Genomic DNA, 140,246 nt, shown 5'->3' with positions numbered 1-140,246 from the left:
TCTGTCGGAGCCCTGCCCTGGCCCCACTCCTGTGGGACTGTTTTTTTTGCCTTCCGGGGAGAGGAGAGGTGGAAGGTGGGGCCTGGGAGTGATCCCACCGCTCTGGGCCTTGCTTGCTAATCAGTGTGATGGCACCGTTAGAGCCAGTGAACACGGGTGAGGAGGAATGAGGTCACCAGATAGTGAGAGGATGAAATCATCCCTCCGCGGGAGGGGCTTCCACATGTCATTTTTATTGTTGTATAACACATTTACTGTAGCAAATATTAAGGAGGTGTTATGCTACCTGCCATACACAGTGAGAAAACTCAGCTCCTCCTCGTTCTACCTGTGTGGCCTCAGCTGAGACAAGATCTCTCAGAGCCTCGGGTTTTCTTTTCTTTCATTAAAAAAATATGTTTTTTTCTTAGAGACAGGATCTTACTCTGTCACCCAGGCTGGAGTGCAGTGGTGCGATCACAGCTCGCTGCAGCCTTGACCTGGGCTCAAGCCATCCTCTGGCCTCAGCCTCCCGAGTAGCTGGGACTACAGGCATGCACCAGCATACCTGGCTAATTTTTAATTTTTTTGTAGATACGGGTCTCAGTATGTTGCCCGGGCTGGTCTTGAACCCCTGGCTTCAAGTCATCCTCCTGCCTTGGCCTCCCAAAGTGCTAGGAGTACAAGCTTGAGGCACTGTGCCTGGCTGAGCCTCAGATTTTCTTTCTGTTAGATGGGCTGATGCCTGCTCAGCTGTGGCCTGGCTCCAGGCTGCTGTGTCTTAAAGCCCATGGGATGGCAGGGACCAGGCTGGGGTGACCAACACCCCCTCACCCCCAGTTTGCCTGAGAGTGAGGGGTTTCTGGGGTTGAGAGACTTTCAGCACTGACACCAGGAACATGTAGGATAAGGTGGTTGCTTTAGACGGGCCCAGGAAAGGAGGTCTGGGCTTTCCCAATGCACCAGCTCTTACAACAGGTACGGAGGTCTCTGCTTTCTCAAAGCCTGAATATCCACGGGAGAGGTACAGAGGCCGCCATCTCCATACCCTCTGAGTCTGAGACCTCCATTTCCTCTGCTCCTCTGCCTGCAGCCCCGAAGACAGTCCTCCAGATAAAGTACCCCTCGCTGGAAGCCATCGTCTGGGACCTTCCATACACTCATTCAATTCTCATGATTTTTTTTTTTAGCAATATTGCCGGTTTTACAATGAGGAAACTGAGGCTTAGAGAGGGTGAAGCAACCTGCCCAAGTTTACACAGCCGCTAAGTGGAGGCAAATGTGGGATTCAGGCCCCAGCCTCTCCTCCACCCCAGCTGTCTCTGGGTACAGGAGGCGGTGGGGATGGTTGTAGGGGAGGGGTCGGCGACAGTGACAGCCTACCTGAAGAACTGGGCCCCAGCACCCTCCGTGTTTCTGTGTTATTCTCCTAGCCTCCGGGCTGCTGCAAGTCCGGCCCTGACTCACCAAGATGCCTCCCCCAACCAGGGAACCAGGGAGACCAGGCCTTGCAACTTTGCCCCCACCTTCTCTGCTTCCAGGAAGTGGCTAAGGGCTTTGCCTTCCAGGAACAGAGAACTGCCCAAGTGGGGGTTGGCGGCTGTGAGTGTGCTCATAAGTATGAAATATGTCTCTAGGCTAGTGGCTTCTTCCTAAAGTCCCTGCCTCCAGGAAAGTGGGGCCAAGGTTGGGCCGTAGATTCTTCCCCCAGATAAGAACTCTACCCCAAAGAAACTCTGCTGCCCTGAAGGCATATTGGGAGGCAAAAGTGTGTGTGTGTGTGTGTGTGTGTGTGTGTGTGTGTGTGTGTGTGTGTGTGTGTGTGTGTTACGTTTATTAAGCACCTACCGTAAGCTTGGAACTTTTGTTTTCTTGTTTTGTTTTGAGACAGGGTCTCACTCTGTCGTCCAGGCTGGAGTGCAGTGGTACAATCTCGGCTCACTGTAGTCTCAACCTTCCAGGCTTAAGCGATCCTCCCGCATTAGCCTCCCCAGTAGCTGAGACTGGCATCATCATGCCTGGCTAATTTTTCTATTTAAAAAATTTTAAATTTATTTTTGAGGCACGGTCTTCCTTTGTCACCCAGGCTGGGGTGCAGTGGCACGATCACAGCTCACTGCAACCTCGATCTCTCGAGGCTTAAGCAATTCTCCTATCTCAGCCTCCTGAGTAGCTGGGACTACAGGGGCACACCACCACTCCTGGCTAATTTTTTTGTATTTCGTAGAGACGAGAGACGGGGTTTCACCATGTTGCCCAGGCTGGTCTGGAACTCCTGAGCTCAAGCAATCCACCTGCCTTGGCCTCCCAAAGTCCTGGGATTACAGGAGTGAGCCACCGTGACTGGCCTAATTTTTCTATTTGTGTCGCGATGGGGATCTCACTATGTTGCCCAGGCTGGTCTTGAACTCATGGGCTCAAGTGATCTGCCCGCCTTGGCTTCCCAAAGTCCTGGGATTACAGGACTTTGGGAAGTCCTGTAATGAGCTGCCATGCCCACCAGCCTGGAACTTTTGAATCTATCCCCTTGTTGCACTCTCTCAACAGCCCTGTGAGATGGGCACGGTTTCTTATCCCAGTTTTACAGATGGGAAAACTGAAGCTCAGGGAGGCAAGCATCTGTATCAAGGTCATACAGCTTGTAAGGGACAGAGCTAGGACTTGAACATCCTTTTTGTCTGACCCCACATCTATGCTTTCAACCCTATGCCCTGCATGGCACCTGGTAAATATGTGGCGGGCCTTTCTGGGGGACATAGCTTTCAAGCTCCTCCTTTTTCTTACTCTGCCCTCCCTCTCCCACCCAAGTCCACAAGCCCAGCCTTTTGTCTCCTCAGCTAGGTCAGGTCTCTCCTGACGGCTTCATGCCTTCCTGAAACTCACTGGGTTTCAATCTGATCTTGACCTCTCACCAGCTGTGTGTCTTTGGGCAAGTCACTTCACTTCTCTTAACCTCAGTGTTGTCCTTGGTAAAATGGGGATAATTGTGAGGGCCAGATGTCTCTGGTGCAAATGTCGTAAAGTTTGGTTTAAGAAAGTATTATTTTTTTTTATTTTCTAGACAGAGTTTTGCTCTTGTCTCTCAGACTGGAGTGCAGTGGTGTGATCTTGGCTCACTGCAACCTCTGCCTCCCAGGTTCAAGCAATTCTCCTGCCTTGGCCTCCCAAATAGCTGGAATTACAGGGAGCACCACCATGCCCGGCTAATTTTTGTATTTTTAGTAGAGACAGGGTTTTACCATGTTGGCCGGACTAGTCTTGAACTCCTGACATCAGTGAGCCACCTGCCTTGGCTTCTCAAAGAGTTGGGATTACAGGCATGAGCCACTGCGCCTGGCCTAAGAAATTATTTTAAGATGTGGGCTGAATGTGGTGGCTCATGTCTGTAATCTCAGTGCTCTGAGAGGCCGAGGCAGGAGGATTGCTTGAGGCCAGGAGTTTGAGACCAGTCTGGACAACATAGCAAGACCCCGTCTCTACAAAAAAAAATTAAAAATTAGCCAGATGTGGTGGCATGTGCATGTAGTCCCAACTACTCAGGAGGCTGAGGTGAGAGAATCACTTGAGCCTAGGAGGTCCAGGCTGCAGTGAGCTATAATTGCACTACTACACTCCAGACTAGGCGACAAAGAGAGACTCTGTCTCTAAAATAAGTAAGTCAATAAATAAATGGAAATAAATTAGTTTAAGATGTGATCAGATTTGCATATTTGAAACCAACATAGGCCTGGCGCGGTGGCCCACGCCCTGTAATCCCAGCACTTTGGGAGGCCGAGGTGGGCAGATCGGTTGAGGTCAGGAGTTTGAGACCAGCCTGACCAACATGGCAAAACTCTGTCTCTACTAAAAATACAAAAATTAGCTGGGCATAGTTGTGTGTGCCTGTAGTCCCAGCTACTTGGGAGGCTGAGGAAGGAGAATTGCTTGAACCCGGGAGGTGGAGGTTGCAGTGAGCCGAGGTCATGCCACTGCACTCCATCCTGGGCAACAGAGCGAGACTCTGTCTTGGAAAAAAAAAAAAAAAGAAAAGAAACCAACATAATTCTAACTAACATATGAAAGAGATCAGATTGAACCTGGAAGGTGAGGGGCCCGTGAGTGAGTTACAGTCACCCGAGGAATGATGAGCAACTGTTCTTTCCTCCAAATCATGTGAATGAAGTACAAAGGAAGAGCCTGGAAATTGTCCAGGTGCTATTCTTGAATGCCCACTCTGCATCAGACACTGATCTAAGGGTTGTGTGCTGCTGAAGGGTGTTATGTCCCGGGAATGCAGGAATATCTGAATCCTGCCCCAGAACGTGGCTGTCACTCACCATAGGATTCTCAGCACAGAATTTTGAATTCTGTAAACACCAGCCAGTGCCAAGGAGAGCATGAGGGGAGAGAAAGAAAACAAGAAAGCACAGGTGTTCACAATGCCAAGAAGAAAGATCAATGAGATGGCCAAACAAGAGGTGCTGTCTTTTCTGGCTACCTAGTAGGGAGGACAATGTATAGTCTCTGAATAGGCAGTGGTCCTACCCACAGGCACACTCAGTGACTATAAGCTTCCTGAGAGCAGGGCTGTTCTGAAGAGATTTGAGTTTTCTTCTGGCCATGGAGAGTGTAATTAAGTAGCCCTGGGCCCTTGAAGACTTACAGTGCAGGTTGACTGAAAGAACTAAATCAGCCAACCTTTGCTGAGAGGTTGTCATGCAAACGAAGTGCTAAGGGTCTTGCATGGATCCCTTCGTTTTATCCTCACAATAGGCTGTGAAGTAGGCACCGTCATCCCTGTTGTGCATCATGCAGGCAAGAACACCACCAAAGCAAATGGGACCAAGCCAAGACATTGAGAAGGAATGAGACAAACTGAGACTCTGAGGACTGGCAAGGGCTACGGAGGGTGGAAGCAAGATAGGAGAAGGAGGAAGACAGACATATATAGGTGGCATGGCAGTGGGCAGGGAGAGGGGGCCGCAGGCAGAATCAGACTCCAAGAGGCCTCAAAGGTCCAATAAGCAGCTGTATCTGGGAGGTCTGTGGTTTCCAAATTCTTCTGCTTATGGACTTCGTAAGTGGTCAATTAATCTATTTATGAATTCTATGCAGGTACTACTTTACTCTTATGATAGATTATAAATAATATAATACTTGAAATTAAGAAGGAGTGACATGAGGTCGGGCGCAGTGGCTCATGCCGAATCCCAGAACTGTGGAAGGCCAAGGTGTGCAGATAACTCGAGGCCAGGAGTTTGAGACCAGCCTGGCCAATATGGTGAAACCCCGTCTCTACTAAAAATACAGAAATTAGCTGGACATGGTGGTGCATGCCTGTAATCCCAGCTTCTCAGGAGGCTGAGGCAGGAGAATCACTTGAACCCGGGAGGTGGAGGTTGCAGTGAGCTGAGATAGCGCCACTGTACTCCAGCCTGGGTGACAGAGCAACACTCCATCTGAAAAAAAAAAAAAAAAAAAAGGAGTGACGTGAAAAGTTAATAGAACTAGAAACAGAAGCACTAATTCTTTCTACACCCCAATGGATTGTCTTGTCCAGAAATAAAGTGACTTAACCAAAATGGAGAGGGAGGCAAATCAATTTCTATGCACCATCTAGAAGAAGTTAAAGGGCCCTCCTGGATGGCTTTATTCATGTTGATTAGTAATAATAATAACTGCTACTGGCTGAGGGTCCTCTCCATCCCTGGCATGTCAGGGATGCCTAAGTCCCCAGTCCCTGCTCCAGACCAGACATGCTTCCAGCTGTGGCAGTAGAGGGTGGTGGTCTAGGGTGCTTGCTAAGCCCAAGGGTGAAGCTGTCTTGACATCCCTCCGCCCGTTGTCTCCCCCCAGGTGCCATGCCTCTGCAACTCCTCCTGCTGCTGATCCTACTGGGCCCTGGCAGCAGCTTGCAGCTGTGGGACACCTGGGCAGATGAAGCCGAGAAAGCCTTGGGTCCCCTGCTTGCCCGGGACCGGAGACAGGCCACCGAATATGAGTACCGGGATTATGATTTCCTGCCAGAAACGGAGCCTCCAGAAATACTGAGCAACAGCACTGACACCACTCCTCTCACTGGGCCTGGAACCCCTGAGTCTACCACTGTGGAGCCTGCTGCAAGGCGTTCTACTGGCCTGGATGCAGGAGGGGCAGTCACAGAGCTGACCACGGAGCTGGCCAACATGGGGAACCTGTCCATGGATTCAGCAGCTATGGAGGTACAGACCACTCAACCAGCAGCCACAGAGGCACAGACCACTCAACCAGTGGCCACAGAGGCACAGACCACTCCGCTGGCAGCCACAGAAGCACAGACAACTCGACTGGCGGCCACAGAGGCACAGACCACTCCACCGGCAGCCACAGAGGCACAGACCACTCCACCGGCAGCCACAGAGGCACAGACCACTCAACCCACAGCCACGGAGGCACAGACCACTCAACCCACAGCCACGGAGGCACAGACCACTCAACCCACAGCCACGGAGGCACAGACCACTCAACCCACAGCCACGGAGGCACAGACCACTCAACCCACAGCCACGGAGGCACAGACCACTCAACCCACAGCCACGGAGGCACAGACCACTCCACCAGCAACCATGGAGGCACAGACCACTCCACCAGCAGCCACAGAGGCACAGACCACTCAACCCACAGCCACGGAGGCACAGACCACTGCACCAGCAGCCACGGAGGCACAGACCACTCCTCTGGCAACCACAGAGGCACAGACCACTCAACCCACAGCCACGGAGGCACAGACCACTCCACTGGCAGCCATGGAGGCCCTGTCCACAGAACCCAATGCCACAGAGGCCCCGTCCATGGAACCTACTACCAAAAGGGGTCTGTTCATACCCTTTTCTGTGTCCTCTGTTACTCACAAGGGCATTCCCATGGCAGCCAGCAATTTGTCCATCAACCACCCAGTGGGGGCCCCAGACCACATGTCTGTGAAGCAGTGCCTGCTGGCCATCCTAATCTTGGCGCTGGTGGCCACTATCTTCTTCGTGTGCACTGTGGTGCTGGCAGTCCGCCTCTCCCGCAAGGGCCACATGTACCCCGTGCGTAATTACTCCCCCACCGAGATGGTCTGCATCTCATCCCTGTTGCCTGATGGGGGTGAGGGGCCCTCCGCCACAGCCAATGGGGGCCTATCCAAGGCCAAGAGCCAGGGCCTGACGCCAGAGCCCAGGGAGGACCGTGAGGGGGATGACCTCACCCTGCAGAGCTTCCTCCCTTAGCTCCCTCTGCCATCTGTTTTGGCAAGACCCCACCTCCACGGTCTCTCCTGGGCCACCCCTGAGTGCCCAGACCTCATTCCACAGCTCTGGGCTTCCTCGGAGACCCCTGGGGATGGGGATCTTCAGGGAAGGAACTCTGGCCACCCAAACAGGACAAGAGCAGCCTGGGGCCAAGCAGACTGGCAAGTAGAGCCACCTCTTTCCTCCCTCCTCGGATGAAGCCCAGCCACATCCCAGCCACATTTCAGCCGAGGTCCAGGGCAGGAGGCCATTTACTTGAGACAGATTCTCTCCTTTTTCCTGTCCCCCATCTTCTCTGGGTCCCTCTAACGTCTCCCATGGCTCTCCCCGCTTCTTCTGGTCACTGGAGTTTCCTCCCCACGTACCCAAGGAAGATGGAGTTCCCCCATCCCACACGCACTGCCATTGTCTTTTGGTTGCCATGGTCACCAAACAGGAAGTGGACATTCTAAGGGAGGAGTACTGAAGAGTAACGGACTTCTGAGGCTGTTTCCTGCTGCTCCTCCGACTCGGGGCAGCTTGGGTCTTCTTGGACACCTCTCTGGGAAAACCCAGGGTGAGGCTCAGCCTGTGAGGGCTGGGATGGGTTTCGCGGGCCCAAGGGCAGACCTTTCTTTGGGACTGTGTGGAACAAGGAGCTTCCATCTATTGACAAGGGACAAAACTGCCCAGCCGTCGTCTCTTGCCTTCCCCTGTGGCCAGTTTCCAGGGTGGGCTCTGTCTTGTTCACTGCAGTATCCCAACCGCAGGTCCAGTGCAGGCAATAAATGTGTGATGGACAAACGATAGCGGAATCCTTCAAGGTTTCAAGGCTGTCTCCTTCAGGCAGCCTTCCTGGAATTCTCCATCCCTCAGTGCAGGATGGGGGCTGGTCCTTAGCTGTCTGCCCTCAGCCCCTGACCCCCCAGGAAGCCTCTTTCGTGGGTTGTTACGTTGACTTCAGTTTTGCCTCTTGGACAACAGAGGGTCTTGTACATCCTTGGGTGACCAGGAAAAGTTCAGGCTGTGGGGGGCCAAAGGGAGGGCTGCCCCTTCCCCACCAGTGACCACTTTATTCCACTTCCTCCATTACCCAGTTTTGGCCCACAGAGTTTGGTCCCCCCCAAACCTCAGCCCAATATCCCTCTAAACATCAATCTATCCTCCTGTTAAAGAAAAAAAAAAAAATGGGGCTGGGAGCAGTGGCTCATGCCTGTAATCCCAGCACTTTGGGAGGCCGAGGCAGGTACATTACCTGAGGTCAGGAGTTCAACACCAGCCTGGCCAACATACTGAAACCCTGTCTCTACTAAAAATACAAAAATTAGTCAGGTGTGGTGGCACGTGCCTATAGTCCCAGCTACTGGGGAGGCTGAGGCAGGAGAATTGCTTGAACCTGGGAGGCGGAGGGAGGTTGCCGTGAGCTGAGATCACGCGACTGCACTCCAGCCTGGGTGACAGAGTAAGACTCCGTCTCAAAAAAAAAAAGATTCAATGACACTTGTTAAAGCATGGTAAGGAAGATTTTGTTCAAGGGGAGGGGGACTCTCTCGATCACTACAGGGACTGCAGCTATGGGATTTTGCAGTGGGGGCATTTGGGCTCAACTATGAGTACAGCAGGGGCAAGTGGGAACTGATAGCCAGGGAGCAGGGTTGGATATCTGCGGCTGGAAAATTACCAAGAGGAAACATCAGGGGAAGGGGAATTCTGGCTAAACTGACTGTTGGGGATGGGTTCTTGGTCATTTTCTACACTGACCTAACAGGATTCATACTGGAGGCAGGCCAGGGTGCTCAGACATCACTGGGGGGATGGTGGCAGATGAGGAACGTGATCAGATATAGGAGGTGATCAGATATGGGAGGTGATCAGATATGGAGTGGTGGGGGGAGGGTTGTTGCTAAGCTGACTTAGCAGAGTTCTTGTTAGAACTGGATTTTATTTATTTATTTATTTTGAGATGGAGTTTCGCTCTTGTTGCCCAGGCTGGAGTGCAATGGCGCGATCTGGCTCACTGCAACCTCTGCCTCCTGAGTTCAAGCGATTCTCCTGCCTCAGCCTCCTGAGTAGCTGGGATTACAGGCATGCGCCACCACGCCCAGCTAATTTTGTATTTTTAGTAGAAATGGTGTTTCTCTATGTTGGTCAGGCTGGTCTCGAACTCCCGACCTCAGGTGATTTGCCCGCCTTGGCCTCCCAAAGTGCTGGGATTACAGGTGTGAGCCACCACTCCTGGCCCAGAACTGGATTTTACAAGGAAGTGCACAGATGGGCTTAGGAGAGGACTCAGGGGCCTGACTGATTAAAGCTGGGCCAAGCACAGAATCTTTCCCACTCTCCAGAAGCTCACCCTGACCTCTCCTTTTCACTCAGGCCCTGTCTCTCATTAACAGCCAGTAGCTTATTGGTGAGCCTAGATACAGCCTGCAACCTTTTGTACAACTCATAGAAGCACTGATTTGCTGTCAAATGGTGGAAAAGTTCAAGCTGACAAACTTTTTCTTAAAGGACCAGACAGTGAATATTGTAGGCTTTAGCTTTTGCAACACCATACCCTCTGTTGCAACAACTCAACTCTGTCCTTGTAGTACAAAAGCAGCCACTGACAATATGTCCACAAATGAATGCGCATGGTTGTGTTCTAATAAAACTTTATTTACAAACGGGCAGCAGGCTCATTTCAACTCTGTCAGTTTGCTGATGTCTGCTTTTAAGCATAGGGTGACCAGTCGTCCCAGTTTGCCCGGGACTTTCTTGATTTTAGCACTGAAAGTCCCATATTCCGTGAAACTCAGCCCCAGTAAACCAGGTTGGCCCTGCTATTTAAGCAACACTTGCATTATCCCATTCAAAACCCACACTACCTTGTGAGGGTCAGGTCACCGCCCAGTGGATTCACCTTGCCTGCTGCCTAGACAGAGCTGACTTATCAAGACAGGGGAATTGCAGTGGAGACAGAGTAATTCATGCAGAGCAGGCTGTACAGGAGGAGGGAGTTTTATTATTACACAAATCAATCTACCCAAGCATGCGGGGATCAGAGTTTTTAACGACAATTTGGCGGGTAAGGACTTGGGAAGTGGGGAGTGCTGATTGGTCAGGTTGGAGATAGAGTCACAGGGGGTCGCAGTGAGGTTTTCTTCATGTCTTCTGTTCCTGGCTGCGATGGCAGAACTGGTTGAGCCAGAATACCGGCCTGGGTGGTGTCAACTGATCCATCCAGTGCAGGGTCTGCAAAATATCTCACGCAGTGATCTTAGGTTTTACAATACTGATGTTATCCACAGGAGCAATTTGGGGAGGCTTAGGCTCTTGGAGCCAGAGGCTGCATGACCCCTAAACCATAATTTCTAATCTTGTAGCTAATTTGTTAGTCCTGCAAAGGCAGACCAGTCCCCAGGCAAGAAGGGGGTCTTTTCGGGGGGAAGGGATATTATTAATTTTGTTTCAGAGTCAAAACATGAACTGAATTATTTCCCAAAGTTAGTTCAGCCTAACTTTGGGGAAGGAATGAACAAAGACGGCTTAAAGGCTAGAAGCAAGATGGAGTCAGTTCAGTCTGGTCCCTTTCACTGTCATAATTTCCTCAGTTATAATTTTTGCAAAGGCAGTTTCAGTCAGATTAGAAAACCAGGATTTGGAGAGTTCTTGGTCTTCTGCTCCCAAATACCTTCCAGTCATTTCCATATAAAGAGAAAGAAGCTGCCGCTTAAAACAGACTCTGTTCTACCTTCTAGGAGAGGAATAAAAGTCATCTCAGGGGATAATCTTTATTTTTCTTCTTGAAAAATACCTCTGGCCGGGTGTGGTGGTTCACGCCTGTAATCCCAGCACTTTGGGAGGCCGAGGCAGGAGGATGGCTTGAGCTCAGGAATTTGAGACCAGCCTGGGCAACATGTTGAAACCCCGTCTCTACAAAAAAAAAATACAAAAATTAGCCAGGTGCAGTGATGTGTGCCTATAGTCCTAGCTACTCAGGGGGCTGAAGTGGGAGAATCACTTGAGCCTGGGAGGTGGAAGTTGCAGTGAGCCAAGATCATGCCATTGCACTCCAGCCTTGGCAACAGCAGTGAAAAACTGTCTCACAAAAAAAAAAAAAAGGAAAGAAAAAGAAAAAGAAAATACCTTCAATGGCTTCTTTGGAAGTGAAGGACTTCTTTCCTTGCCCCCAATGGTTTAGCCTGGAAAAGGGGAGTTCACAGAGAAGGTTGAGTCTGGCAGGGGTTGGCTGTGGCTTGGGAGAGAGGGGTTGGCTGTGGCTTGGGAGAGAGGGGTTGGCTGTGGCTTGGGAGAGAGGGGTTGGCTGTGGCTTGGGAGAGAGGGGTTGGCTGTGGCTTGGGAGAGAGGGGTTGGCTGTGGCTTGGGAGAGAGGGGTTGGCTGTGGCTTGGGAGAGAGGGGTTGGCTGTGGCTTGGGAGAGAGGGGTTGGCTGTGGCTTGGGAGAGAGGGGTTGGCTGTGGCTTGGGAGAGAGGGGTTGGCTGTGGCTTGGGAGAGAGGGGTTGGCTGTGGCTTGGGAGAGAGGGGTTGGAGGAAAGAGCTAAGGGAAAGGTAGGAAAGAGCCGTCAGGGGGAAAGGCCATGGGACAGCATCTGGGAGGAGTGGGGAGAGAGCCCACACATATTGGAAATGCAGTGTCTGTCTCCTACCCTGAACTTCTAGAAGGATCAAATCTGATACACACAGGCAGGTGTGTTCAAAGTGTCCTAGGGGTGCTGATGGAAGAAGGTGGGAGTGTCTGCCATGGGTTGGGTCAGTTAACACCCGGGGTCGGCAGGCTGATGGGTCAGGAGAGATTGAGTCTACCTCCCCTTTGGGAGGGATCGGAAAAATCAGAGAAGGGGAGCTGAAGGCTCCACAGCAGGGGGCTGTGGACTCAGGCTGAAGGACCTCTGAGTTGTTCCCCAGGGATCTTGTCACCTCGTCTTCCTGGGAGCTTTTCCCTATTTCCTGACAGCTCCTGAGGTTGCTGTGTAACCACAGCTTTCCATTTGCGTTGGAAGAGGGCCACCTTCCCTTTATAGTTTTCTTTCTCTCCAAGGTGTGGGATTTCATTCAGGGTGGGCGAAGCCGGGTGCTTGAAGCGGCCACCAGGGGGCGCCCGCCGCCAGCTCTTAGAGCAGGTGGAAGCCTGCGTTTCCCTTGGGCCAGACTTGGAGATCATTTAGCCAGGAAGGATCCCCAAAGCCAGTGGCGTGCTGTTAAGTGTTTAACAACTGGCTTCCAATGGGAAAAAGGCCTGATTTGTAGCATTTGCCAATGCCTTCCATGTAAATACTCCCACAGCCGATTTTGAGCTACCAACCATTATATAGTCGATGATACAATAGATGTTAGTAACAAGAGCATCGATCATCGAATAATGTAGTACAATTATTAGGAATTGGTGAGTTTTGAGTATCGATGACCTTGGCTTTTAATATAATAGAGTTTAATTTATTAAACAACTGACACAAAATTCTGAAAATTTTGTTGATTAGCTCTCACAGGCAGATATAGTCTGGCTCCTGCACACCTCTGTCCTCCCCTCCTGCCTGGGCCTTCCATGCTGTTGAGGACGCCAGCCTGAATCACCCCACTCATCCATTCAGCAAACACATCCTGAACACACACACAGCTGCAATATCCCTGTGAATCCCCTCAAACAGCTCTCACAGAAGGTCCTAGTATTCTCCCCATTTTACAGAAGATGAAACTGAGGCTGAGAGCTAGGTGAAGTCACCTGCCCCAGGTCATGAAGAGGATCTGAGATTGGAACCCAGACCTGAAAGCCAGGATCTTACCACTGTGTCACGCTGTCCTTGAGATCACAGCGGGGTTCTGGGGGAATCCCATGCCCCAAAGCCTCAGCCCTGCTGACCTGCCCTGGCGCCTGGAAGTCCCCCATTAGTCACCCTCTGTGGCTCCTGGCTGCTGAGCGAAGGCACTGTTCCTTGGGAGGGTAACCGAGTACAGTGCAGCCCTCTCATTGCAGAGAACACAACACAGCAGGGCTGGGGCCTAGGACTAAGAGGGACGGCCAGGGGCAAGCAGCTGGCCTTTACTGAGCACTTACTGCATACCTAGTGCCTTGTCAAACAGTTTGTCTGCATTATCTCATTTAGGACTCAACCCCATAATGTGGGTGCAATGATTGTTCCATTTTCTTGCCAGGGAAACCTAGGTTCCGAAAGCTGAACCACTTGCTCCAGCAGATTGCACGGTTAGGAAACCACACTGCGCTGACTTCAGCTCTGCCAGCAGGGAAGGCAGGAGGGTAGACGGGAAATGGGGGCGGGGGATGATGGGCTCAGTTTGTTCCAGGTCCCTTGTCTCTTACAGGCTGGGGCTGCCACCCTGGGGGTGGTTCATCCAGCAGCTGATCTGGCAGGGGCTCCCCAAATTCTTTCCCCAGATCCCATCCCTCTTTGCCACTCAACCAAGCCACTGATTACTATGGAATGTGCCACGCACTGTGAGAGGCCCTGGCATGCCATGTGAGTAGGACAGGCCTGTAATCCCAGAACTATGGAAGGCCAAGGTGGGCGGATAACTTGAGGCCAGGAGTTCGAGACCCCTTTGGGGCTCATGGTCTAGAGGGGAACAGATTGATCAAATAATCACCCAGGAAAAGATCAGATTATGGCTGGGCCCTGAGCCCAGAGGAGAGATGTTGAGAGCAATGGGGCCAGAGCTGGGGGGCGTGGGTCAGGAAAATCGTGGTTGAAACTTGAAGGACACAGAGTTATTAACTTGGGAGGGAAGGGACAGAGGGAAGAAAGTTCCAGGCAGTGGGAACAACATGGGCACAGGAGTTTGCACTAGGGGAGCAGACAAGGTGAGGGGAGCAGACAAGGTGGGGGCAGCTGGAAGGAGCCAGGGTGGCCGCATGGAGGAGGAAGAGGCTGTGTGAGGATGAGGAGAACCTGGACTAGAGCAGGGTGCAAAGAAATTGTGGAATTGAGAGATAATTGGGAAGAAAAGGGTAGGAGTTGCTGATGGGTTGGAAGTGAGGAGGAAGGAGGTTGAAATCTTGGGTTTTTGACTTGGGCAGCTGTCCTGATGAGGGTGCCACGGGGTGGCTGGGAAAGCCATGGAAGGAGGTCGCAGGGCTGGTGGTAAGAGGAGCATCCTGAGCTGGGGTTCAGCCAAGTTGAGTCTCAGGGCCTGCTCAGCCTCCAGGTGGAGGTTCCAGGAAAGCTGTTGCAAAAGATGCTTGAGGTCATTAGGCATCAGGGAAATGCAAATTAAAGCCACAGTCAGATGCCACTTCACACCCTCCAGCAGGACTAGAATTAGAAAGACTGACAACACCCAGTGCTGGTGAGGATGCGGAGAAGCTAGAATACTCACATGTTGCTGGTGGGAATGCAAAATGATACAGCCACTTTGGAAACCAGTTGGGCAGTTTCTTATAAAGTTAGACGTGTACTCACCATGTACTCCCCATCCAAGCCAGAAATCCCACTCTTAGGTATTTCCCCAAGAGAATGAAAACAGATGTTCATACAAAGACTGGTACAAATGTGTACAGCAGCTTTGTTCATAAGATCACCAAACTGAAAACAACCCAAATATCCATCAGCTGGTGAATGGATAAATAAACTGTGGTCCATCCATGCATGGAAATATTACTCTGAATAAACAGGAATGATGCACTGATTCACATGCCAACATGGACGAATCTCGAAGACACCATGCTGACTGAAAGAAGCTAGACACAAAACGCTATATATTTTTTCTTTTTAGAGACAGGGTCCCACTCTGTCACCCAGGCTAGAGTGCAATGATGCCATCATAGCTCACTGCAGCCTTGACCTACCAAGCTCCAGCGATCCTCCTGCCTCAGCTTCCTGAGTAGCTGAGACTGCAGGTGTGCACCACCATGCCAGGCTAATTACTTATATTTTTGTAGAGATGGGGGTCTTGCTATGTTGCCCAACCCAGGCTGGTCTCAAACTCCTGGATCAACTGATCCTCCTGCCTCGGCCTCCCAAAGTGTTGGGGTTACAGGTGGGAGGCACAGTGACATACAGTCTGGCCCGGCTGTATGTTGTGTGACTCCAATGATAAGAAGTTCTGGAAAAGATCAGTGGTTACTCTTGGGGGTGGGAAATGATTAGGAGGGGCTGGCAGGAACCCTCTGGTATGATGGAAACATGTTTTATTTTGGTCTGGTTGGTTGTCATACGGGTGTCTGCATTTGCCAAAACTCATTGAACTGCATTTTTACAATTGGTGCTTTTTAGTGTGTGTAAAATATACCCCAAGAAGTAAGCAAACCAATAAGCAAGCAGGCAAGCAGGTGAATTCACAAGGCTGTGTGAACCCAGAGGTTGGCCAAGGCATGTGTGAGAGCAGAGGGCCTTGGGCATGCTCCTTGGAGCTCCCACAGCTGCTGTCCCTGCCCCTCCCAGGGACTGGGTGACGGGGAGGCCCAAGGAAGCCACATCTCCTGAGGTCCCCTGTGAATGTCCTTACCTTCTGTGGCTGTTCCCCTGCTCAGAGACTATCAATGGCTCCCCAGTGCCCAAGTCCACAGGAAGTTTCCAGCTTCCTCACTTGCTGCCCACTCACCTATACGTCTGCCTGTCTGGGCAAACCGGCCCTCTCACTCCTCCTCACCCATGCCCCATGCCTCCTGCCCTCTCTGCCTTTTGTCTCCACTTTTAGGGCTCAGCTCCCCCAGGCCCTGGAGATCTTTTTGGATCCAGCCATGTCTCTGGGCTCCTCCTCTGCTCATCCCCCATCGCCCTCCTTCCTGCGGGGCAGTATTTCACCCCATCTTTGCCCCAGTCCTGGGCACAGAGACCAGCTTGGTTGGCCAACAGATAACTCCAAGTCATTCCTCCTCCATCTGGGGCCTCAATCTTTCCATGTGTAGAATGGGCGCCTCTGTGTCTGCTTATGCCACCAAGTGGCCACTGCTTATTTGTCCTTCCCACTCAGATAAGAGTCACACAAGGCAGGGATTTTTCATTCCGCAGAAGACTTGGGAAGGAGACAGAAGTCAGTCTGATGCCTGGTTCTGTCTTTGCCATGTGTCTCTCCAAGCCTTACAGTCCTCATCTGTAACATGGGATGGTCAAAGGACCCGGGGCACTGTAAACAATTACCTTGACAATAGCAGAAGTCGACCTACCCTGTGAGGTTAGGTCTTATTTTTAACCCCATTTTATGGATGAGCAAAAGGAGGCCCAGAGAGGTTCAGTGACTTGCCTAAGGCCACACAGCATGAAAAATCACAGATTGGGAAGTAAACTCCTAAGACTTTCTGGGGCCACCAGCCACCAAAGGCTGGCTCCTTGAGAAGGGGTTGGGAAGTCCCCAAATCTCCAAATCTCCAATTCTCCAAGCCAGGTCCTGGCGTGACTTCTCATCAGCCACAGAGCTCCTCTCTGGAGGCCACTCTGTGCTCACAGCATCCCCAGCTGGGAGAGGGGGTCACTGGGAGGCAGTCACTGGGCACTGCCCATCCATGAAGCCTCTACAGAGCTGGGTGCTGGGGAGGAGGTGGTGCCAAAGATTGCTGAGGCAGCAGAGGGGGCTGCCTCCTTCCACCACCCCTGAACTCACTCTATGAGACCTTGGGCATGCCACCGCCCTCTCAGGCCCCGATTTCTCCTTCTGTGAGATGGGAGATGTCTGTATTAGTTCCCCGCTGGAGGGACAGCTTCAAGGAGCCAGAAGCAGAACTGGGGGGATTTCCCAAGGCTGTGTGAGCCCAGAGGTCTGCCAAGGCGTGTGTGAGGGCAGAGGGCCTTGGGCATGCTCCTTGTAGCTTCCACAGCTGCTGTCCCTGCCCCTCCCAGGGACTGGGTGACGGAGAAGCCCAAGGAAGCCACACCTCCTGGAAGTCCCTGTGAATGTCCTTACCTTCTGTGGTTGTTCCCCTGCTCAGAGACTATCAATGGCTCCCCCAAATAAGACAAGTTTCTATCATATTAGACGGTCCCTGCAAGTGCCTCCAAGTCATTCCCTCCCCACCAAGGGTAACCACTGGTCTTTTCCAGAACTTATCATCGGAATCACACAATATAACACACAGCCTGGCCGGATTGTATGTTACCGTGGCTCACGCCCGTAACTCCAACGCTTTGGGAAGCTGAGGCAGGAGGATCACTTGAGCCAGGAGTTCGAGACCAGCCTGGGTTGGGCAACATAGCGAGACCCCATCTCCACAAAAAATTAAGTAATTAGCCTGGCATGGTGGCGCACAACTGCAGTCCCAGGTACTCAGGAAGCTGAGGTGGGAGGATCCCTCGATCCTGGTAGGTCAAGGCTGCAGTGAGTTATGATTGCACCACCGCACTCCATCCTGGCCTGCAGAGTGCAGGTGAATGAACCTGGTTGATGTAAGGGGTACTGACCCGAGAGAGGCCTCCCACCAGGCAGCAGGAGGCTGCAGCTTGGGAGAGAGGGAAAACCTGGAAGCAGGACTATGAGAACGTCTGCCCAGAGGTGGGACCTGCAGCTGTGGGGAGAGGTGGCACTCCTCAGTAAAGGATGTGAGCCTTTGCCGATATGACCCCTCTTGGTAATGGCAAAGATGTTCTCACACCCCATGTGATGGGATATTTTTTATATCCACCGAGAGAGAAACCAGATCATGACAAACAGCTCCTGTGTGAACACCATTTTTTTTTTTTTGAGACAGAGTCGCGCTCTATCTCCCAGGCTGGAGTGCAGTGGCACAATCTCAGCTTACTGCAACCTCTGCCTCCTGGGTTCAAGCGATTCTCATGCCTCAGCCTCCCAAGTAGCTGGGATTACAGGTGTGCACCACCACACCGAGCTAATTTCTTTGTATTTTTAGTAGAGATGGGGTTTTGCCATGTTGACCAGCCTGGTCTGGAACTCCTGGCCTCAAGTGATCCGCCCCCGCTCAGCCTCCCAAAGTGCTGGGATTACAGGCATGAGCCACTGGTGAACAACTCTTTCTAATGTCTTTCACCGATGTAGCCCAACTGCCTCTAGAGACAGTCGACGAAAGATCAAACCTCTGTGTTTGAGGCGTCGTGTGAATTAGGGTCCAAAAATGGTTGGCCTTGAGGACTTTTGTGGTAATCATGCTGTACCGCCCTCTGGGGGCAGAAGTGGGCAGAGACCTGATTGCTGAGCATTTAGGGGCACAAGGTCTCTCCACCCCTCATTCATGCACTCGCCCACACAGTCCCTGGGCATAAAATGGTGTGTGCTTGTGGGAAGGAATTGTGACTCATCTTTGCCCTCAGCCTCTAGTGTGATCCTAGCCCAGAGTAGGTGACTCAGAAATGTTTGTGGAATATTCCAGCAACTTGGAAGAGGTAAAGAAAATAAGGCAGCCCCAGGTGTATGATCAATCAAACATGATTCAGCAATTGAAAATGATGTTTTTGAAGGATAATATGGAAAAATGCCCATGACATGATGTTAAATGAACTCTGAGCCTTAGTTTTTTCATCTGTGAAATGGGATAATAATAGTATCAACTTGCAGGGGTGTTGTGGGGATTTAATGAGACTGGCATGGAAAGTACTTAGCATGATGCCTTGTGGAAGGTAAGTCCTCCATAAATCATGGATAGAAGGTAAGTCCTCCATAAATCGTGGCTAGAAGGTAAGTCCTCCATAAATCGTGGCTAGTAGGATTATCAAGTATAAAGAAAACATGACCAGAATGAAATATACCAAATTATTAAGAGAGGTTAGTCATTGAGTGTAGGATTTTGGGTGAGCTTAATTTGCTTTTTCTTTCAACTTTTTTGTGTTTTCCTAATATTCCCAAATGGACAGAAAGAAACCCAAAGTGTTAGGAACTCTAGGGGCCCCAGGCGTTATCCTATGGTTATTAATGCCCAAACAGGAGTGCTCTGAGCTAGTGGTTCTTCCCCGGGGATGATTTTGCCCCCTAGGGGACATTTGGCCATGTCTGGAGACATGTTTGGTTGTCACGATCAGGGGGCATCTGGTGGGTGGTGGTCAGGGATGCTGCTCAACATCCCACAGTACACAGGACAGCCCCCCACAGCACAGAAGTCCAGAAGTACCGCGGTAGAGAAACCCAGCTCTGCGGCTTCCCCTTCGGCAGTGTGGGATCCCCAGAACCCCCTTTCCCAAAGATTTCTGGAAACCCAGAGGTGCTTCTGTGTCGTCATGAACATGGTTGTTGTGCATCTCTTGGTGGCTGGAAGGCTGCAGTGATTGCTGTCTCTTTTCTAGCACACGCACAGGGCCCCCCAGAACTGGGCACACCTATGCCCAAGGTTGGCAGAACCGGAACGCCACACCGAGATGTGCATCGGGACAGCCTTATTGCTGCTGCTGCCAAGAAAAAAGGAGAAAGGAAAGGGCCCCATGGCAGGGAGACCTAAGCACAAAAGTGGCACAAGCACAGCCCCTTTCACAGGCACAGGGACCCTGCCAGGGTGGCTGAGTGAGGGTGAGTTCTCACAATGGTGGTCAGTCTCAGCCCTGGTTCTGAGATGCCCACTACTTCCTTGAGATAGCTCTTTCTGGAGTCCCTGTTATCTGGCTTTGTGCCCGACCTCCAAGCCCCTGAGAGGGAGAGGCTTCAACTGATTTTCCTGAGAGGTTCGGTAGCCCCTCCACAAATTTCTGGATACAAACAAATGTGTGGGCTAGCAGGATTGTCTAATCCCATCAGCAGAAGCTTCTGGGCCCTGACTCCTGCCCAGCTCAGATGCCATCTCATCTGTTGATAGTCATCTTGCTTGGACGGGTGGAGAAAAGCTCCCGTCACCTCCCACTCTGCATCGGCTCCACGAACTTTCTTGCTGTTTTTCAGGTAGTGCTGCCTCAGGGCCTTTGCACTTGCTGTTTCTTCTGCCTGGGGCCCTGTTCCCAGATATCTGCACAGCTGGCATCTTCTCATCCTCTAGGCCTCAGCTTGGATGTCACCTTCTCAGAGAGGCCCACTCTGCAGCCCTGCCCCCAGATATTCACTAGGACACTCCCTTTTCCTTTCAAGGCACTGATGACGGTCAGAGTGATGTTGATAGATTGATTTGTGCTGCCTGCGGGTGGGGCCTCTGTCCCTCATGTCCACTCTCTCCCTGTCCCTGCCTGGTGCCTGGCACATGGTAGGGAATCAGGAAACATCTGAATAAAGGGACTAGCAAGGGAGGCTTTGCAGAGGGCGTAGGAGCTGAGGCGAGGCAATGGGACTGACAAAATTTAAGCAGCAGGGGCAGAGAGCAAGGGGGGCCTTAGCTTTAAGGCTTGGAGTCAGGCAACCCTGGTTCGAATCCTGGCTCCACTGCTTTGGAGTTGCATGACCTTGAGCAACTTGCTAACCTCTGGCAGCCTCCCTTCCTCACCTAGGAAATGGGGAGAAGCATCCTTCCTACTCCTAGGGATTTTGGAGGGTGGAGTGAGCATGGACAGCCTGACACACAGTTGGTGCCAGTTAATGCTTACCCTGGGAGAGACAGTTCCTGGCTGCTGGGTCAGCGTGGACCATCCAAGGAGTACCGTGGAAGCCTCCATGTCCCCACAGCTCCCACAGCCCCCGCCCCTGTGGTTTGGGGAGTGAGACCCCGCCCAGCAGAGCTCTCGGTCTTGTGGCCTAAAATTAGCTCACAAATTCCTTGGCTGCCTGGCCGGTGCTTCCAACTGACAATTCAAAACAGATGTTTCCAGCTGTTGGGGCCCATCCCCCCTGGCCAGCACCCACGTGTGTCCAATTCACAAGGGTTGGAGTCAGCCCTGGGGAGGTCAATTGGCTTCATGCACCCCTGAGCCCCAGCTGGGCTGTGGGTTTGAAGTGGGGAGGTGAGCCCTGGGTCTGCACGCACATTCCCCCAAGGTTAGGGGCTGGGTGGCTGATTGCTTTGTCCCTTTCCACCCCGTAGCCTTGTGGAGTGCCTGCTGTATACCAGGCTTCTGTGTTAGCTGCTGCCCAGATGGTGTGATAAAGACTCTGTCAGCTGGGCGCGGTGGCTCACACCTGTAATCCCAGCACTTTGGGAGGCTGAGGTGGGTGGATCGCTTGAGGCCAGGAGTTCGAGACCAGCCTGGCCAACATGGTGAAACCCTGTCTCTACTAAAAATTCAAAAATTATCCAGGCATGGTGGTAGGCACGTGTAATCCCAGCTACTCAGGAGGCTGAAGCAGGAGAATCTCTTGAACCTGGGAGGTGGAGGTTGCAGTCAGCCCAGATGGTGCCACTGCTCTCCAGCTGGGCAACACAGCGAGACTCCGTCTCAAAAAAAAAAAAAGACTCTCCATCCAGGTGTCACTACTGTTGCTATGATTGTTATTATTATTAGCATATTTATCAAGTGCCAGTTGCCAAGGGCTCACTGAATTATCACAAGAACCCAGAGAAGTGAGGGTTATTACCTCCATTTTAACAGATGAGGAAACCGAGGGTCAGAGTGGCTGAGTAATTTAGCTCAAGGTCATCCAGCTCAGAGGCAGCAGAACTCAGAGGTCCCGGAAGGGCAGGTGGTCTTGGCTCATCCTGATGGTTTTACCTCTGTGCTGCCACCCCCCGATGTGGCCGTTTCCCACTGGTGGGTGTGGCTGGGTGTTGTGGAAGACCCTGTCTGTGAGGCTGTCCTGAGGCCCAGGGGCAGAAGGCTGACTCGTGGCAACTTCCTGGAGGAGGTGGCTGGTCAGGAACCCCCGGGTGCCAAGCTTTTAGCCACAGCTGGGTTGGAAGCTGGTGTCAGGTTTGGAAGGGGCCAAGGGAGGTCTGGGGTACTGCATGGACTGCATGGGGTGTTTGTTTTGTTTTGTTTTGTTTTGTTTTGTTTTGTTTTAGACAGAGTCTTGCCTGTTTCCCACACTGGAGTGCAGTGGCCCAATCTCGGCTCAATGCAACCTCTACCTCCAGGGTTCAAGCGAGCACGTCTGGCTAACTTGTATTTTTAGTAGAGATGGGGTTTCACCATGCTGGCCAGGCTGGTCACCTTCGTGGGGTCTTATTGCAGAGCTCCTTCCATTCCCCAGAGATGGGGCTCTGCGCTGTCTTTTGATCAGGGTCCCGAGAGGGTGTATGTGTGTGAATGGGGACGGGGGCAGTGAGGATGGGGATGAGGGGGCTTGATGCAAGGAGAGGAAGGGAGTAGTGAAGCTTTACACACTTGGAGACCCACGGTTGATCTTCTTCACTCGTAGTAAAAAGCCAAAACCCCTGCTGATGCCTGCAGGGGCCCCACATTCTCCCACTGTCCCCTAACTCACTCTGTTCCAGCTATGCCAGGCTCTCTTCCACTCCCAGAACATGCAGGCGCCCCCACCTGAGGATCTTAGCACTGCCCTTCCCGCTGCTGGGGCTCCTTCTCTGAGCGTCTCCCTGCTCGCTGTCCTGCCTCCTGAGGGTCTTTGCATGGAGGCCGCCCACCCCTGCTCTGTTTACCTCCATACTGACTCCCACCTCCTCCAGACCTCGTGGCCTCACGAAGCAAGCTTTTCAACTCTCGGCCCCCTTCTGCAGGGTCCCTCTGTAGGGACCTGGATTTTTTGTTTGTTTGTTTGTTTTCTTTTTTGAGACAGGGTCTTGCTCTATTGCCTAGGGTAGTGCGATTATAGCTCACTGCAACCTCCGCCTCCCAGGCTAAAGTAATCCTTCCTCCTCAGCCTCCCAAGTAGCTGGGACTACAGGTGCCCGCCACCATGCCTGTTTTTTTTTTGGTAGACACAGGGTTTTGCCATGTTGTCCAGGCTGGTCTCAGACTCCTGGGTTCAAGAGATCCTCCTGCCTCGGTTTCAAAAAGTGCTGGGATTACAGGTGTGAGCCACTGTGCCTGTCTGGGACAGGAATTTTCTTTTTCTTTTTCTTTTTCTTTTTTTTTTTTTGAGACAGGGTCTCGCTAGGGGCAGGTGATCCTCCCATCTTTGCCTCCCAAGTAGCTGGGACTACAGGCGTGTACCACCATTCTCAGTTAATTTTTGTATTTTTTGTAGAGACGGGTTTTTGCCATGTTGCCCAGGCTGGTCTTGAACTCCTGACCGCTGGTGATATGCCCACCTCGGCCTCCCAAAGTGCTGGGATTACAGGCGTGAGCCACAGCACCCTGCTAGAATGGAGATTTTTAATCTGTGTTGTTCTTTGCCTGGAAAGTGTCTGGTGCATTGTATGTGCTTAATAAGTATTTGTTGAGAGACAGAGAGAGAGAGAAAGAGAGAGGAATAAAGGAAGGGGGAGAGAGAGGAGGGGAGGAGGGAGGGGAAGGATGGGAGGAGGGAAGGAAGGAGAAGGGAAAGAGGGCAGGGGAGGGGAGAGAAAGGAAGGGGAGAGGAGAGAAAGGAAGGGAAGGGGAGGAAGGGAGCGGAGGGGAGAGGAAGAGGGAAGAGATGGTTTTCATGTAAAGCAAGGAAGTGGGGGTAGAGCAGGAGAAATGTGAGGTGACTTACCTGAGAATTTGGGTAGCTCAGGGCCCCTTAATTTCAGCTTCAAGCCTTCACTACTTGTCACTCTCCACTAGCCCCTCTCCTGCTCAAGGACTCAAAGACAGACACAGGGCCCCCATTTCCACCATGGCTGTAAAGCATCTTCAGAAGCATCGCCTCTGTTCCTTCTCCTGCTGGCCAGTGAGGCTCCTGGTAGCGACTGGCCCAAGGGCACCAGTGAACAGTTGGCAAAGCAGGGCAGCAGAGCCGGGTCTGCAGTGCGGTGAGCGTTTACATTCCTGCCGGGCCCATCTGGCTTCCATGCTGGGCTGATGAAACCGCATCTTACATTAGGCCCTGGGGAATGTAAATGTTGACATGGAGTGTGCAGCTGGCTGGGCCACTGCAGCCACCGGAAGCTCTAAGACCCCTGGCCTTCAGCCGGGGGGTCACTCTCCCTAGAAGAAAGGGACGCAGGGTGCTTTATTATTTAAAAAAACCTTTTAAGGGAGTCATAACCTACATGAAGGGCACACATCTGAAGACTACAGCTTGATTTTTCCATGTGTGCATCCACCTAACCACCACTAACCACCCACCTAACCACCACTAACCACCTGCCTAACCACCACTAACCACCCGCCAAACTACCACTAACCACCCACCTAACTACCACTAACCACCCACCTAACTACCACTAACCATCCACCTAACCACCACTAACCACCCACCTAACTACCACTAACCACCCACCTAACCACCACTAACCACCCACCTAACTACCACTAACCATCCACCTAACCACCACTAACCACCCACCTACCACTAACCATCCACCTAACCACCACTAACCACCCACCTAACTACCACTAACCACCCACCTAACTACCACTAACCATCCACCTAACCACCAACCACCCACCTAACCACCACTAACCACCTGCCTAACCACCACTAACCACCCGCCAAACTACCACTAACCACCCACCTACCACTAACCACCCACCTAACTACCACTAACCATCCACCTAACCACCACTAACCACCCACCTAACTACCACTAACCACTGCCTAACCACCACTAACCACCCACCTAACTACCACTAACCACCCACCTAACTACCACTAACCATCCACCTAACCACCACTAACCACCCACCTAACCAACACTAACCACCCACCTAACCAACACTAACCACCACTAATCACCCACTTAACCACCTAACCACCACTAACTGCCCACCTAACTACCTGACCGTCCACCTAACCACCACTAACCACCCTGCCACCCACCTGGTCACCTAACCACTCACCTAACCACTCTGCCACCCACCTAGTCACCTAACCACCCAACCACAACTAACCACCCACCTAACTACCAACTGCCTGCCTAACCACCTCTAACCACTACTAACCACCCACCTAACCACCCACCTAATGACCACTAACCACCTACCTACCTAATCACCCACCTAATGACCACTAACCACCTAACCACCCACCTAATGACCACTAACCACTCACCTAATGACCACTAACCACCCACCTAACCACCTAACCACCCACCTAATGACCCCTAACCACTCATCTAACCACCTAACCACCACTAACCACCAACCTAACCACCCACCTAACCACCACTAACCAGGTATAGATCTTCCACAGGTCCACCCCCAGAAGGGTCCTTGTGCCCCTCCTGGGCAGTACTCCCCAAGGGTAATTGCTCTTTTGACTTCTGACCCCATAGCTTAGTTTTGTTTTGTTTTCTTGCTCTGTTGCCCAGGCTGGAGTGCAGTGGCATGACCATGACTCACTGCAGCCTTGACCCCTGGGCTCAAGCAATCCTCCAGCATCAGCCTCCTGAGCAGCTGGGACTACAGGTGATTAGTACCACACTTGGCTACTTTTAAATTTTTTTGTAGTGACAGGGTCTCACTATGTTGCCCAGGCTGGTCTTGAACTCCTGAACTCAAGCAATTCCCCTGCCTCTGCTTCCCATAGTGCTGGGATTACAGGCATGAAACAACTTACCTGGCCTATTAGTTTTGCCTGTGTTCTAGAACTTCATGGAGACATGTGTGTTCTTTCGGATTGAGTTCTTTTGCTCCATGTGTCTGTGGCATTCGTCCACACTTGTTCCTGTTCACTGGTGAGTAGTATTCCATCATGCAAGCATGGCACCGTCTGTGCATCCATTCCTCTGTTGATGGACATTTGGGCTGCTTCCAGTTTTTTGCTATTATGCATAAAGCTGCCATGGACACTTTTATCTTTTGTGTTTGTGTCTTTGTGTGGATGTGTGTTTTCATTTCTCTTGGATAATGCCTAGGAGTGAGATTGCTGGGTCAGATGAGAAGTGGATGGTTAACTATACAAAAACCGCCAAACCATTTTTCCAAAGTGGCTGTGCCATTTTTCTCTCCCACCAGCAGTGGGTGAGCATCCAGTTATTTGCTGGGGGTGGGAGAAGGGATGGTTGTTGAAACAAGTGGAAAATTTACTAAGAATCACAGAACATCAGAGCTTACAGACGCCTCCTCTGACCCTTCCTGGTACAGGAAGGGAAAGTGAGGCTCAGATCACGGTGTGGGAGGGGCAGAGCCAGGAGCTAATGTCAGTCTCCCAATTTCCTAGCTCTAACTGCCCCCTGGTAAGAACGGATCAGCAGTGCTCAGTCTTATTTCCTCAGAGGAGGTTTCATGCCAAGCCCTTTCCTGCCTCATGGCCCTTGTACTTGTCATCCCCTTGGCCTGGAAGCTTTTCCTCCTGCTCTTGCATACCTGGTTCTCCTGATTTTGCAGGTGTCCATTCAGACACCTCTCTCTTGAGGCCATCCTTGAGCACAATGGCTAAAATAGCTGCCCAGGCACCTGCCCCACCCGCTTCCCAGCTACTCCCTGTCTCCTCATCCTTTCCGTTTCCCTGACAGCACTTCACAGCATCGGGTTACCTTCCCTCTTTGCTGGTTGATTTGTTTCTTGTCTGCCTCCCTTACTCGGAGCTCTCTGAGGTGGGAGTCTGACCTGTCTTGCTCTGGCTGCCCTGCGGTGTCCATGCAGCAGCTGTTGTGGAGCGGTTGCCTAGTAAATATTGGTTAAATCAACCCACAAACAAGCAAAATAATATCAGTGTATCCCCAATGAATCCTGTCGCCTCCTTGAGCCTCAGTTTCTCCATCTATAGCATGAGCAGTTTGCACTGGTTAGTGGGAGGGCATTTATTGAGCATCTACTATATTCCAGGCATGGGTGACACAGATACAGTGACAGTAAAGGCCTGGATTCTGGCCCCGAGAAGCTCCTAATCTAGAGATGTATGTAAACAGGGCATTACAGCCCAGTGTGCTCAGGGCTCAAAGCCAGGAGCCCAGATTGTATAGGAGTGTAGAGAAGGCTGCTGGTCTCCCTCTCCAGAGGATGGCATGCAGGGAGAGCTTCCTGGAGGTGGTGATGACATAGATACAGGGTGCATAGGGGTGGTCAGGCAAAGGGGCTGTGGAGAACAGTGTTTCAGGCAGGGGTAACAGCCCAAGCAAAGGTGTGGCAGCATCTGCCTCCTTCATTGCTGTCTCTGTACCCAGCACAGTTCCTGGCACACACAGGTGCTCAGTCAACAGTTGGGGAATAAATGAAAATGTCTGGTTTACAGGTGGGGAAACTGAGGCCCAAGGAGGTTTCACAACACACCTAGCGCTCCACCCTGCTGGGCAGCCATGGTCAGGGAGGCAGGGAGGGTGGGAGAAAAACCCACCCCACCTCGGGCCTCTGCCAGCGTCCTCAGGGACAAGGCTACTCTGCCTCCTTGGAGTGCCAGGCAGGAGGCCACTCCATGGGTGTCCCTCCAAAGGCCAGGCCTGTGCTGTAATGGGGCCACAGCCCAGGCCTCTCTTGCCACATGAAAGATTTGGCCTATTTTTGCCCAGAGGACAGGCTCCAGTGGCCACTGGGGCTGTGTAATTAGAAGAGGCCCTGCACCCACGAGGGGCTGGAGCTGGGGGCTGTGGTGGGCAGGGTGGCCGCCCCAGGAGCAGATGGGGAGGACCCTGGCACAGACCGAGGTGGGGTGGGTTTTCCCCTCACCCTCCCTGCCTCCCTAGCCATGGCTGCCCACCAGGGCGGGGACCCTGGCGGCTAATTGCACGGTGGGCACAGGGTGAGGTCTCTGAATCCCTTCTAGGCTGGGCAGAGGGCCCAGGTGCCACTCTATGCCTCTGAAATTACAGGCTACAAGTGAGCGGCACAGCCTGCTCCATGCCACAGGCCTGCCTGTGCCCCTGGGAACCATGGTAGTGCAGTCCACAAGGAGCATCCCGGCTGGGCCCCACAACAGGCCCCCCGAACTAGAGAAAGTGGAACGTGAGTCTCTTAGGATGAACGAGGAGCCACTGGAGCAGACCCTCAGAGCGCTGCCTGGTGCAAACCTGAAAATGCAAGCGTGTGTGATGTTCCCCACCCTGTGTCCAAGTGTTCTCATTGTTCAATTCCCACATATGAGTGGGAACATGCGGTGTTAATATACATATGTGACAAACCTGCACATTGTGAACATGTACCCTAGAACTTAAATTAAAAAAAAAAAAAGAAAATGCAAGCGTGGAGATCAGAGCGGTCATTCACACAGTCAACAAGCATTTATGGAGCACCCATGGTGTTCCAGGCACTGTCCTGGGTGGCGAAGTTATGGCAGTTCACAAAACAGGCAGAGCTCCTGGTGCCTGAAGACCTGGCTCCTGGACCCTTGCAATGACAATAATCTTCAGGAGCTGCCTGGAAGGTGCTGCACTGCTGCCCACCTCAGGGCCTTTGCGCGCACTGATAGTGACTGGGCACCCCCTTGAGTCCTTGCCTTTCTAAATGCCTCCTCCTCATCTTTAAGAGCAGCTCTACTGTCACCTCTTCATGGAGGCCCCTATGAGGCTCGGGGCCAGACTAGCCTCCCAGACAAGTGCTCTTTTGGCCCCTGAACTACCGCTTCCAACTCTTAGCCCACTTTGCAGTTAGATATTCATTTGTTTGTTTACTTGCTCATTGCAAGTTTCCCTGCTACTCTGTAAACTCTGTGTCTGTTTGTCCATCACTGCCTCCCAGGGCCTGAACTTGGCCTGTGTGCAATTAAGGTCAAAAGAAATATTTGTATACATATTTACAACTATTACGTGTCCATAAATTTTTTTTAGAAATTTAAAAATACATTGGCTGGGTGTGGTGGCTCATGCCTGTAATCCCAGCTACTTGGGAGGCTGAGGTGGGAGGATTGCCTGAGCCCAGGAGGTCGAGGCCGCAGTGAGCTGTGATTGTGCCACTGCACTGCAGCCTGGGTGGCAGAGTGAGACCTTGTCTCAAAAAAAAAAAAAAAGTTTAAAATATATTGACATAAAAAAAGAAATATTTATAGAATGAATGAAATTTAGAGTACCAGAGCATTGGAGTCTTAGGGCTGGCAGGCTTGTGCCAAGCATCTAGTCTAACCCCACATTTAGCCGCAGCCCAGAGAAAGGCAGTGATTTGCTCCGTTGCCCACAGTTTTTGCCTGAGCTAGGGCTGGGACTTGGGGCTCCTTTTTTGCCTCTGATCAGTGACTGACATTGTCATTGTTCTGTCCTCAGATTGCGGGTAGGGATGCTCAGTTTAAGGACAGCCTGTGTGTGTGTGTGTGTGTGTGTGTAGTGTGTGATGTGTGGTGTGTTGACATGGTGGGAAAGCCCTTCAACAGGACAGAGAGAGGTAGGAGCCCTATTTTGGGGAATGGGCCCCTTGGGAGGGGGGTGGTCCCATTTCGAGATTTTCTGACACGGGGGCCAGTGCAGAAAAAAAGGGCTCTGACCTCCCAACATGCTAACTGATTCTGGGCAGGTTGCTCCAGCATGAACTGCAGCTTCTGTGTCCACCAAGTGGGCTTCCTGCATTCATTCATTTCCCCACAGGCACATAAAGGGCCTGCTGTGTTTGAGGCACGGTGCTGGGGGAGCAAAACCCAGTGCTTTGTGGGTGGATGATTCCAGACCCATAGGGAGCCAGTAATAGTAATATTCAACTTGGGGTGGCAGGAAGAATAATGCCCCTCCCCACGAAGATGCCCACAGCCTAATCCCTGGAACTTGGAAATGTGTTCCTTTTTTTTTTTTTTTTTTTTTTTAAAGATTTGAGGTCGTGCTCTGTCACCCAGGCTGGAGTGCAGTGTCATGATCCTAGCTCACTGTAGCCTTGAACTGCTGGTCTCAAGCAATACTCCCACTTCAGCCTCCCAAGTAGCTGGAACCATAGGGATGTGCCACACTCAGCTAATTAAAAAAAATTTTTAGAGACAGGGTCTCACTAGATTGCCCAGGCTGGTCTTGAACTCCTAGCCTCAAGTGATCCTCCCACTCAGCCTCCTGAGTAGCTAGGGTTACAGGTGTGAGCCACTGCACCCAGCTGAGTGTGTCACACCTTATTTGGCAAAAGGGATTTGCCGATATGTTTAATTAAGGCTCTCAGGGAGGTTATCCTGGATCCTCGGGGTGGGGCCAACGTCATCACTAGGGGCCTTCAACGTGGGAAAGGGAACCGGAAGAGAGATGGCAGTATGAAAAGGACCCTGCCTGCTACCACTGGCCGGGAGGGTGGAGGAAGAAGCCTAAGAGCCAAGGAATGCCAGCAGCTTCTAGAATCTTGAAAAGGTAAAGAAAGAGATTCTCCCCCAAGACTCCAGAATGAACGCAAGCCCTGTTGACACTTTGATTTTTAGCTTCACGAGGCCCGTTTGGGACTCTTGACCACAAGAATTGCAAGAGCACGAATGTGAGTGGCTTCTGGCCTCTAATGTGTGGTCATTTGTTACAGCAGCAACAGGGAACTATACCCTTGGCCTTGGCCTTGGCCTGTGCTTTTGACATTGCTGAGCACGTGCATGCTCCCTAGCTCCTCTGCCTTCCCCCGCCAGCTTCCGAATAGTAGGGAGTCTCCATCTCCATTTTACAGAGGAGGAAACAGAGTCTCCACGTGGGGCAGGACATGGTGGAGGCAGGATTTGAAGTGGGTCTGTCTGCCTCTTGCTGGATGAATGAATGAATGAATGTAAGGGGCTGCTAATCCGAGGGACTCCTCAGGTCAGCCAGATGTCCTGGTTCCAGGGCCTGCCACTAACTCACCTCAGATCCCTGCTTGAACCATTAGAACTCACCTGCCTCACTTTCCCCGTCTGTGAAATGGGGCTCTAACCCCTATTCAAGCTACTATCATTGGGGGCATTGTGAGGCCACAGATCCCAGAACAAACCCTCTAAACCCTCACTGACTCCCTGCTGCCTCCTAGGTGACCTTCCGAGACGTTAGCCCAGCTCCTGCCGATGCCTCCGACCCTTACTACCCCTTTTTCAGGGGGATGCTCTGCCCAGGAGGGAGAAGCACAGAAGGAGGGGAAGGGGACTCCGAGAGCTTCCCTCAGGCTGGGCCTCTGGGGCCACCTGTGCAGGGAGCAGGCTCTATTGGGGTTGGTTGTGTCCCTGCTCCTCGACGTCCCAGGGTCCCCAGACTGCAGCCCTCAGAATGTTGGGTAAGGACTTCTTCCTCTGCTGGTGGGCCCTGGGGGAGGTTTGACTGCCCCTGTCCACCCCGTGTCTGGTCTAAGACAGGTCAGGTAGGCCTGGAACACCCCTGGCCACCTTAAAGTGGGTGCAGCCGCTACGACATGTCTGTGGGTGGCCACTTGCCCCTGGGACATGTGTGTGCACGAATGTGTCTGTGCGTGTATTGGTGGATGGTCCCCTGTTCCCTCGAAGATGCAGGGTTTGGGGGGATTTCCAGAGAAGATAGGAAAGTCTCTGATTTTATTTCCCAAGCAAATGACTGTCCCAGTTTTCTGGGGGTGAGCGAGGGCTGCTGGGACCATTGCAGGGAACAATGATAATCTAGGCTTTGTTCCTACCCAGAGAGCACGCACTCATCCTTCACGCACTCCCCTGTTCCAAACCCTCACTGGCTCTGTACTGCCTCCGACCTTCCGAGACTTTAGCCTGGCTCCTGTCAATGTCTCCGACCCTTACTACATGATCCTTTCTTTGGTCCATGCTCCAGCCTAATCTAATTGCGGTGGCTTGTGCGCGGTGGCATTCCCAGCCACCATACCTTTACCCACGCTGGTCCTTCCATGCAGAATGCCTTTCCAGGGCCTGCTTTGCCCACTTCTGCTCATTCACAGGCATGCCCTCCAGGATGGCTTCCTGCTTCTTTCCCTTGGGGGATTGATCTCTCTGTCTTGGGGTTCTCTGAGCCCTTGACCTGACCCCTTTCTCTTTGGCAAAGAAGTAATTTACCTCGGTGTCCTTCTCCCTGGTAGTCTGTGAGCTCCCCAAGTCTGGGCTGTGCCTGATTCACCTCTGGAAACTGCTTAGCACAGTGCATGGCCTGCTACAGGTGTTCACTGAGCACTTGCTGAATGAATGCATGAATGAATGAATGAATGAATGCAAGGGGCTGCTAATCCACAGGACTCCTCAGGTCAACCAGACATCTTGGTTCCAAGGCCTGCCACTGACTCACCTCAGGACCCTGCTTGAACCATTAGAACTCACCCTGCCTCACTTTCCCCATCTGTGAAATGGGGCTACAACTCCTATTCAAGCTACTATCATTTGGGGGCATTGTAAGGCCACAGATCCCAGAATATCAGAGTCAGAAATAGCCCAGAAAGCTTCCCGCCCATCCCTACAAATGGGAAACTGAGGTCTGGAGAGGGAAGGGCAGAGCTGGGCTCCCTGTCTCAGGCTCGGACCTGCCGTCAGGCCTCTCTCTAAAACAAATCCCAGCTCCCACGCTGCACCCTGAGCCTGGAAGCCTGAGCCACACAAGGACGGGGAATTTTCCTTCCCACTTCCAGAGGCCTCTGAACCTCCCTGACCTTGTCCCCTTTGGAGGGTATTGGGCAGCAGGTGGGCAGAACCCCAGCTCACTGTCTGGGGGAGCGCTGCAGGACAGCCTTGTCTGTCTGTCTGTCTGTCTGTCTCAGCCTGCCCTGGGGACCTGAGGTCAGGGAGGAAGTGCCGCATCTGGTCTTCCCCAGAGCGAGAGTGTGAGCAAGGGTGGGATTGCGTGTGGCCCGAGAGTAGCCCCTCCCCTCCCCCTGTCCCCACCCCAAACCCTCTTAATGAAATCAAGCTGGCCCTGCGGCCCAGCCGGGGAGGGAGGAAGGAGGAGGGACGGGAGGAGGGACGGGAGGAGGGAGGGCGGGCAGGCGCCAGCCCAGAGCAGCCTCGGGCACCAGCACGGACTGTCTCTTCCAGCCCAGGCGCCCCCCACTCTCGCTCCATTCGGCGGGAGCACCCAGTCCTGTACGCCAAGGAACTGGTGAGTCCTGGGGTCCCCTCCTCTGTCCTGAGAGCCTGGAGCTATCTTGGAGCTTAGGGACTGGGGACTGTCGGAGCACTCTGGGGGGCCTCTCTAAGTGTGTGTGGGCTTTGAGTGTGTGTTTGGTGTTGTGTGCACGAGTGTGGTGGAATCTGAGTCCCATGTGCGGTGCTGGGGTGGGCCAGGGTGGGCCGGAGTGTTGTGTGTGTGCGGCTGGGGCCTTGGTGTAGGGGGTGTGTTGCTTCCACTTCTCTGCAAGTGGACACCAGGCTGTTGCTTCCAGGATCTGTGTGAGGGTGATGTGGACGGTATTGTCCTGTGTGCAGGGATCGGCTGTGTGTCAGGGGATTGTGTATGTGTATGTGTTGTGTGTCCGTGTGTGTTCTCTGTGTATTGTGTGCATGGGCCATGAGAGCGCTGTCGGGTGTCTCAGTGCTGTGTGAGTCAGTGTGCCTGTGTTGTGTGTCTTTATATTGTGTGTCCATGCTGCTCTGTGTGTGTGTGTGTGTGTGTGTGTGTGTGGAGGTGGATTGTGCCCCCAGGACCCCCTTCCCCTTCCCCATCCAGACCTCCGGGGGCCCAGGTCCATGTCCTTGGCTGGCCCTGGGGTCGGGGGCATATGCAGTGCTCCAACCAGAACACCCCTCCCCCACACAAGGCCACTAATTGAAGCCAGGTTTCCGTGGGCCGTCCCTCTCCCAAAGGCCACCAGTCTCTGGGTGGGGGTGGGGCAGCCCCCGGTCCCCTAGCTTCAAGTCTTGGGGTCCCCAGGCCTCAGGGATAGATCTGCACTCCTCCACATACTCAGGACCATCTTAGGGCATTTGTCACACTTACACACGGCCAGCCCTTCCTGACATGTCCCCAGGCAGGGAGTCCTGGGCAATCACATGGTACCTGCTAATTGGCACCCACTATGCGCCAGGCATGGCCGCATCTTGTCCTAACAGCAGTCCAGGGAGGTGGCTCTTATCCCCATTGTACAGATATGGAAACTGAGGCTCAGAGAGGTGACATGCCCAGCCCAAGGACACATAGCTGGGAAGTGACCTCCTCTGGGATATATCAAGACAGGCTTCTCTATCCAGGGCTCTGCTGGGCTCACCCCCTGACTTTCTGTGTGACCTGGGCAGGGTGTTTTCAGTCTCTGGACCTGAGTTACCTCTAAGGTGAAGCAAGAAGCGTTGGGCCTGACCCCAGCTCCTAATGGCCTGTTAGATTCTGAGTCCTTGAAAAAATTAGAGTCCAGGGGGGAGGTAGGGGGTACCTGGTAGGCAGAATAATGACTTCAGAGCTGTCCAGAACAGTGCTTCATTCCACAGATGGGAAACTGAGGCCCAGAGAGGGCAGGGGCCATCCAGGGCCACACAACCATCTCTTTTGAGGCTCTGCTGACTGCAGGTGGGGCTCGGTCCTCCACACGTTGCCCCCACCTTTCCCTGGAAGCCAGGAGGGGTTGTGGGGTGCCGGGGACTCTGAGAGTCAGGGTCTCAGCCTTAAAGAGCCAGTGGCAGTTTGCGTGTTCTCCTTTCTTGCCCTCTGCCTCCGGCTTTGTGTGTGTGTGTGTGTTGCATGTATATGTGTGTGTAGGTGTATGTGTGCATGTGTATGTGTATGTGTATGTGTATGTGTGTGCATGCGTGTGTTTGGTTCTGCATTCCTTGGCGGCCAGAGCTAAAGAGGTTTCACTGAACGGGGTGAAAAGGTTGGTCTTTCCCTGGGCGGCGGCCGGAACATACAGTGAGCGCATGTTCCTATCCGGCGATGGTGCTCATTTGTCGACTCAGGGTGGGAAATTGCTGGCTGAACCTGGAGTTCGGCTAGGGAAGGAATTCAGCTACCCCAGACCCCATCTTTCCTCTGGGCTCAGCTACTCCGCACCAGGCACTCTCTGAAAGTTGTCTCATTTGGCCCTAACAGCTCTGAGAGGTGCTACCTGTGGTCACCCTGTCCCAACTTACGGATGGGGAAAGTGAGGCCCACAGGAGCCAGACCACAGAGCTGGACGCGATGGAGCTGGGATTCTTGACCCAGCCAGAACTTGAGTGGGTCTCCAGCCACCCCTGGTCCCAGCTGTCCTCTGCAGTGAGAAGTGGTAGTTGTTGCCATGAAAGCTGTCTCCTGGGCTTGACTGGGGGTGGGAGGCAGGGAGGTGACTGGCAGGTCACAGACCCCAAAGCTCAAGGTTGTCTGAAGGAACCTTTGCTAACAGGTGCCAGAGAGGGGAGGGGTCCTTTCCTCATTTAGCATCTGACAGGTGATGTCCACCAGCAGGAACAAGCCATTCCTGGCTCAGAGTGTGTGGTGTGTGCATGTGTGTGTGGTTGTGTAGGTGAGTGTGTGTGGTGTATGTGTATGGTTGTGTGTATGTGGCGTGTATGCATATATGTGTGGTGTGTGCATTTGTGTATGATTGTGTGTAGTATGTGAATGTGTGTATAGGGGTGTGTGTGTGTGGCATGTGTGTGCATGGTTGTGTGTGGTGTGTATATGGGTATGTGTGGCGTGTGTGCATGTTTGTGTGTGGGGTGTGTGTGCATGTGTGTGTATGATTGTGTGTGTAGTATGTGCATGTGTGTATATGGGTGTGTGAGTGTGTGTGTGGTATGTGTGTGCATGGTTGTGTGTGGTGTGTATGCATGTGTGTATATGTGTGCGTAGTCTGTGCATGTGTGTATGTGGGTGTGTGTGTGAGTGTGTGGCATGTGTGTGCATGATTATGTGTGGGGTGTGTATGGGGATGTGTGTGTGAGTGTGTGGCCTGTGTGAATGGTTGTGTGTGTGGTGAGTGTGCATGTGTATGTATGGCTGTGTATGAGTGTGAGTGTGGTGTGTGTGAATGTGCGTGTAAACTCCTGGGATCAGACAGAGGAAGGTTCAGATCCCAGCTCAGCTACTCCCCATCTGTGTGTCCTTGGGGAAGTCAGTGTCTGTCTCTGAACCTCCGTTCCCTCATCTGTAAAATGGGGATAATGAAGCTGCCCCAGGGCTTCTGGAGGATTAAAGGCATGAAAAGGGCTTAGATGAGTACCCGTGAGGAAAGCACGGGTGATCAGCTCATTTAAAATGAGCCCCTGAGAAGCTTTGTCTCTTTTTTAAAACATTGAAATAATTTAATATATTTCATAGAGATGGAGGTTTCCTTATGTTGCCCAGGCTGGTCTTGAACTCCTGGCCTCAAGCGATCCTCCCAAGTAACTGGGACTACAGGCATACACCACCAGGCCTGGCTACTTTTTTATTTTTTTGTAGAGGTGGGGTCTTACTATGTTGCTCAAACTCCTGCCCTCAATCAATCCTCCGGCCTCAGCCTCCCAAAGTGCTGGGATTACAAGTATGAGCCACCACGCCTGGCCAGTTTTGCCTCTTTTTATGTCCTGGAATTTTTTTTTTTATTTTTTGCCATCTAAGCCAGTTTGTTCACATTTAATTTCTTTTTTCTTTTCCTTTCTTTCTTTTCTTTCTTTTCTTCCTTCCTTCCTTCCTTCTTTCCTTCCTTCCTTCCTTCCTTCCTTCCTTCCTTCCTTTCTCTCTCTCTCTTTCTTTCTTTCTTTCTTTTTTTTTTTTTTGACAGGTTCTTGCTCTGTCACCCAGGCTGGAGTGCAGTGCCAACTCTGCTCACTGCAGCCTCAACTTCCCGGGCTCAGGCGATTCTCCCACCTCAGTCTCCTCGGTACCTGGGACCACAAGTGTGCGCCACTAGGCCTGGCTGATTTTTGGTGGAGACAGAATTTTGCCGTGTTGACCAGGCTGGTCTTGAACTCCGGAGCTCAGGTGATCCTCCCACCTTGGCCTCCCAAAGTGCTGGGATTACAGGCATGAGCCACAACACCCGGCTGATGCAATTAATTTCAATGAAAGCCGTGTTACGGAGAAGCCTCAGGTCACCTGGAACAAGCCCCTAAATGGCCCAACCTGGTTCCTACCTCACCTCCAGAATCCTCACGGTACCTGTGGGGAAGGTAGCGTCCTCTGCTTCACCAAGCAGGCCCTGAGGCCCAGGTGCTGGAGATGTGACCACAGCCGAGGCCTTGGGAGCCTGACTTCCTCCTCCAGCCCGGAACTTGCTGTGTGGCCCTGGGCCTGCCCTTTGCCTTCTCTGGGCCTCTGTCTCTCCACCTCAGTTCCCTCAGGCCTCAGGACAGGAGATCCTAAGGCTTTTCTGTGTGAAGATTCTAGACCCAAGCCAGCTTCCAGGACCTGAGCCCTCTGCTGGGCGGGGTGGGGTTCTCAGAGGACAGCACAGTGAGTTGTCCCTGGGTTTGAGCGGGTGGGAGCCCCCAGCTCACATCGGCTGGGAGAGACAGTGTTTTGAAACTCAGCTCCTCTGTCAGCTCTGGCTATGAGGAATTAATTCATCAGCCGGGCTGTGTGGGCCAGGTGGGGTCTTGGGGTTCACCCGGGAGCAGCCTTCCATCAGGGCAGGGAGGCCCCCGGCTCATCTGGTTCCCATCTAGTGGAGGTGGGGTGCATTGGCAGCTCAGCTTTGTCTCGGGAACCAGGACTTCCCCACCCCGGGGCCCATCCTGGCTCCTGCTTGGAGCCTGGGGCTGAGGGCAGCCACAGGGGGCTGTCCGTGCATGCCCCTGGCATCCATGACCCCTGCCTAGCTCAGACACCTGGAGGCTTCAAACCCTAGGAATCTTTTTTTTTTTTTTTTTTTTTTCTTGAGATAGGTTCTCACTCTGTCGCCTAGGCTGGAGTGTGCAGTGGTGCGATCTTGGCTCACTGCAACCTCCGCCTCCCAGGTTCAAGCAATTTTCCTGCCTCAGCCTCCTAAGTAGGTGGGATTACAGGGGCACGACACCATGCCTGGCTGATTTTTGTATTTTTAGTAGAGATGGGGTTTCACCATGTTGGCCAGGCTGGTCTCGAGCTCCTGACCTCAAGTGATCTGCCCACCTTGGGCTCCCAAAGTGCTGGGATTACAGGTGTAAGCCACTGCGCCCGCCCCACTAGGAATCTTTTGCAGAATAAGGTAGAGCTGGGCTGGCGGAAGGTTTGAGAAAGCCCCTGAACCACGAGGTTGTGGCCACGTGGAGCCACTTTGGCCGCCCAGTGCATGGGGACCAGACCCTGAGGGGAACGGGACCACAGAGAGGCTGGGGGCTGGAGCGAAGGGTCCCAGAGTTGTGGGTAGAGGGTGAGGTGTCACTCAACAACCTCAGTCACTCAATCGGTTTCTCACTTACTCAGCCCTGCCATCATTTCTCCCTTTCTGCTTGGATCCAGACCCAGCTCTTCCCTGGCAAGTCACCACGTCCCTCTCAGCCTCAGTTTTTTCATCTGCAAAGTGGGCCTAATCATAGAACCTCCCACACTGGGCAGTGATCAGCATTCATTGAGAAATTCCATGTAAGAAACTTAAAACAGTGGCTGACACATAAAGCCATGAAAGTTAAGTTATCATTATTAATTCAGCCACGTCAGTCAGGGTACATTTATTGAGCACTTACTGTATACCAGATATGGGGCCAAACCCTGAGGGCGCCGAGATGAATAAGATTCAGCCCCTGAACTCCTGGACCTCCAGGGAAGTAGGGGAGCACATCTGTATTCCACAGCTGAACCAGCGGGGCTCAGGCCCTGGGAAGGGAAGGGACTTGCCAGAAGGTGTTTCATGCTCCCTGTTCCTCCTGGGGGCTGGTGAGCCTGTTTCTGAATCCTGACACTCTAGAGTCCCGCCGTGACTTCTCTCCTCCCTCCTGTCTCACAGGTCCTGGGGGCACCATGGTTTCGGCGGCAGCCCCCAGCCTCCTCATCCCTCTGTTGCTACTCCTGGGGTCTGTGCCTGCTACTGACGCCCGCTCTGTACCCCTGAAGGCCACGTTCCTGGAGGATGTGGCGGGTAGTGGGGAGGCCGAGGGCTCGTCGGCCTCCTCCCCGAGCCTCCTGCCACCCTGGACCCCGGCCCTCAGCCCCACATCGATGGGGCCCCAGCCCACAACCCTGGGGGGCCCATCACCCCCCACCAACTTCCTGGATGGGATCGTGGACTTCTTCCGCCAGTACGTGATGCTGATTGCTGTGGTGGGCTCCCTGGCCTTTCTGCTGATGTTCATCGTCTGTGCTGCGGTCATCACCCGGCAGAAGCACAAGGCCTCGGCCTATTACCCATCGTCCTTCCCCAAGAAGAAGTACGTGGACCAGAGTGACAGGGCCGGGGGCCCCCAGGCCTTCAGTGAGGTCCCCGACAGAGCCCCTGACAGCCGGCCCGAGGACGCCCTGGATTCCTCCCGGCAGCTCCAGGCCGACATCTTGGCCGCCACCCAGAACCTCAAGTCCCCCACCAGGGCTGCACTGGGCGGCGGGGACGGAGCCAGGATGGTGGAGGGCCGGGGGGCGGAGGAAGAGGAGAAGGGCAGCCAGGAGGGGGACCAGGAAGTCCAGGGACATGGGGTCCCAGTGGAGACACCAGAGGCGCAGGAGGAGCCGTGCTCAGGGGTGCTTGAGGGGGCTCTGGTGGCCGGTGAGGGCCAAAGGGAGCTGGAAGGGTCTCTCTTGTTAGCCCAGGAAGCCCAGGGACCAGAAGTTCCCCCCGAAAGCCCCTGTGCTTGTAGCAGCGTCCACCCCAGTGTCTAACAGTCCTCCCGGGCTGCCAGCCCTGACTGTCGGGGCCCCAAGTGGTCACCTCCCCGGGTATGAAAAGGCCTTCAGCCCTGACTGCTTCCTGACACTCCCTCCTTGGCCGCCCTGTGGTGCCAATTCCAGCATGTGCTGATTCTACAGCAGGCAGAAATGCTGGTCCCCGGTCCCCCAGAGGAATCTTACCAAGTGCCATCATCCTTCACCTCAGCAGCCCCAAAGGGCTACATACTACAGCACAGCTCCCCTGACAAAGTGAGGGAGGGCATGTGTCCCTGTGACAGCCAGGATAAAACATCCCTCAAGGCTGGGTGTGGAGGCTCACGCCTGTAATCCCAACATTTTGGGAGGCCAAGTCCGGACATCACTTGAGACTAGGAGTTCAAAACCAGCCCTGGCAACATTGTGAGACCCATCTCTATAAAAACAAAAAACAGTCCACTAAATCAGCCACATCAATTGGGAATCATATGTCACGGGTCACTCGTGGGGCAAACATCACTGATTTTCCATCAAGGGAGCAAAGAATAAGTGGGAGTTTTGGAAGAGTTTGGATGAGAGACACCGAGGTGCCCAGCGTTCGTAAGGCAACATGCAGCCTGGCGTGAAGCAGTATTTTGGAACTGCAAATGGTTCCCCTCTTGTGTCCTTTCAATGCTGAATATTTTAGTGTCATTCTGCCTGTGCTCAGAGCTCCAGCAGCAGAAGTGGGTGTGGTTAATTAGGACACTTCTGTGAGAGGGCCCCTGCACACATTACGACAGGTCCCTAAATGAGCATTTCCCAAACTAGGTTCCCCCAGGCAATCTTCGGAAACAAGATTTTTTTTTTTTTTTTTGAGACGGAGTCTCGCTCTGTCATCCAGGCTGGAGTGCAGTGGTGCAATCTTGGTGCAATCTTGGCTCAGTGCAATCCGCCTCCCAGGTTCAAGCGATTCTCCTGCCTTAGTAGCTGGGATTACAGGTGCCCACCACTGCGCCCGGCTAAATTTTGTATTTTTAGTAGAGATGGGTCTTCACCATGTTGGCCAGTCTGGTCTGGAACTCCTGACCTTCAGGTGATCCACCTGCCTCTGCCTCCCAAAGTGCTGGGATTACAGGTGTGAGCCACCACGCCCAGCCCAAACTAATTTTTAAAACAGCTACAGGGTAAAATCCTGCAGCACCGACTCTGGAAAATACTGCTCTTAATTTTCCTGAAGGTGGCCCCTTGTTTCTAGTTGGTCCAGGATTAGGGATGTGGGGTGTAGAGCATTTAAACCCTCTCAAGTGCTCCCCAAGCACCCCCTGCCTGGGGGTGAGTTTCTCATCCTGCTACTGCTGCTGGGATCAGGGTGAATGAATGGAACTCTTCCTATCTGGCCTCCAAAGCAGCCTAGAAGCTGAGGGGCTGTGTTTGAGGGGACCTCCACCCTGGGGAAGTTCAAGGGGCTGGGGAAGGGTTTCTGACGCCCAGCCTGGAGCAGGGGGGCCCTGGCCACCCCCCATCGCTCACACATTGTCTGGCAGCCTGTGTCCACAATATTCGTCAGTCCTCAACAGGGAGCCTGGGCTCCGTCCTGCTTTAGGGAGGCTCTGGCGGGGGGTCCTCTCCCCCATTCCTCCATGTGGGGCTCCCCCAACCTCTGCACAGCTCTCCAGGTGCTGAGATATAATGTGCCAGCACAATAAACCTTTATTCTGGCCTGAAGTCTCACCAGTTTTCTGGGGGGTGGGGGGAATGAGCCTGCTGGGGAGGGGCTCTTGCATGGGGATGGGGACAACTTTCTGGAGAGACACATCAGCCCAGCCCTGGAGGGTGAAGGGACAGATTGATGTGGGAAAGAAAGGAAAGACCGGTGCTCCGGAGGAATGGGCTGGAACTCATGTCCCCAGGGGTGGAGCACCAGCTCTGGACTTGTGGCCACACAGACCCAGGTTCCATGCCCAGCTATGCCACTGACTGTGGCCGTGGGAGAGTCACTCGCCTCTCTGTTTCCCCTGCAGGTGGTTGAGGACTGGGACGGGTCTCATGGACACTGCCCCCCTCACTGCACCCTTGGCTGGGATCGGGAGTAGGAGGCAGCTCTGGCCCTGCAGTCGGCCTCTGCCTTCTGTCTCCCCACCCACAAAACTCCTCTTGGTCTTTGATGGCAAGTTCCTGCAGCGACTTCTCCCCCGCACCCTGGGCCTCAGGAGCTGCCAGCTGGAATCCAGATGTGGCTGCGGCTGGGAGCATGTGCTGGGTCCCTGGGGCTGGGGGGCAGTGGGCCATCCCCTGCAGCCCCTCCCCTCCACTGACCCCACCTCCAGCTGGAGGGGGCCCCAGAGGTTTGGGTTTCATAACACACAATGGCCTCTGTCTCACTCAGTGGGGAAGGGCCCTCCCTTTCTCAGCCTAGCCAGGCCTGCCAAGAACAGCAAGAGGATGGAAGAGGAATACCTGTGTGTGCTGCGTGGCTCTGACCAAATCGTTCAACTTCGCTGGGTGTCACGGGCTGTGCTTTATTCTTGTTCCCAAGCTCCTGCGGGGTCTTAGTTGTTGTGATGTGACTGGGAAGTGCATGAAGCTTCCCTTGAATACACAAAAATATAGTAAAACAGAAGCAATCATTAGAGACCCTGGGGGGGCAGATGGGGGTGAGCTCCCTGATCAGCGGCTCCAGCCTGCAGCCTTCCACTAATGCTCAGTGGGACTCTCCAGAGGACATGGAGTCCATGACCTCAGCCATAGCCTGTGACCCCCAAGACTGGTGGGAGGTGAATGAAGGAGGCGTTCCGAGCAACAGAGCAGTTCACCTCTTCCTCACCTCTGAACTTTTACAGCTGCTGTTCCTTCTGCCTATGACACCTTTCCACCCCTCCCAACCCCCTGCTGCCTTGCTAAATTCCCCCTTATCCTTTAGCTTCTGGCCTAGATGTCCCTTCCTCCTGGGAGCCTTCCCTAATAGCTTCTACCCCACCCCCCTTCCACAGTCCCTTGGCTCAATGATAATAATGGCTTCCAATTAATGAGCCCCTGTTATGTGCCAGGCCCTGCTCTCAGTACTCGGCATCATTAACTCACTGAGACTTGCAGCCCTCTGAGGTGGGCACTGTTATTATTCTCATGTAACAGATGTGGAAACTGAGGCCCAGAGAGGTGATGATGTCAGCTGCCCAGGGCCCAGAGCTGGGATTCCAGCCCAGCAATTTGATTCCAGCGTCTGAATTCTCCACTGGGCTCTAATGCTTCTTTGAAGAATGAATGAATGAATGAATGAATGAATGAATGAATGAATCCCTTGGGAAGGGGGCAGCAAGGCTCCTCTCCTGCTTAAAGCCACTCCAATCTGCTCTTACATCTGAGATGGGGTTACCTAGAAGGGGCATTTTATGGGCACACATCTGGCTGGGCACCAGTGAACACTGAGCCATAGAGCAAACGGTGGTTGCTGGGGGGTAAGCAGGATTGGGGGAGATTTGGGCTTGAGGCTGGGGGGGAGGGTTCCACTGTTCTCAGGGGCCCAGGAGTCTGCCGGGGCCTGAACAGTCCCCCACTGTCTCTGGGCTTGTAAAACGGCACAGCTGCCACCAGCCTGTGAGTCTGTCCCGGAGCCAGGCCTGCTGTCATTCTAAAGGGGGAGGGGGAGGAGAAGCAAAACTACCCCAAGGCCTCAACCCCAGCTCAGGGTACAGATGGGGGATTCTGGTCAACTGTGTGGGTGCTGGGGGTGCTAAAGGGCCACTAGCTGGAAGTGGGACCCCTTCCCAGCCCCTTGCTCTGCTCTGATCAGCCCAGGAGGGCTGGGCGTTCCCTGGCTGGGGTCAAGTCGAAGGTGAGAGTGAGATCAGGCAGTGGGTACATCTCTGCTGGGCACATCGTCTTTAACCCTCTTGTGATGTTTAAGGTGGTTCTGGTCCCATGGTCACCTTGTCTGGGTTCAGTCCCAGCTCCACTCTTTCTTAGCTGTGGAGCCTTGGGGAAGTCACCTCACCTCTCTGGGCCTCCGTTTTCATGTGTGTAAAGAGGGAATGACCCTACCCCATGTAGCAGGGGTCTCCACCTGCACATTGGGATTACCTGGGAGTTTAACAAGATACTGGCTCCTAGCCAGGTGCTAGGTGGCTCACACCTATAATCCCAGCACTTTGGGAGGCCAAGATGGGAGGATCACTTGTACCAGGAGTTCAAGATCAGCCTGGGCAACATAGGGAGACCCTGTCTTTAAAATAATAATGATAATAATATTAAATATCCAGGAGTGGTGGTGGGCACCTGTGGTCCCAGCTATCTGGGAGGCTAAGGCAGGAGGATTGACTGAGCCCAGGAGGTTGAAGCTGCAGTGAGCTGTGATCGCACCGCTGCACTCCAGCCTCAGTGACAGAGCGAGGCCCTGTCTCAAAAAAAAGTTGACATCTAGGCCGGGTATGCTGGCTTATGTCTGTAATCCCAGTACTTTGGGAAGCTGAGGCAGGAGGATTGCTTGGGCTCAGGATTTTGAGACCAGTCTGGGTAACATGGTGAAACCTCATTACAATTAAAAAATTAAAAAATTAAAATACTGGCTCCTGGGCCCCACCTACACCAATGACATCAGATTCTCTGAGGATACAGCTGAACAATTGTCACTGCCAAGATGCAAAGTCCACAAGGAGAGAGGCCTGAGGGTTGGCCCACCACTGCCTCTCTAGCGCTTGGCATGGTTCCTGGCACACAGTAGGGGTTCCGTGTGTGTGCATGTACAAGTGTGTAAGGCTGAAGGAGGGCATATGAATCGGTGTACCATACATCCATAACCATATATCCATAACCATATTTAACCCTCACTGCATTCCCCACAGAGAGCTGAGCAATATCAGTACCCGCATTGCACAGATGAAGAAACTGAGGCTTAGAGAGCTGCAGTGACTTGCTTAAGGTCGCACAGCCCAGCAAAGCTGGGATTCGAACCCAGGTCTGTCTAGTTCCTCAAGGCTCTTCAGCTGCCTCATTTTAGAACATATCTATGATCTAAAGGCCAAGCCTTCCACTATTGGTGCAGTGGGGTGTGTGTTTCATCATAGGTCCTGCATCCCTGTTTCGACCTCCCCCATCCTCCTTCTCCGGGGGGTGTTGACTGTGGGTCATGCCTGTCCTGTGTGTCTCAATCACACAGGCCTAGAATCATCCAATCTGCTCCTGTTGGGATTAATTAACCCTCTGGGTTATGAGGTGGCCCAGGAGAAAGTAGCAGGTTCATAGCTTCTCCGATTTCCAACCACGACTATTTCATAAGCACCTACTATGTGCCTGGTATTGGGAACAACAGACCTGAAGCTGTATTCTAGTGGAACAGATGAAAATTAATCAAAGAATGATCTAGACACAGCTACAGTGATTAATAACAGAAATAGCTGCCATTTGTAAAAGGGCTATTATGCACATGGCTGGTGCTTTGCCAATAATATTTTTTACAGCTTTACCGAGGGTTAACTGACACAGAATAAAATGCACATATTTAAAGTGTACAATTTGGCCAGGCCCAGGGGCTCATGTCTATAATCCCAGCACTTTGGGAGGTCAAAGCAGGAGGATCACTTGAGGCCAGGCATTCGAGACCAGCCTGGTACTGTAGTGAGCACCCCCAACTCAATCTCTATCAAAAAAAATTTTTTTTTAATTAGCCAGGGCTGGATGCTGATGGCTCATGCCTGTAATTTCAGTGCTTTGGGAGGCTGAGGTGGGAGGATCCCTTGAGCCCTGGAGTTTGAGACTAGCCTGGGCAACATGGTGAAACTCTATCTCTACAAAAAATACAAAAATTGGCTGGCATAGTGGCGTGCGTGTGATCCCAACTACTTCAGAGGCTGAGATGGGAGGATTGCTTGAGCCCAGGAGTTTGAGGCTGCAGTGAGCTGTGACTGCACCACTGCACTTCAGCATGGGTGACAGAGCGAGACCTTGTCTCAAAACAAAAAAACCGCAAAACCCCCCAAAAAAACAAAAAACAAAACAAAACAAAAAACCTGGCTGCGTGTGGTGGCTCACACCTGTAATCCCAGCACTTTGGGAGGCTGAGGCAGGTGGATCACGAGGTCAGGAGATCGAGACCATCCTGGCCAACATGGTGAAACCCCATCTCTACTAAAAATACAAAAATTAGCTGTGTGTGGTGGTGCGCACCTGTAGTCCCAGCTACTCGGGAGGGTGGGGCAGGAGAATCTCTTGAATCCAGGAGGCAGAGGTTGCAGTGAGCTGAGATTGCGCCACTGCACTCCAGCCTGGTGACAGAGTGAGACTACATCTCAAAAAAAAAACAAAAAACAAAAACAACAACAACAACAACAACAAGAACCAAAAAACAACAAAAAACCAAACAAAAAGAAAAGTGTACATTTTGATGATTTTTGACATGTGTTTACACCAGAACGGTCATCACGATAAAAATAATGAACATTCCATCACCTTCAGAAGTTCCCTGGTACCCCTTCATAATCCTTCCTTACTCTTCCTTCTCATCCTTCCTCCCTCCCCTAATGACCAGGCAACTATTGATTTGCTTTCTGTCACTATGAATGGTTTTAATTTTTCTGGAATTTTCTACAAGTGGAAACATACAATGTGTGTTGTCTTTTCTGCCTGGCTTCTTTCACTCTGCATAAATGTTTTGAGATGTATTCATGTTTTTGTAGTATCAATATCTCACTCTTTTTCATCGCTGGGTAGCATTCTGTCGTATGGATGTACCACAATTTCTTTATCCATTCACCTGCTAATGGACATTTGGATGGTTTCCAGTTTTGGGATATTACAAAGAAAGTTGCTATGAACTACTAATGTTATTTGATTTTTTCCTCACAGCCTTCAAGATGAGATGATCATTCTTTCTCTCCATTATACAGATGAGAAGAATGGAGACTCAGAGGGGTCAAGTGACTCATCCAACATCACACAGCCAGTAGTTGGAGTGTCGAACCTTAAAGAGTGGGGATGTGTGAGCTGAAAGTGACTTTAGGGAAACTTCTAAGGTTCAGAGGGCATCAGCATCACTTGGGACCCCCGAGTGCTGTTTTAGCTCTGCAGGTGATTCTGATGTACTAAAGTTGAGGATCCCAGCCCTTTATTTTATAGTCGGGCAAGTGAGGACCAGGTAGGGGCTCGGGTGGGGCAGAGCTGGGCAGGAATCAGGTCTCTTGTGGGAAGTCTTGAGCTGTGTCCAGCTCTGCGCTTTTTCCTCCTTGATTCTTCATCTATTTTGGGAGAAGTATCTTCATCTGTCTGGAGTGGGACGGGGAATTGCCATTTTTTTCAGGAGGTTTTAATTTCAGGATTCCTTTGGCTGCTCAGAAATAGCAGCAGGGATTTGGTGATGGCTCCAGGGCCCGGGAGGTTTCCCAGCAGCTGCTCCCTCTCCCCAGGGGCGTCCAGGGTTTATGGTGGCAGCTGCAAAGCAAATAACAGCACTGCTGGTAAATCCACTCTGGCCACTGAGGCCCCTGCGATGTTTACCACCCACTGGGGCCCTGTAGTGACACCTGGGGTGCCCTGGAAGTCTGGAGAGTCCAAGCTTGGGGGTGACCACCTGCAGCCTCTCCCTTAGAGTTTGGGCAGTCAGGCCCAACTGGCAGAGCTGGAGGGGGAAGAGGAGGGATGGGGACTGCATCCTTCTTCTTCCCCCTCCAGGGGTCATAGGGGTCAAAGATTACAGACAGCAAAGGGCAGAGGGATGTAGAAGGGCACTGGGGCCACAGCCCCTGCCCTGCCTCTCCTCTTCCTCCAGAATACAGTGAGGCTAAGAAATATGGGTGCACTTTACAAATGTTCCTGGAAGTATGTATGGTGGTTAGGGGTGCAGGTTTCAGATGACCTGGGCTGGAATCCTAGTTCTACTATCTCCCCTGGATGAATCACTTAACTCCTATGGGCCTGCGTTTCCTGATCTGTGAAATGGCAATAATGGTGGTACCTACCTTGGAGTGTGGGTGAGAGCTGAGTTCATTTACTCAAAGTGCTTGGAATGGGCTGCCTGTGGGAATGTAAGATGTGGTTAGCTGTGAACTGTGAAGTGCAGTGCCCGCAGAAGGGGAAAGGGGGAAACTTCTATCTCTAAACATCCGGCTGTTCTAGAGTCATCTTTTCTTTCCAGGTCTAGTTTAGAAGCTTCAGAATCATAAGATCAGTATTCTCAGATGCTTGAAACTTTACAGTCTTAACATCTTTTCATAGGGGGCAGGGCAGTGGAAGTGTTGGAGAGGCCAGAGCAGGGCCAGGAGCCAGGGAAGACCTGCAAACCCCAGGGAGGGGCGAAGGATGTGGCCGGAGAAGAGACAGGTTCCCTTTACCCTCTGGGTGGCAAAAAGGCCCTCCAATCCGTGCATGCCTCTGCGGGGGCCGTGCATCCAGTGAGGTGAGGGGTCATGCCTCAGCTGTTCCCTGTCTTCCTCTGGGGTGTGGCAGCCACAACCAGGGCTTAAATGTTGTCTAGGCCAGTGTGGCTGGAGATGTAACTGGTGACAAGTGTAGGGGAGCCCAGAGGCTAGGGCTGGTCTGGGGCAGGCGCCAGGGCTATTTCTGGGGGGAAGGAGAAGGGGGACCCAGCTGGGCTAATGACTGGGTGACCTGGAACTTCCGCCTTCTCTCTGTTATGTTCCCATCTATATAAACTTGTCAGTATGGACCCTAGGTAGCAACGTTCTCCAGGCACAGTGGGGGAAGAGCGCAAGGCGTCTGACTCACCTCCCAGAAGACTTGGGTTCAAATCCCAGCCTTCAAATTCCACATCCAGGCTGTGATGTGGAGCAGCTTTGGCCTCCTTTTGGAGCCTCAAGGCTTCACCTATGAACCCACAGGTCCTGCCCTGTTGGGGGCCTCGCGGAGAAAATGCTGGTGGGGTGCGTGGCCCAGGGCCCAGGATGGAATAAGGGCGGTTCCAATGATCCCTGCTGCCCTTGCCCTCAGGAAGCCCTAAAGAGCACGCTGCCTCCCTCGGGCAGTTCTGATTTTTGAGATTGGGTGGCTCCTCCTCCGCGCCCTGGTGCTTAGAGTCCAGTGTGGAGCTAAGCACCCAGTAGGTGCTCAATAAATGTTGAGAAGGGAGTGCTATGCCCTTTTCAAGGCGGGGCCCTCAAATGAGGAGCAGAAGGGATGCATGGCATCAAAGGCATTGGATATCTCCTCTGCTCTTGCCCCCGGGGGGTGGCTGTGATATGAGGAGCTCAGGGAAACCCCTTCAACCCCCATACCTCCCACCTCTGTCCTTCCTCAGTGTTCAAATCTCACTATTAGGATTTCTATCACTTCTTGAGCACCACTGTGTACCAGGCATGGCACTAAGCACTTTCTATACATCGGGTCCTCACAAAGCTGCGGGAAACACCGCTGTTATCCACCTTCTACACAGGAAGGTGCAGAAGCTCAGAGAGGTGAAGTGACTTGCCCAAGCTCACACAACTAGAAAGTGCCTGCGCCCAGCTTTGAACCTTTTGGGGTTGTTGGACCCTATAGCACTAACCACTGCTCCACCTTGGCTGCAATCCCATGAATGAATGAATGCATGCATGTATGAATGAATGAATGAATGGGGAATGGGGCCCAAGGCTAATGTATCCAACGTCTGAGTGGCCCCACAGCTCAGTCGGCAGCAGCCCGGAGGCTTTGACCACAAACGCCTACACTGGGCTGAGCCCTTCTTGTCTGTTCACAAACGGCGCATGCGCGCACCCAGCCCGGGAGGCGAACCCAAGCTGGTGGGGCGCGTAGCATCCTAGCCCCGCGAAGGATGACCCAATGGGCTGCTGTTTATCCCCATCTTACAGCGCGGGAAGCCCAGGGCGGCTGAAGTGGCCTGACCGGGGGCTCGTGGCTGGTGCATGACCACACCAGGCCTGCTGGACTCAGACTCTTACTCCTGCTCCAGGCGCTGCATGCGGGAGGTGCTGAATGTCCACGGAGTCTGGAGTCCAGGCCGGCAGCCCTGGGGCTCTCCAGAATCCGACATGGAGGTGGGAGGTGGGGAGTGGGCGGGGTCCCTGGGCAGGTCCTGGCCCTCGGTTGGAAACCCCAGGGTGGAGGTCCGGCCCTGCCCCCTCCCTGGCTGTGCCGCCTGGGGCAGGTTGCTTGCCCTTTCTGGACCACAGCTGGACAGAGGAAGGGAAGAATGAGGCTTGTGCTGGATTTCAGGGAGCTGGTGGGTCCCAAACCCTGTGTTCCAGGGCAGTATTATGGTTAGCGCTGGAGGAAAAAGAGATACAGGATGGCATTTTTCCCTAAATAAAAAGAACTGGGCCAGGCATGGTGGCTCACTCCTGTAATCCCAGCACTTTGAGAGGCTGAGGCAGGCAGAGCGCTTGAGCCCAGGAGTTCGAGCCCACCCTGGGAACGTGACAAGACCCCGTCTCTACAAAAAATACAAAAATTAGCCGGGCATGGTAGCGCATGCCTGTAGTTCCAGCTAGTCAGGAGGCTGAGGTGGGAGAATCACTTGAGCCCGGGAAGTTGAGGCTGCAGTGACCTGTGGTTGTGCCACTGCACTTCAGCCTGGCGACAGAGTGGGACCCTATCTAAAAAAAAAAAAAAAAAAATTCACTCAATTCTTGCACAAGGTCTCAGGAGAAACTGGACTCTTTCCTCACTTTAATCCATCCCAGAGAGATCAACTCCTCTGCCCACCCCCTATTTTAAGACACTCCTGGGAGAAACCTAGTTCCTTTGGTCCTTTCTCCATGATCTCACAACCCCTCACTCTCTGGAAGTTCTTTCTGCTATATAACCTAAGTCAAGCAGGGTGGGCCAAAGGCCGGTTTCCCCACATTCTGGCCTGCACAGAGCTCTGGCTGGAGGACTGGTCTAGCTATTGAGGAGCCAGTTAGAAACACCCTTGAATTCTTCCCATGACCTCTCATGAGATAAGAACATCTCGTCCTTGTCCAGATCTGATTCTTTGTGCTGTCTGCTTTGGAGCAGACTGTGATGGAGATAAATGTCTTCCTTGGAGAGTCACATGGCTGCATCCACCTAGTGTTGTAAATGTGCTGCCCTTTGACCCAGAAATTCTTTTCTGGAACGTGCCTGCAGCAATACTTGTGTTTGGATGCTAAGATGGGCACACAAGGATGTTCATGCTAGTATTGTTTAGAATAAGTGAAAAGAAAGGACTAGGCTGGGTGCAGTGGCTCTCTCCTGTTATCCCAGCAATCTGGGAGGCCAAGGTGAGAGGATCACTTGAGGTCAGGAGTTTGAGACCAGCCTGGCCAACATGGTGAAACCCCATTTCTACTAAAAGTACAAGAAATAGCCAGGTGTGGTGGCAGGACCCTGTAATGCTGGCTACTTGGGAGGCTGAGGGAGGAGAATCTATTGAATCTGGGAAGTCGAGGCTGCAGTGAACTGAGATCACACCACTGCACTCCAACCTGGGCAACAGAGCGAGACTCCATCTTAAAAAAAAAAAAAAAGAATAAGTGGAAAAAAAAAAGGAAAGAATCTATGTGTGCATCAGTGTAGTGGGGTTGAAGAAACAGTCATCTCGTCCAGTGAGAGGCTCAGGGCTTTGACTCTTTTTGTTTGTTTGTTTGTTTGTTTGAGATAGGGCCTTGCTCTGTCACCCCAGGTTGGAGTGCAGTGGTGCAGTCACTGCTCACTGCAGCCTCAATCTCCCAGGCCCAAGTGATCCTCTCATCTCAGCCTCCTTTGGAGTAGCTGGGACCACAGATGCATGCCATCATGCTTGGCTAATATTTTTTTCTTTTTAGTAGAGATGGGGTCTTGCTATGTTACCCAGACTGGTCTCAAACTCCTTAGCTCAAGTGATCCTCCTGCCTTGGCCTCCCAAAGTGCTGGGATTACAGGTGTGAGCCACTGCACCTGGCCAGGGGCCTTTCTCTTATGGAGCTCTGGCTTCTCTGGCTTCTCTCCAGTGAATTACCTGTTTCTATCTGTAGTCTATACTTGCACTGGTTGTGTATCCAGTGATTTTCAACTTTTTTGAGGCACAGAACCCTTTGTTCACATAAAGGAATCCTAACATGTAAGTCAAATGAAAGTAGAGCTAAACCCTTGAATGGGATGGGATACCCAGGCTCACTTCCCTTTGCCCCCGTAGGGGCCTCAGGCTCAGTGAAGCCTAGTTTGCAAACAGTTGTTCTAGTCCCTCCACTCAAACTGTGGATGGGAAACTGAGACTCAAGTTGCCCAGAAAGTAATGGCCAAGGCCAGTCTCTAGTCCAGGTCACCTGACTCTGTCCAGTGCTCATTCAAGAATGATCTCTAGGTAGATGATCGAAGCATCCACAGAAAGGAAGATTTATCACTTCCTTTCTATGCTCTTCACTTCATTCATTTTTTTATGTGCCTTATTGTAATCACTAAAATGTCTAATTCAATAGAGTGCTGGTTGTGGTGGTGGTGGAGGTGGAGGTAGTGATGATGAAGGGGAGGGAGACAGTGGTAGTGGAGGTGGAGATAGTAATGGTGGCGGTTGTGGAGGTGGTGATGGTGGAGGTGATGATGGAGGTGGTGGTGATGGTAGAGGTATTGGTAGTAGAGGTGGAGGAAGAGGTGGAGGTGGAGAAGGTGGTTGTGATAGTGGTGGTGGTGTAGGTGGTAATGGTGGAAGAGGTGGTCATGGTGATCGTTGTGGTAATGGTGTTAATGGTGGTGGTAGAGGTGATGGTGAAGGTGGAGGTGGTGATGAGATGATGGTGAAGGAAGTGGTGGTGGTGGAGGCAATGGTGGATGTGGAGAAGGAGGTGGTTATGATGGTAGTGGTGGAGGTGGTGACAGTGGAAATGGTTGTAATGTTGGTGGACACAGTGGTGATGGTGATGGTGGTGGAGGTGGTGGTAATAATGGTGGTAGAGGTGGTAATGGTGGAGGTGGTGGTGGTGGTAGAAGTTATGGTGGTGATGGTGAAGGTGAAACAGGTGGTAGCAGTGGAGATGGAGAAGGAGGTGGTGGTGGTGATGGTGGTGGTGATGGTGGTGGTGGTGGTGGTGATGGTGGTGGTGATGGTGGTGGTTGTGGTGGTGATGATGGTAGTGGAAATGGTGGTGGTGATGGTAGTGGTGGTGGTGGTGATCATGGTGGTGGTGGAGATGGTGATGGTGGTGGTGGTGTAGGTAGTGGTGACGGTGGTGGTGATGGTGGTGGTGATGGTAGTGGTGGTGGTGGTGATCATGGTGGCGGTGGAGATGGTGGTGGTGGTGGAGATGGTGATGGTGGTGGTGATGGTGATGGTGGTGGTGGTGATGGTAGTGGTGGTGGTGGTGTAGGCAGTCATGGTGATGGTGATGGTAGTGGTGGTGGTGGTGGTGATGGTGGAGATGGTGATGGTGGTGGTGGTGTAGGTAGTCATGGTGATGGTGGAGATGGTGGTGGTGGTGGTGGTGTAGGTAGTCATGGTGATGGTGATGGTGGAGATGGTGGTGGTGTAGGTAGTCATGGTGATGGTGATGGTGGAGATGGTGGTGGTGGTGGTGTAGGTAGTCATGGTGATGGTGATGGTGGAGATGGTGGTGGTGGTGGTGTAGGTAGTCATGGTGATGGTGATGGTGGAGATGGTGGTGGTGGTGTAGGTAGTCATGGTGATGGTGATGGTGGAGATGGTGGTGGTGGTGGTGGTGTAGGTAGTCATGGTGATGGTGATGGAGATGGTGGTGGTGGTGGTGGTGGTGGTGTAGGTAGTCATGGTGATGGTGATGGTGGAGATGGTGGTGGTGGTGGTGGTGTAGGTAGTCATGGTGATGGTGATGGTGGAGATGGTGGTGGTGGTGGTGTAGGTAGTCATGGTGATGGTGATGGTGGAGATGGTGGTGGTGGTGGTGTAGGTAGTCATGGTGATGGTGATGGTGGAGATGGTGGTGGTGGTGGTGGTGTAGGTAGTCATGGTGATGGTGATGGTAGTGGAGGTGGTGGTGATGGTGGAGATGGTGGTGGTAGTTGTGAGCACCCTTCCTTGTTCCTGATCTTAATGGGAATGCTTCCAAAGGTTTGCCAGTGGGCAAGATGTTTGCTGTAGTTTTCTTGTCAATGTCCTGTATCAAGTTAAGGACATTCTTTTCTCTTCCTAGATTGCCAAAATTTTGTCACAAATGGGTATTGAAGCTGATCAAATGTTTACCCAAATCTACTAAAATGATGATACAGTTTTTTTCCTCACTGTGGGAAACTGGATAAAAACACCCTCAGGCAGTCTGAACAAGCTGGTTTTGTCTCAAGCATGGAACCTCCCTTCCTTTCTTTCCCTTGCCCCATCTCTTCCTCCCTCCCTCAAATGCAGACACTGTAAGAGGCCTGAGGAAGGGAGCAGAAGAGGAGGGTGAGGCATCAGAATAGAAATGATCTCCGCATGCTGGGTCAGCGCTTTCACCAGCCTCACTTCTGCTGCTGTTTCCTGTGCTAATCCCAGGAGGGGCACAGCTTCCCCCAGTTGTTCCAGACAGTCGGAGACATTCTGAGGTTGAGTTAAAATGCTGCTGGCAGACAGGCGAGGAGGGGATCTTGAAGCCTTGCATTCCTCTCCGGGACGCTGGGGGCTGGGCGGGTGTGTGGTGGGCGAGGAATTTTTCTTGGGGGAGAGTTGATCTGGGATGTGGGGAGAAGGCCTGGTTGCTAGGCAGAATCAGCAGAGATGAATCATGTTCTGGCGTGAGCTGGCTATTGGCTAAAATGAGAAGTTATCCAAGTCTGTGGAATCTTTTTGTTTGAGCTGGAAGGAAATATGGTTCATCACATGCAATCCCTTCGGTTTGCAGAGAAAACTGCGAATACAGAGAGGGAGAGAGATTTGCCCAGGGAATTAGACATGGATCTCTTGCCTCTGAGCTTTCTCCAGGCCCCTGACTATGGCTGAGGGCCTGAGGCAAACAAGAGACTTTCAGGAGCATCACCCTCCTCTACTCTGCTCCCTGTGCTGCCATTGTATAAGGAGCACCCTCTGTGCTGTTATTGTATGAGGAGCACTCCCTATCATTCTATGAGGAGCATGTCCTGTATTATTATTGTATAAGGAGCACCTCCTGTGTTATTGCATAAGGAGCGCCTCCTGTGTTGTTATTGTATAAGGAGCATCTCCTGTGTTATTATATAAGTAGCGACTCCTGGGTTATTGTATAAGGAGCGCCTCCTGTGTTGTTATTGTATAAGAAGCGTCTCCTGTGTTGTTATTGTATAAGGAGCGCCTCCTGTGTTGTTATTGTATAAGGAGCATCTCCTGTGTTATTATATAAGGAGCGACTCCTGGGTTATTGTATAAGGAGCGCCTCCTGTGTTGTTATTGTATAAGGAGCGTCTCCTGTGTTGTTATTGTATAAGGAGCGCCTCCTGTGTTGTTATTGTATAAGGAGCATCTCCTGTGTTATTATATAAGGAGCGACTCCTGGGTTATTGTATAAGGAGCGCCTCCTGTGTTGTTATTGTATAAGGAGCGTCTCCTGTGTTATTGGATAAGGAGCACCTCCTGTGTTGTTATTGTATAAGGAGCATCTCTTGTGTTATTGTATAAGGAGCACCTCCTGTGTTGTTATTGTATAAGGAGCGCCTCCTGTGTTATTGTATAAGGAGCGCCTCCTGTGTTGTTATTGTATAAGGAGCGCCTCCTGTGTTATTGTATAAGGAGCGCCTCCTGTGTTGTTATTGTATAAGGAGCGCCTCCTGTGTTGTTATTGTATAAGGAGCGCCTCCTGTGTTGTTATTGTATAAGGAGCGCCTCCTGTGTTGTTATTGTATAAGGAGAGCCTCCTGTGTTGTTATTGTGTAAGGAGCGCCTCCTGTGTTGTTATTTTATGTAGTTACTCTCCCAGGCATCAGAAATTTAACAGTGACCCCCTCAGAGGTGCTCTCTCCCTGAGCCAGATAAATCCATTGTGATCTGTGGTGTGAATGAAGTGCACAGTGTGATGGCATAGTGACTAGGCATGTGTCTCTATTTAGCTGGATGGTTGGGGGAACCTAACTGGGGGATGGCATTTAGATGAGACCTGAACGGAGGAGGCAGCCTTGTGAAGCTCCGGGGAACAGGGCTCCAGGCTGTGGGACCAGCAAGTGCAAAGGCCCTGAGATGGGATTGAGCTGGGTGAATTTAAGGGACAGCAGGGAGGCTGCTGAGACAGGAGGGGGCTGAGTGAGGACAGAGGTGGGCAGAGCCCGGTCAGGTCAGGTCTTGGAGGCCATAGAGAGAGGTTCCGTGGAAAGCTGTTGCTCAGCACTGAGCAGGAGACTGCCCGCCTCCTGACTCCTTCCCTTGCACCACGATAAGAGCCTGTCTTGCAGGCAAATGAGCATCGTAAGCACCTGCTGTGTGCATGGCTGTGCTAGGCACTTTCTCCATGTGATCTCCTTTAGTTGTGCGAACAACCCCTTGGGTTGTCCAAGCAAGAAGGACAAGTGAGAGAGGCCCGTGCTTGCCTGCAGGCACTCAGTGCAGGCATCCTTGACCCAGGCCCTCTCTCAAGGCCCTTGGCTCAGTTAACTCAGCCAGAGAGGGACTTGCCCACCCCAGCATTTTGTCCTCTGTGTCAGCTTTGGAGAAAAAGGGTGGGAACAGACAAAAGGAGACTCACATCCTGGTGACTGCTCAAGCAGTTTTTGCCAGGAAGCAGGGCTACCCTGTCCAGAGTCATTGGGGGTTGGAGTGGATGAGCACCCCCTTGATGGGAGATGGTCCCCAGGGGCCCTGCTATTGTGGGAAAGTGAGCAAGATTCTGGGGTTGAAGGGCCAATGGAACAGTGTGAGAAGCTCCCACAAACTCTTTGCCCCCAGTGAGCCCAACAGATGCCTGGAATTCCAGTGGTTTATTCGTTGGTGTAAGCATTGTCCTTAGCTCCTCTTCTTGTAAAGTGCAAATCTCCTTTGGAAAAAGAGTGGGAAGATGATGTCCTGAACACAATAGAGTGATAAACTTTATAGGTTGTAAGTGATAGAGGCCCCAATGCAGGACAACTTGGAGGGGCCATCTGAGTTAGAGCTCCCCATGGGGTTGACTGAAGCCTTTGTTGGGACTACACTGCATCCTGTCTCCTCCCTCTGCCCAATGCTGGTTTCTTAACCCCCTTCCATAGGTGCTGATCCCAGGAACATTCCCAAATAAACACCTCCCTGCTAATCTCCATCTCAGGATCAAGTTCCTGGGGAATCCACCCTATAACAATTGTGATGGTGATGGTGATGGTGGTGGTGTTGATAATCAGGGTGGTGATAATGGGTGTGGTGATGGTGGTGGTGGTGATAATGGGGGTGGTGATGGTGGTAATGGTGATGGTGGTAGTGATGGTGATGGTGGTAGTGATGGTGATGGTGGTAATGGTGATGGTGGTAGTGATGGTGATTGTGGTAGTGGTGATGGTGGTGGTGATGGTGGTGGTGGTGGTGGTGATGGTGGTGGTGGTGATGGTGATGGTGGTGGTGATGATAATGGGGCTGGTGATAATGGGAGTGGTGATAATGGGGGTGGTGATGATGGTGGTGATGATGGTGATGGCGATGTTCATGATGATGGTGATGATGAGAATGATGATGATGATGATAGTGATTATGATGATAATGATGGAGGTGATTGTATTAGTGTTCAAGGTGCCATAACAAAATACTACAAACTGAGTAGCTTACACAACAGAGTCCAAAATCAAGGTTCTGGCATGTCTGGTTTCTGGTGAAGGGTCCTCCTCTTTCAGGCATATAGATGGTCACTTTTTCCTCACATATCATATGGCCTTTCATGTGAGTGCACACTGAGAGACTTCCTTTTTGTTTTGTTTTGTTATTTTGAGACAAGTTCTCTGTCACCCAGGCTGGAGTACAGTGGCATAATCATAGCTCACTACAGCCCTGGCCTCCTGGATTCAAACAATACTCCCACTTCAGCCTCCTGAGTAGCTAGGACTACCGGCTTGTACCACCACACACAGCTATTTTCATTTTTAGAGATGGGGTCTTGCTATGTTGCCCAGGCTGGTCCTTAACTCATGGCCTCAAGCGATCCTCCCACCTCAGCTTCCCAAAATGTTGGGATTACAGGTGTGAGCCACTATGCCGGGCCAGACCTCTTCTTATAAGACCACCAGTTCTTTCAGATTATTATGGCACTTTTGTAAACTCATGTAACCTTAATTACCTCTTGAAGACCCTCTCTTCAAATATAGTCACATTGGGGATTAAAGCTTCTACATAAGAATTTTGAGGGGATATACCTTAGTCCATAGCAGGGATTGGTAGCAATAACAACTACAGCAGAGTTGATGATTTTTTATGGTGATGATGATGATGGTGATGGTGATGATGATGGTAATGGTGGTGGTGGTGATGGTGATGGTGAGGATGTTGATGATGATGGTAATGGTGGTGGGGGTGATGGTGATGGTGAGGATGGTGATGATAGCCAACATTTATTGAGCACTTACTACATGCCTGGCACTGTGCTTTTTTCACTTTACATGGGATAATTTATTTAATCCTCACAATAATCCGTGACTTAGGAGCTAGTTGTCTCCTGATTTTTCAGAAAGAAAAACCAAGGCTCAGAGAGCTTAAGTACTTGCGTAAGGTCACATGGAGAGATCACAGCAGAGCTGGCATCAGAACCTGAGCCCCCAAGACCTTGCCCAAAGTTGTTCCCTAATGTCCTGTGGTCTTGCCCAAAGGGGCCAGTGCTATTGAGGTGCCTATTGAGGCTGCCTATTGAGGAGGTTTGGGGCAGAAGGGAATCCAGCCCCATTTCCCCACTGGGGCTTCCTTTGATGGATAGGACTGAGGTCCTGGGGGCAGGATGGGAGGCCCCTGGAAGTCCCTTTGCACCAGCATCTCCAGGATAATAAAGTTGTTCTCACCTGGGGAACCTTTTGGAGTTATTCTGGGAGTTGGATTTCTTTGAGGTGAGGCCATGGGCTGGAGTGTCTAATGTGACATTTCCAAAGATAGCCGGGCAGGGTGGTGGTATTAGAGAATGGATCTGGGGAATAGCTGTGGCCTGTGGTTGGCCACTTGCTGTGGGATGAGCTTGCCTGTCAAGCCATGTGTGACAGAAATCACGTCAGGGTGTCTCCTGCATGGATGCAGACAGGCCACAGCTTTACAGAATGTTGGAGGCTGGACTGTGAAGGTTGGTTCTATGCCAAAGACACCAGAGCTTGGAAGCCTTGAGGTGACCATATTTTAAAAATAGTTCATAGTAGCAGTAGCAACAATAGTAGTAATAGGACCAATAGTTAGTATTAGTCATGGTAATCTGCGGCCCACCTCATTTTATTGTGCTTCCAAGATAGTGTTTTTTATGCATTAAAGGTTTGTGGCAACCTGTCTTGAGCAAGTCTATCAGCACTGTGTTTCCAGTAGTGTATACTCACTTTGTGTCTCTGTGTCATATTTTGGTAATTCTCATAATATTTCAAACCTTTTCATCATGCATCAGTAATTGTTTTGGGGCACCATGAACTGTGCCCATGTAAGACAGAGACCTTAATCAATAAATGTTGTGTATATTCTGACTGCTCCACCAATGAGCTGTTCCCCTCTCTCCCTCTCCTGTAACCTCCCTATTCCTAGAGGAATACAAAAATATTGAAATTAGTCAATGAATAACCCTACAATGGCTTCCTAAGTATTCGAGGAAGAGTTGCACTTCTCTCACTTTAAATCAAAAGCTAGAAATCATTACACTTGGTGAAGAAGGCATGTTGAAAGCTGAGACAGGCTGAAAGGAAGGCCTCTTGCACCTAATTGTTAGCCAAGTTGTGAATGCAAAGGAAAAGTACTTGAAAGAAACTGAAAGCGCTACTCCAGTGAACACACGAGTGATAAGAAAGCAAAACAGCTGGCTGGGCGCGGTGGCTCACGCCTGTAATCCCAGCACTTTGGGAAGCCAAGGTGGGTGGATCACGAGGTCAGGAGTTCAAGACCAGCCTGGCCAAGATGGTGAAACCCCGTCTCTACTAAAAATACAGAAATTATCTTGGCATGGTGGCACGTGCCTGTAATCCCAGCTGTTCGGGAGGCTGAGGCAGAGAATTGCTTGAACCCGGGAGGTAGAGGTTGCAGTGAGCCAAGATCATGCCACTACACTCTAGCCTGGGCAACAGAGTGAGACTCTGTCTCAAAAAAAAAAAAAAAAAGAAAGAAAGCAAAGCAGCCGTATTGCTGATGCGGATTGCACATCACTGTGGTCTGGAGAGAAGATCAAATCAGCCACAACATTCCCGTAAGCCGAAGCCCAATCTAGAGCAAGGCCCTAACTCTTTTCAATTCTGTGGAGACTGATGGAGGTGAGGAATCTGCAGAAGAAAAGCTGGACGCTAGCAGAGGTTGGTTCATGAAGTTTAAAGAAGCCATCTCCATAACATAAAGTGCAAGGGGAAGCAGCAAGTGCTGATGGAGAAGCACATCAAGTTATCCAGAAGACCTAGCTATGATCACTGACGAAGACGGCTACACTAAACAACAAATTTTCAGCTGGGTGCGGTGGCTCACACTTGTAATCCTGGCAGTTTGGGAGGCCAAGGCAGGAGGATAGCTTAAGACCAGGAGTTCGAGACCAGCTTGGGTAACATAGCGAGACCCCATCTCTATTAAAATTAAACAACATATTTTGGCTGGGCCCGATGCCTCATGTCTGTAATCCCAACTCTTTGGGAGGTAGAGGCGGGCAGATCACTTGAGGTCAGGAGTTCGAGACCAGCCTGGCCAACATGGTGAAAACCCGTCTCTACTAAAAATACAAAAATTAGACAGGTGTGGTGGCACGCACCTGTAATCCCAGCTACTCAGGAGGCTGAGGCACGAGGATTGCTTGAACCTGGGAGGCGGAGGTTGCAGTGAGCCAAGATCGCACCACTGCACTCCAGCCTTGGCGACAGAGAGAGAATCCACATGACAGATGTGGTGGAAATAGCAAAAGAACTAGAATTAGAACTAGAGTCTGTAGATGAGGAATTGTTTCTTATGGATAAACAAAGAAAATAATTCTTGAAGTGGAATCTACTCCCAGTGAAGATGCTGTGAACATTGTTGAAAGAACAATAAATGATTTAGAACATTACATAAATATAGTTGGTGGGCCTGGCATGGTGGCTCATGCCTGTAATCCCAGAACTTTAGGAGGCTGAGGCAGGTGGATCACTTGAGGACAGGACTTTGAGACCAGCTGGTCAACACGGGGAAACCCCATTTTTACTAAAAATACAAAAGTTAGCTGGGCATGGTGGTGCATGCCTGTAATCCCAGCTACTTAGGAGGCTGAGGCACAAGAACCTCTTGAATCCAGGAGGCGGAGGTTGCAGGGAGCCGAGGTTGTGCCACTGCACTCCAGCCTGGGAGACAGAGCAAGACTCTGACTCAAAATAAGGAAGGAAAGAAAAGAAAGGAAGGAAGGAAGTAAAGAAAGGAAGGAAGGAAGTAAAGAAAGGAAGGAAGGAAGGGAAAGGAAAGAAAGAAAAAGAAAGAGAAAGAAAGAAGAGAGAGAGAAGAAAGGAAGGAAATAAATTTGGTGAAGCAGTGGCAAGGTTTGAGAAAATAGGTTCCAATTTTGAAAGAAGTTCTACCGTGGGTAAAATGCTATCAACTAACACCACAGGCTATAGAGAAATCTTTTGTGAAAGGAAAAGGCAATCAAAGTGACGAACTTCACCATTGTCTTATTTTAAGAAATTATGGCTGGGTGCAGTGGCTCACGCCTGTAATCCCAGCACTTTGGGAGGCCGAGGAGGGCAGATCACCTGAGGTCAGCAGTTCAAGACCAGCCTGGCCAATATGGTGAAACACCATCTCTATTAAAAATAAAAAAATTTGCCAGGCATGGTGGCACATGCCTATAATCCCAGCTACTCGGGAGGCTAAGGCAGGAGAATTGCTTGAACCTGGGAGGCAGAGTTTGCAGTGAGCCAAGATCGATCGCAGCCCTGCACTCCAGCTTGGGCGACACAGCGAGATTCCATCTCAAAAAAAAAAAAAAAAAAAAAAAAAAAAGACATTGCCACAACCACCTCAACCTTCTGCAACTCCCAGCCTGATCAGTCAGCAGCTGTCAAAATTGAGGCAAGACCCTCCACCAGCAAAAAGATAATGACTTACCGAAGCCTCCAATGACTGTTAGCATTTTTTTTAGCAACAAAGTGTGTTTATATTAAGGTATGCACATTGGGTTTTTTAAAGATATAATGCTATTGCACACTTAACAGACTCCAGTTTAGTGTAAACATAACTTTTATATGCACTGGGAAAATTTGTGTGACTCGTTTTATTGCAGCATTTACTTTATTGCAGTGACCTGGAACTGAACCTGCAACATCTCTGAGGTGTGCCTGTAATAATAACAATGCAAATAGTAATAGTAAAAATAGCAGTAGAGAAAATACAGTCATAGCATGCAGGGGCTTGGGCTCTAGATCAAACAGCTCTGGGCTAGAATCTTGATCTTACCATTTGCTGACGCATCATTTTACCTTTTAGTTTCTCTATCTGTAAAATGGGATATTGATAGTATTTTAGGATTTTTGTGAGGCAAAAGAGCCGATCTATATAAAACACCCAGCAACAGTGCCTATATGTAGTCAGGGCTGAAGTGTTACCTGTAATAATGAGAACCACCATAACAGCAATGAACTATTTTTTTTTTTCCTTTTTCTTTCTTTCTTCTTCTCCTTCCTTTTTTTTTTTTTTTTTTTTTTTTTTTTTTAAGAGACAGGGTCTCACTGTCTCACCCAGGTTGGAGGGCAGTGGTGCCACACAGTGCACTGCATCCTTGAACTCCTGGGCTCAAGGGATCCTCCCACCTCAGTATCCCAAGTAGCAGAGACTACAGGTGAATGACACTGTAGTGTGCACTACAGGTGCATGACACCACAGCCAGCTAGTTTTTTTATTTTTTGTAGAGATGGGGTCTTACCATCTTGCCCAAGTATTGACAATTGTTGCAAGATCTCAGTTCTTTCCTTCTTAGTTTAAAAGAATATAGACAAGAGACACACAGCAAAGGGGAGGTGCAGCATAGAGTAATTTATTGCAGAGGAAAAATAACATTTTGAAAGTTAGGTACAGAAAGGACAGGACACCCTGAGAGAGACAGGATTCAGGGCAGGCTGCTCGGAAGGACAGCATTGATTATTGCTGGGAGACTCCCTTTGTGGGCGTTTTACATGATTATTCATAAGGGGTTGAGAGAGGTGTTACTAGTAAGCATGTTCTGGGTGGTCCTTTCGGTGCCCATGCACAGTAGCTGTATGTGCTTGTTCATACATTGCATGTCTCATTAGCATCTTAAATCTCCACCTAGGGTTGTGTTTTTTACTCTTTTAATGAGCAAAGGGTCAGTTTGAGGACAGCTAAATCAAAGTGCGCACGCTCTCTAGAGGGGAAAGTCCCTACTGAAGATAGCTTTGCTTGAGTGAGTTCAATTACAATGCGAATGCTGAGGCTTATTGTGTTGACTGTATAGTCATCACGGATGCTGCATCTCGAGGACATGGTCACTTCCTTGACTACTTATCCTGCCTCACAGGCTGGTCTCTAACTGCTGGGCTCAATCAATCCTCCTGCCTTGGCCTCCTAAAGTGCTGGGGTTACAGGCATGAGCCACTGTACCTGGCCAACAATGAACTCTGTGTGCCATGTGCTTTCCATGTATTATCTCATTTAATCGTCAGGTCTACCTGATCAGGTAGGTACTATTATCGTTCCCGTTTTGCAGATGAATAAACTGAGGCTTGGGGAGGTTGAGCCTTTTGCTCAGGGTCACACAGCGGTAGCCAGCATTTGATTCAACACTCCAAGCTCACTCCACTCTGCCCTGCTGCTTCCTCCCTGGGTGGAGATGATCTTCTCTGGGGAGGTGGCCTTTTGAGGGGTTGGCTGATGTCATGTCGGAGGGTGGGGAAAGCAAGCAGACAGGCCACAAATAGCTATTGGCAGGGGATGTGCTCCACGTCCATCTTTGGTTGGGGCTGGAACTCATCTGTAGGGGCCCTCTAACACCACCAAAACTTGGTGGGACCTAGAAGTCTTCTCTTCTGTTGTGAGGATAAACACAAGGTCTGCACTCTCGCCTCAAGTTCAAAGGGCCTGAAGTATCGAGAAGTGTGCCTCATTTGTTTGTCTTTTTAAGAAAACTCATCCTAGGGCCAAGTAGTTTTTACAAGACAATGCTTAATGTGAGGTTCTAGAACTGTGCATTTGGATGTGGTCCCAGGTTGCCCTGGTCCAGGAATCACACTTAGGAAAGGTTACATCCGAGATGTGGTCATAGCTGTAGTGTGGCACTCAGGAGAGGGTGAGAGGTGGGCAGAAGACCTCAGCCGGAGCTCAATTCTACCACTTCCTAGCTGTGTGCCTTGAGGCAAGTCATTTCACCTCTCAGAGCCTCTGCTTCCCCATCCATCCATCCATCCGCCCATCCGCCCACCCAGCCCATCAGGTGATGCCAGTGCACAGGCCTCACCTCCAGAGCATTGGATTTAACTTGGCGTCAGGATTTAATTAGGCTCCTGGTGGGAGCCAGGGTTGGCGCGAGGGCCATGGTACTTGGCAGCCAGTTGGCCAAGTGAATGCATCAGGCTCAACCTGTGTTGCTTCAGCTTCTTCACTGAATGTTCAAGGCACAGGTGAGCCTCTGATGTGCAGTTTGAATCCCTGGTGTGTTCTGTCAGGAGGAGTGAGGCAGAAGAATGGGCTTTGGGTCATTCAAATCAAGCCAGCTGGCTTGAGGGTCAGTTGGCCTCTTGAGCCAGTGTCCTTGTTTGAATCAATGCCCACCGCAGGCAGCTGTCATGAGAATTAACAGGATTACAGATGTAAGGGCCTGGAACAGGGCACAGGTGCTTGACAGACCATTTTAACTTATCTGTGGAGGTTTTCCATGGCCAGGTTTATTTAGAGATGCTAAGACCTATTGGGAGGCTGCAAAAACCCCTAGACTTGAGCTCACTCACTGAAGGGCACATGATGCCCTCATGTGGCTCAAACTAGATTTGTTTGGGGAAAGGGTGTCTTTAATGTGAATTTAACAAATATCCATTTGTTTTAGCAGCACAACCACGTTTGGAGACTTGGGCTATTCTGGGAATATTGCTTTGGTTGTTTATAAGCTCCTCCTGATGTTCAACTCTGAGGATGTTAACTGGGACAGAAATGTCTCATTTAAATTAAAAAAATCACAAAGAAAAGTGGTGGGGAATTGTGGTGGTGCCACATGTAATAAAGAAGGGAGAGACAAGCTCAGTCTAGAGGGACTGTGAATTAAATTGCAGAACATGCCACACAGGACAATTTTACATGGTTCTACCCAGGGTTCTAATTTGAGATTCCTATAAAGGCCCTGGTCTGTGGCTGCCTTCACTGACTACAGAGGGAACAGCCTTTGAAGTTCTGTGCCCTCCACCAGAACCCAGAGCATTAAAACAAAAAAACAAAAAACAACAACAAAAACAAAGAAGGGAGGTATATTTAAGAGGCAGCCAGCCTATACCTGAACAAAAAAACCACCACCAGAAAAAACAAACACATCTTACTTTTGAAGCTGAACCTTTGAGACTATGGTAGTCGATATTTCAATAACCCATTTTCACTAGAAGATCGGGCATCCTTTATTGAGATTTGCATGACTATGGGTACCTAAGAATAGGGAGACATCAGGGTAGGAGGGCCCGTGCTTAGACTTATGCCCAAGCCAGGGATGAATGTTTGTTTGGCTTTGAGACGGAGTCTTGCCCTGTCTCCCAGGCTGGAGTGCACTGGCATGATCTTGGCTCACTGCTACCTCCACCTCCCAGGTCAAGTGATTCTCCTGCCTCAGCCTCCCGAGCAGCTGGGATTACAGGTACGCGCTGCCGCGCCTGGCTAATTTTTGTATTTTTAGTAGAGATGAGGTTTCACTACCTTGGCCAGGCTGGTCTTGAACTCTTGACCTCGTGATCCACCCGCCTCAGCCTCCCAAAGTGCTGGGATTACAGGCGTGAGCCACTGCGCCCGGCTGGATGAATGTTTTTTAAACAACCTTAGGTGTACTATGCAGGTACAGATAGTTCAGAATGAGCCACTTAAGATACTACACCTATGCAGAACAGAGCATTCAGAAGTTTCTTCCCTAAAGTTTGGCTCATCTACGACCACAAAAACCCCAAGAGGTTCTTAAAAGTCAGGGGCTCTGGAATTACCTGCCCAGACAGAAGTCAGAAACTCGGGCCTAGAAATCCGCATTTTAAATTCATTCCCAAGGTGCTCTTCATGTATCTGGTCCACCGCTTTAGGGTGCCAAGCTAATGCTTCTTAGATTTGAGCAACCAGTGAAATTACAGAAAGAATCTTCAAGACTTACTTTGAGCTGTCAACTACTATCTCACAAAGAACAATGACAAGCGATAATCATCTCCTTTCATCCTTGTTCCAAAAAATATTATATTTGTCTTTGGAAAAAATCTTGTACATGACCTTTACTGTTGTTTGCTTGGAGGGCTGTGTATGTCACTGCGGTCCAACCTCTGGGAACCCCAAGGGGCTTTGGGCACCACTTCGGGGTGAATGATGGGCCCAAGAGACAAGGCTTACTAGAGAACACCATCATCTTCCATTATTTTATTATTTTTTATACATATATATGCAGATCTGTTTTATGTACAACAATTGGTTCTATCAAATATTCAGACCAAGGCATTCTACTGGTAATTTCCCCCCAAATCAATTCAGGTAAAATTAGATACTTATGCACTTCACGGGCTATCAAAACTTGCGACTTCATTATCAATTTCAGTTCTGAGGTCATACACACAATTCAAAATATACATTAACTAGGTTAAGGCGATAAAAGTGGGCTGAAAGAAACCACAGGATTCAGAACAATGAAACTGTGTATTTTGCTTGCATAAGAGTCATAACATGAACAGCAAGTATTGTGCGTATCTCATAGCTCTTCAGTGGAGAGGAAGCGGCTTCTGAACATCTAAGGTGGCTGCACGGCAGGTGAGAAACAGCTGGTGTGGCCTGCTGGAGGCTTCGCCAAGGGAGGGCTCATTTCTTCTCTGCCTCTCCTTTTTTGGGTTCTTGTTTCAATTTATAATCAGCCAGGGCAGCCTTGATTGCATCTTCAGCCAGCACTAGAAGTAACGGAAGGAAAGAAGCCTAAGCTTCTAGATGCAAAAGAAATGGACTTGGGAATAGAATCTTTAAGAGCTGGGAGGAAGTGGTGCTGGTGGGGACTAATGGAGTAACCAAGCCAGAAAGCTGGGGTGAGGAGTTGCCGGGCACGTCAGCAGCTGCTTCCTGAGCTGAGTTACTCCTGCGGGTGATCCTGGAGACAGACTAGGGTTAAAAATCTGTGATCCCAGGTTAGTTTCTTAGCCTCTTCAACCCTACTTTCTCTTCTATATAACTGGGATAATCATGTTTTTCTTGCCAGGATAGTGTGGGGACTTACAGAAGATGTCTGACACATAATAGGGACACAGCAAATGTTCTCGCCTGCTCCCATCAAAGTCTAGCTTTGGACAAAATCTTGTCATGATAAAAAAGTTGACATGCCCTTTGGAAAACAGATCATGTCAATCTGTTGATGGGATGGCATTTGCCACATCACCCTCTAGTGATCGAGAGTTTGACCACTTTTATTTAGGAGTCAATATTCAAAGTGAGGCTATGCGGAAAATAAAAACCGAGAGAGCTGGAATGACAGCAGAAAGCAAGCAAATAACATAGAACATCAGCTAAAGGTTTCAGTACCTAAAAAGGCCTAATAAAAGGGCTGGGGATTTCCTGAAACCATGTGAAAATGTTTACAAGTGATGACCTTTCTTTATGGGTACTTAAAATTCCAGATCAAGTGGAAAGAACTTGGGTCTGACCAGGCTTCCTGAAGAATGAGTTAGTGTGTCTGCCCCGGCACCTGGCTCTTCTCCTGTGAGTATTACCCTGGCAAGAGGCCTGACTCTCTGCTGATTTTTAACTAATTTGGTTAGTAAACCTCCATCGATGCGTTAAGACTAATGTTTCTCATTCCTTCTTTCCCTGAGAAGGTTAAGAAATGATGGAAAAAGCATCAGATTTAACACAGAGACCAAACTGGAAAGCCAAGTACAAGTCTTAAGGCATCTGGGCTTTTTTTTAGGATAGCAGGGAGGGGGACATTGTACAACTGGGCTTAGTTGTTCCATATATACAGATGCAGACCCCGACAGGAATAGCATCCAGACACGAAGTGAAGAAATACACAGGAAACAGGATTATGGAGAAAGCTGAGTTTTCTCCTCTGCTGGAAACAGCACAGATTCTGAAATCAAAGATTGGAGCTTAAATTCTGGCTCTCCCACTTATTAGCCATGTGATGTGGGTGTCTCAACCCAAGCCTTAGCTTCCTCATCCATAAGAGGGAAGTAATGACATCTAGTGTGCACTCAAGGATATTTGTGAGGTTTAGAAATTATGCCCATCAAGTGCTCAGTATGATGGCTGGTGCATACCTCCTTTTGGCATGATTCTCTTAGGGATGAATGTGAGACCATGGGGGCTCTAACCCTCTGCAGGTTATAAGGACAGACACATGAGCTCTAATTCTGAGGGTTATAAACATGGGCTCCATGACCTAAAAGGACTGTTGCAAACCAAGCTGAAATTACTGCCAAATGTCCCAGCTGACTGGTATGGAGAGCAGAGACTTACTGGAGCAGTGCAGTTTCACGGGAGGAAGGCAGAGCTCCTTGGCGATATCTGTGTTTTTGATAGTCAAGGCTTCCTCCACCTGAGAGGCATAATGGAAAGATGGGCAGTTTTAGCAATGCTTTATCTTGTGAGGGCCAGACAATAAAAAAGGGAGGCCAAAGAGGCCCTCAGGGTTGGTGGGGATGATTTCTGTTTAATAACTCAAAGGGTTGAGGGTCTTCTCAGGACTCCCACTTTATCAAAGCTGCAGCTGGGATTCTCAAGCATGAAGTATACACAGCTGCACTGCCTGGCTTGGGTAAGCAAAGACAGCCCAGACACTTCTCTAAGCCAGGAGTGGAACCTGTGAGAAGTCTCTTAGGGATCTGCTTGTGGCCTGTAACAGGAATCTTTTCCTTAAAAGGTAGTGATTTCCTGTGCTGGTTTTGTGAATATCAGCTTCTCGATGTCCTCATACGAAATGTTAGGATAAATCCTTTCGACTAGAAGTGCCGAATGGCATCAGAGAGGTTGGGAAGATGTCAGGTAAGTAGCACAGTGGCAGTGGCACAGCCGAGTCAGGCCGAATGCTCTCTTTGGTGTCCCCTTTGCCTGTAGGAGCATCTCCTCCAGATCAACTGAAGAGGATGCCTGGGGTCTGGTTGACAGCCCTGGGGGATAATGTGAGGCAGGCAGATCCTTGCCCGTGGTAGAACAGTACCCCACTGCCTTACAGAAAACCAGATTTCCCAACAGCCGGACTCTTTGACTATGTTTATCACTCAATTTCCCAATTCTGCTAACCCTTCTTGGTTAATTCAGGTTCTGCTCCTGAAACTCAGATGGGAGATCTCAAGGTTAAAGAAATGTCCTCTCTCCCATTTTCTGATCACAATTCACAGTCCCCTAAGGGCCAGGTTCTGGGAGCAAAAGTGCCTTGTTTCATTTCTCCCTTCACCTGAGGACAGTTCCTGACAAATCACTTCAGAGCTACCTCCTGCCACAGCAGGTTAGGTCTGAGCTTCTTGGCCCACAGGAGCTTGCCAGCCAGAAGGCTGTGTGCCACAGGAAGCAGGTGGCACGTGGCCTGGCAAACTGCTCTGCTGTGGAGCTGGCCAGCTTCCAAGCATGCTCCTCCATGACTCAGCTCCCTGAACCTGGTCCCTTGGGGCAGCAAAGATGAGTGCCTTGCTGGTTGGCTTTTCTGAGAGGTTTTGACAGCAACTGGATTTTAGAAAGTCCAGCTCTTCACTGTGTTTGGGACCTTTGACCTCTGCAGCTACCAGGGAAAGACACTTGGGAGACAAAGGGACGAAAAAGTTCTAGCTCTTTATTATCTCTGCCTTTAGAGGGCTTGCGATCAGCCACCTGGATCACTGTTCTGATTTCGTTGTTCACTTTTCCCCCACCCTTGCTGTGTTTTTGATTATTTAATCCCTCTTTTAACACAGGCTAGTTTATTTCACCAATTCTTATAAGCCACCTAGAACCCTTCCTGAAACATGAGAGGAAATAAACAAGAAAATAACTACCTTATAACAACTCTCTGACTTGAGAAATTATAAGAGCATCGGTAACCTTACAGAAAGCTAAAGATTTCTTTTAAATTCTATTTTGTTAGAGGGACAGGTGGGGATCTTTTTTGTATGTAATTAACACCCAAACAAAAAAATAAAAATGATCAACAAGAAAAAAACCCAAACAACACCTAGTAGAATGATCCATAATTCCCAATTTGAAGAATTGATAATATAATCAACATCTGTGTAGGAGAAATTTTAAAAATTTAGAATATTAAAAAAAAAGTCATAGTTACTTGTTTTTGATCCATTAGATTTGTGAGCAACCTTACCGTCTTTCCTTTCACCCATTCAGTGGCTAATGAGCTGGAGGCAATTGCGGAACCACAGCCAAATGTTTTAAACCTAGCATCCACAATCTTCCCCTTTTCATCCACTTGAATCTAGAAAAGAGACAAGAGTTAAGTGGTGAGTCCTGGGACCACCCTCTGGAACCTGGCACTCACGAAGGTTCACGGGGGCCTTCCCCAAGGGCTTTGGGCTTGCTTTCCACACTAAGTGATGGCATTAATTACTGACTTTGCCTTGTTTCAAAGAGCTCAGTGATGAAAAGTGAAATGCAGGGACAACTATCCAGGCCCAACTGAGAAAGATCAGCTGAAAAATATGTCCCTCCACTCCAATATTCTTTTGTTTTGTGACTCTGGCCTGCATTTTGGCTATGAACTTCTATTTGAGGAAGTCTGCTCACAGCTGCTGGGGCAATCTGCCTCTTTAAACACTGAGAGAGTCCACAATAAAGGTCTCTGGTTAATACTTTTTTCTTGGGCAGCAGATTACACTTAGTGGTTTCCTCCTGTTTTGTTTCTGTATTCCAAGATAGGTATGAAGACCTCTGGCAAGCTGCCCACTCACCATGAAGCAGCAGATTGGCGCTACAACTACAGTTTACCCAAAGCACTAGACACTATTTTCATGTTTCCCCCAATCTGGGGACAGGTTTCATTTACTGTTTCTTGTCTCACTGGGGACTGCTAGCTCACTGGGATTTTCCTTTGATCAGTAAAATTCACAAAACTCTTTAGTTGGCTGAAGTTGGAATTTAAACTGATACAGTGAGTACAAAAATGAGATTACTTTTCTATTTTGGAAAAAGTTGGCATAGTACACTAGCCTAGCAAAAGAGCTACGATTGAGGCCCTGCTCCAGTCATACCTAACATGGACTCATCCCATCTCACAGGAATAAAGATGGACACCAAGTGAAATGCTGTATGCGCAAGTGCTTCGTAAACTTAAAGGGATTATTGTTCACTATTAAAAGACTAGCCATACCTGTAATTTCATTACGTCACCACATGCTGGAGCCCCCACCAGTCCAGTTCCAACATTTTTAGATGTCTTGTCAAGGGACCCCACGTTTCTAGGATTTTCATAATGATCAACAACCTAAAATGAGAGGGTTAAGATAAATCATGTTCACTCTCTATTGGTACTGGTCTCTGGTTTGATGGTAAGCTCCTCGGTCAGCATCTTGAACCTGGCAGGCAATCACTAAATACCAAATTTCACCTGAGTAGAAAGGTCTACACTCATGTCAATGAGAACCATTTGTGACCCCCAATTCCTTTTGTGTCTCCTCTACAATACTTCACAGATTTGAGATACCTAGAAGAAAAAAAAAATCAGTGAAATCATGTCTTAGTTCCATAAGGTTTTTACAAAAATACTTGACTTTTACCCACCTACATCACCAGACTTGGGCTCAAACAGCAGTTTTGTTATTTTCAAATAAAATCCATCCTCAAAGGATGATTACTATTTAAAAATTCTAAAGATAACCATGGCCCAGGGAGGGAAAGCTTTCTTAGAAGCCTTAAGGTGACTGTTACACAGGGAACAATGGTATGGAATGTGTACGTTTATGTGTCTTTTAAAATAAAAACAGTGCCATTACCGTATTTCAGAGCCTGTCATCACCCTGGTGCAGCAGCGCACCCTGGCTGCTGAAAGGCTGCTAGTCCAAGTTTCTTCAGGGTGTACCCTCAACAAAACACACCCCCGGGAGGGGGAGGAGTGAAGAAGCCCTTGGAGAAAGGGCAGAAGCCAGATCAGAATAAACATCCATTCGAACTGGCACACAGAAGGCCTTAATAACCTTGAGGTTTGGTTACTGGTTAGTAGTAAGCACGCCGATCTTCCAGTTCCCTTTTCCCCCCCATCTGACTAAGGATTTTGAGTCCAAGTAAAAGGGACCTCAGGATAGTATCTAATGTAGGGGCCTTTTGTGCCACGTTGATTTATGGCATTCTTTAGTTTCTCGAGTGGGAGTCTCACGTCTGGGGGACTTTGCGCCACCAGACAACAAGGGGCTGCAAACTATGCATCTATCCCTCCTTCCCCGCCAAAAAAACCCCCAAACAAAGCAAAAACATTACGCATGTTGGTTACAAGCCTGACTCCCCTATGCACTCCTAAAGCAGTAATACAAACGGTCTCCTCATGCTGGGGCCGATGTGCCAGGAACCATGCCAGGACTCCACGCACAGTATCCTTTGTAAGGGACAGCTGAGAGCCCCCCATTTACACCTGGGGAAACAGGTTCAGAAAGGCGCAGTGACTAGCCCAAGGTCATCTGGCCAGGGCAGCGGCGTGGCTGAAGCCGGAGCCCGCTTCGGGGGTACGTCTGTCCCTGGACTCAGAAAGACAAGTCCCAACAGGACCCTGCCTCCTGGGCTGTTGGCGAATTTAAAATTGGGACGCACGAAGTCGTGGCCAGCGGCGGGGCCCCCTGGAAGTCGCCGCCCGATGAGCGGTATCAGTTGCAGTGAGCCTCACTGCGCAGCAAGGGAAAGTGAGTCAGGGTAAAGACGTGGGAGGGGACAGCTCCTAGTCCTGGCTGCGCAGAACCCCGCGGCCGCCCCTCCAGCCCAGGCCTCCGCCGAGTCGGCATTCCGCGCGTCCCCTCTTTTGTCCCTACCTTCTTGTGATAGAGTCGGGCCGGGGCCGACAGCTCCCGCGCGGGCAGGCGGGGGCTCCGGAGCAGCAGAGCCGATGCCGCCCGCCTCAGACGGCCAGCTCCAGCCGCCGCCATCTTGCCGGCTTGCGCCTGCGCCAGTCCACAGCGACGCCGAGGGGCGGGGCGCATCTGCAAGTCGGTTCCGAGCTGGGAGCGCGCCTCTCTGACGTCACCGAAGCTTTGCGCCTGCGCCTTACCGCTCCGTGCACGCGTCCGCCTTCTGGCCCCGCCTTGACCACGCCTCTCGGGGGCGGGCGGGGTCGGGAGCGGGAAGGTCTGAAGTCGCGGGAGGGCTTGTTCTGGGTGCTGGATTCTGGTTGAGAGAGGACCTCAGGCTTCTGCAGTGTGGGGCTCAAGTTCGCTTTCACAAAGCCCGCTGCGGGAGTGCGGCGCAGAGGACCACCGAGTCCACTTTTCCTAACCCTATTTTGCAGCTAAGGAAGCTGAGATTCAGGGCAGTTTAGTAACTCCGTCCAAGGTCGCTAAGGGCTTATGTTCAATTAGAATTCGAACTTGGGTAATCCTGGGTTAGAATCCTGGTTCGGTTCCTTCCTGGCTGTGTGTCCCTAGACGAATGGTACCGGCTTGCTAAGTCTGAATCTTCCGTTTTGTATTAATTCGAGGACAATTGCTTCATCATGAAGCCAGCATCTGTGTCGAGTACCTACTATGTGTCAAGGCGTTCTACTAGACCCGGGGATCCAACGGAAAGCAAAACAGACATAATTCCTGCCCATTAAGCTTGCTAATGAGGGAGCAAGGTAGGGATAGAGACACACACCAATACTTTCCTACCTCAAAAATGGTAAGCTTAAGAAGGAAACGAATACGATGTCCTGATTGAAAAAAAATGAATATATGTCTATTTTTCTCTCTAAAACAGCAAACTCAATTTATATGTCAGTGCCTAGCAATTAAGAATTTCTAAAGAAATGCGTATTAATGTAATCATTTACTGTTGGTTTGCAGTATGTGATCTTATAAAACCGGAAAACTCACGTGTATTTTACGTCTACTAGGTACCAGACGTTTACATAAAGGGGAGGAATCTGGGAAATGGATTTTTCTCTTGAATGGTGAAATCGATCCTTCCCCGAGGACCTGCAGTTTTCTTTGCGTTTGAGGCGCAGTTGCTGGGGAGACTAAACCCAAGCGCCAGGTCACATTAGGCGATAAGTAAGGCATTTATTTGAAGAATCACTTTGACCTTCTCAAGATGGCGCCAAATTCTTCACTACAGACATCATTCTCGCTCCATGACTTCCTCTATGGCCTCCACTTCCTGCCCAAAGACCCAACTTTTGCCCGAAGTTGTGACGGAACGCATGCCGTGATAATGAGTTTTTTTAATCTGGTGGGAGCTTTTACAAGGGTATAAAATAATATGGATTTAGTGTATTTGGATATTTTCCCGTTATCTAAGGTTCCCAGTTTCCCTTTCAATGGCAAGAAAACGGGCTTTTGATAAGGCGCGCGCCGCGGGCAGCTTCTGCCTCAGCGGGTCTTCGGCGGCCGCGGGAAGACCCGAGAGTCATTAGAAGCGCAAGATGGCGACTGCGGCCGCAACCTCGGCTTCAGAACCCGAGGCTGAGTCCAAGGCTGGGCCCAAGGCTGACGGAGAGGAGGATGAGGTTAAGGCGGCTAGGACAAGGAGGAAGGTGTTATCGCGGGCTGTGGCCGCTGCGACGTACAAGACCATGGGGCCAGGGTGGGATCAGCAGGAGGAAGGCGTGAGCGAGAGCGATGGGGATGAGTACGCCATGGCTTCCTCCGCGGAGAGCTCCCCCGGGGAGTACGAGTGGGAATATGACGAAGAGGAGGAGAAAAACCAGCTGGAGATTGAGAGACTGGAGGAGCAGGTGGGCCCGGGGGTGGGCAGCGGGCATCTTCCAGTCTTTCAGGTCCTCGGGCCCCCGTGTCCTGGCCCGCCTCCCTAGTCCTCGGCGGCGATAAAGCCGCCAAGGCTGCAAACCCGCTTTTCCTGACCGTAGCTCCTGTCATTTGAGTGCTTACTGCGTGCCCAGTGCCTTGCAAACGTTATCCCATTGAATCCTCGCCACGACCCTGTGAAGGAAGCCCTGTTATCTATCTATCCCCATTTTACTGGAGGAAACAGGCTCGTGAGGAAAGTCTCTTGCTCAAGATAACACTTCCTGCAAGTCAGGCCTTGTACTTTGATCCCATTCCAGAACTCCCACTCTTAACCACACGTCCAACAGTAGAAATAAACTCATTCGCAAGAGAGTGTTATTTTGTTAGTAGGAATGACAGCGATGATGAAACTTGTGGTAGGAAAAATATTGACCGCGATGGTGATAATAAAAATAGAAAGGTTTCTGGTTCTGGAGGTTAAGGCCTCAGTTCTAGCTGTTCCACTCTTGTATGTGCTTGTAAGAATTTCTTAATTTCTCTGACCCTCTCGGCTTCCTTATCTGCAGATTGGGAGCAACGATTTCTGCATAATATAATTGTTGTGACAGTAACTATAGCTCAGTGCCTAGCATCTAGTCATAACATGGTTTCTCATTTGTAACCTTATGAGGTGGTGATATCTACTGTATAATCTAGGATCTCAGCAGGAAATAGGTGGCACATTAACTTAGGATGATCTGAGAGAAAGTCAATAAAGGTGTGGGTAGGGAAATCAGGAGTGAAGGTTTAGTATCCCATGGCTAGTAACTCCAGAACCTGGTGTCCATCTTTGGGCCGGAAGGGGTGAAGGGTGTGATCTGAATTGTGTGGAGAGGGCACCTGAGACCTGCTGATAACTTTGTTCAAGGGATGCAGCCCCAGTTTCCTGTCAAGGATTGGGGTGGGGGAAGAAATACCCTGACCTCTCTTTCTTCCTCCCACCAAACTTCTGTTGGTGCCTCCTGCTGGGCAGACCCATCTGGAAGCTGGAGAGCCAGGAAACCTGTACATGAGGTCTATACTCGGGGACACAGGGCAGGGAGGAGAGGGTAGGGTGTTTTTGGAGGGGGCAAACAGAAGAGACGGAGCACATTCTCTTTTTTTTTTTTTTGTTGAGACAGAGTCTCGCCCTGTCACCCAGGCTGGAGTGCAATGGCACCATCTCGTCTCACTGCAACCTCTGCCGCCCTGGTTCAAGCGATTCTCCTGCCTCAGCCTCCCCAGTAGCTGGGATCCAGGCACGCGCCATTGCGCCCTGCTAATTTCTGTATTTTTAGTAGAGACGGGGTTTCACCACGTTGGCCAGGCTGCTCTTGAATTCCTGACCCCAGGTGATCCACCCACCTTGGCTCCCGTAGTGCTGGGATTACAGGTGTGAGCCACTACGCCCGGCCCACATCTCTTTTTATAGATGAAGAAACAGAGGTTCAGAACAAATGATGAAATGATTTGCTTTAAGTCATTCATAGTGGGATTTACACTTAAAATGTGGACTAGATGCCACACTGGATGTGAAATCACTCAGTGAATGTGAAGTTGCTAATCTAGTTTACTCATTAAACCTTAGTGAGTGTCAGTTTCCTCATAATACTCTCTCTGGCACTGATATTTTTGTTAGGATATTTTGTTATGAGATACTAATGTCATCCATTGGTATAGCTTGTCCCACCCATTACATTTGATTGTCAGAAGAACCAGTTGGGGTTGGCAAGTGGTTACCATTTCTAGTTTTTCTACTTTTTTTTTTGAGACGGAGTCTCGCTCTGTCGCCCAGGCTGGAGTGCAGTGGCACAATCTCGGCTCACTGCATGCTCCGCCTTCCGGGTTCACGCCGTTCTCCTGCATCAGCCTCCCGAGTAACTCCCGCCCGCCACCACGTCCGGCTAATTTTTACTGTTTTTAGTAGAGACGGGGTTTCACCGTTTTAGCCAGGCTGGTTTTGATCTCCTGACCTCGTGATCCGCCTGCCTCGGCCTCCCAAAGTGCTGGGATTACAGGCGTGAGCCACCGCGCCCGCCCTCTACTTTTTATAAATAAGTGTGCTGAAGCTAATTTAGTCTTACTCATTCAGCAAACACAGCGTGACACTGGGTACCAGATTGACTGTGTCCCTGCTGTTGTTGATATTATTTCTTCAGACTGCTAGTCCTGGGCCTTTTGATGAGCCTATTCTGTGAGGTGAGGAAAGAGAGGTTTGGGACCAGAGAGGTTAAGTCCTGGGTGAGGGTAAACAGCTTGCTAAGGAGCAAGAGAGGGGAGAGCAGAGGTCTCTGGCCACTAGTACTCTGCAGTTGCCTGTCCTGCCACGGATCACCGAGGATAGGATGGAGTTTAGAATGTGACCACACAGGATAGGACCCGGCAAGTGATGAACTGAAGACCCTCTGGCCTTATCCTCTTTGTCCTGCGGTCTAGAAATGGACTTTTCCAATTTCTCCAAGCCTCCCACCCACCTCATCCTGATCCCACAGGTTCTTCCTGCTGTAACTGTGGAGCATAATGATGAATTGCTTCCAAATAGGTCTGTGAGAAACTTGGCCTTGCCATATTTGAGAGTTCTGGTTCTCATCCCTGAGTGTTGATTTTTTTATTTTTTATTTTTCTATTTTTTTTTTTTTGAGAGCATCTCACTCTTGCCCAGGCTGGAGTAGTGGTGTGATCATGGCTCCCTGCAGCTGGGACCTCCCAGGCTCAAGTGATCCTCCCAGCTCATCCTCCAAAGTAGCTCGGACTACAGGCATGCGCCCCCAAGCCTGGCTAATTAAAAAAAATTTTTTTTGTAGAGATGGGTTCTTACTATGTTGCCCAGGCAGGTGCTGAATTCCTGAGCTCAAGTGATCCTCCTGCCTCAGCTTCCCAAAGTGCTCGGATCACAGGTGCAAGCTACCGCACGTGGCCTTGATTATATTTTATGGAAGCTGGCAGTTTGCTGTGGTATCTGTCTAACAAAAGCAGATATTTTCCATTATATGTGTTTGTGCGCTGAAACTAAAAGTGGCACTTCGTGGTGGCTTCGGCAGATTTGTCAGTGCAGCAGTACAGAGACTATGGCTTTGCAACCCTGTGTGAACCCAAGCCTTCCATTGAGTAGTGGAAAGTCCTTGTACAAGTTATTTCAGCTCGCAGAGCCTTGGGTGTCCCAGTTAGTAAAATGAAGGTTGTATTAGTGCTTTCCTCATGGGACTGTTGTGGGGCGTGGCACAATGTGCGTAAAGCGCCTGGCACAGTTTGGCGCATAATAGGTGCTGCTCCATTCTCCCTTCCCTGCCTTTCCCTTGATTGCACCAGTTGTTTTCTTTCCATCAGTCCTCTCTGTTATTTCTCCCCCATTCTACTACAGCTAGGTGTAACACATTTTTCACATTGCTAGGGAGTTAAATCAGTTAGCAGATCATATTGTGATTGGTTAAGTTTCCTTTAAAGCATCTATGTTATTAATCCCAGCTACTCGGGAGGCTGAGGCAGGAGAATCACCTGAACCCGGTAGGCAGAGGTTGCAGTGAACTGAGATCACACCACTGCACTCCAGCCTGGGTGACAGAGCAAGATTCCACCTCAAAAAAAAAAAAAAAAATTATGTCATTAATGATGTTCTAAGACCAGAATAGACCAGCATATGTACTCATTTATCAGTATAGATTGAACTATGTGGAAATAGCTCTTTTAAGTGCATTTCAGTATGTATTTAATATATGTACTTTCAGAGTACTTGTCCATATATAGTATCTTCATCATTTTACCCTAAAAATCAGAAGTTTACACCAAAAGCCACACCTTAAAGGTCAGCTTCTTGACTTTAGCGACTTTTATACCTTTTTCTTCTGCTGATCTACACATGGTGTTCATGTGAGGGGCACTTGCCTACGTAGATATTCGTGACACTGACTAGCAAGTGCTCTCCCATTCCTGTTCGTGCTCTGCAAGCACGCTCTAGTGAGTTCAGACTGGTGATGTGGTGGGGAGAGCCTTGAATGTTCTTTAATGAAGAAAGTGTATCCTTCTCAAACTTCACTTCTCAAACATCCCAAACTGCGGTTACTTTGTGTGACACACTTGATAGGTGATTTTGAAACATCAGTATGTCATGATAGCCCATTTAAGAACCAGAGCTTTAGCCCAGCTCTTTCATGGTACAGATGAGGAAACAGAACAAGTGGGGATTAGAACACTTGTGTCCTGATCTGGTCCAGTGCTTTTCAGCCTATCATGTGATCATCGGATGAGTTCAGCTTGTCAGGTTTTATGAATCATAAGCAGGAGAACATTGCTACAAGTCTTAAGATTTAAAACTTAGAGATTGTGTTCTTATCTGTAATTGATTATTATCTTTTGGCATGTAATTTGATAAATACAAAGCAGTTCACATCATATACAAGAGTTTCCCACCAGATGCAGTGGCTCACACCTGTAGTCCTAGCATTTTGGGAGGCTGAGGCAGGATGATCCCTTGAGCCCAGGAATTGGAGACCAGACTGGGCAAGATGGTGAGACCCGTCTTTACAAAAAATAAATTTAAAACATTTAGCCAGGTGTGGTGGCGTGAGCTTGTAGTAGCAGCTACTCAAGAGGCTGAGGCGGGAGGATCACTTGAGCCCGGGAATTTGAGGCCGCAGTGATTCGTGACTGTGCCACGGCACTCCAGCCTGGGTAAGAGTGAGACCCTGTCTCAAGAAAAAAAGAGAGTTTCTTAAAGTCACTGTTTTTCAACCTGGGGGTCACAGTCGTAGGTCATGAATTTATTTTAGCTGAAACAGCCAGTGCCACCTGAGCCATAGTGTTTTTCAACTGCATGGGTCTGTTTTGGGCTGTCTCTTCAGTTTGTCTAACCTGTGCCAATTCCACTGATTAACTTATTGCTAAGGCTTGCTATCTGGTAAGACAAATCCTCCTACCTGCTTTTTTTCTTTCCTTGCAGGGTGTTTTGGCTTTTTCATATAAATTTTAGAATTATTTTGTCAAGGTCTGTGAAAAACTCTGTTGGTTTTTTTATTTGAATTGCATTGAATTTATGGATTATTTAGGGGAGAATTGACGTCTTTGCCATAATGATTATCTAACCCAGAATATGCATATAACTCCATTCGTCTAGGTATTGAATATTCTTTCTATTTTTGAGACATGGTCCTGCTCTGTTGCCTAGGCTGGAGTACAGTGGCATGATCTCAGCACACTGCAACCTCCGCCTGCTGGGCTGAAGCAATCCTTTCACCTCAGCCTTTCGAGTAGCTGGGACCACAGGCATGTGCCACCAGACTCAGCTAATTTTTACAATTTTTGTAGAGACAGGGTTTTGCCCTGTTGCCCAGGCTGGTCTTGAACTCCTGGACTCAAGTGATCCGCCTGCCTCGGCCTCCCACGGTGCTGGGATTACAGGTGTGAGCCACCGCCCCCGGCCAAGTCTTTAATGTCTTTCAATCAAGTTTAAAAACATTTTGCCATACAGGTCTCACACATCTTTTGTTAGATGTATTTCTAGGTACTTTATAGTGCTTGATGTTTATGCTATCCTATTTAAAATTACATTTTAAAGCTTGCTGGTTTATAGAAATGTAATTTTTTTATTGTAAAAAACATATAATGTAAACTTTGCTATCTTATTCTTAAGTGTATGGTTCAGTAGTGTTAAGTATAGTCACATTGTTGTGAAGCAGATCTCCAAAGTTTTCATTCGCATATATACAACTCTGTACCCATTAAACAGCTCTCCTTCTCCTTCCTTCCCAATCCCCTGATAACTACCATTGTAGTTTTCTGTCTCTATGAATTTGACTGGATACTTCATACAAGTGGAATCATACAGTATCTCTTTGTATATAATTGATTTTTATACATTGTTCTTATTGCTTGTCACTTTGCTAATCTTGTTTATTATTTCCAAATGATTTGTTTGTAGATGAGTTTTGGTTTACTATACATTGATGTCATCTGACCATAATTAACAGTTCTCATTCTTTTCTCTATATCCGTTTCTTTTCCTTGCCTCATTGTTCAAACCCCAGACCTCCAGTACAGGGTTAAATAGAAGGCGATACTGGGAAGCTTTTTGTGTTTTTTAAAAGGAATTTTAATGTATTATTAAATTTATTAAATATAAATATATATATAATAAACAGTATAATAAATATATAAATATAAATGTTATTAAAATATATTTATTGCAGATTTAAAAAATCAGGTTAAGGAAGTGCCTTTCTATTCCTAGTTTGCTAATTCTTAATTTTGACTCATGAATGGATGTTTTAATCAAATGCTTTTTCTTCATTGAGGTAATCATCTTTTTTTTCCTCAAATCTGATGGTGGAAAAATTATACTGGATGATTTTGTAGTGTAAAAACACCCTTGCATTCCTGGGATAGACCCAAATTGATCATTATGTATTGTTCTCTTTATACATTTCTGATTTTTTAATATTTTATATAGAATTTTTGTATTAGTGCTCTTAGTGAGATTGACCTGTAATTTATTGAATTCTGTGTGCCAGGTAGGTAAAGAATCTAACCAATTCAAGGCATAAGACATACAAGGTACTTATCCCATGAAGCCTTTAGGTCATGATGGAAATAAACACGATGATGAGATGGAAAACAGTTTGCAGCATATAGGGGGCTACTTAAGAAAGAGTGGCGTAAGAGCGGGGCCGGGGTCTGGGGGGTTGCCCTCTGAGGAAGTGAAGTTTATACCTGAAGTATGAAAAGGAGTGGCTAGGCAGAGAGAAGGGGAGAGATCCTTCTGGGCTGAAGGAGCAGCAGGTGCCCAGCCCTGAGATTGGAGAGACGTTGGAATGTTTGAGTTACATGAAGCTGGCTGCCATGTTGAGAGGCCGGTGGTTTGAGATGTAGCTGGAGAGATGAGCCCAGCATGCTGGGATTGCACATGAGGCAGGGATTTGCAAATTGTTCCTAGGATACTGGGAAGCCATGGAAGGGTTTTACTATTGTAATTAGTAGAGAAAGATAATGAGTTCTTGTTTAAAATCTAAACACTTGAACAAAACCCTGTAATCCTTCATATTTGTATTCTGTGAATGGTTGGTCCTTGTCCCCACTCCATTTAAAGGTTCATTGGCTACTTCATTGTTAAAATTCTTATCCCAAAGTTCAAGTAATCGTATTCATTTGCTGTCTTTCTGTATTTTAATTAAATAGCTAGTATCTGGATTATTAGGGTATGTTGTCAGATGGTAGAGTATAATTTGAATGAAGTATAGGTAATCTTTTATCTCTGGAGAGGGAAATATTCCTAAAATGTGGCAGATGTTGGAAGAGTATATACTAATGAAGTCTTGGTATACAGACTTAAATTATCCCTATATCCCAACAAAAGCTTTTTAAACAATTCACCTTTTTATTTTGAGATAATTGTAGATTTCCATGCACTTGTAAGAAACAATAGAGAATTTTGGTGTACTTTTTACCTAGTTTCCCTCAATGATAACACTTTGCAAAACTATAATATATAATAACCTGGGTATTGACATTGATATAGTCAAGATACAGATCAGTTCTGTTACCATAAGGATCCTTGATGTTGCCTTGAAATTTTTCTCTTGTCCTAACATTTTGTGATGTTATATTTACATTTCACCTTTAAGTGTGATCCATTTTGAGTTATTTCTGTAAGGCGTGAAGTTTAGGTCAAGGTGTATTTATTTGTTTTGCCTATGGATATCCATTTGCTCCAGCATCATTTTTTGAAAAGGCCTCTTTTTTTCCTCTGTTGCATTGCTTTTGTCGAAAATTATTTGGGCATATTTGTGTGGGTCTGTTACTGGGTTCTATTCTCTTCATCTATGTATCTTTCTGCCATTGTCACACTGCCTTGATCATTGTAGCTATATTGTAGGTTTTAGTATCAATCAAGTAGAGTGATTACTCCCACTTTATTCTTTTTCAAGATCATTTCTAGCTATTCTAGGGCCTCTGCCATCCCATATACATTTTAGAATAAGCTTGTCTAGGTCTACAAAAAACCTTGTTAGGATTTTAATTGGAGTTTCAGTAAGCCTGTAAGTCAGTTTAGGGAGAATTTACTTCTTGACTATGTTGAGTTTTTCAATCCATGAACAAGAAATGTCTCTTTTTTTAGGTCTTTGATTTCTTTCCTCAGCATTTTGTAATTTTCAGCATACAGATTTTGTAAACTTTTTAAATATACACCTAATTATTTAGGTTTTTTGGAGTGATTGTAAATGGTGCTGTGTCTTTAAATTTGGTTTCTACATGTTCATTTTTTTTTTGTTTTGTTTTTATATGTTTATCTTGTATTCTGTGACCTTGCTCAGTTCACAGTTTTTGGAGTTTTTTTTTTTTTTTTAATTGGTTCCTTAAGATTGTCTACTTAGACAGCCATCTCATCTACAAATCAGGACAGTTTTATTTTTTTCCGAGCTGTATATATACCTTTTATTTCTTTTCCTTGTCTTATTGAACAGGCTAGAACTTACAGGACTTTGTTGGAAAAGAGTGGTGAGAGCAGACATCCTTGCCTTGTTCTTGATTTTAGGAGGAAAGTGTTCAATCTTTTACCATTAGGAATGATGTTAAGGTAACCCTATATCCCAGCTTATGGGATAGATTTTTTATAGATGCTCTTTATCAGGTTGAGGTTGTTTCCCTCTATTCCTAACTTGCTGAGTGTTTTAACCATGAATGGTTGTTGGATTTTGTCACATGCGTTTTCTGCATCTATTGATACCATGAGTTTTCTTTAGCCTTTTGATACACTGGATTACAGTAATTGATTTTTAAATGTTGAATTAGCCTTGCAAACCTGGAATAAATACCACTTGGTCGTGGTGTATAATTCTTCTTATACACTGAATTTAGTTCTTTAAATTTTCCTCTGTACTGTTTTAGTAGCATCCTACTTATTTTGATTTGTTGCAATTTCATTTTCATTCACTTTTTTTAATTTGTAAATTTTCTTGGAGACTTCCTCTTTGACCTGCAGATTATTTAGAAGTGTATTGCTTAATTTTCAAGTGTTCAGAGATTTTCTTACTGTTAGTGGTTTCTAATTTGATTCCATTGTGGTCACAAAACATACTCTGTATGGTTTTCATTTCTCTTAAATTGTTGAGGTTTGTTTTATGGTCAAGGATATGTCTTCAGTGAATGTTCCATAAGTACTTGAGAAAAATACATATTCTGTATTGTTGGGTGGGCTGTTCTCTATATAAATTAGGTCATGTTTGTTGACGGCGTTATTGAGTTCTTCTATAACCCTGTTCTGCCTAGTTTAAAAAAAAAATTAAACAATTTTCTTTCTTTTTAAAAACTTAAAAATTTTTTAATTTGCTTTTGTCTTTCTAATTTTCTTTTTCTTTTATTCATCTTGTTTTTGACCAGGTTCATCATATGCAAGTGTCTAGTAGTTTTATCAGTTGCTGAAAAGGGAGATGTTGAAGTTCCCAAATGTAATTGCTGCTGTGTCTCTTCTTTCAGCTCTGTAATAGTTTTTGCTTCATGAATTTTCAAGCGCTCTTTGGTTCCTACACATTTAGGATTGTTATGTCTTCCTGGTAGATTGATCCATTTATTATTATGTGTCATTATATAATATAATCCTTTTTATCTCTAGTAATTTTCTTTGAAGTCTACATTATGTGATATTAATATGTCTGCTTCAACTTTTTAATTAATGCTTGCATGTTATCTTTTTCTGTCCTTTTCCTTTCAACCAGTTTACCTGGTCTTTGAATTTGAAATGAATTTCTTGTACTCACCATATAGTTGGGTTGTGTTTTTATCCACTCTACCATTGTCTACCTTTTAATTAGCATATATGCACCATTCGCATTTAAGGCAATTGTTGGTTTATTCAGACCAAAGCCTGCCATTTTACTATTTTCTGTTTATTTTCTGTTTCTCATTCTTCTGTTTCTCCTTTCTTGCCTTCCTGTGGATTATTTGAATATTTTTGAGATTTTCATCTTGATTTATTTATTTTTTTTTTTGAGATGGAGTCTTGTTTTGTCACCCAGGCTAGATCTCTGCTCACTGCAACCTCCGCCTCCCGGGTTCAAGCAATTCTCCTGTCTCAGCCTCCTGAGTAGCTGGGACTACAGGCATGTGCCACCGCACCCGCTAATTTTTTGTATTTTTTGGTAGAGACAGGGTTTCACCATGTTGGCCAGGCTGGTCTTGAACTCCTGACCTCATGATCTGCCAGCTTTGGCCTCCCAAAGTGCTGGGATTACAGGTGTGAGCCACCACACCCGGCCATCTTGATTTATTTAAGGTGATTTTTAGTGTAATTGCTTTGAATAGTTTTCTCAGTGGTTGCTTTGGGTATTAAAATATACAGAGTTGACTTACATGGTATCAGTGTTTTACCACTTGAATGAAGTGTGGGAATCTTCCATTTCAGTTCTCTTTCCATCCCCACTTTTAAATAATACTGTGTTGGGTATCAGAAGTTCTTACAATGTTTGTTCCATTACATATGATTTAGAAAGCTCATGAGGAGAGGAGGATAGTCTGTCGTAGTTCCCGTATTTCTGCTCTTCCTGTTCTTTCTTCCTTTTTGATGCTCTAGGATTCCTTCTTTTAACTTTTCTGCTCGAAGAACTTCCTTTAGCTATTCTTCAAGGGTATGTCTGCTAGTGACTTTTTTTTCATTTTTCTTTGTCTCAGATATATGGTAACTTAAAATAATTTTAGTTTGAAAAGTTTCAAATGTACAAATAAAACTTTGTGTACCTGTCACTCAGCATCAACAGTTACCAACCTGCTGCCACTCTTGTTTCTCTAATAGGGATTTCTATCCTTTTTTTTCTTTCTTTCTTTTTTTTTTTTTTTTGCGATAGGGTCTTGCTCTGTCACCCAGGCCTAGAGTGCAGTGGTGTGATGTCGGCTCGCTGCAACCTCTGTCTCCCAGGCTCAGGTGATCCACTTCAGCCTCCCAAGTAGCTGGGACCACAGGCGCACGCCACCATGTCTGGCTAATTTTTTGTATTTTTGGTAGAGATAGGGTTTGACTGTGTTGCTGAGGCTGGTCTCGAACTCCTGAGCTCAAGCAATCCACCTGCGTCGGCCTCCCAAAGTGCTGGGATCACAGATGTGAGCCACCACAACTGGCTTCCATCTTTTTTATTTAGTAAAATAAAAGAGGTCTTACAGTGTACTTCACGTGTGCTAAAGGACGTTATGAAACCTTTTTTTTAGTTTTCTTAAAGACCAGTGTAACAGTAGAAATTTTTTAAATCCTTGGAAGACCTGGTGTGAGCTAGAAACTAGTAGTTTCCTCATTTTATAGATGAGGAAATAGAGGCTTAGGAAAGTAAATAACTTACCTAAGATCACATACTTTTTATTTGTTTTATTAGAATGCCTCCTTTATTTCCAAGAGAACCCAAATGTCTTCTAACAGGAACTGTAACAGATTTGAGGGAGCTTTATGTTTGTTACAAAAGCCTCTTTTATTGTTTTGTCTTCTGCCTGTGGGTACGTGCTGGGTTGCTGTTTCAGTGGTTTTCTCAGATAGCACATTTATTTTGTTTGTGGTAGGTATATGTGTAGTTACCAGTAGTGACAAAAGCTAAGTTACTTGATGATGGCATTTTAAATTTCAACTTGTTTCTTTTCCTGTTAGTTGTCTATCAACGTCTATGACTACAACTGCCATGTGGACTTGATCAGACTGCTCCGGCTGGAAGGGGAGCTTACCAAGGTGAGGATGGCCCGCCAGAAGATGAGTGAAATCTTTCCCTTGACTGAAGGTAAGCTTCAGCAGTCAGGCTGCTTTTAGAAACAGAAACAAGGCTTGTACATTTTTTTCAATGTTGAAAGTGGGACATGCTCCTTGTAGAAAACCTGGAACGTACTGTGTAGTGGAAAGAAGAAAACGCATCAGAGTTAGCTATTTTTAGTTTATTACCTTGTAGTTTTTTGCAAAATGTAGTTATGATCATATAATACGGATTTTGAATTCTTATTTCTTTATTCTAACGTTACGGTAAACATTTGTAATGTAATTAAACTTGGCTTCCATTTCTGTATTTCCCATTTCACTGTTTATGTATTTAACCCATTCTCTTGAAACCAGAAAATTGTAAATATATTTAAACTTTTACAGACAGTTTTTTATGTAAATGTTTCATACATTAATTGTTCCAGAATAGTTGGGCATTTAGGTTATTTCTACTTATTTGCTTATTAGAAACATAATTGCACCGAACAACTCTGTAGTTCAATCTTCATGAATATTAATAAGTGATCTTTGGGCAGTACTTAGAACACTTTGGTCCTAGATCCCACTCTGCCCCTTTTCCCTTCTGCAAAGCATAACTGCCGAGTGTAGATGCTGGAGTCAGGTGACCTAGATTCATTCCTGGCTACATCTTTTACTAGCTGTGTGACCTTAAGCAAATTATGTAAACATTCTAACACTCAGTTTTTCTAGCAGTTAAATGATGGCAACAGTAGTTTCTGCATTGTAATGTATGATGGTATAGGATTAGCCATTCTACGTATAACACTTAACACATGCCTGGCATGTCGTCATCCTTAGATAGATGTCATTATTATTAGCGTTACTATCACCAACCTTACAAGATTATGATAAAGACTGAATGAGAAAAGTGCTTTGCAAAATATAAAATGCCTAACAGGTGGAGGATATTATGATTTTAGTGATTTGATCTTATTTGGAAGCATAAAACCTCTTATGTGCTTAGTTCAGGTTTTAAGAAGTGAATTTCTGGAAACAACGCCAGGTTGTGTAAGATGGATGAAACATTTGTGTGCTTATGTCTCTTGGTAAAGTCCCTGCGCTTAGCCTACCCTTTAGTATTAATGCGGGAAGTATTTTTGTCTGTAGAGCTCTGGCTGGAGTGGCTGCACGACGAGATCAGCATGGCCCAGGATGGCCTGGACAGAGAGCACGTGTATGACCTCTTTGAGAAAGCTGTGAAGGATTACATTTGTAAGTTCCCGTGGACTTTTTTTGGATATCTGGCAATGTCATATAGATCAGTCTGCTGTTGAGGACTGTATTATGAGATGTTGCTACCCAGAAAAGGGAACGTTAGTCTCACAGTTAGCAAGATTTAAGTTCAGTCGTCTTATCATTGTCTTTGGTCTTTAATTGAGGAAGTTTAGTTTTAAAATAAAAGTGGAAGAAGCACTTGTAGTAAGGGAATGAATACACTCACACTCAGGATTTATTGACAGAACTTAAATGGTATTTCCAGCTGATCTTTTATACATTCAATAGGTTTTTAGAGGTTTTGGACAGGATGCTTTAAAAAAAAAGATTAAAACATTAAATGAAAACCTTTTTATTTTGAAGTAATTATAGGAAGTTGCAGAAATAGTACAGAGAAGTCTTGTGTACTCACTTCACTCAGTTTCCTCCAATATCTTGTTTCTGTAATACAAAATCAAAACCAGGAAATTGACCTTGGAACAATGGGAAAAAAAGACATTTTATTACATGTGTAGATTCATCTAACCACTGCTGCAGTCCAGATACAGAGCTGTTCTGTCCCCACAGAGACCTCCCTCGCCTGCTGGTATTGACATCTTACCAGTGCAAGTGGAGTATAGAAGACTCACCTCCCTTTAAGTCTCTTTACCGTCCCCTGTATGTAGTATAATTGTCTTAAATATTTTCTCTATGTGAATTGGGGACCACATCAGACAATGCTGTGGACAAAATGCTTTTAAAAAGCGTTTTAAGGCTGGGTGTGGTGGCTCATGCCTGTAATCCCAGAACTTTGGGAGACCAAGGCTGGTGGATCACTTGAGGTCGGGAGTTCAAGACCAGCCTGGCCAACATGGCAAAACCCCGTCTCTGCTAAAAATACAAAAATTAGCCAGGCATGGTGGCATGTGCCCGTAATCTCAGCTACCCAGGAGGCTGAGGCAGGAGAATTGCTTGAACCCGGGAAGTGGAGGTTGCAGCGAGTTGAGGTTGTGCTACTACACTCCAGCCTGGGCAACAGAGCGAGATTCTGTCTCAAAAAAAAAAACATTTTAAGGCCAGGCATGGTGGCTTATGCCTATAATCCCAGCAGTTTGGGAGACTGAGGCAGGCGGATCCCTTGAGCCCAGGAGTTTGAAATCAGCCTGCCCAACATGGGGAAACCCCATCTCCACTAAAAATACAATTAGCCGGGCGGGGTGGCATGCAGGCCTGTAATCCCAGCTACTCAGGTGGCTGAGGCATGAAAATTGCTTGAACCCAGGAGGCGGAGGTTGCAATGGGCCGAGATTGTGCCATTGTACTCCAGCCTGGGCGACAGAGTGAGACTCTGTCTCAAAAAAAAAAGCATTAAAAAAATTTCCGCTTTCAGACTGGGCGAAGTGGCTCACGCCTGTAATCCCAGAACTTTGGGAGGCTGAGGCAGGTATATCATGAGTTCAGGAGATTGAGACCATCCTGGCTATCACGGTGAAACCCCATCTCTACTAAAAATACAAAAAACTAGCTAGGCGTGGTGGCACGCTCCTGTTGTCCCAGCTACTTGGGAGGCTGAGGCGGGAGAATTGCTTGAACCCAGGAGGTGGAGGGTGCAGTGAGCCGTGATCACGCCTCTGCACGCTAGCCTGGGCGAGACTGTCTCAACAAACAGACAAACAAACAATTTCCCCTTTCAGATTTTGTATCCTCTTCCTTGTTGACTTCCCACTGGGAGCAGTCCCCCTTGTGAGATGCATTGCTACTTACCAGATAGACTGTTCTGAGACAGAATTTTTTGTGTATCTTTACAAGCCAAGAAGAATTCACAGTTTTTTGGTTTATAATCTGAATAATGAAAATAAGAGGTGTTTTATGAATATAAAACTATATTATGTGTGTGTGTTTTTTTTTTTTTTTTTTTGAGAGAGTCTCGCTCTTTCGCTCAGGCTGGAGTGCAGTGGTGCGATCTCGGCTCACTGCAACCTCCCCCCTATCCAGGTTCAAGTGATTCTCCTGCCTCAGCCTCCTGACTAGCTGGGACTACAGGTGCCTGCCACAACGCCCGGCTAATTTTTGTATTTTTAGTAGAGACGGGGTTTCACCATATTGGCCAGGCTGGTTTCGAACTCCTCACTTTGTGGTCCTCCCGCTTCAGTCTCCCAAAGTGCTGGGATTACAGGCGTGAGCCACCGCACCCGGCCAAATGTGTTTTTAAAAACTATACCTGTACCTCTGCTCTGTGGCCCATGAGTCTTCTTTTAGAGCCACTGATAATTTTAGCAGTGCATGGTGTTCCCATGATTTCTGATGATCCTGTTACCCCCTTCGTACTCTCTCATAGCCATTGTTAATAGCACCAGTTATCTTTTTCTGAGGATCTATGGTCTTCCCCAGACTATAATGTTTTTTAGTCCTTTATGGTCATCTCTGCTGTTAGGCCTTCACTGTCATTTAGTGCTGCTGTCTGAGTACTTTTTTGGTAGGCGTATTTCTTTTGTTATGCATCAGTTTTGATATTTGGGTATTTTATATCCCAAACTAATTGAACACTTCTTATTTTTAGGTCCTAACATTTGGCTAGAGTATGGCCAGTACTCAGTTGGTGGGATTGGTCAGAAAGGTGGCCTTGAGAAAGTTCGCTCCGTGTTTGAAAGGGCTCTCTCGTCTGTTGGTTTACATATGACCAAAGGACTCGCCCTCTGGGAGGCTTACCGAGAGTTTGAAAGTGCGATCGTGGAAGCTGCTCGGGTGAGTACCTGTGGTTGGCTCTGAATGGGCTGGGGCTGTCTTTGTAAGTCTCCTTGGAAGGATTATTTTGAAACACATGTCCATGATGAATCTTGCAGTTCAAATAGTTAACAAAATGGTCTTTGCCAATCCCTTAGTGGTGGGGTGATAGATAACCTTTTTTTATACCCCTTCTAGCATTTGGTACAATATGTATGGAAGAGGTCGTAGCTTGAACTGAAAATTTGTTGAGATATTTTTTGAAGTAGAAAGAACCAGAGTTGGCCAAGTGCGGTGGCTCATGCTTGTAATCCCAGCAGTTTGGGGGGCTGAGGCCGGAGGATCACTTGAGTTCAGGAGTGCAAGACCAGCCTGGGCAATATAGTGAGACTCCATCTCTACAAGAACTAAAACATTAGCTGGGCATGATGGCGTATGCCTGTGGTCCTAGCTACTTAGGACTCTGAGGTGGGAGGATTGCATGAGCCTGGAGTGTGAGGCTGTAGTGAGTTGTGATCACACCACCGCACTCCAGCCAGGGTGACAGCGAGAACCCTTCTCAAAAGAAAAAGAAAGAACCACAGTTTGTCATTTACTACTAATTTGCTTCTTTAGCCCGTAGCTGGCTTCCTTTCCCCTTTTGACCGGGAACAAACCTTTGATTCACAGCTTGAGAAAGTCCACAGTCTTTTCCGGCGACAGTTGGCGATCCCACTCTATGGTAAGAGAAACTGACATGTCAGCAGCCAGCCCTCTCTGATTTTTAAAATGCTTTGGGGAACAACATGTAGTTAGACCTTTCCCACCATCCTGTGAGGCAGGTAAAGCTGGTGTTCTTACTCTCCTTGGATATTGTCTCTTTGGATGAGGTCCTTGGTAAAAACATCTTGAATGTTAGTGCTTAAGAGGGTTGTGAGGGTCAGAGGCAGGACTGGAAGCCAGACTCCCTGACTCCCAGGTGAGAGCTCTTTTCTCCTTTGAGACCTAGTTGGAAAGGCAGAGATAGGGTCTCTGAAAGGAATAGTGAATGACACCTGCATTTTTTGGGGAAACTTCATTGAACAAGAGTTCCATTATAATAATTTTCTCTTCACAAGTAACCTCTTCCATAACAGCAGGAATTTTACATGAATTTAGATCATTCTTCTGTGGGAGGGATTTGGTTCAGAAGTGCAGTTGATTGGAAGTACTCATAAGTGAGTTTCTTGGGGTTTGGTAAAGAGTTTCCTTATTTGGTAAATACATTTTGGCAATCTAAGCCTTTGAGTCTTTGGAGCTATGAGTGTGTGCGTGCTGGGAGGATTTTTCTGAGTATGGGAAGAGTTTGGCATGGCTGTTGTGTTTGTTCCCTAGACACGGGCATGTGTTGTACATACTCAGAACATCTGGGCAACTTTACTGGAGCCCACGTGTTATTTCTCTTCATGGTTTATTGGATTTAACAAGTTATAAAGTAGTCGTCTAATCAAATGGTTAGGTATCATGCAGAAAACACTAGAGCTGAGTCGGCTTGCAGATTTCACCTACCAGCATGAAACAGCCTAGCATAATGATTAGAGTGTGAACTTGAGCCAGACTGCTTGGGTTCACAGCCTTGCTCTACCATTAACTGTAGATGAGCAACTGAACCCTCTGCTTCAGTTTCCTCAACTGCAAAATGAGGATCACAATAGACTACCTTGTAGAGTGGACATGACTGAATGAGTTAATGGATGTGAAGTGGTAGAACATAGGTAACACTGGGTAAGTGTTGTTAAATCGTTGCTACTAGTGTCATTGACTGATTAATTAGCTGGGAGGGTTGCCTGGGACATTGTTTTGAGACAGATTCTACAGACAGGTTTGGGCTCAGCAGAAATCAGAATTTGATCAGTAAGAGCTGCCATGCCACAGATGTGGGAGGGGCTAGTGGCACCTGAGTCTCATGGCTTAATCTGTGTTTGGGTTGATAAAGCCCAATGGCAAGACCCACGGGGCTGAATCCATCTTTCGATAGATATGGAGGCCACATTTGCAGAGTATGAAGAATGGTCAGAAGACCCAATACCAGAGTCGGTAATTCAGAACTATAACAAAGCACTACAGCAGCTGGAGAAATATAAACCCTATGAAGAAGCACTGGTAAGTGTTGGCTTCTTTTATAGTAAACGTCTCTCTACAAACCTTTCCCTGATGGATAGTTGCGAGTTAAACAGTATCTTTAAAATGTTTTATTGTGAAATATATAGAGTGTATAAATGTATACGTACAGTTTACATACCAATAATAAAGTGAACATCCATGTACCTACCACCCAGGTTAAGAAATAGAACATTGCCAGTACCTTAGAAGTCTCCTATGTGCCCCTCTCCGATTGCCTCCTCCTCCCTCTCCCGAGAGGTAATCACTTTCCTGACTTTTGTGATAATCATTCCCTTGCTTTTCTTTATAGTTTTACAAGCTATGAAAGTATCCTTAATTAATATATTGTTTAATTTTGCTTGCTTTTGAACTTTTATATATTGGAATCATGCTGTATATTTTATTTTCATTGAACATGCTTTTGGGTTTTACTCATGTTGCTAAGTATAATTCCGGTGCGTTTGTTTTCACTGCTGTAAAGTTGTCTGTGTACTGCAATGTATTTATCCATGCTGCTGGATAGTTGGGTCATTTCCAGTTTTTTGCTAGGAGGAGGAGCAGCGCCACTCTGAACATTCTTGTGTGTATCTCCTTGTACACATGAAAAACAGTTTCTCTAGAATACATACTTAGGAATGACTTTGCTGGATCATAGGGTGATGTTAAAGTGTTTTCCAGGTTATCAGTTTGCGCTGCTGTGAGCAGTATCTGAGAGTTCTCATTGCTTGTGCCAATCTTGGATATTGGACATACTTAAATTTTACTTAATTTGATGAATTTGAAATTGTAGTTTTAATTTGTATTTTCTTGGTTACTAATGAAGTTGAGCATCTTTTCACGTGGATTGGCCATTCAAATTTTTGTGCGTGTTAAAGCCTTCAGGCTGGGCACAGTGGCTTATGCCTATAATCCCAGCACTTTGGGAGGCCAAGGCGGGAGGATTGCTGGAGCCCAGGAGTTTGAGATCAGCCTGGGCAACATAGCACAACCCTGTCTCTACCAAAAAAAACAAAAACAAAAACAAAATAGTCGGGCTTGGTGGCATGTGTCTGTAGTCCCAGCTTCTCCAGAGGCGAAGGTAGGAGGATTGTTTGAGCCCAGGAGGTCAAGGCTGCAGTGAGCTCTAATCATGCCACTGCATTGTCACCTGAGCGACAAAGCAAAACCCTATTTCTTAAAAAAAAGTCTTTGGGCCAGGCGGGGTGGCTCATGCCTGTAATCCCAGCACTTTGGGAGCCCAAGGCAGGCGAATCACGAGGTCAGGAGTTTGAGACCAGCCTGGCCAACATAGTGAAACCCCGTCTCTACTAAAAATACAAAAAATGAGCTGGGCATGGTGGCGGGTGCCTGTAATCCCAGCTATTTGGGAGGCTGAGGCAGGGGAATCGCTTGAAGCCGGGAGGTGGAGGTTGCTGTGAACCGAGATCGCACCACTGCACTCCAGCCTGGGCAACAGTGTGAGACTCCGTCTCAAAAAAAAAAAAAAAAAAAAAAAAAAAAACAGTCTTTGACCCATTTCCCTTTTGATGTATCTTTTTTCTAATTGATGTGTGGGAATGCTTTGTCTTAAGTCTTATTTTAGGCTGTATGTGTTGCAGATTTTCTCCCCCATTTGTTGTCTTTTCACTTCTTTATTTTGAGACAGAGTTTCGCTTTCACCCAGGCTGGAGTGAAGTGGCCTGATCTCGGCTCACTGCAACTTCCCCCCGCCGCCAGGTTGAAGCGATTCTCCTGCCTCAGCCTCCTGATTAGCTGGGATTATAGGCCCTTGTCACCAAGCCCCGCTAATTTTTGTATTTTTAGTAGAGACGGGGTTTCGCCATGTTGGCCAGGCTGGTCTCATACTCCTGACCTCAGGTGATTCACCTGCCTCAGCCTCCCAAAGGGCTGGGATTACAGGCGTGAGCCACTGCAACTGCCTTTTCACTTTTTTTTTTTTTTTTTTTAACGGTGTCTTGATGAACAGTTCTTAGTGATAAATCCAATTAGATTAAAATTCTTTCCCTTTTGGTTGTGCTTTTGTTGTGCTTATTTAAAAAATATTCCCTACTTAGCTCTAATTTCTTCTAAAAGTTTTATAGTTTTCTGTTTCATATTTAGGCCCTCTTCCACCTGGGACTGATTTTTGAGTGGTATGAGACCGGGTCTGGTTTCATTTTTCCAAATGGAGAACCAGTTGTTCTAGTACTGAGTTTGATCATTCCTTCTTCCCCTCACTGATGTGCAGTGCCACATCTGTCATAGATTAGCTGTCCATTTATGTGTGGGTCTTTCTTCTGGATTTTCTATTCTGTCCCACTGGTTTATGTTACACTGCTGTAATGATGAGAGTTATAATGTTTTGCTCTTGGATAGGGTGAGTCCCATCCACCTTGTTCCTCTTCAAGAGGATCTTGGCTTTTTTTTTTTGCCTTCAATGCTTCCATCGGATTTAGAATCAGCTTTTCTAGTTACATTTTTAAAATCTTTTTTTTTTTAATTGGAATTGCATTGAACCTGGAGATCAATTTGGGGAAGAATTTACATCTTCCAATCTGTGAACATAGTATAGGTTTCTGCTACTTATATCTTGTCTTTCTGTAAAGCTTTATAATAATATTATAAATTTGTCCAGTGTCTTCAACACTTGACCTTTAGAGTCCCCTGCGAGGGAGATTTGCTGGTAACAGATTTTCTCTGTTCGAAAAGGTCTTTGCTTCCCTTCTTGAAAATTATTTTCTTAGGCTATAGAATTCTAGACTGACAACAGCAAAATAATTCTAGATGGACAATGCGTTCTCTCAGCAATTGATTGTATCTTTCTGTCTTCTGATGTCTGTTGTTGCTGTTGAGAAGTCAGCGGTTTGTATAAATCTTGCTTCTTCAGAGGTAGTCACTGTTTTTTGTCTGACTGCTTTTAAGATCTCATTGATTTGGTTTGCTGTCCTCTAATTTCATTGCAGTAGGTCCATGTGTGGACTGGCTTGAGGTTTTTTGGGTTTCTTGACTATTTTTTCTATCTTTCTTTGCCAACAATAGGATTGTGAAGGTCAAATTCTTAATATACGTCAAGCCAGCAAAAGGTTAATGTTTACTTAGCTTGCCACCCTCACTTAGATTTTGTCCTTAGTCCTTAGTATTTCTTGTTTCTTTGCCAGTTTGTTGATGACTTTTAAGAAGATATTATATTTAATTTAGCAGTTTTAGTTGTTTTGAATGGTACAGTGTGTCTGGGTAACTAATTCTTCCTTGTTACTGGAAATGGAGACTCTGAAACATCCCCTTTCTACGTATGGAGTCTGTGTGTTCTCTTACTCTCCTGCACTGCTTCTTCCTTTCTTTTTCATGTGTAAATGATTTGCATGTACCTGTGCTTCCCAAAACTTCAATCATTCAATTATGTCATGGTCATCAGCAAAATGTGCCTGAAGAGAAAACATGTCGAATAAGATTTTTTTCTAAAAAGAATTTGATTGTATGTCTTTGGATCATTAAACATTCAGCACAGCTGCCTCCATCTTCTGCGTTTATCTACATTCTTCCAGGAACTGATATTTGGAATAAGAAACCTGAAATAGCTTCAGGCACCAAAATTTTCCAGTTTGGTTATATTAACTCTACTCAGTAGCCCAAGAACATGACTTCTGGTTTGGAAGGGTGGTTAACAGTGGTCACTGGCAAAGGTGTTGCTCTTTCACTCAGTTCCTGATTGATGGGCTACTTAATTCCCTGTGGTCTAGGAATGGATTTAGAAAAGGGTTTATGGAGCCTTTGTAGCGACTGCCATGAACTGGCACTTTGGACCAGATGAGAAGACTCTTGTTTTGCTCAAGAAGTTATAGAGGCCGTAGTGGAGTGGTTCTGAGAGTGAGGATTTGGCGATTCGTAGTTACTGTAGCCAGTTTTGCCAAAATTTATTTTATTTGCAGATGTGTTGTGCTTCCTGCCAGTAACTAAATTCAACTTTAATACAATTTTCCTGTACTCCAGTTGCAGGCAGAGGCACCAAGGCTGGCAGAATATCAAGCGTATATCGATTTTGAAATGAAAATTGGCGATCCCGCTCGCATTCAGTTGATCTTTGAGCGCGCCCTGGTCGAGAACTGCCTTGTTCCAGACTTATGGATCCGTTACAGTCAGTACCTAGTAAGATCACTGTTCTAATTTCATTTTATTTTTGCCAATTTAGAATCTACTTCAAATCAGTAAGAGTGCCAGGAGTTTGTTGCATACGGCCCTACTCTTGCTTTTCCTCCATCTGCTTTTTCTCCTCTTTGCCAACTCGTTTAGAAAGTTTTAGTGTTTCAAGTTATTTAAAAATGGTCACTAACTGTAAGTAAAATTAGCATATTGTCTGTGTTGAGGACTTATAACAAATTGATATTTTTCTTTTAACTTTTTATTATGGCAAAAATGTAAACATATACAAGTAGATCAGTAAAATGAAACTTCTGTACCCCTCACCCAGCTTCAACAATTATTAACAATTATAGCTTTAGTTTACTTTGATCTGTAACAGTCTCACCTACTTGTCCCTTCTGTGTTACTTTGAAGCAAATCCAGAAATGATATTTCATTGGTAAATATTTCAGTATGTGTATATAAAATATTTCAGTGTGTATGTATAAAAGGATCCAAATGAGGTCTATCCAGTAGGATTGGCTGACGTCTCTTAAGGCTGTTTTAACCTGTAAGTTGCTCCTCTCCTTCTCCTCCACTCCCCTTAGTGATTTTTTTGTTGTTGTTGAGGAAACCAGGTCACAAGAGATGTTTATAAGGACATTTCTTTCATCACTTGGTTGTGCTGGCAATGTCTTGTTGATGGTGAATTCTTAATAAAGTGTAATTTCCTAACTCTGGAATTCTTTATCATAGGATCGACAACTGAAAGTAAAGGATTTGGTTTTATCTGTACATAACCGCGCTATTAGAAACTGCCCCTGGACAGTTGCCTTATGGAGTCGGTACCTCTTGGCCATGGAGAGACATGGAGTTGATCATCAAGTAATTTCTGGTGCGGATGTTTTTGTGGGAGAACTTCTAAGCTATTTGTCCCAAGTGAAAAACAGAGAGCGGTGACAAAGTCATTACATCAGTGTTCCCTGGGGTTTTCTTTGGGTTGTGGAGTGTAGTGACAAAAAGGGCTCTGAGTGAGAGATGAACTGGTTATATTTGTGGCTTCTTAGAGCTTTTTAACATGCTAATATTCATTGTATTTTCTAAGAAGTTGTAGTCTTTTCTCCAAACTTCCTTGATCTGAAACTCTTCTTGCAGGGCGTCTTGTGGAAGAAGTTTTTTCTAGAACACAGTCTGTAGAGTGCTGTAGCAACTTCTCTTCAACATTCCTGTCTAGCTCATTTCATTCTGTTGCATCTATTAGTCTTTAAAGTCATGTAGTGTTTTATAGTCAGTAGAATGTAGTAACTTTCTATTAGTTTCCATTTGAATTGGTAACAAATCCTGACTTTTTCTCCAACTCCAGTAACCTTCGAGAAAGCTTTGAATGCCGGCTTCATCCAGGCCACTGATTATGTGGAGATTTGGCAGGCATACCTTGATTACCTGAGGAGAAGGGTTGATTTCAAACAAGGTATTTAAGCACATGTTTTTCACTTTAGAGCTGAACATGTTATTAATACAACTTTTGGCGAGATGTCCCAGTTCCCCAGATACATTGTGATTGGGCAAATGATGTAGACTAGGTATTGGTGACTTTTTTCCCCCAGAAATCTTAGCAATTTCTGTCTTTAACAAGTCATGATGTGGATTGTAAAGCAAGAGAGTAATCGTTTATACTGGCATCTGCCAGCCTTTTTAGTCTTAGCTCTCATTTCCCCTTTCAGGTCTTTTTGTTTATCCTAAATACTTCTTGAAATAAGACTGCTGTTTTAGAAAAATCTTTGTACCTCTGTAGGATCCTCTGCCCCTTCATGTCCCCCCCAAAACAACCAGAAAACCCCTAACTTGTACTTGCACACTCGTGTCAGCTGTCACCTCATACAGGTAGCCATTCTCCTGTTTGCCTGTGTCACCCCAGCTGGGGGAGACTCCCCCCACAGCACCCTGTGTTCGCCTTTTTCACCACGCTGTCCATACTCTATTCTGTTGTAATTTCTTTCTCCCCGACTATGTGATGAGGGCAGGAATTGGCAATTTTATTTCTGTGTCCCTTGCATGATGCCAGGTACATAATGGGTCTCCAGGCAGTTTCAGCATAGGATAAAAAATAAAACAAACAAAGCCAGGCTATGTGGTTTCCTAAAACCTTTTTTTGCACTTTCCACTAGACTCCAGTAAAGAGCTGGAGGAGTTGAGGGCCGCTTTTACTCGTGCCTTGGAGTATCTGAAGCAGGAGGTGGAAGAGCGTAAGTATGCCCCAGCCTGTGGTTTTGCCCAGTTGTATTTCCTGGTCTGTACTATTTCCTGGTTGATGTACCTTTTCAGCCAGCGGCTGTTTGCCTCCAAGTTCCTTTCTAATTTTACTAATTCTGTTTTTGAAGGTTTCAATGAGAGTGGTGATCCAAGCTGCGTGATTATGCAGAACTGGGCTAGGATTGAGGTAAATGTTTTTGACAAATCTATCACTTTCATCCACCATTGTTTAATAGCATCCTATTAAACCTTAATTAAAATTGAGTCAGAATCCCAGATAATGGCCTAAGCTCTATAAGGATTTATGTTATTTACCTAGGTAATGGTGTAGGCTCCACAAGGATTCATGTTATTTACCTAGCTTGACACATATTTGTAAATATGTTGGTGAAAATATTAGCTCCCAGCTAGAAGTTGTGCAGTAAATGTTTAAATGCTAGGTATTCACTCGTTTACTTCTGTCTCTGCCTCTTTGCTTCATTTGTGAGAGCACAGTGAGCGTGTACTGTTTGTCAGCACTGTACTAGGTGCTGTGGGAATAAGACAGAATTCCTGTGCTAGTAAGGCTTCTGACTAATGTAGAAGACAGATGATTTGACAAGTAATTAGGAGATATGATCATTTGAATGTCATTACTGGGTCAGGGACACCAAGGTCAGTAAGACATGGAACCTCCCTTGATCAGCAGGTAGGATTGTAACAATTCTAATCATGTTTTCTCCTCTGAGGGAGCGTCAGATAGAAGAAACTAACATTTGTCAGGTAGTTTTTATATGGGATACTTATCTTTTAACCATTTTAAAGATGAGGAAACTAAGAATTACAGGTTAAGTAATTTGCCCAAGTCACAGTTTGTAAGTATTAGTAGCAGAGTGTGCATTTAATACTAGATCAGTCTTTTTTTTTTTTAACATTGTCTCTCAAACACTTGTAGTTAAGCTTGATAAAAATAAAAAACATGACTATCCAGTACTGTCGAGTAAGTACCGTGCGCTCCCTCTCTCGGTTCTCAGGAAACATAGGTAGATTAGCTTGTGGCTGCAGAAAGGCTCAGGTGTTTGGGCTGGGTCGTTTACCACTGGAGGGAGGCCTGGGGAATGCCCAGGGACATCTGTAACACTAATAGTTGTGGGGTGCTTTTTATGTGTGTCTGTTGGAAGTATGTTGTATGATGGGTGTCGACGTCATAAGGTTCAGGTCTCCTAACAGCCTGCTGATGCACACTTCAGGCTCGACTGTGCAATAACATGCAGAAAGCTCGGGAACTCTGGGATAGCATCATGACCAGAGGAAATGCCAAGTATGCCAACATGTGGCTAGAGTATTACAACCTGGAAAGGTAACTGATCTCGGGGTGGGGAGGGAGGCAGTGCTTGTCAGCTGTGCACCTGTCTTCACTCCTGGCTGACTCCTACCAGCTTGGACTAGCTCCTTAGCACTGGGCTGTTTTCTTTCATTCTGTCTCTTTCAGTATTGGGTACATTTTTAATGGGCAGGGCTAGAGAACCAGACATGATATTTTGTGCCTGGAACTCATATAGCCATGCATTTCTTTTAATTTGTTTTTGTTTTGATTTTTGGGCATGATATTTTATTTGACCTTTTGGAGCTATTTGTTTTTTATATTTGCTTTTATAGAAAAGTAGAAAATACTAAAAAGCTAAGAGAAAAAAAACTCAAATTACTGACCCAGTCATAACCATGACCCATTCTTTGAGACTTTTCTGTGTTTAAATTTTTTTGTAATGAAAATGCAATTATAGCATACATGTGTTACAAGCCTTTAAAACTATTTGAATGAAATAAGATAGGCCTAACGATATTTATAATATGGGGAAAACATAAAGAATGTGACCAACTTTTCAGTCTGTCTTGAACGTTGTTCATTGCATAACATTGCTACATTGCTGGGGTTTTTTTTTTTTTGAAGATTTTTTCCCTATTTAAAAAACACTGTGTGCCCAAATTAGAATATTTACAAAAACATGTGATAGAAAGCGATAGTTTCTTTTCTTTTTTTGGGGGAGGTGGGGAGTCTCACTCTGTTGCCCAGGCTGAAGTGCAGTGGTGCAATCTCAGCTGCAACCTTGCCTCCTGGGTTCAAGCGATTCTTCTGCCTCAGCCTCTTGAGTAGCTGGGATTACAGGTGTGCACCACCACACCTGGCTAATTTTTGGATTTTTTTTTTTTTAAGAAGAGGCACAGTTTCACCATGTAGGTCATGCTGACCTCAAGTGATCCTCCTGCCTCGGCCTCCCAAAGTGTAGGAATTACAGGCGTGAGCCACCGTATCTGGCTAAACGTGACAGTTTCTTATAATCCCACCCCAGAGATAACCACTGTTAAAGCTGGTTGAATATCCCCCTAGATCTGCAGTTCACAATTTTTTTGGTCTCAGGATCCATTTTCTACTCTTAAAATTGGAAGATCCCAAAAAACTTTTATGTATGTGAGTTATATCTATTGATATTTATAATTTATAAATTGAGAAATCTAAAAAACATTTTATTTAAATATAACAAATCATTTAACATTAATATCTTTTTTGAGCAGTGACTGTTTTTCCAGACCCCAAAATAATATAGTGAGAAAAGTGGCATTGTTTTCTATTTTTGCAAATATATTTATTTGCAAATTATTCTGACCTAGTAGAAGACAGCTAAATTCTCACGTCTGTTACCGATTCTGTCTGTTGTGATCTGTTGTTTTCATTGAAGAGTGTGATAAGAGGTTAGGAAAGAAAGGTATTTTAGAAGCATTTTCAGATAATTGTGGGTATTCTTCTTTCATACATATTATAGCAAAACTTCAGTGTTGCATGTGGAATCTGAAACCATATTGACAGATTCTGTTACAGTAATACCCATTTGTCTATTTTATCATTTACATGTGCCACAATTCTACATTATTTGGAAAAATTCCAATTCATTAAATCATGCAGCTCTTCCAATATTGACATATTTCATCCTATAGTATTAAAAAATCGTATTTGTTCATATCTGTATTGATCTTAGTTGAAAAGTACTTTAAGTAGGAAGCTGTCAGACTTGTGGTGGCAGATACAAGTTTTCCAAAATTCTAATTTTCACTTGAAAGCTTGAATTCTATCACATGCAACAAATAATGTCAGTGGTTTTCTCCAGAGTGGCAGCCTCACTTTGTTAATTTTAAAAAATGTCTGCCAAATACCCAGGTCTGAGTAACTGACCGTGGTTTGTCACTCAAGTTTTCTTTCAAGTAAAAATGGTGTCCTTGAAAAAAATGACTTGATTAGCTTGCAACTCAAACGGTAATATGCTTTTTTTTTTTTTTTTTTTTTGCAATAACCATTGTACGTCAGTATGCAGAAGGGCTTTAAGCGTACTTAGTATTTCATCACACAGTGCATTAAAAAGATTTCTACTGCCTTGATTTGTGCTAAGGACCACCATTACTTGTGCACTGTCTTGAAGATGTTAACACAGTGAAAAAGTCCAGTAATGTCTTGGTATTATTATAAAAGGAGTTTTGACTTTGTAGGCCCCCTGAGAGGCTCTGGGAGATCCTCAGGGGTACGTGGATCCTACTTTGAGAACCAGTGCTCTGAATTTTTTCTGAGCATCATAATATGTATATATAATTATGTATATTTAAAATGTTTTAAAAACAAATATGAATACACTGTTTCATAACAGTTATGATAGCAGAATTGTGTAGCTGTTGTGATTAGCAGTGTACAGAAAGGATCTGTTTGCGACCAGCCTTGCCAACCTGGTGAAAACCTGTCTCTATTAGAAATACAAAAATTAGCTGGGTGTACTGGTGGGCACCTGTAATCCCACCTACTCGGGAGGCTGAAGCAGGCGAATTGCCTGAACCTGGGAGACAGAGGTTGGAGTGAGCCGAGATCGTGCTATTGCACTCCCACCTGGGTGACAAGAGCGAGACTCCCTCTCAAGAAAAAAAAAAAAAGATCTGACTCTGGGTATGAAATTTGACACTACCCTGGATTCATGACTCCCCTCTCAGTAGGACGCCATAGTAAAATTTCCCTGGGGACTGTATCAGGTTACAGAGAGCTGTTGGACTCCTCTGCCATGTGCCTCACATGTGAATGCTGTAAAGGCAGAATGCTGGTTGCAGATCACAATATCAGGTACACTTTCCAGTAGCCCCTACATGGCTGAGGGAGAGAGTGCTTCAGGAAAATACTTCGTAGGTGACTGTAGAGACTCTGGAAGGAGAAAGCATCATGGATAGATCTGAAAGCTAAGGTCTTCTCAGAAGCTAGAGTTACTGAAGAGTGAGTTTCTACCTGGGAGAAGATGGCCTCTCCCTTTGAGTGCCTTCCACTTTGTGTTCTGGTGGCAGCAACTTTTTGTTTTCTGCCTTAGAGCGCATGGTGACACCCAGCACTGCCGGAAGGCTCTGCACCGGGCCGTCCAGTGCACCAGTGACTACCCAGAGCACGTCTGCGAAGTGTTACTCACCATGGAGAGGACAGAAGGTGGGACCCCCAGCTCTCTTCTGGCTTGGAGCCTAACCCATTTGCTGTTTGGTCTCAAGTAGGAGCATCTGGTTACAGTCTGGGGACAGACTGTGTTTACGCTGCCACCTTAGGTGGTGCCCTATGATTAGACTCTCACAAGTGTCCTGAAAATGAGTCCTCCTGCAGCTCTTCTCAAATGCTGCAGCTACGAGGAGGACTCTGTGATGTCACTGTAGCACAAGGTTCTAATTCTTTGTGGGGGTGACTGTGCGTTATACAATGTTTAGGGGCATCCCTGGCTTCTAGCCCTGAAATGCCAGTAGCAACTTCACCACCACAACCAAACATGACAACCAGAAATGTCTCTTAACATTGCCAAATGTCTCTTGATGGGCAGGATCCCTCCTTTGAGAGTCACTGTGCTCTAGTACAACATCTATCCAACAAAGGAGCTTGGAGAGGCAAATGGCTCAATGTGTTCTTTGCATCCCTTGTTAAATTTCAGAGCCTTCAGTGTTAGAGAGCTAGAACCAATAGAAAAATAATGTGAACTTATCTGTGGGTATTTGTCTGGCTTTTGGGTATGGACCCCTCAGAACTGGCAATCAAAGACCACCAAAAAATAAGAAATAAATGCCTCAACATTTGAGTAGCTCTTAAAATTCTTCAGTCTTAATATAAATGTACTTTTGCATTAGAACGTTTTCATATTCTTTGCCGTCTAGAGCCCTTAATAGATCATATTCTGGTTTTCAAGTCTCTCCTGAAAGGAAAGGGACATTTTAAACCCACTTAGAAGGACTATTTGAATTCTGAACTTCAAGCCTCCAGGGATTACATTTTCTTATTGTTTGATGGGAGAGATCTCTTCTGGAGGTATAGAGAAATTAAGAAAAATTTATGTGATTGTATCCTTCAAAATCCTAAAGAGTGAAAGTTTTGCTTCTCTTTCTTTCAAGGTTCTTTAGAAGATTGGGATATAGCTGTTCAGAAAACTGAAACCCGATTAGCTCGTGTCAATGAGCAGAGAATGAAGGTAATGACAATGTTTGAAGTCTTTGGCACCTCTGGTAGCTATTTTGGCTCAGTTTGGTATGGATGTTTCTTGTCAAGATGTTTTACATTTTCCTAAGTGTCTTTTACTCAGTATTAATTATAAAATATTTAGATCAATGCTTAAACCTGTCTTGTGTCATTTTTAGATTGTTCTAAAACATCAGCCCCAATATTAAGTACTTGCTTCATTTAGTGAGGGAATTTTGGCTCTAAAATTTACGGGAATTGATGAAAAAGAATAAAGAAGAGCCTCACTTAGCCTAGTGAGTGGAACATGAACACCCCAACTTATTTAGGGCTTCAGTTTTATGGATTTTTTTTTTTTTTTTTTTTTGAGACGGAGTCTCGCTCTGTTGCCCAGGCTGGAATGCAGTGGTGTGATCTCGGCTCACTGCAAGCTCTGCCTCCCGGGTTCATGCCATTCTCCTGCCTCAGCCTCTCGGGTAGCTGGAACTACAGGTGCCCGCTACCACACCTAGCTAATTTTTTGTATTTTTTTAGTAGAGATGGGGTTTCACCATGTTAGCCAGGATGGTCTCAATCTCCTGACCTCGTGATCCACCCACCTCGGCCTCCCAAAGTGCTGGGATTACAGGCGTGAGCCACCGCACCCGGCCAGTTTTATGGATTTTTTTTCCCTTCCTTTTGGTGAGTAATGATTAGGGTGAGGAAATTGCTAATATAACAGAGACATCAGATCCAGAATTCCAAAGAACCTGAATGAGCCCTGGTGTGGAACAGCTGTGAGCCTGTCCACGTTTTTCTCCTGATCTCTGCTTTTCATTAGTAATGAATTTCCACTCCCTCTCCCCTTTCATGACAAATCAGTACAGTGAATGTAATTCCATTTCCAGCGATGCATCATCTTCCCACTTTTCTAGGCTGCAGAGAAGGAAGCAGCCCTTGTGCAGCAAGAAGAAGAAAAGGCTGAACAACGGAAAAGAGCCCGGGCCGAGAAGAAAGCGTTAAAAAAGAAGAAAAAGATCAGAGGCCCAGAGAAGCGCGGAGCAGATGAGGACGATGAGAAAGAGTGGGGTGATGATGAAGAAGGTAAGGAGCTCTTGAGAAATTGTGTTTTGAAACGTCTTAAGAGAAGTTGCGAATACAGTACGAAGAACTTTCTTCCCTGAACCGTTGCCAGCTTGATACCCGTTACCCTTTGATCACTGTTAGGGTGTATGTCTTGCAAACAAGGGGTCCTCTTCTCCATGACTAGAATGCAGCCATCAGAGCCGGGGTTAGCAATGAGCTATGGGTTCCCATTTGTCCTGATAATGTCCTTTGTAGTGAAGGGATCCGGTTCAGGATGCACTATTGTGTTTAGTTGTCCTGTCTCCTGGATCTCCTTCAGTCTGGAGCACTCCTCAGCTTTTTTTTTTTATTCTGATGACCTGCAGTCTTGGAAGGGGGCAGGCCAGTTGCTGTGTTGTGTCCCTCAGCCTGGGTGTGTCTGATGCTCCCTAAGCATTGGATTCTGCTCATGCATCTCGGGCAGGAATAGTGCACAAATGCTCCTGTGGCCTGCCCATTGAGTCCCATCAGGTGGACTGTGATTCGCTTTGTTCCATTGCTGGTGATGACCCTTTTGATAATTATTTATGTTGATGCTCTACTTATCCCAGGTTTGGCTAGCAAGAGTTCCTTCACACAGGCTTCTATGTCCCTTTGACCTGTCCCCTTGTTCTTTGATCATTTCCTTACCTTCTAGCACACAATACTCAACGGTCATCTTGTACTTTCCATAACTCAGCCCTGGAATCCATCATTTCTCCAAGGTTCCTTTGAGTGATGAGTGGTATTTAGAAGGTGCTAGTTGTGCTCACTGCTGTTGGTTATTGTTCCCAGGCCTGAGTGGTTGAGGGTAGGGAGTGTGTGTGTGTGTGTGCACGCACGCGTGCATGTGTACACATATTTATGTCCATATTTACTTCTGTAACTATTTGTGTATACTGAAAGTCATGACTTCACACCAATACCTCCAGTTCCAGTCTAACACCACAGGGTTCCCCTTCATACTTGCAACGCCCTTCTCTCTCTTTTTAAAATTTATTTATTCATTTATTTTTGAGACAGAGTCTCGCTTTGTTGCCCAGGCTGGAGTGCAGTGGGGTGATCTTGGCTCACTTCAACCTCCGCCTCCCGGGTTCAAGTGATTCTTGTGCCTCAGCCTCCCAAGTAGCTGGGATTACAGGCACGCATCATCATACCTGGCTAATTTTTTGTATTTGTAGTAGAGATGGGGTTTCGCCATGTTGGCCAGGCTGGTCTTGAACTCGTGGCCTCAAGTGATCTGCCTGCCTCGGCCTCCCAAAGTGCTGGGATTACAGGTGTGAGCCACCGTGCCCAGCTGTGTCACGCCCTTCTCTGACCTTGAGAAACTTGGCTCCCTTTATCCTCAGCATCCTCACTTACTCCACCCGGCCCCTGTAGGTATGTAATCAACTTCCTGTCCCTGCCTCCCCTTCTCGTATGTGCCATCCCCACCCTGTTTGGTCTCCCACACCTGGGGCCAGGCATGGCCCTGCACGGACACCCTTGCCTCTTTCACTCAGGCTTCCAGATCTAGGCTGCTGGGTCCCTGTCACTGCCCCATGCCTGCCCGTCTTCTTCCTTCCATTCAGGCTCTAGCATCCTGCACCACTGCTGCAGCCCCCAGCCTGCACGGACCTGCCAGGCTTGGCCCTACTTTTTTTTTTTTTTTTTTGAGAGGGAGTCTCGCTCTGTCCCCCAGGCTGGAGTGCAGTTGCATGATCTCGGCTCACTGCAACCTCTGCCTCCTGGGTTCAAGTGATTCTCTTCCTTCAGCCTCCCGAGTAGCTGGGATTACAGTTCGCCAGCCACCATGCCCAGGTAATTTTTGTATTTTAGTAGAGACGGGGTTTCACCATGTTAGCCAGGCTGGTCTTGAACTCCTGACCTCAAGTGATCCTCCCGCCTTGGCCTCCCAAAATGCTGTTATTACAGGCATGAGACACTGCACCCGGCCTTGGCCTTGCTTTTAATGGTTCTGACTTAGTGGAATTTTCCAGCAGTGTTTCTTTCACCCTTGTAATTTCAGGGACGGGCAGCTCTGGGTCATATTTATTTCAGAGAGTCAGTCAAGGTAAAGAATTGTCTCTGGTGGCTGGGCGCGGTAGCTCATGCCTGTAATCCCAGCACTTTGGGAGGCTGAGGTAGGCGGATCACCTGAGGTCAGGGGTTCAAGATCAACCTGGCTAACATGGTGAAAACCTGCCTCTACTAAAAATACAAAAATTAGCTGGCTGTGGTGGCGGGCGCTTGTTTTCCCAGCTACTCGGGAGGCTGAGGCAGGAGAATCACTTGAGCCTGGGAGGCAGAGGTTGCAATGAGCAGAGATCATGCCGTTGCACTACAGCCTGGGAGACAGAGCAAGACACTGTCTCAAAAACAAAACAAAACAAAACAAAAGAATTGTCTCTGGACTTGAAAGGACTCTGTATAGTTTCTTAATACAGATGTGTGAGCCAGAGAGAACTGGGAATGGAGTCATCCATCGTTGAGTTGACCTTGCTCGCACACCTTGTTTGGGCTTTCCTAAATGACTGAGGATGGCTCATTGCTCCACTGGCCTCCCAGTTTGGCAGAATAAGGCAAATGTGATGTGTGACCGCAGTGGTGTGTGATCAGGGCATGGCATGTGATCAGGACTGTGGGAGATAGCATTGTTAATACTGGTGGAGGCCAAAGAAGGCACTAGTGGGTCAACTTCGTACCAGGAAGACTGTGGGGGAAGAGATGCGGCATCCAGGGGGAAGACTGAGTGACTGTGGCAGCGAGAAGGGAAGGTCTGAGCTAGACAGGGAGCCAATGTTAGTACAGCCTGAAGGCACAGCACAGCCTGGCATTTTCTGTGAGCAGCAGATAATTGGGTTTGAACTCGGATGCATTGGAGAGGGATGGGGCAGTGGTCGAGGAGGCTGGAGTGGTAGGTGGGCCAGTCAGCTGGACCCAGCCCAGGGACACTCTTGAATACAGTAGCAGTGTGCAGGGCTTACGCTGCATTGGAAAGGCAGTGGGTGAACTGATGGGGAGGTCTGTTTGCCGGAGGCTGACGTCTGTTGAGCTTCAGTACTGGCCTTCTGGAGGCAGTGGTGAGGACAGACTGCAGTAGAAGATTGTGGTTAAGCTCTCTTAAGGACACAAGGCCATATTAAAAGTGTTTTAGAAACCACAGATCCTTTGTAGTGCTTTCCAAAATGTGCTCCCTGGGGCATGGGTATCAGTCACTAGGGTGCATTTCCAGTGCAGATTCTCATGTCCTATCCCAACCCTGCTGATCTGGGCTTTGTAGGAGAGGGGCCCTGGAATTTGCCTTCTGAACTTTGAGATCCACTGGCCTTTTATATAATTAAGAGTGGACAATGGGGATTTATGTTATTACTTCCACTTGATTGAGCCCACTTACCTGAGTGTAATTGGGGCACAGAAAGTCATGGGACAGGTCAGGCGGATCACAAAAGACTTCTCAGGGGTGGTGCTTGCCCCTCCGAGTCTGGCGAGGGAGTGAGTGTCACATGCAGCTGTCACAGCACTTTCACTTCACACCTCTGTTCAAGCTCCCTGAAGAGAAGTAACAGTTAACCATGGCTACTTTTCTTCTGAAAACCTGTAGAGCAGCCTTCCAAACGCAGAAGGGTCGAGAACAGCATCCCTGCAGCTGGAGAAACACAAAATGTAGAAGTAGCCCCAGGGCCCGCTGGGAAATGTGCTGCCGTAGATGTGGAGCCCCCTTCGAAGCAGAAGGAGAAGGCAGCCTCCCTGAAGAGGGACATGCCCAAGGTGCTGCATGACAGCAGCAAGGACAGCATCACCGTCTTTGTCAGCAACCTGCCCTACAGCATGCAGGAGCCGGACGCGAAGCTCAGGCCACTCTTCGAGGCCTGTGGGGAGGTGGTCCAGATCCGACCCATCTTCAGCAACCGTGGGGATTTCCGAGGCTACTGCTATGTGGAGTTTAAAGAAGAGAAATCAGCCCTTCAGGCACTGGAGATGGACCGGAAAAGCGTAGAAGGGAGGCCAATGTTTGTTTCCCCCTGTGTGGATAAGAGCAAAAACCCCGATTTTAAGGTAGGCTTATGGAAAAAAAAGAATGCCTTTCATCTGTGGTTGCTTTAGACAGGCACTTTCTTCCTGCAGCAGTGATATTTAGGATAGACATGGAAGTTTTACGTTCTGTTCGGATCTAAACTTCTTTGTGAGCCAAGGTCCATCCTGAGCCGGTTGACTGAGGTCTGACTCATGGCATGGCTCCTTCTTGCTGGGTGCTTAGTAATGACAAGGGACTGTGCTCAATGCTTTATGTATGTCAGCTCATTGACTCCTCATGAGACTCTGTGAATGGTTACTTTTATTCTTGCCGTTTTACAGAGGAAGACATGGAGGCCTGGAGAGGTTAAGTGACTCGCTCCAGTGGCCCCATTAACAAGTTTCAGAGCATGGCTTGGCTCTAGTCTGCCTGGCTGGGCTGCTCATGGGGACAAGGCTGGTGTCAGAGGAGTCAGGTGAGCTGGGTCATGCCTCGAATCATAGTTTTTCTCTGTCTTCCTTCTTCCTATAGGTGTTCAGGTACAGCACTTCCCTAGAGAAACACAAGCTGTTCATCTCAGGCCTGCCTTTCTCCTGTACTAAAGAGGAACTAGAAGAAATCTGTAAGGCTCATGGCACCGTGAAGGACCTCAGGCTGGTCACCAACCGGGCTGGCAAACCAAAGGTCAGTCAGAGCAGATTGTGCCTTGTCTTCAAGGCTTGGGCAAACTTCGTTTGTGTAGCTGTTCGAAGATGATTTAACCTCTAGAATGGGTTCCTAGTTTGTCTGCTGAGAAACAAAAGTTAATTTCACAGAAAGATCTGCACACTTAGCTCTACTTATATTTGGAGTCAGATTAACCTGTTTGTAGTTAATTGTACTAAAAAGAATAAGGCACTTGGAAATAGATGATCATGAATTCACCACACTATGGCCCCTGGCTGTGGGGCTTAGGGGAAGCCCTGTGACCAGCAGCATACGGGCTTTGGGGTGGGCGCCCTCCTGCAGCCTTCTCCCTCTGTCCCTGGCCTCTTTTTCCCTGGGGCCTCCAGCCAGGCCCCTTGAGTCCCTTCATTGCAGTGCCTCTTCTCCTGTCTTTCCTTCTTGCCCCCTCAGTCTCCTGCTAAGTCCTTTTGTGCCCCATTTTGAGTAGTAAGTGGTGTCGTTACTGTCTACCACTGCCCACTCTCCCTCCCCTTTATCCAGGTTAATGGAGAGAGAAAGAGGATGAAATGAGGGAGCGGGTGAAGGCACAGAAACACGAGGGCTCACCTGGGCACCTGGGCTGCTGGCCCTGTGTCCCATCCACCTCTTGGTTTATTTGCTGGATTTATACTGGTCCATCTGTCTGTTTCCTTCTTTCTACTTCTGCAGCACGTACAAGGTGTACTGAACTTGGAAGGGTTATCTGAAGTTACAGTGCGTAGCAGCACTCGGGAAGGACAGTAGGGTGGGGAAATAAGCCTGTAGACAGAGGATGCAGCGGTGGGGAAGGTAACCTGTTGGTGGGTTTTTTGCTGTGGCCTGGTCTGCTGGTCTCCGGGAGGAAGCCCAGTGCCTGCCCTGCGGGAGGAGGTTGCACCCCCGGTCTGCGGGATCTGACTTGGTTCTGGATCTTGCCTCTTCCAGGGCCTGGCCTACGTGGAGTATGAAAATGAATCTCAGGCGTCACAGGCTGTGATGAAGATGGACGGCATGACTATCAAAGAGAACGTCATCAAAGTGGCAATCAGCAACCCTCCTCAGAGGAAAGTTCCAGAGAAGCCGGAGACCAGGAAGGCACCAGGTGGCCCCACGCTTTTGCCGCAGACATATGGAGCGTAAGTGCTTGCATGGTAGCCTAGTGCAAACTTTGTCCTGGCTGGCACCAGTTCATGGACCACGGGGGGATTAACCCGGGATGAATTAGCTTTCTGTTAGGACAGAAAAGCCAAGATGTGCTGTTCCATGTGGTGATCACTGGTTCCACTGGAGCAAGGCATCCAGAGCAGGATGCAAGCCTAGGCAGTGACCTCTGCCTGGTACTGGCCAATTTACACTTGTCATTTATTTCAGACAGAACTAAAGGCAGTGATTAGTTTAAAGTCCCCTTTGCCAGTTGGATCTGTGTGTTTAAAAAGAAATCTCATACCCATGTGTGTGCCAGTCTACAGCCCTAGCTATGATCCACATAAGCTGTGCTGTTCGCTGGTTTGGGATGAGGAGGAGATAGCAGAATTGCCGGGTGACTGGTGAGGTCTGAGAGGTGATAGTCACACTGATCCCCTCTGAGTGTGACTGGTGCTCAGGGTTGATCTTTGCCAAAACTGAACAAGGCCAAATCTGTTGAAGCAGTTTTTACTTCATAAACAGAATTAAGGAGGCAGGGATTATCTCATCCTCCTTTTTTTTTTCACCTTTTAACTTCTGGTTATATTAAAACTGTCTTGGCTTATTTTCACAAATAAATGAGGGGCCACGAATTGTTGCTTCAAAAGGTCCATTCAGTGTTTGCTCTTTTAGGAGGGGGAAGGGAAGGACGCAGCTGTCTCTACTGCCTCGTGCCCTGCAGCGCCCAGGTGCTGCAGCTCCTCAGGCCGAGAACGGCCCTGCCGCGGCTCCAGCAGTTGCCGCCCCAGCAGCCACCGAGGCACCCAAGATGTCCAATGCCGATTTTGCCAAGCTGTTTCTGAGAAAGTGAACAGGACGCTGGGAGACAGGAAATGCCTTACTTCACTCTGGCCCGGCGGACCTCCCACCACCCAGCAGTGCACTGGGGATGGACAGTCCTAGTGTGCTGCCCGCTCGCAACCACAGATGGCTCCTCTGCTTTAGACAGAAAGGGGAAGGGGTTCTAAGTCAAGAGCCTTTCAGTGCTCCCTCATATTGAGGGCAGTGGCAGAAAAGTGACCACTCTGCAGGCTGGGCCCAGGATGTGGTGTCCTGAGATAGTTTTGTATCTTAAAGACTGAGGCACAGAAGCGAAACGAGAACACACTGTTTTTGAGACACAGTTGCCCAAATGTTTCTGGCCAGCTCCGGCCCCTTTTTGTATGACACTTCTCTTCCACCCTGCACAGCACGTGTGCCCGTCATTCTTTTAATTTTAAAAGATGAAATGGCAGATGCTAGTAATTCACCAGAATGGCCTCTTGTGGGGGTGGGTCTGAGGGAAGTCAGCTAAAAAACATTTGCTGGAGTTTTGTTCAATGGGGCTGTGCATTTTTATATTATGTATTTGTAAATGACATGTCAGCCATTGTTTCATGTTTCCTAAAAGCAGAATATTTGCAACATTTGTTTTGTATAGGAATTATTTGTGCCACCTGCTGTGGACTGTTTTCTTTGCCTAGTGACTAGTGACCTGTGTTGTCTAAACATGAGTTTCAGCCCTTTGGTTTTGTTTAATACCATGTCAAATGCAAACTTCAGTTCTCCCCATTTAGCTTTATTAAACTGACGTTCTCTTCAAAACTTCTTGCTGAATGGTACTCAGATGTGCATTCACGTACAGATGTATTTTGAAGTGGGTGTACCTTGCTTTACCTAATAGATGTGTAAATAGAACTTTTGTAAGTCAAATCCCATTGTCACTTTGATTTAAATTATTTCAGCTGTGATGTGTCTTCAGTTTTCTACAATTCAGTTTATAGCAGTTTGACACTGGAGCTTTTGAGCTTTTTTACCTCACATCTTTTATCAAATAATATTTACTGCTTTGAAAACAGCATTGCCAGTTCAGTAGGGGAAACTTGCTTTATTAAGACACTCTGGAGAAAGACGTCAGGGAATCCTTGTATATGTCATGGGAATCAGCTCCTCATTTATCTGTTGTGTAAGTTTAAGTTTTTGTGCATCAGTTGGGTTTTCTATATTTTTTTAACTTAACATTTTTTAATATAACCGATTAAAAAGTAGACAGAACAGTAAAATAAACTCCTGTGTGCCTACCATTCAGCTTCCAGCATTCCTCAACTCCCAGCCCCTCTTCCTTCATGTCTGTTTCCCCTCCACCCTCTGTTATATTGAGGCATGTTCCAGATGTCATTGTGCTCATCCAGTAATGTTGTGGCAGGTGTCTCAGGAGGACTGAAAGGCCTTCACTCCTAGAAACATTAGTGGTAATCCCTTAATGTCATCAACTGTCCACTCAAATTTCCACCTTCCTCTAAATATCAGCTCTCCTCCCTGTAAATTATTGGTTGGTAAGCCTCTTAAGTCTTTTAAAATGTAGGTTCCCCTCCATCTCTTTTTTATACAAAACCAACTTTTTACTAGGCTTTACTTTTGAATTAAATTCAAGCGGTGGCTATTGACAGCAGCAAGAACCTTTGCTGTCCCACACGTTCCTCCTGCAGTGTTCTCTATGATGCTGCTTGGAAGGCTGTTCGACTGTTCAGCTGGTGTGATGATTTGGGTAGCTCAGAGGGAGCCCTCATGGTTGGGGACCTGACACATGAAGAGCCCTGAATATCACTATGGGTGAGTGTGGCCTTACTTTTTGCTGCTTCACATTAACGGTTTGGCTTTGCCTGCAGCCAGTATTCTGACCTTAATGTCATACTTGCAGATGTCAGCCCAGGCTTGTTACAGGGGCAAACCTTTTCAGGCTTGAACAGAACCCAGTGTAGGTTCCGGGTGTTGACTGTTCTAGAAATGGATTTCCAGGACCACATGAGTGGGTTTGTTTGTTTTCCCCAGAAAATCCAGAACTGATGATAAATAGAAATGTGAAAAACTACTTCAGTTACTTGACTCTTAGTAAAACAAAATCAGTAATTCATCCTTGTCCACCTAGGTAGGCGGTTTATCCAACTTCTGGGTCTCTTGCCCATGGAAATCACCATCTTGGATCGGTTGCTCTCCCAGAACAGTATCATGAATAGGGCTAAAGGTCAGAATACCCCCACTGCCCTTATGACAGATGGGAACATCTCCCAAATAAGACAGCAAAGTCTCAAGCATTCCTGTAATAAAATAACTTTATTAGAATCAGGAATTTGTTAAAATAATATCCTTCACGTATAGCTAAAGTGCAAATTCTCTTGCTCTATAGTAGAAGCAAGCACATCTGTCAGACCTCCTTGGTGTGCTTATAAAACCAAGACGAGAAGAGTTTTAAGAAGTACCTCTGGCAGCGTAAGAGTATGAAAACATATTTTATAAAGGTTTGAATAATTATCATTTGGAGCCATTTCATATATCATATATATCTTTTCACTTATTTTTCTTAACCTTTCAAAAACTACTCTGTGCTATTTATACAACTGAAGAACTGTATAGACTACTTTAGAGCAATGGCCTGATTACTGTCAGGAACGGAATTACCAAATCAAAGAGACAACACTGCATATTCGCCATCACTCACACACTGACAAAGTGCAGTACAGTGTTAGACATCATGGGCTCTGTCACTGGGAAAGGGACCCAGTGACTTCCACCACTCTGACTCTAAATAGCAGTAGTCATATTGGCACCTGTGCCATGATTGAAAGAGAAGATTCTACTTCCATTGGATGACAGCTTGGAAACTCGGCCATATTACATAGAGCACTGCATCATTTCACAAGTTGCGAGAAAAATAAGGCCACTCCAAGGCAATCTCTTCTGCCTCCCAGGGGGATGGGACATGGGACAGTGCAAAGGCCGTGGAAGGTGGGGGTCCAGGCAGTAAGTAGATGAAACTCCAGGACCAAAGGGATGCAGCCTGGCCGTGGCTGAAGGTTTTTGCTCCGTTCAGTAGAAACTGGTGCTCTAATTCATTATCAAAAATGCTTACGTGGTGTCCACGTGGCACTTGTTTTCTCAGGTTAACATCTGCCTGCAGAAAACTCAGGCAGAGGGGTGAGGGCAGATGCCTACTAGCATAACACCTGGTTTGCAGCACGATACAGGTGGAATGACAAGCCCAGAGAATTTTAGACGAAAACATCTGGCCTGAGTTGCTACAAATGAAGTGCGAGAGAAACGCCGATACACAAAGAAAACCAAACTGCCCACCCACCATGTTTCCCCTTCCAACATACAGCTCTTTATGGCTACTCCCTATTCTTAATTAGAAAGATAGTCTCAATATGGAAAAAAAAAACAGCTGCTGGCACTAAAGTTTGCAAACTATGGCTCAAGAAGTCTTCCTGGAGGTAAGTAAGGAATGTCGGCATTCATTTTCTCTTCTATGAAGTTTGCTTGGAAGTTAGTCACCACTAATCTAAACCTTGAGAAAGTGAGCTTTCAACCATTTCTCTCAGCTGTGACTTGGGTCTGACTTCCCAGTTGCAGTCACAGAACCTCTCAGCCTGTTTCAGAGAAGCACTTGGAGGAGTTACGTCAGTGGCTCTGGGCCCTGTCCCACACCTCCTGGCCGCTCCTCCACCTTAGTGCAAATTCTGCTCCAGAACCTGTGTTCTGGTCACACGGTGGCACTGTTGCCCCTAAAGCGCGGCCACCAGCAAGACACAGCAGACACCGCACAACACTGACTAGCTTGCTCCAAAGAAGAAAATAAATAGCTTGGTTGAATTATAAGTTATTTTAGAGACAAGGCTTCATAACTTAGTTTTTTTTTTTTTTTTTTAAACTAAAACATTTGGAGGTAAATGTTTCTCCTTTTGCTTTAGGAAGTGACTAGGTTTCTAGAAATAATGTTTCTTTTTCTTTTTTTCCTACCTCAGGACAGCCTTTGTCACTGAGGGAGGATTTCTAGGGTTAGGGCTTCACAGGAAGCGTCTCCTTGAACCCAGAGTGGTTGGGTTGGGCTTCTGGCAGTGCCACCGAGTACTCAGTTGTGGCAAAAAGCAGGGTGTCCAGGGTGGTCTCAGTACACTTGGCGATGAAGCGAATGAAAGGCCTCACGTCGCCCTCGTTGGCAGCTTCCAACACATGGTAGTACTCGGACCGCTGCTCCTTGCGGATGGTGATGGGCGGGTAGCCCGCCTGCATGAGGATGAGGTTCATGAGCAGACGGGAGGTCCTCCCGTTGCCATCAATGAAAGGGTGGATGTAAACGAGCTTATAATGGGCTAAGGCTGCAAACTCCACCGGGTGCAGGTTCATGGCATCCTCGGAGTTGAGCCACTGTACAAACTCCTGCATCTGCTTTTCCACATCCTGCGGATGGGGAGGGATGTGGTGTCCGACCAGGACCTGTGTCGTCCGAAACCTGCCGGCTTCCACGGGGTCCACGTAGCCCAGCACCCGCCTGTGGATCTCCAGCACATCGCTGATGGTGACAGAGCCGATGCGCGAAACCAGAGTCGTGTTGATGTACTTCATGGCCGCGTGCATGCCGATGACCTCGTTCTGCTCCTCCAGGCTCTTCCCGGGCACGGCGTAGCGGGTCTCCAGGATGTGCCTGATTTCCGAGAGGGTGAGGGTGTTGCCCTCGATGGCCACTGTGTGGTAGATGTGATGGTAGTAGGTCTCCTCCATGACCCTGCGCAGAGCCGAGTTCCCCTTGGGGATGGACATGACCTTCTTCACTTTGCTGTCGATGATGCTGAAATACCTCTGGTCGATCTCCTCCACGAGTGGCAGTGTCCGATCGCGGTTGACCAGTGCTTTCTCATGGTAGGGTGAGATGGTCAGTGCTCTGGTGTACAAGTAGTCCGCCTGGATGATGTCCTTGTCTTCTTCTGAGAAGATGCCAAACTCGGTGAGCGCGTCCACGAAGTCCGGGTCCATCTTGAGGGCATGCATGAAGAGCTTTTGGGCTTTTTCCCGCTTGCCCTGGCGCTTCATCTCCAGGGCCTGGTTCAGGGCGGCTCTGGCTTCCAACTTACCTGCTGGAAGAGAGCCAAAGAAGCGCTGTGAGGGAGGCTAGGGGGCAGAGGACATTCAGGGGGGCTGTCCCCTGTGCTGGTCTCCACGGGAAACCATGATGACCAGCCTGGGTCCCTGGCCTTGGGGAGCTTGTTCCAGCCGCATCGTGTGTACTCAACGTGCCCGATACCACTCTGTTCCTCCAGCCATGTGGTGGTAAGCCAGTCATTATCCGTGTGTCCCCAGAGCCACTCTCTGTATTCTGGGAGGCACCTCCTTGGCTTCCTAGCCTCCTACCTTCTGGACATAGAAAGTTCTAGGCATTTACTCCGCCTGGGCCCTCTCTCCTGGGCCTTTCCTGTTGGCCACAGCTCCCAATGTAGGCCCTCTCCTACATCTCCAGCCCGTCCTGTGCTGGTGACACAGGTTCCTGCCCCTGCAGGCCCAGAGGTGTTAACAACTCCCCACTCTTCCTAGACCCTGGGGGCTTCACCATCCCGGGACTGTTCTTTCACTCTTTTAACCCAGTGGTTTGATTGTGCGCCCCAGGGGACATTTGGTGACGTCTGGAGACCTGGTTAGTTGTCATAACTGAGGAGGTGGAGGGAGTGCTACAGGCATCTCATGGGGAGAGGCCAGGGATGCCACCACCATCTAACAATGCACATTCAGTCCCCACCACAGAGAACTGGTGGAGGTGGGGAGCCTGCTCTAGCCCTAGCCCTCCTGTCCTGGCCCCTCTCGGCCACCTGAGGATCAGCCCCACACATTCAACTTCCTTTAGTTCCTTGAATGCCCCCAGGCTCTCTTATGACAGTTATGTCAGTTATGACAACTAACCTCTGGTCTCTGCCTGGAGTCTTTTTTCCTTGGATGCCCTTCACCTTGGATGACTCCTACTTAACAACTGGGTCCCAGCTCAGGTGTCACTTCCTCCAGGGAGCATTCCTGGTATGCTCCTACAGCCCTTTATGCTTCCCCATCACACTTGTGACACTGTCTCAGTCACGTCACCTTGTCTATACTAGGAGCTCAGGGCTGACTTGTTCACAATACCCCGACGCCTCGCATACAGGACACGACACACATTCTATGTCTGTCTGTCCAGTTAACAAGCATTGAGGAAGACGGCCAGTCTGTCTTACCTGGAGAGGCCTTGGTCTTGGCCACCAGCAGCGTTGAGCCCCTGGAGGTGATGCTGAGCTCCGTGGACGGGCTGGTGCACTTGGTGGCGGCATGCTGTGCCCTGTCCGGTTTGCTCCTGAGCAGGTAGAGGCCTTTGAGCACAGCCAAGCACTGCTCCTCCACAGCCCCCAGTGGCAGCAGCAGGGCCAGCAGGGACCCCAGCACCATGCTCAGCAGTGTCACCCAGAGGAAGCGGCCCCAGACCGAGACCCATTTCGGTTCAGTCACTGCCATCACTGAAGCCATTGGCATGAGCATCCTCTGGACTCAGGAGTGGGCCCTTTGCGCATGTCCACAGGCGGCTGAGAGACAGCAGGATCTGCAAGGAGCCAAGAGTCGCAGGAGAACGGTGTGACTTCAGCCGGGAAGATGGGTTTGGAGACTTCTGCTCTTTTAGCTCACTAGAGAGATGGGGTGGGGGCAAGTCAAGGACTGGATCTCACTAGAGGAGGGGCCAGCCTAGAAGGACTGGTGCCACCTCCTGGGCAGTGTGAATGTGAAAATAACACTGCTGTGGTCCAACAGTTAATGAGCACTTGCCATAATCCAGGCCGTGTGCTAAGCACCAAACGCCTCACATGGGTCACCTCCTGCAATCTTCAACGACTTGAGCTTCAACGACTCTCCAGGTGAGGGAACTGAGGTTCAGAGAGGTGAAGCCCCTTGCCCAAAGTCTCGCCGGGAGCAAGTGACAGCCTTAGGACTTGAACTCAGGAACCCCACGGCTCTAAAGTGTCCCCCCTTGCCATATATCCCTGTGGCTTCTGACCACAAACACTGGATTTGTGGACCTAAGTCAAACATTTGGGGCACAAATGACTGACAGACACCCATGCAGATCAGCCACAGCAGTTCTGACGCCCAATCTTTGATAAGCACAATTGTTGGGTGGCCTCATTTATTGCCCTCACCCTGATATTCAGCCACAGCTCCCACAGTGCCCTTCCCCTCTCTGACCTTCCGTTTCTCGCCTGTCCAGAAGGGACCCCATCAAGAGGATGTGCAGTTCGAGCATCTCGAAAGGAACTCAGGCTGTGGGCCACAGTGCTTGACCTCAGTGACAACACGGCTTGTATGTGCTTGGGGCTGGCAGTGGGAGTGGAGGTGGGGCCAGGTATGCAAACACTATGCTAACAATAAGCACTTATTAAGCAACTATGGTGTGCTAGGTGCTGAGCAGTGTACTGGCCACGCATTGCCTCGTTTCACCCTCATGCCACCCGATGAAGGAAGAGCTACCCCTAGCTCCATTTTACAGACGAGGGAAACCAAGACACAGAGAGCATAAGTTAAATTCCAGAAGGCTCACAGGAGCTAAACAGAGGCATCCGGAAGGAAACTCCAGGGCCTCTGAGCCCGGTCCCCAGGTCTCGATTTCTACCTTATTACTAAGCAGGGCCTGTGCACCTGCTCCGGGCTAGTCCTCACCCGGGAATGACTGATGGATCACGGGGTTCGGAGTCTTATGGGGAGCCTGGCCCATTGCCACAGAACATGTGAAATGGCTTGGGGTGCGCTTTAATAGGGGTGCGCCTGGAGTGCTGCACGGGTCCAGGGGTCTGGGCGGGCTTCCCGAGGGGACAGGCTCCTGGGCGGGGCGGTACAGGAAAGGGGGCGGTTCGCCGGTGCCAGGGGTGTGTGCGGGGAAGGAGTGCGTTCTGGGAGGCGCGAATCTCTCCCCCACACTTCCCTAGAAAGGGGGAACTGAGGCCCGGAGAGGGGAAGGGACCGGTCTGAGTCCCCTCCAAGACTGCAGAATCTCCCTTCCCGAACCCCGCCCAGGGCTCGGGGCTCCGTCGCACCCTTCCCGGCTCCGTCCTCTCGAGCCCCTAGGGCTTGCCCCCTTCTCACCGCGCGCAGCTGTCAGAACCCCAACCGCCTTCCCAGCGCTCCCAGCTCCGGGCCGCCGGCTCCCGGGTCCTCCTTCTCGACCGGCCTCTGGCCCCGCCCCCGGCGACTCGCCATTGAACCGCCCGCAGACCTCGTCGCGGCGGATTGGCTTTCCCCACTTGTCCTTCCCTCGCATTTCCGGGTTCCCGAGTCCGCGACGGCTTCCCGGGGAAAGACGCGCCGTGGGCCACTTCCATTGGTTGTCGCTTGCGTTTGTCTCGTTCATGTAGCAGCCAATAAGCAGCGGGAAGGGCGGGGCCTAGGCCACGGGCAGGAGGAGCAGGTGCTGGAAACCCGACGGGCGTGCGGATTTGGGGCACGCTAGGTGGCGGCCCCGGAAACTGGAAGTTCCACGGCGGTTCCTTCCTCGGGTTTCCTCGTCCCGGAGCCGCTGTCGTGTGCCTCATTTTTCCCGGTTGTGAAATGAAGATGCTGATGCTTTTCACCCCTTCACCCGGTTAGCCTCCTTGACTGCGCCGCCCCTGTTCTTAGCCTCCACCCCATGCTGCTGAGTTTGCCGCCTTCTTCTTTACTCTTTTCCTCTCTGCGTCTTTTCCTCCCTGACTTAAAAAACCTTTTTTTTTTCTTTTAAAATACAGGGTCTCGTTGTGTCGCCCAGGCTGGAGTGCAGTGGAGCAACTGCAGCTCACTGCAGCCTCCACCTCCTGGGCTCAAGCAATCCTCCCACCTCAGCCTCCCGAGTAGCTGGGACTACAGGTGCATGCCACCATGCCCGGCGAATTTTCTTTTTCTTTCTTTTTTTTCCTCCCCTCCCCTCCCCGCCCTTCCCCTCTCCTTTCCTTTCCTCTTTCTTTCTTCTTTCTTTTTTTTGAGACGAAATCGCACTCTGTTGCCCAGACTGGAGGGAAGTGGTGCCATCTTGGCCCACTGCAACCTCCGCCTCCCAGGTTGAAGCGATTCTCCCGCCTCAGCCTCCCGAGTGGCTGGGATTACAGGCGCGCATCACCATGCCCGGCTAATTTTTGTATTTTTAGTAGGGATGGGGTTTCACCATGTTGGCCAGGCTGGTCTCGAACTCCTGACCTCAGAAGATTGCCTGCCTCGGCCTCCCAAAGTGCTGGGATTACAGGCGTGAGCCATTGCGCCCGACCTATTTCTGATTTTTTATTTTCTTTAGAGACAGGGTCTCTCTATTTCGCCCGGGCTGGTCTCGAACTCTTGACTTCAAGGTCTCCCTCCATCTTGGCTTCCCAAAGCGCTAAGATTACAGGCGCGAGCCACCCCCCTCGGTTCTCCCTGACTTTTTAATTTGTATCCTCTCCAGAAGGACCTGGCTAGTTCTTTTGGCTTCCCAGAGAGAAATGTTTTCCTTGAAGCAGAGAATGGAAACCTCCATCTTAATCCACATATACTGAAATTAAACATCTAGGGAGGTGCCCCAGCCCCAGAAACGCTAAGCATTTAGAAGTTAACAGTTCAGATTCTGGGGAGTCAGAGAGACCTGAGCTCAAATTCAGACTTTGCCATTTACTCTCTGTGTCACCTTGGGCACGTTACTCATAGCCTCACTTTCCCCACTTGTAAAATGGGGACAAACAGCCTACCTTGCTTTTGGCATCCAGTTCAGGATTTGCAGAAGGCTTGATGCTTCAAGATCTGACCTCCTCTGTGACGTGTATTGCTCTTGGAGGCAGGGCTAGGCGGTGGTTGTGGGGGGTCACTGTTGGGAGTCACACAGCCCTGGGTTCAAATCCCAGCTCTGCCACTTGCAAACTGAATCACATTCAGCAAGTGACTTGATCTCGTTGATCATCTGTCTAGGCTTTTCTGTAAACTGCGCACAATGTGATGTTATTACCACTTCACAGGGTTTTATGTGAGGGTGAAATGAGATTCTATACATCTGGCACAGAACAAACTATCTATCTGTCTATCTGTCTGTCTATCTATCTGTCTGTCTGTCTGTCTAACACCTATCTATCTTTTTTGAAATAGGATCTCACTCTGTTGCCCAGGCTGGAGTGCAGTGGCGTGATCTTGGCTCACTGCAACCTCCATGTCCTGGGTTTAAGTGATCCTCCCATTTCAGCCTCCCTAGTAGCTGGGACTACAGGCACACACAGGCTAATTGTTTTTTTTTTTTTTTTTTTTTTGAGACAAGAGTCTTGCTCTGTCACCCAGGCTGGAGTGCAGTGGTGTGATCTTGGCTCACTGCAATCTCCATCTTCTGGGTTCAAGCGATTCTCCTGCATCAGCCTCCTGAGTAGCTGGGATTACAGGGGTGTGCCACCACACCCGGCTAATTTTTTTGTATTTTAATAGACACGGGGTTTCGTTCTGTTGGCCAGGCTGGTCTTCAACTCCTGATCTCAAGTGATCCGCCTGCCTTGGCATCCCGAAGTGCTGGGATTACAGGCTTGAGCCCCCGCGCCTGGCCAGAAGATCCATAGTTTTTAAGGAACAAAATCAGGGTGGTGATTATTTTGGTGGCTTCTTGTTTTTAATCTTTTCAACCAAGGTCATGAACATTTTTCTCTTGGAGTCCTCTGAATTGCGCTTCCTGATGGCCCAAGTAGTAATGTCATTGTAATAAACCTTCCCCAGAGGAGGGCCTGGTAGGCAGCCAGCTTATGGGTGACAGTTAGTATGTTAGAAAACAGTGAAGCTCTGGGGTCAGACAGATGTGCGTTGAAATGCAAGGCCCACCGCTTGCTAGCTGGGTGACCTTGAACAAGTCACTTATCCTCACTGAGCTGGGTATTACGGGACTTGTGGACCCCTGTCCACACCCAGGTATAAAGCAATGTAATCGTCTGCTTCTAAAGGCACCCTCCTCTCTTTGTTAGCTCTTTAATTAGCTTAGGCTATGAGTAGTAAATCCAGAAGCTATGCAGGAACTGCTAATGAGTAAAACTTCCTGGCCATGAGACAATAGGTAGAGGTGGGGAGTGTGGCAGATTTGAGAGCACATGCCTTGTCTAAAGTGGGCAGCAGCTTCTCAGCTCGAACCCATATTTATTAGCTGGGATGCAGTCTAAAAGCGGACAGAGTTTTCAATTTTTCAAAATAAATGTGAGGCCTAGATTTTTTAAGCAGTATCTCCAGATTTTAAGGCAGTTGGCATCGCTGCCGGCTGGCTTTCCAGGGCCGCCAGATTGTAACCCCTTTGTAGCGGGTAGTGGAAGATGGTAGGGGAACACAGGAAGAAAAGACTCAAAGGACCATTACAGCAAAATGATCCCATTACTGTGTGTGGCCACCAGGGGGCAGTAATTCACCTGACATCACTTCCCTCCTTCAATCTCCTTGTCAGGAGTTTACACTCAATTTTAACTCTCGACTTTGTCTGCATTCAGCTGTGTTGAATGCACAAAATATGGTCCCTGAAGCGATATTGAAAAGTTGGCTTTCTCCATCTTAAGCATTCTGTATTAGGTGAAAATTGCCTCCCCGTGGCCCACGGAGGAGTTTTCTAAACGCTTACCTTGACACATGACAAAGAACCCAGAAAGTGGCTGCATGGGAAATGTGTCCATTATGCAAAACAAAACACAACAAGACAAAAAACCCTTCTGCATGTTTAAGGAACAGCAGTCAAGCGCTTCTTGCTGGCAGAGTCGGATTCTATTGCTTAGAAAAAACAAAACTCCCCGGCTTGAGGCTACATGGCATTGAGTTGGCTGCAGAATGACTCAACTTCATTAAAAAGAAAACACATCACACCTGTTCTTGCTTCTTCATTTCTCTCATCTTTCCCCACCCCTGATTTTTTTTTTTTCTCTTTCTAACTTAATGCTGTGGCTGAAAAAAAGAGCCCAACAGCCCTTCTCCCTGCTACTGATTAATCCTCCTTTTAAGACATACCTGGTGGGGGCCGGGCGCGGTGGCTCACGCCTGTAATCCCAGCACTTTGGGAGGCCGAGGCGGGCGGATCACGAGGTCAGGAGATCGAGATCATCCTGGCTAACACAGTGAAACCCCGTCTCTACTAAAAATACAAAAAATTAGCCGAGCGTGGTGACGGGCGCCTGTAGTCCCAGCTACTCCGGAGGCTGAGGCAGGAGAATGGCGTGAACCCGGGAGGCGGAGCTTGTAGTGAGCTGAGATCGCACCACTGCACTACAGCCTGGGCGACAGAGCGAGACTCCGTCTCAAAAAAAAAAAAAAAAAAAAGACATACCTGGTGGAGTCAGACCCAGTTTCTGAGGCATCTCCAAGAAACAGGGCTTGGGGGACCCCATGTGAGTGTCCCTGGGCTAAAGGCTTGTGTTCTGGCCTCAGGACGTTTCTCATGCCATATGGTCTCAAATCACCAATATTTCAAAACTCAGACATGCAGGTGAGTGTTGTTTTCAGAGCAAATTGTTTGGGGAAGTGGTACTTCTTACTTGGAAAAAATTAATCGTAACTGCTTTTCACCTGTTAAACAACTATTTTATTTCTTAAAAACATTAGATCATTACAGATATAGAATCCACAAAAAACAAGAAGAAAAAAAATACACATTCACAATTCTACTCCATATTTCTCTATGCATATTTATTTATTTTTGAGAGAGGGTCTCACTCTGTCACCCAGGCTGGAGTGCAGTGGCACGATCTCGGCTCGCTGCAGCCTCAGCCTCCTGGGCTTAAATGATCCTCCTGCCTCAGCCTCCCAAGTAGCTGGGACTACAGGTGTGTGCCACCACGACTGGCTAATTAAAAAAAATTTTTTTGTAGACACAGGGTCTCACTCTATCACCGAGGCTGGAGTGCAGTGGCATGATCTCAGCTCACTACAGCCTCAACCTCCTGGGCCTAAGTGATCCTCCTGCCTCAGCCTCCTAAGTAGCTGGGACTACAGGTGCATGCCACCATGACCGGCTAATTTAAACAATTTTTTTTTTTTTTTGTAGAGGTGGGGTTTCACTATGTTGCCCAGTCTGGTCTTTAACCCCTGGGCTCAAGAAATCCTCCCACCTCAGCCTCCCAAAGTGCTGGGATTATAAGCATGAGCTTCCACGACTGGCCACATCTATTTTTAAATGATGAAATATTTCTGATACCCAAAAGACATCAACAGTGCAATGGGCACTTGTGTACCTGCCATCCAGTTTAAGAAATACCATGTCACCAATACACTGAAGCCCCATGGGCCTCCTCCCCTTCACATGCCCTTCCCTCCCTCCCAGAAGTCACTACCATGTTGAATTTGGTGCTGCTGCCCCCATGCATGGCTTTTGGCTTTTATCCATATGCATGTATCCATAAATAATATATAATGATATTATGCAGATTTTTATGCATGATATATGCTCTGTGGATCCTTCTGCATTTTGGGGTTCAGAATTATGTCTTAGAGATTTATGCTCATGCTGATATGCATAGTTCTGGTTCATTAATTTTACAGTTCTGTATAGTATTCCATTTACAATTTATTTCCCATTTACCTGTTGAGGGGCATTTGGATTGTTTGCAGTCTTTCCCTATCACAGACTGCAGTGAAATACTTGTATGATTTTTTGGCACATGTGTGGAAGTTTCTCTAGGACAAAGTTTCTCAAAGAATCATTTGGGGGGGCTTTGGAAAAACAACCACATGGGGCCTTGCTCCAGACCAACGAAATTCTCTAACTGCTCCTCTGATCCTCCTGTATCTTAGCTACAAGTGGAAATAATCGTACCTACCATGCTGTCTCATTTTTGGTAGTGGTAACAACTGAGCACTTACTGTGTGCTTAGTAATTTGTATGGTATTTGATTGAATTTTTGTAACAATACCGTGAACTAGATATTATTAAACCCACTTTATAGAAGGTGAAAATGAGGCTGAGATAAATTAAGTAATTATTCTGAGATCACACAGCAAGCAAGTGGCAGAGCCAGGGTTCACAACCAGTCTTCCTGACTCAAAACTTATGGTTTTGATGATTATGAGACCCTAGGCTTTCAGAGATCTCAGGTTACATTTTAGCTCCTCAGCTTTGGAGGTGGAAAAACTAAGGACAGAGCCAGAATACAAATCCAAGTCTCTAGATTCCCTACCCGTTAACATGGCCCCTTCTACTGTAAAAATGCTTTGAGGGTAGGGGAAGGAGCAAGGAGGAAAAATCTTCATAAAGTCATCTTCTCGAGACAATTTCTGACATCCACCCTATGTCTGTTATCCATTGCCGTGTGATAAATAACCCCAATGCTTAGTAGCTTAAAACAACAGCAAACATTTTTTACTTTAGATTATATTGTGTGGGTCAATAATCTGGGAGCAGTTTAGCTGGATGGTTCTAGCTGGCAGACTTTCTTGAGATTGAAGTCAAGACAGTGTTTGGGGCTGCAGTCATCTGAAGGCTTGACTGGTGCTGAAGGCTCCATTTCCAAGGTGGCTCACATGGCTGGTGGCTGGGGGCTTCAGTTCCTCTCATGTGGGCTGCCCCATAGGACTGCTTGAGTGTCCTCTCAACATGGCAGCTGGCTTCCTCCAGCATGAATGACCCAAGAGTGTGGTGTCTTTTATGATCTAGCTTCAGAAGGCACACTTTAACCTTTGCTGTTCTCTACTGGCCACAATACAGATCAATCTTGGTATAAGGTATGAGGGGGCTACATAAGGCTCACCAGGAGATGAGGATCAGTGGGGTCCACCTTCGAGGCTGCCTGTCTTATGCACTGCCTCTTCCCTTCTCTGTCCCAGTGATTGATTCTGCCTGACAGGATGGACTTCAGGCCTCCTGGGCCTTGTGTGGTGGACTCTTTGGGTACCTCAAGGCAGGGAGCTTCTGCATTTGTGAGACTCCTCTGTGAGAATAGTGAACTCCCAGTGGCTGACTGCCTTTCTCCCAGCTGTTTACTGACTGCTTTCTAGCTGTACTACTCTAATTGGCCCGAGAAGCTGCCTATTCCTGCCTAAAAATATGGTCATGTTGACATGGAGACTGACTCAGGTGCTCAATACGCTGTTTTAGATCACAGCCTATGAAAGATGTGACTAACACTTCTCTTCCTGCGTGGGGACGGTGACTCAGTTTGGGCCAGGATGGAGTGAAGACCCAGTGGAGCCTACATCCTTCCCTTCTCTGATTTCTCTGTTTCACCTGATTCAAGGAAGCCAGGTCTGGGGGCTGCTGGGCAGAGGGGCTGTGGACCTCCCTGAGTCCAAATTGCAGTCCATTTTGATGCCCCCCCAAAAGCTCTCAGTGGAAGCTCTGTTGCCATAGTAACGTGGAGATGTGGAAATTAACATGGGTGTCTGGCTAGCCAAGAAAGCCAAGCTCTTAATACTCATTCCCTCTTTTAAATAGATAAGAATTCCCAGGAGGGCTTTGGACAGACATCAAAGGGCCTATTTCAGGTGTCGAGAAAATACTCTTTTAAAAATTATTGTGAAATGAATTCAGCCCTAATCAGAGAGATGGCAGTGATTTGGCATTCTCAGAGGAATTGGAGAAATAAGTTTAGAGCCAAGGCAACTGTTTTTTTTTTTTCTAAATGACAGCTTTGTTGAGATATAATTCACATACCACACAATTCTCCCATTTGAAGTGTACAATTCTGTGTTTTTAAATATATTCACAGGGTTGTGCAACCATCACCCCAATTTTAGAACATTTTCATTACCCCCAAAGAAAGCAAAGACCCTTTAGTAGCAATTTCCTGTTTCTCCCCAGGCTCCCTCCCTCAGCCCCTGGCAATCTACTCTCTGTCTGTATAGATTTTTCTCTTCTGGGTGTTTCCTGTAAATAGAATCCTACAATATGATGGCTTTTGGGGTCTGGCTTCTTTCAGCATTTTTATTCCTTGCCCTCTTATGTTTCTTCACAGTTTTTCCAACAGCAGTGTTTCCGTGCACATTGAGAACAATTCATTGGCTGGGGGTGCAGCTGCAAAATTAACCCCCAGCCTGGGGATGGATGAAAGGGAGCAGACTCCTCCAAGGCCACCAACCTGGCCTTCCTTGTTCCTTCTTGAGCTTTCCTGGCTGCTTTGGGACTGTGGTGGGAAAAGTGGCCCTTTGGGAGCATGGCTGGCTGGGCTTCACACTGGCATACAGTGGACATGCTTCCTGTGACTTCCTTTCTTGGGAGAGTTATAATCATGAGCAGCAGAAGATCACCAGGTGCCAGGCACCATGCTACGAGCATCCCATGAGTTAGGATAATTTCATTGTTACAGACCCTTTTTCCCCTCTCTTTTTATGGGGATTCAGTTAACAGCCACCTCTTTTACCTCATGCAGATGTTTTGCTGAGGCTATCACTTGTGTCATTTTTCTATTTTTCAGCCATAAATGATGCACATATAAATAATCTCACTCTTTGCCCTCTGCTAGCCTAGATATTTACTTGTGTGTTTATTTATTTTTTTTGAGATGGGGTCTCACTCTGTCACCCAGGCTGGAGGGCAGTGCTGCAATCTTGGCCCCCTGCAACCTCCGCCTCCTGGGCTTATGCGATTCTCCTGCCTCAGCATCCCGAGTAGCTGGGACTACAGGCATGTGCCACCACGCTCTGCTAACTTTCTGTATTTTTGTTAGAGACAGGGTTTCACCATGTTGTCCAGGCTGGACTCAAACTCCTGGCCTGAAGCGATCCTCCTGCCTCAGCCTCCAAAACCTTTGGGATTACAGGCATGAACCACTGCACCTGGCCTATTTTTTAAAATATAAAGTGTCTCTGCAGCCCCTTTGTTCTTAATGAGCTCCACAGGGGCAGGGATTTGTCTTTTGTTCACAGCTACAGCCCCAGTGCCTGAGGCTGGCAGACCACAGGAGTGTTATCAGCATTGGTTGAACAAATACATGATTTTGTTGAATCCTTTGATACCTCACAAGGTAGGTAGAGTTATGAGACCCATTTTACAGATGAGGAAACCGAAGTCCAGAGACGTGAAGTGACTTGTCACAGGCCATCAGCCTATAAGTGGTGGAGCTGGGATTTGATCTGATTAAAGGGGATCTGGAGCTCTTAAGCACTCTATTATGTGCAAATATGTGTTATGGGTTGAACTGTGCCTCTCAAAATATGTTGAAGTCCTAACCCCAAGATCTGTGAGTGAGACTTTATTGGGAAACAGAGTCTTTGCAGATAATCAAGTTTTTGTTTTTAAAAACTGATGCATAATAGATGTGCATAGTTTCAGGGTACATGTAATAATTTAATACATTCATGTAATTTGTTAGGATCAAATCAGTGTACTTGGGATACCCATCACCTTAAATATTGTCTTTTCTTTATGCTAGAAAAATTCAAATTCTTCTCTTCTAGCTATTTTGAAATATACAATAGATTATGGTAACCTATAGTCACCCCACTGATCTATGAAACACTGGGTCTCATTTCTTATATCAAACTGCGTATGTGTACCCATCAATCGACTTCTCTTCATTCTCCTGCCCCCCGCCCCTTCCCAGCCTCTGTTAACCACCAGTCTACTCTCTAATTTCAGGAGATCCACCTTTTAAACTCCCACATATGAGTGACAACACGAGATCTTTGTCTTTCTGTGCCTGGCTTATTTCACTTAACAGAATGACCTCCAGTTCCATCCATGTTGCTGCAAATGACAGGACCTCATTCTTTTTTATGGCTGAATAATATTCCATTGTGTGTATATACCGCATTTTCTCTATTCATTCATCCACTGATGGACACTGAGGTTGATTTCATATTCTGGCTATTGTGAATAGTGCTGCAGTAAACATTGGAAGGCAGATATCTTTTTGATATCTTTATTTCCTTTCTTTTAAATATAGCCACTAGTGAAATTGTCAGATCATATTGTCATATCTATTTTTAGTTTTTTGAGGACCTGCAATACTGTTCTCCATAGTGGCTGTACCATTTTTTTTTCTTTTCTTTTTGAGTTTAGGAGTGGAGGATTAATAGGCAGGAGAAAGAGAAAGAAAACCACCTGTCTCTCTGGGACTTCCGAGAGGAAAGACTGCCCAGGAACCAATGCACTGATTTTAGAGTCAGGCTTGAGGAAGTGGTGTCTGATTTACATAGGGCTCACAGATTGTTTCGATCACATATGGCGTTTACATAGCACACAGGAAAGGCTGGCCACCCCACCCTAATCTTGTTATGTGAATAGTCTTTCCAGTTGACTGGGGTCATCGTGTCTGGTCTTTACTGTACACGTGGCTGACAAAGACAAGGGAAGATGGAGCCGCCATCTTTAACATGACTGGCTCAACTGTCGGCATCTATGTCTGACGCTTGATTTTGCAGGCTGCTCTTTGTTAGAAAGGAAAATGATATGGGGCTGCTTTTCATTAAAAGGAAAACCTTTCCGAGGACTTCCATACCATCACTATCTGCCTAAGTAATTTATTCTTAACTCCTGTATCGTTCCCCACTCTGGAGTGGTAACCCTAACTTCTGTTAGGGGGTGTTGGATGATGACTCTTTCTAGCTACTTTCTGCTGACAAGTAGCGTTGTGTGGGGAAGAGCAGCTAGGGTTCCTCCTGGGGTCGATCTAAGGGTCCTCGAAAGAAAGGCGTGTCCATGCTTGGTTCTGTCTGTAGCACCATTTTGAATTTGATTGCTGTCAGCTATTCCGATGGTCTGTAACACTGGTTTGCCTCCACCACATGTTGTGTTTCACTGAATGTTGTACCTTGGTATACCAGAGGCGGTCCCCAATATGAAGTGGCTACTTTGTTTGGGGTATATACCCGGGGTTTGTTGTTTTGAGCCAGTAAAATTTAGGACACTGACACACAAGAGGAGTTTAGGAGCGGAGGTTTAATAGGTAGAAGAAAAAGAAAGAAAAACAGCTTTCTCTCTGTTGAGAGGAGACTTCCAAGAGGAAAGACCCCTATTTTTTTTTTTCTAATAGGCTTAAAATATACATAAGTGGCTGTACTAATTTTATTCCAGGGTAGAATCTCTTGACTAGGGTTCCTATCAGCTCCCAGATTCCCAAGAAGCAAGAACCCACCAGCAAGGGGCTTGATCACCACTAGTGGGTCCAAATAAGGGGTCAGTGTGCTGGGGTTGGGAATGGAAGTTTGATTATGAATCCCTCACCATCTGCCCTGAGACCTGTTAAGCTGGTCATGGGGCTGGGCTGCATCTGATGAAGAAACTTCTGCTAAAATGATTTCTGTCTTCTGTAGGTAATTTCCAACCCAAGTAATAGAACATAAATAGATGATTTCACTACATGTACTGGGGTAATTTTCAGATTTCCCTTTTCTTTTTCCCCTACTTTTCCTGTAGCTTTTTCTTCTCTTTTTTGCAGCCAAGAAATGAAATGTTCATTTGTTCATTAATTAATTCAGCAAACATATGTTGATATCCTACTACGTGCAGGCAAAATAAGACATGCTGGTCTCTGGCCGTATGGGCTTGGCAAGTAGCATTTTCTCTTTTCAGGGTCAACGGTAGCTTTTCCATATTTTTAAAGTTACTCAGGTAATCTCAGGCAAAGGATTAGAAGGAAATGGAGACAGACTCTATAACAACAACAACAACAAAAAACTTCAGTTGTCAAACAAAACCAAATCAAAAAGCCCCACCTTTGGGAAACTGTCTCTTTTACCTCATCAGATTGTCTAGAACCCACATCAATGGAAATATTAGGAAGGGCAGTGAAGTTCGTGTGTTATTTGAAATTCTGCCGGAACACCCTATAAAATGGGATGTAAACACTCTAGCACTCCCTTACCCCTTGCCAATTTTTTATTGTGGTAAAATGCACATAACATAAAATGTAGCATCTTAACCATTTTTAAGTGTACAGTTCAGTGGCATTAAATACATTCACATTGTTTTGCAAACATCCCCACCATCCATCTCTAGAACTCTTTTCATCTCATGAAACTGAGACTCCGTACTCCTTAAACAACCACTTCCCATCCCCACTCCCTTCAGCCCCTCACCACCACCATTGTACTTTCTTTCTCCATGATCTTAACTACACTAAGTGAAACTGGCCAAATTGTCCCATAAAACTGATGTTTATGGTTTCTTTGAATAAGCATAGAAATTGATCCTCCCAGTCTTAAAAACATGAAAAAGTTACATTTGTCTTATCTGAGTTCCTTTCTCAGGAAACCAACCATCAGGTCTCCCAGAAAGGATCAAGGAGCTGAAACTCACGAGGCCACTATATCTGGACAATAAGATGCCATGATTGCCTAACTGACCACCTGCTTCCTATTGCCCAATTCCTCTTCCTTATTCCTCCCTAATTCCTGTTTTCCTGCATGTAGCTACATTTCCTCCCTGCTGTATAAACCCTTGAGTTTAGTTGGTCAGGGAGATGGATTTGAGATTGGTCTCCTATCTCTTGGGTTGCAGCACCTGAATAAAGCCTTCTTCCCTGGCAAGACTCATTGTCTCAGTATTGGCTTTCTGCAGCAATCAACAGAATCTAGACCAAACCCCTGGCATTTTGGTAGCATAAATACCTCATTTAAGTGTAGTCATACAGTATTTGTCCTCTTGTGACTGGCTTATTTCACTTAGCATAAAGTCCTCAAGGTTCATCCATGTTGTAACATGTGGCAGAAATTCCTTCCTTTTAAAGGCTGAATAATATTCCTAGTACTCACTTTTTTTTTTCTTTTGAGACAGGGTCTCACTCTGTTGCCCAGGCTGGAGTGCAGTAGTGTGATCTTAGCTCATTGCAGCCTCCACCCCCTGGGCTCCAGGAATCCTCCCACCTCAGCTTCCTGAGTAGCTGGGACCACAGGCATGCATCACTATGTCTGACTAATTTTTGTGTTTTTTTTAATAGGGATGATGTTTTGCCATGTTGCCCATGCTGGTCTCGAACTCCTGAACTCAAACAATCCACCTGCCTTGGCCTCCCAATGTGCTGGGGTTACAGGTGTGAACCACTGCGACTGGTCAGTGCTCCATTTTAATGTGTTCTTGTGTGTAGCTGAGAGGTCAGCCTAATATATCATTTGACCATTGACTGGTGTTGAGGCTTAGTTGAAAAAGTTGTTTAGAATAGAGAAACAGAAAACCTTACGTTATGAATATTTTATCTTTTAACTTACACATACTAGTATTCTGTATACTAATTCGTACTGTGAATATTAATATTAATATTGGGTTAATGGATGATTAATAAATGAGTTAATTGGGTGAAGTCTCACATTGTCTTCCCTGCATGAATCAGGTGATTTCCTTTTTTGGTTCATTTTAAATGTAATGAGAATTTAAAGACACTGGCTAAGCTAGCATACAGAACCCTTCCAGATTTTTATAATTTTCCTCCCCCTCCCATCTTTATCTTACAACTAATTCTTCATCAATTTCTATTTAGAAGCTTGCTTTTCTCAGGGCTATCCGAAACACTTAACTTAGTTTTCATAGAAACAACTTTTCTTTTTCCCTTCTTTTTTTTAGACGGGGTCTCACTCTGTTGCTCAGGCTGGAGTGCAGTGGTGCAATCACAGCTCACTGTAGCCTTGACCTCCAGGGCTCCAGCCATCCTCCTGATAACCTGGGACCACAGGCATGAACCACCATGCTGGCTAATTTTTGAATTTTTTGTAGAGACAGGGTTTCACCATGTTGCCCAGGCTGGTCTCAAACAGGAGTTTGAGTCCTGAGCTCAAGCGATCCTCCCACCTTGGCTTCCCAAAGTGCTGGGATTACAGGCATGAGCCACTGTTCCTGGCCTTTCCCTCCTATTGTGTCCTACTACATACTACTTAACTAGTTACAAATGAAACTGGCATAAATAGGTTTGGCAGCAAACAACTGATTTTGGTACACATACAGCTCAACACGTGTCAGCTGGTGGCTTACTGCTCTCTGATGTTGGGTGTGCAGTGACTCAAGCTAATTATGAGAAAACATCAAATTCAAGTTGAATGAAATTCTAGAAAACAAAGGCCAGTACTTTTCAAAAGTTATCAAGATCATAAAAGACAAAACTATTACATATTGGAGGACACTGAAGAAATATGACAATTAAGTATTTGGCTGATTCTGAATTGTATTCTTTTACTAGAGAGAACTTTATTAAAACAATTGGTGAAACTTAAATGGGGTCTGGGGAGAACATGGTAATAGATCACTGTTCATTGCTTGATTTTGATGGTTGTATTATGGTCCTGTAGGAGAGTTACATGCAATGTGGAATCCTGGATTGGATCCTGGACCAGAAAATAGTCCAAAAAATTTAGTTTTTTTTATTAAGTGTTCATTAATGGAAAAACTGATGAAATTTGAATGTCCATGGATTAGTCATATCATACCAATGTTCATTTCTTGGTTTAGATAGTTGTTCTATTGTTATGCAAGATATCAACATTAGGGAACGTTGGGTAAAGGATGTAGAAAAACTCTAGGTATTCAATTTTTGAGTCTAAATTTTTCAAAAGAAAAAGTTCTTGCTCTTTTTTTTTTGAGACAGAGTCTCACTCTGTCGCCCAGGCTGGATCACCTAGTGGTGCGATCACAGCTCACTGCAATCTCTGCCTCCCAGGTTCCAGTGATTCTCATGCCTCAGCCTCCTGAGTAGCTAGGACTATAGGCGTGTACCGCCACGCCTGGCTAAATTTAATGAATTTAAATGAAGGCCAGGGGGTTCGAGCTCCCAGGTGAGGCCAATGAAGTTGCTGGTCCTCAGACCACGCTTTGGGAAGCCCCCACATCTTGGTTGGTTTTAATTATTTATTGATTGATTTTCTGGGCATGTGAAATATTTCCATAGCTCTAGGAGTCAGAGGTATACAAAAAGGTGTTCCAAATGAGTGTCTCTCCCTCTACCTCTCTTCTACCCCAAGGAATCTGTGGCTTGGGAACTCTTCAAGAAATGCTGACGTGAAGTTTGAGAAGTGCTGGTTCAGAGAGGCTTGAAAAAGCACCTGGGCTTTATTTGTGGGCAGAGCAGCAGCTGATGCCTCCCTAAATGTTCTGCAGATCCCAGAGCAAAGACCTCTGAGTCTACCGCCCCACCCTGCCCTGCCACGGCTCACTCCTGCGGTGGGCTCTGCCAGAGGAGGAAGAGCGGGACCCTCAAGCTTTCTCTGGGACCTTGGCTCCAGGTCAGATAACCATTTTTGGGAGAGGGTTGAGATGCTGCAAGGGTGGCTTTGGAGGGAGCTCTGACACTTGGAAATTCTGATCATTTCTGGCACATCTGGGTCTAGGATTAAATAAAACATGGGTTACTTCCCAGGTGAGAGGTTCAGAAAATGGGAGGCATCTCTTTGGCCTGCAGCATGAGGATAGTTCAGTTGTCTTCCCTGTGGCTGGAAGAAAAGGTGGCACTCTCTTTCCCAGTGTTGTCCTTGGGGCTGTGTCCCCCTAAAATACAAATGATAGCCCACTTGGCAGCCCAGGCTCCCCGTCTTGGTAATTCGGCCTGATAACCCCTGAAAAACCCCTGCTCGTCCCTCCTCGTCCCCTCCAGTTTTGGCTTCTCGCCTGGGTGCCCAGAAAACTTTGCCAAACCTTAACCAACTTCATGCTCCAGCTGTGCCTTGGTGTTCCCTCTAGAGAGAGCGTTTTGTGATGGTATCAAGCACTGCAACAGAATACACTCACTTAACAAGCTTCTACTGAAACCCCCCCTCCTGGGCCCCGGGAAACCGCAGTAAACAAAACAGACTCAATTCCTGCCCTCACACAGCTTACTTTCTGGTGGAGGAGAGAGACACTAAACGAAATAGATAAATGATTTGGTATATTCGAGGCTGACAAGCCCTATGGAAAAAATAAAGTGGGGAAGAGGGTGAGGAGTGGTTTGTGATTGAGGTGGTGAGTTATGTGGATGTCTGGAGGGAAGAGTGTTACAGGCAGGGGGAACAGCACATGCAAAAGCCCTGAGGCAGGCGCTCATGGTGTATTTACGGAAGGGAAAGGAATCCAAAGGGGGCTGGAGAGGACGAGGGACGGGGAGCAGGTGGGAGATGTGATCAGAAAGATGGCCTGGAAGGGTTAGATCTTAGGGCCTCAAAGACCCAATGTAGGGATCTGGCCATCATCAGAGTCAGGCAGTTGCCTGAGGAGTGACATGGTCCACCATAAGGGATGCAATGATGAAGCTCTGCAACCTCCTTGCCCTGTGTCCTCATACAAGAGTCACCACCGCTCTGTGCCTCGGTTGTTCCTTCTCTTAAATGAAGACAATAACAAGACCTGCTTTAGCCTCCTATTACGAGGATTAATGATGTAAGGGGCCAGGCGTGGTGGCTCACGCCTGTGATCCCAGCACTTTTGGAGGTCAGAGTGGGAGGATTGCTTGAGGCTAGCAGTTCAACGCCAGGTTGGGCAACACAGCAAAACCTTGTGTCTACAAAAATAAAAAATAAAAATAAAAAGCCGGGTTTGGTGGTGTACACCTGTAGTCCCAGCTACTCGAGAGGCTGAGGTGGGAGGGAGGGTTGCTTGAGCCCAGGAGGTCAAAGCTGCAGTGAACTTTGACTGCACCGCTGTGTGCCCGCCTAGGTAAGAGAGTGAGATCCTGTCTCAAAAAAAAAAAAACAAAAAAAAAAACAACTAATTAAAGTTCTGATCAAGTGCTAAGTAAATCTCAGCGGTTGTCATTATTGTTATCCAGAATAATATTTGCCCTCTGGTTTCATGTCCTCCTTCCCAAGACTCTTAGAGTTCCTCAGACTCTAGGAGGAACAAAAGATAGGTGCCTGGATTATCCAGTCTACCTCAAGAAATAGCCTGTGAGCAGCTACGATGTGCTGTGGGATGGTGTCCAATAGCAATAAAATCCATGAGACAGTCCAGGGACTGGATGCACATCTGGGACCATCTAGCTTTCTTTTTTTATTAGAAACAGAGTCTCGCTCTGTCACCCAGGCTGGAGTGTAGTGGCGCAATCATAGCTCACTGCAGCCTCGAACTCCTGGGCTCAAGCAATCCTCCCGCCTCAGCCTCCTGAGTAGCCGGGACTACAGGCACACACACCACCATGACTGGCTAATTTTTAAAATATTTTTTTAGAGATGGGAGACGTCGCTATGTTGCCCAGGCTGGTCTCAAACTCCTGGGCTCAAGCGATCCACCTGCCTCGGCCTCCCTAGTGCTGGGATTATAGGCACGAGCCACCGCGCCCAGCCCATCCAGCTTTCTTTACACCAAAGGGCTGCTGCACAGAGACCTTTCACCTGGAATGTTCTTTCCCACATCCCTGTTTCACATAGCAAAGTCTTGCTCATCTCAGAGGTTTCAGCTCCTTCCTTGGGGCTCACCAGACCCTAGGTGAGGGCATTGTCCATGTGGTCAGAATGCTCTGCTGCTCTTTCCCTGAGCATACATCCCTCTTGTATCAAATTCTTGTATCATATCTCCCTCCCCAGCATACCATGGGCTCAAGAGGGCAGCCCTTGTCGGCAGCCCCCAGTGCAGATCTTGCACACAGTGCAAACCTCCCAGATAGTTCCAGTATGGAACACTTTTTTTTGGAGACAGAGTCTTGCTTTGTCGCCCAGGCTGGAGTGCAGTGGTGCGATTTCGGCTCACTGCAAGCTCCGCCTCCTGGGTTCACGCCATTCTCCTGCCTCAGCCTCCCGAGTAGCTGGGACTACAGGCGCCCGCCACCACGCGTGGCTAATTTTTTTGTATTTTTAGTAGAGACGGGGTTTCACTGTGTTAGCCAGGATGATCTCGATCTCCTGACCTCATGATCCACCTGCCTTGACCTCTCAAAGTGTTGGGATTACAGGTGTGAGCCACTGCACCCGGCCGGAACACTTGTTTAAGCATGAAAAGCTCACCTTGTTTGGGAGCTGATTAGTTTCTTATTTAACCTTACAACTTCCATTTATAAAAGCCCTCTCTATGGCTATCCCTCACTGTTCTTAGCATGCATCGTGGGGTATTCCCCAGAGTTCTTTCAACTGAACCTGGGAAGCCAACTGAGTAAAAGAGAGAAACTCCCAGGCGAGGATGAGTCAAGGGTTTATGGCTGGATTCCCGCATGCTCTTGCCACAGCACCTCAATGTGCTCACAGCAAGAAAGTGAGCTGTTCGATATTTCCCTTTATATGGCTGGATTTAATTGCAGGCAATAGAGTGTTAAATCTCAAGTGCTGGCTCTTCTGACCTTCAATGGGAGGGGAGCAGAGAGGCTCAGTTGGAACCTGAAGGGAGGGCAAATGGCAGTTTGCACTCTGATTCGAAGGGAAGCGAAACAGCCTCAGAAACTGCAGAGAGAACCTCTTAGTAATGATACCTAATATGTTATGTGGCTCCTGGGGAAGTAGCTAGAAGCACTAATACTGGTAATAATAATAGTGATAACATTTGTACAGAGGTTATTATTATTTTTGAGTCAGGGTCTCACTCTGTCACCCAGGCTGGAGTGCAGTGGCACAATCTCGGGTCACTGCAGCTTCCACCTCCTGGTTTCAAGCAATTATCTTGCCTCAGCTTCCTGAGCAGCTGGGACTACAGGTGTGCGCCACCACACCTGGCTAATTTTTTGTATTTTTAGTAGAGGCAGGGTTTCACCATGTTGGCCAGGCTAGTGTCAAACTCCTGGCCTCAAGTGATCCACCCACCTCAGCCTCCCAAAGTGCTAGGATTACAGGTGTGAGCCACCATGCCTGGCTGCAAAGTGTTTTTATCTAACATACATCTTAAAAATGTTTGTTCCACGAGAAATGAAGCTTCCTGAGGACAGAGATTTTTGTTTGCTGCTATATTCCCAGCATAGTGCCTGACACATAATAAGTGCTTAATAACTGTTTGTTGAATGAATGAATGACCTCAAATCATCCTCCACACCTTGGGTAACATGGACATAATGCACAGAAAGTGGTGTGCTTGGTTCCTGGCCCACGGTAAGTAGTATTTGATGTTTGCAATTAGGACTATTAACTTGGGCCATTGGAGGAATGTGGGGTCCTCTGGCCAGAGGAGTCCCCCACTACAAGGCAGCAGCCATCTTCCCACCCCTTAGGTTCCAGGTGGGGGACTTGAACTCAGGAAGCCTGAGACATTTATTGACTACTTCTGAGCTCTCGGTCCAGATGGCTGGACCTAGCTGGCTCCTGACAATTGGAGAAAAGCTGTAGAGCCTAGAGGGAGATGTTCACAGTACATGGAAGATCACGGTAGGCAATGGCCGGATCAGTCCTTAGCCATTATTTATTATCGCTGCAGGCATTTTTGTGAAGGAGATGGCAGGCGTTTGGGCACATAGCTCCTTCCAGATGTCCGCCATAAACGCTCTGCACTTGCCGAGTTCTCGGGAACATAAAAGCCGCTGTCAATGGACTTGCCCAGAGCCTGTATTTGCTGCGTTTTTGTTCTTGTTTAGTTATTACATTAAGTCTCCTGTGATTACAGAGGCGACAGCTGGTAAGAATTTGCATATGGCATGAAATTAAGTTAGTTCATTTTAATGTCTAAACTGAGCAGGGCATGAATTTGTCTGGTGAAAACTCTGTCTCCCTTATCTTTGTTTGCACATCTGCTTTCGGCTGTAGCCTCTGATGTCTTCAAGTTTGATTTCTCCCCACTTCACCCAGGGAAGAGAGGGAATTGGCTCCCTCTTCTAGAATTCCAGAAGGGACTTTGCACTTTGGGGTTTAGAATGTTCTCTTTTAGGTTTCAAGAGGAATTAAGACTCCAGGGCTGCTGTGAAGAGACCAGCATTCTAGCCCCAGCTTTGTGACTTGCTTGCTGTGTTGCCCTGAGCAAGTCACTTTCCCTCTCTGGGCCTCAATTCCTCATCTGTCAAGTGAGAGATTGGAAGCAGATGAGTATTCATCTGTTGGGGCGCTTTTGACATTTGGGGTGGGAAGTTTTTTATTGGGTGGGACTGAGCGAGGTGGTGAATGATGTTGAGCATGCTTGGTCCTTGGGCATTGTATGTCAGCCACACCTCAAATTACTGAAAACCAAAAAGCACCACCACACGTTTCCAAATGCATCTGTAGCAAACCCAGCTAGTGCCCTACTCACATCCCTGCATCCCTTCACTGTTTTTATACTCATCATCCGCCAGTGTGCCCTCCCTCCTCAAATGCCAGCACCTGCGTCTCTTCATAGTGGACTGTCTTCAGATTGCCAGAACTTGCTTTGCTAGGAATCTATGTTCATTCTCCACCCAATGGGAAGCTCTTCGCCAATGACTGACAGGTGTGTGGGTGGGGGATGAGTGCTCCAGCTCCCCAATCTTTGACCTGGTCAACTCTTAAGATGAGGGATTGAGCGAAGATTGCCCTCTGTGGGGCTTTGCCTACTGGTTTGTTGTGGGAATACACCCTAATAAATGACTTTTACAGAAATTATTATCATAGTCCACTTCTAGAGCACCCAGCCCAAGACAGCCTCCGGGGGGCAGTATAAGCCCCTTTTGATGACCACTGACCCAGATGATCTCACTGGATGATTTTTTCATTCAGCAAATCTTTGGTGTCTAATATGTGCCAGGTCCAGGGCTGGCTGTGCTGTTAATTTCATG

At 47.9% G+C, this 140,246-nt stretch overlaps 5 protein-coding genes and 1 long non-coding RNA gene across 16 annotated transcripts in view; 3 read left to right on the top strand and 3 right to left on the bottom strand.

Annotated features, from left to right (window-relative positions):
• The window catches only part of SELPLG (selectin P ligand), a 13,778-nt gene extending 5,763 nt beyond the window's left edge, over positions 1 to 8,015 (top strand). Inside the window, exon 2 of the mRNA XM_054442999.2 lies at positions 5,815 to 8,015. Within this exon, the coding sequence (XP_054298974.1) occupies positions 5,820 to 7,208 (1,389 nt within the window). The 5' untranslated portion in view covers positions 5,815 to 5,819 and the 3' untranslated portion in view covers positions 7,209 to 8,015. The remainder of the gene's footprint in view (positions 1 to 5,814) is intronic.
• A 2,177-nt stretch (positions 8,016 to 10,192) lies between these two features.
• LOC134737620 (uncharacterized) lies at positions 10,193 to 20,697 on the bottom strand. The gene is made up of 4 exons (XR_010122698.1): positions 20,606 to 20,697; positions 11,337 to 11,392; positions 11,005 to 11,123; positions 10,193 to 10,442 (listed from the first exon to the last, which is right to left on the bottom strand). It is a non-coding gene; the product is annotated as an uncharacterized LOC134737620 (long non-coding RNA).
• An 11,974-nt stretch (positions 20,698 to 32,671) lies between these two features.
• On the top strand, positions 32,672 to 41,121 carry TMEM119 (transmembrane protein 119). 2 transcript variants are annotated; one of them, XM_054442993.2, is made up of 3 exons: positions 32,672 to 32,847; positions 36,422 to 36,621; positions 38,564 to 41,121. In XM_054442993.2, the coding sequence occupies exon 3, from the start codon at positions 38,578 to 38,580 to the stop codon at positions 39,427 to 39,429; it is 852 nt and encodes a 283-aa protein (XP_054298968.1). In that variant the 5' UTR covers positions 32,672 to 32,847; positions 36,422 to 36,621; positions 38,564 to 38,577; the 3' UTR covers positions 39,430 to 41,121. The 2 variants fall into 2 exon arrangements, with proteins under 2 accessions (XP_054298968.1, XP_054298970.1); XM_054442995.2 differs by lacking the exon at positions 36,422 to 36,621 and having other exon boundaries at positions 32,680 to 32,847.
• A 24,784-nt stretch (positions 41,122 to 65,905) lies between these two features.
• Positions 65,906 to 73,749, bottom strand: ISCU (iron-sulfur cluster assembly enzyme). Of its 3 annotated transcripts, XM_063646685.1 has the most exons (7): positions 72,475 to 72,612; positions 71,452 to 71,581; positions 71,067 to 71,162; positions 70,830 to 70,943; positions 69,828 to 69,938; positions 67,997 to 68,075; positions 65,906 to 66,438 (listed from the first exon to the last, which is right to left on the bottom strand). In XM_063646685.1, exons 3-7 carry the CDS (start codon positions 71,103 to 71,105, stop codon positions 66,353 to 66,355), a joined length of 429 nt encoding a protein of 142 aa, XP_063502755.1. In that variant the 5' UTR covers positions 71,106 to 71,162; positions 71,452 to 71,581; positions 72,475 to 72,612; the 3' UTR covers positions 65,906 to 66,352. The 3 variants fall into 3 exon arrangements, with proteins under 3 accessions (XP_063502755.1, XP_054298442.1, XP_054298440.1); XM_054442467.2 differs by lacking the exon at positions 71,452 to 71,581 and having other exon boundaries at positions 72,475 to 72,606; XM_054442465.1 differs by lacking the exons at positions 71,067 to 71,162; positions 71,452 to 71,581 and having other exon boundaries at positions 72,475 to 73,749.
• Positions 73,538 to 112,659, top strand: SART3 (spliceosome associated factor 3, U4/U6 recycling protein). 2 transcript variants are annotated; one of them, XM_054442463.2, is made up of 19 exons: positions 73,538 to 74,372; positions 86,018 to 86,144; positions 87,245 to 87,349; positions 89,892 to 90,076; positions 90,725 to 90,776; positions 92,052 to 92,176; positions 96,146 to 96,301; positions 97,031 to 97,169; positions 97,638 to 97,745; positions 98,443 to 98,520; positions 98,656 to 98,714; positions 99,757 to 99,866; positions 102,901 to 103,013; positions 103,955 to 104,031; positions 104,933 to 105,101; positions 108,685 to 109,139; positions 109,630 to 109,782; positions 110,728 to 110,918; positions 111,601 to 112,659. In XM_054442463.2, exons 1-19 carry the CDS (start codon positions 74,061 to 74,063, stop codon positions 111,776 to 111,778), a joined length of 2,892 nt encoding a protein of 963 aa, XP_054298438.1. In that variant the 5' UTR covers positions 73,538 to 74,060; the 3' UTR covers positions 111,779 to 112,659. The 2 variants fall into 2 exon arrangements, with proteins under 2 accessions (XP_054298438.1, XP_054298437.1); XM_054442462.2 differs by having other exon boundaries at positions 73,825 to 74,372; positions 90,671 to 90,776; positions 111,601 to 112,551.
• Positions 112,660 to 114,034: 1,375 nt separating this feature from the next.
• Positions 114,035 to 121,569, bottom strand: FICD (FIC domain protein adenylyltransferase). Of its 7 annotated transcripts, none has more exons than XM_054442458.2 (3): positions 121,476 to 121,569; positions 117,981 to 118,339; positions 114,035 to 116,858 (listed from the first exon to the last, which is right to left on the bottom strand). In XM_054442458.2, the coding sequence occupies exons 2-3, from the start codon at positions 118,276 to 118,278 to the stop codon at positions 115,783 to 115,785; spliced, it is 1,374 nt and encodes a 457-aa protein (XP_054298433.1). In that variant the 5' UTR covers positions 118,279 to 118,339; positions 121,476 to 121,569; the 3' UTR covers positions 114,035 to 115,782. The 7 variants fall into 7 exon arrangements, with proteins under 7 accessions (XP_054298433.1, XP_054298435.1, XP_054298436.1 ...); XM_054442460.2 differs by lacking the exon at positions 121,476 to 121,569 and adding an exon at positions 119,872 to 120,058 and having other exon boundaries at positions 117,981 to 118,421; XM_054442461.2 differs by lacking the exon at positions 121,476 to 121,569 and adding an exon at positions 119,872 to 120,058.
• Positions 121,570 to 140,246: the final 18,677 nt, after the last annotated feature.

The sequence above is a fragment of the Pongo pygmaeus genome, chromosome 10 (genome assembly GCF_028885625.2).
Source record: "Pongo pygmaeus isolate AG05252 chromosome 10, NHGRI_mPonPyg2-v2.0_pri, whole genome shotgun sequence".
NCBI lineage: Eukaryota > Metazoa > Chordata > Mammalia > Primates > Hominidae > Pongo > Pongo pygmaeus.
Note: the sequence above shows the minus strand (reverse complement) of the source record. Positions and strands in the feature narration are given on the sequence as shown.

Excerpts from the sequence above, each read along its gene's own strand:
- TMEM119 (XM_054442993.2), top strand. The coding sequence starts at position 38,578 with ATGGTTTCGGCGGCAGCCCCCAGCCTCCTCATCCCTCTGTTGCTACTC.
- ISCU (XM_054442465.1), bottom strand. The coding sequence starts at position 72,642 with ATGCGCCCCGCCCCTCGGCGTCGCTGTGGACTGGCGCAGGCGCAAGCC. Across the intron at positions 69,939-70,829 it reads GTGACGTAATGAAATTACAG|ATTCAAGTGGATGAAAAGGG; the intron begins GTATGGCTAGTC and ends TCTCTTTTCTAG. Across the intron at positions 68,076-69,827 it reads AATGGGTGAAAGGAAAGACG|GTGGAGGAAGCCTTGACTAT; the intron begins GTAAGGTTGCTC and ends TATGCCTCTCAG.
- SART3 (XM_054442462.2), top strand. The coding sequence starts at position 74,061 with ATGGCGACTGCGGCCGCAACCTCGGCTTCAGAACCCGAGGCTGAGTCC. Across the intron at positions 86,145-87,244 it reads AATCTTTCCCTTGACTGAAG|AGCTCTGGCTGGAGTGGCTG; the intron begins GTAAGCTTCAGC and ends TTTTGTCTGTAG. Across the intron at positions 90,777-92,051 it reads GTTGGCGATCCCACTCTATG|ATATGGAGGCCACATTTGCA; the intron begins GTAAGAGAAACT and ends ATCTTTCGATAG.
- FICD (XM_054442458.2), bottom strand. The coding sequence starts at position 118,278 with ATGCTCATGCCAATGGCTTCAGTGATGGCAGTGACTGAACCGAAATGG. Across the intron at positions 116,859-117,980 it reads CAAGACCAAGGCCTCTCCAG|CAGGTAAGTTGGAAGCCAGA; the intron begins GTAAGACAGACT and ends GCTCTCTTCCAG.